The following is a 144,179-nucleotide window of genomic DNA, read 5'->3' on the forward strand; positions in this document are numbered from 1 at the left end:
CAAATTCCCTAACTCCCCACACAACAGTCCATAACGTCTCACATTAGAAAAAAGGTGAATAACAATATGGCGTGGTCTTACCGGAACACATAATTCTCACATCCTCTTTATGAGAACAATCGTATTGGTGACCCAATTGTGCTGAAGGACATTCCCAGACAAATGATTCATTTCCAGAACACTTCACATCTTTCAACCAAACTGGGCCTGAGCCCGGTTCATACGAGGAAGGAAGTGACGTATCCATTACGTGTCCACAGCCCAGTTGCTTGCAAACCACTTCAGCGTCTATCATGTCCCAGGAGTCGTCACACACTGATCCCCATGTCCCATTGTAATAAATCTCCACTCGACCTGCACAAGGGCTTCCACCATCTGACAGCCTTAACTGGATATGTTCTGTTAGATTAAAAACACTGAAGTTTATACTTTCAAAATCCACACCCTTCTTCATTCAATCCAGCATAGTATATTGATACATGTAATGCTTAAACAAGGCAGAATTGATGAGAGTGATGGAGGAGTTAGCACAGGTAGACTGGAAGCAATCACAATTTGTTGGGGCAGTTGATGAGCAGTGGAGGAATTTCAGAGCAATCTTTCAAAATGCTCATCATTGAAAATGAAGAACTGTGGGAAAGGGGTTAATCATCCATGTGTCTCTAAGGAAATCCGGGAGAACATCAAATTGGAAGAGAAGGCATACAAAGTGACCAAGGTCAACGGGAAACTAGAAAATTGTGAAAGCAAGAAAGATTAACGAAAGCCACAAAAGGGCTATAAATTGAGGAACATTTGTATGAGACAAAATCTAACCAGGAATATAAAATTAGTTCGCAAATGTTTCCATAAATACATAAAACAAAAATATGTCGCTAAATTGAGCATTGGTACTTTCAGGGATGAGAAGGCGTTTTTCGTTATCGGATATATCAGGAAATGGCTGAGATATTGAATTGGTCTTTTGCCTAGGTTTTCACAGTGGATGACACAAATAACATGCCAGTGAAAGAGAAAGAGTCGAAGTTAGGCAACAAGTTAGGAAACAATCAGTACTAAGTTAGAGATTGTTTTGGGCACGCGAAAGGAATTCAGGGTACAGAAGTCTCCTGGCCCTGAAGGAGTGCATTCCAGTGGACGAAAAGAGATAGTGTAATTTTACAAAACGTAATTGGCTCTGGGGCAGTTACAGCAGATTGGAAAACAGTAAATGTGACGCCACTATTTAAAAAGGGAGGAAGACAAAAGATGGGGAATCTTTGACAGGTTAGCTGAACCTCTGTCGAGGGGAAAATGCTTGAGTTTATTTTCAAAAGGAAATAGCAAGGCATCTAGATGAAAAATATCCCGTTGGCATTGGACCATGAAGGGTAGTCAGGCTAACCATTTGTTGGAGTTCTATGAAGACAATACAGACACGGTGAACAACAAGGACTCAGTAGGTGGGTTGTATTTAGGTTTCCAAGTGGCATTCAACAAGGTGCCGCACAAAAGGCTGCTGCATCAGACAAAGATGCAAGCCATGACGGAGAATGCTTTAACATGAATAGTCGATTGGTTAACCGACAAGAATCAAAGTGTGGGGATAAATCAGTGGCACTCTGGTTGGCAATCAGTAACTAGTGGTGTGCCTCAGGGATCAGAATTGGGACCGCAATTATTTGCAATTTACGTCAATGATTTGGAGCTGGGGACCACGTGTAGTGTGTCAAATTTGGATGTGACACTAAGTTGAGAGGCAGAGTGCAGAGGGCTGTGAAACGTCGCACAGTTGCATAGTGCAAGTTAGTGGGAAAAGATCTGTCAAATGGAGTACAATGTCAGTAAATGTGAAGCCATCCAATTCATTGGGATCAACAGTGACAAGGACTACTACTTGAATGGTAAGAAATTGCAGCACGCCGCTGTGCAATGGGACCTGAATCACTCAAGGTTAGTCTGTAATTGCAACAGGTAATTTGTCAGGCTATTTTACTGGGATGGAATTGAAAGCAGTTTGTACGTAACAGATGAGTAATCGGACATAGTCCGAAGTAGGTCATGATGAGAAGAGACTTGAATGAAATCAACTGGCCCCAGGCAGCGGGGGGAGTGGGGAGACATTAGGAGGAATGTAAGTAGCCCAGGTAACAGGAAAAGGATCCCAAGTGGACATCAGTTGAATTACGGATGAATGTTACATATTTCAAAATGGTGCAAATAGATTCAGCTTCCGACAGTTTGCAGGTCGAGGATTAGGCTACCAAGCTGGAAATGGTCGTGATGGAAAACAAAGAAGATGCCTTTAGTCCCACGCAGAGGAAATGCTGAACAGACAATGTTCTTTGTTGTCTATCCTATCAATGTTTGTCATAATTTTATTCCTCTCAGTCAAACTCGAATGCTCCGTCTCCTCTGCCCCAAGGTAAACAAACACAGACTGTCCAAAATCTCTATAATTTGGGAATGACAGCCCAAGGAAGATACTGGAAAGACCCCTCGCCAGTGCGGCGGTGCTGCTCCAATGTTTTAGATTCCAAAGTTACATTCACTAATCGGTCTATGACCTAAATGAAGTTTAATACACTTTCAGTGTGACTTCCCCGCTCTGATACAGAATGTATTGGACAATAAAGGCAAATATTTCATATTCCGTCTTGACCAGTTTAACTGCCTGTCCCTCTACTGTAAGTATCTATGGGATATACACATCAAGTTCCCTCTGATGTTCACTGCTTTGAAATGTTCTACAATTCATCAAAGAGTACCTTCCTTTGCTTGTCATGCCCAAGTGTGTGTCCTTATACTTATGTAAATTGAATTCCATCTACCACTGGCTAGCCTATCCGGCCATCCGTCAATTTCCTTCTGTAACCGAACTCTTCTCTCATCAGTATTTAGCAGACACCTAATTTTAGGTTAATTTAGGAATTTATCATCAACCCTCCAACATTCACTCTGAAACCGTTTGAACATTTTGGTAGTTTCCTTTCCAGCCATCCATTCAGCATTCTTCATAAATTTGATCTCAACACAAACATTTCTTCCTGAATTACATTCATTTTCATTTTCCATCACTGCTGATGTTCATTTAAATCAGTTATGTGGCCATCATTACCTCGATAGTTCAACATTTATTTCCAAGTATCTAGTCTTCAGTGTTTCCACACCAGCCCCTAAATTCACATTCATTATTGATGCACTACGTTTCATATGATATCAGTGTAATTATTTCACATCTCGAAGCACGTGCTTTACAAAAATATTCGTCTTCAATTAAATTATCTAATAAATTCATTGTGTTCTTTTCATCTTCCCAGGACTGCAAAGAATCAGACAATCCTTCCGACTAATTAAAACCTCTATTGATAGAATACAAGGTCTTCCAAACACACAGTTCTCATCTTAATTCGACCCTCTTCCCCTCCTGATAACTCTCTCATGTGTCAGTTTTACTTCTGGCTTATAAAACCTTTGCAACTTCAATCTTCCAAAAGCAAAGTTTCAGTTTTTCACACCCATTCATCTGGCCCATGCCTGCTTTCACCTGGACTAATACTGAAGAACGTGTGATACACATTCTGAGGAGACAGATATCTGTTTTGATAGTTCTGAGAAAGTTTTTCTGTGTTGCGTCTTCTTACCTGAACAGAGGATGACTACGTTACTGCTGTCGGTGACAGACGAATTAAATGGGTCTGAGATCCTACAATCCCGGAGCTGAGATTCCTGTCCATGACACTGGATATCATGCACCCACGGACGGCCATCACTTTCCTCGTACTGTGAAGACTTATAAGTTTCTAAGGCATGACCGCATCCCAGCTGTCTGCAAACCACGTGGGAATCATTCAGATCCCAGAGGGTGTCCTGCACTCTGCCCCAGCTTCCATTGTAGTAAACCTCAACTCGGCCATCACAGCGGCTTCCCCCATTCACCAGTCTTGGCCACCAATTTTCATCTGCAACATGAAATGTATTTAGAATAACAGTTAAACTGAATTGAAACGTTCAAGAATTAACAATCACAAGTTAAATGTACCATTTTAAAAAAACTATTTTTTTCACGGCTTATCCGATAGCTTTTCAGACAGTTTCATTTTTACCAACGCCTATCTTTTCCAAACATTTGAGAGAGATATGGAGGAATATTTACTGTTGATATGGAGCAAGTTTGAAATGAAGTGAATTGTCAACAGGTCATGATGGATTTTGGGAAGTGGGCTGATGGGAACCCCGAAGTAGTGAATTGAAGTACTTCTTGCCTAATCTCTATCCGTCATTCCTAATTGATTAGATATTGTCACAGGCAACTTTTGTGATGACTTTCCTCAATTCTGCCAAACTCACTGCTTTTGACATGGTTGTTCTGATGTTGCAAACTCCTGATATGCTGCCAATAGTTTCGAATATTTCTATCCAAAGAGAATTCCCTCAACGTACTGGAAACTGAGTGCACTCATTTTTGGCATTCACACTCAGTTGAAATTTTAAAAAATAAAACCATCCCCTTTTTCACACATTTCCAGACAAGATATTCGACTTGGAAAGGTGTATCTATAACGTTTTGCTGGTAGTTTAATGATGGTACTTTCCAACATCTATCCCCATCAAAAACAAAATGTGGGTATCGAAAGACATAATTTCCCAATGATATGCTGACCAAATTGGAAACGATTTCCCGATAACTTCCTTCGTCCTCGGTAAACTTCATGTGTACACGGTGACAAAACAACAAAGAACATAAAATCTTAAAGCACAGTACAGGACTTTCTCTCCCCGATGTTGTGCCAGCCTTTTTTCCTATTTTAAGATCAGACTACCCTTCATACACTTCAACGTGCTAACTTCCATGTGCCTATCCAAGAGTCGCTTAAATGTCCCGAATGTATTTGTCTGTACCAGCACTGCCGGCAGTGCATTCCTCGCATCCACCACTTCGGTGTAAAGAGCCGACTCTGACATCTCCCCTAAACCTTCATCCAATCACCTTAAAATTATGCTCCCTCGTAATAGACAGGTGTGGCATGGAGAAACATCTCTGGCTATCCACTCTATCGATGCCTCTCATCATATTGTCCACCTCTATCAATTCACCTCTCATCCTTCTTGGTTCTAGCCTGCTCAAACTTTCTTCATTAGACATACCCTCCGGTCCTGACAGCATCTTGTTAAATGTCCTCTGCACCTTCTCTCAAGCTATAAACTTTTTCCTATAAAGTGGCGTCCGGAAAGGAACACAATATTCCAAGTGTGGTCTTGCCTTCTCTCACACTATACAATCAACAATGCAATGATATTTCATTAAATTGTGATAATTAAGAACAGTTCTGAATAAGGATCACTGGACTCGTAATGTTGACTCTGATTTCTCTCCGCAATTGCTGTCAGACCTGCTGAGTTTCTCCAGCAATTTTGTTCATATTTCCTCGTCTTCAATTTGGAAGCGAATTCTCTCATTCCACAAGTAAGAACTGAAGCATAACGGTGTGAGTCATTGTAATGCATCACACGAGCTGCACATGCAAATGGGTTTCCGTATTTCCTGCATTGTTCCTGTTTAAGGAATTCTTTTTATGTTAGCAACGAGTTCGACAACATAATGTCATACTCCTGGTTCCAATTTAATTTCGAATATTTTTGGTTATTCTACCCGGCAATTACGTTATCTGCAGAAATTCTCTTCTCCTTTTACTTAGACGTTCAGATATGGGTATGCATTCACTTCTTCAACAAAAAAGAACATTAAATTAGGTCTTAGCTGACAAGGCGAGTTCTCTACTTCATTTCACTCTCTGCCCCTCCGGTCTTAATCCATAAAGACTAACTTGATCATCTATCGAAAATCTATAGTTTACTCTTGACAAAAATGAGAATTCCACTCTGCACAAATTCTTGTCAAGGGCATTACAAAAAGAAAAATTCTGAGAAAAATATAGATTGATGGTCGGTATTTAAAAGAGAGATTGAATGTCCCAAACTCTTGTGGCAGGACAAGGTGGCTCATAAATGTTTGAAATCTGAGAACTTTACTCAGCAGCAACACCTCTGACAGAAAGCATGTATTTTCACTTTCAATCAATTCCTTCTCCTATTTCCATGTCAATGTCTTTGAAAAGTATTAATAATGCATGAGGTTTCTGCCTGGACACGTGTGACAGTTCCTATGCTCCCTGATCTGGATTGATTTGATGACTGCTGTCCCTTTAGAGAAAGATGACTGGTAGTGATTTTACCTAATGGTCTCCATTCCTCAGGTGGGTCGTGAGCTGAGAAGGTTAGGAGCACCATGGCAAGTTCAGATTGTGGGGGTAATGAATTCCCACTGTTGTTATCACCATGCGTCACAGCCCAGCGATTCGGATAACTGAGCTAACCGATCCCTATCAGGGAAGCTTCAGTAGAGCCAAATCGATCTCCTGTCATCTTACCTCAGAGTCTACTAATCTCGTTTCCCTAACCTTGTGCTCCCCTCTGCTTCATGTGTGTGTTTTGCAATTCAACCATTTAACTGTATTCGAGAAAGGTAAATAACTCAATTTGCAAATTGAATGTCGGAAAGGAGAGATTATTAAGAGTCAAGTGACACAGTAAGGAAAGCAATTAGACGCTTTGGATTTGTGTTTTTTTGAGGAGGGGTGCAAGTTTGCATTAAGAAACAGGTTAACGTTTAAAAATTAGCTCATAATGCCCGATATTGATAAGTTGAAACTATTTATTATGACAGACACCAACTTTAGAAGGACTAACAGAGGATAGACAAGTGGCAGATGAAACTTATTGCAAAGACAACTGAGGGGATACGTTTTAGCAGCTTGGAAAATGACATGTAACGTGTGGGCGGCATGGTGGCACAGTGGTTAGTACTGCTGCCTCACAGACACCGGGGTTCAATTCCCGCCTCAGGCGACTGACTGTGTGGAGTTTGCACATTCTCCCCGTGTCTGCATGTGTTGCCTCCACGTGTTCTGGGTTCATTCCACAATCCAAAATGTGCAGGTCAGGTGAATTGGCCATGCTACATTGTCCGTAATGTTAGATTTAGGGGAAAGGGTCTGTGTGGGCGGTGGGTCGTTGTGGACTTTTTGGGCGGAAGGGCCTGTTTCCCCACTGTAAGTAATTTAATCAAAAAAATGTATTGTGAGGTTTTGACTTTTTCATTATTCACTTTTTGAAGAAGTGCACTAAAACATTAGGACTTAGGGCTTCAGCAGGTGTGACACATGAATATGATTACTGGACGAAAGCAGGTAAAGAAAAATAAACTGCTCCAGTTAGCTGGTTATTAGAAAAATATCGGGGACAAATGTTAAAGTTGGTGGCAAAAAACTGCCGTGCACATTTGAATGACGGTAAATCAGACAGTGATATTATAGAGACTAGTGTAAAACCCACAACAACATTAAGGCAAGATAAACTCAAACAAACGTCAAAGACCAGGGAATCAGCTGGATCACTGTTGCCTCCCATAAATAGTCCAGGATACCATGGTTAAATGTATGACCAAGGTGATAGATTTCAGACAGTAAATCATTGCAAGTTCGAAAGTCATGCTGGTGAAATTGTTTAGAAGATTAATGTACAATTATTCCAATCAGGTAAGAAATGTTGTCCTAAAATTTTTTCAGGGCAGATAGAGCTAAAGACAATCTATTGGATTGTCAAAAAGGTAATTGTCTGATTTTCACTTTGATATATCTACATTGACCAATGCTTGATATTATCGGCAATGATCCACTTTTAGACAATCAAACAATAAAATATGTTGGGTGCAGAAAGTTTACAAACTCCAAGACATCTTTTTTTTCAACACAGTTATAACACGTTAAAAATATTTTCATTTCCAATACTTGTGTGTCTATTTTACCACATTATAATTCGTGCATGACAGCACGGGAAGCCAGGAGGATTAGTTTAGATTTGTCACTTTTACAGCAATTACCCCAATTGCCAGCACCACCATTCTAACAAACATTAAATGAAAGTATGTCTTTCTTTTTACATTACACCGATACTCACCAGAACATATCAGGGTGACATTGTTGTGTCCACTGCAATCCTGGTGAGTGTCTGAAGACCGAGGGCACTTCTCCAGCTGAGTCTCATTGCCCGTACATTTAAAGACCTCTGTCCCCATGAGCACAGTACTGCCTCCAGAATGAGCAGTGCTTGAAACAGACACGGCCACTCCACAATGAAGCTGCGCACAGACGACATTGGCGTTCTTCAAATCCCAGTCAAGACCACACATTGTTTTCCAGGTGTCACCAAACAGGACCTCTAGTCTTCCGAAACATTGGGAACTTACATGGACCAACCTCGGAATGATGTGGTCTGAAAAGAAAAGCATTGAATCAGAAAAACGTTCAAACAATACGAACTCAGATTATTGAATGATGAACATTCATTTGATTAATACCAGATCTGGCACATTCGGATATAAATTGTTCCATCAATCTGTCTGGCTTTGTAGCCCTGTCGACCCCATTCATGTTCATTCCCCAGAATCCTGACCCTCAGCTGTTTGAATTAACGCGACTTTCATCCAGCAAATAAACGATACAAAGTGATTGTGCCATCCAACACAATGTTGAATCTCATTAAACATTGATTTGTAAATCTGATAGTTCCAGTGGTGCAGCTCTCTCAATGTGGCTTTAAGTGACATCACAATGGACACCTGTCCTGCACCTTCACAGGAGTGGAAAGGGTAACAGGTACCTCCCTCTCCTATTACAGTCAAGTATTCAACAGTTTAAATAATGATACTGAATAAATCAGTGATTCTGTTATTTTTATGTTAATAAGTATTGGACAGTTATCACATCCTTTTCTGTTTTGACAGCCCCGGAATTTGATAAAATTACACAGAAAGTACAGCAGTTTTTTTTTACCTGAACAGATGACACCAGCATCATTGTCGTGTGAGTCGCTGTAGTGATCCCATTCCTCTGATTGACAGTCCCGCAGTGCGCGCTCAGTCCCGCTGCACTGAACATACGCTGTCACAATGGGTCCAGAGCCTTGTCCAAAGTGAGCCCCGCCTGGGGCAGAGACCGCGGTCCCACAGTCCAGCTCCCGACACACAACAGCAGCATCTGCCAGGTCCCACAGCACATCATACACAGTTCCCCACTGTCCCTTGTAGTGAATCTCCACTCGGCCAGCGCAACGACTGCCTCCATTCTCAAGTCTCAGCCTCACCGTCTCTGTAAAATATCGAAATGGTTATTAAAGTGAACAATGTGCAATTGTGAAAGCTCTATATTGCCGCCAGCATTCCACGCTTACAATGCAATGGGAGTGAGGTCACGGTAAAAATACACACTATCGCAATATACCTTAGGATATGTATTGTGGATGGTGAATGGCAATAATCATTTTTTTAAATGCTCACTCACAAAGAGGATCAGGCAAATGTTTCCATGATAAGATGTGTATTACTCATTCATGGGAGGTGGGCGCGCTGAATGGCGAATAACCACAACTGATCAGCCCTGAGAATATCTGAAACTGAAACGTACTTCCGTCTGAATGGTCATGTGAGCATGATGTCACTGCGCAACAGTGAGTCAAATCGTTGATATACATTGCCGACAGCAGCACTGTGTGTGCAGATGAATCTTCATAGCATCTTCATGTATTGTCTTTCTGTCTGAGAATGGCAGTGTGCATTGGAACAGCTTCTTTTCCACCCTCCTCCCCCCACGAATCCTGAAATGAGAGACCTTAAGAAGTTGTGCAACCACCACCCTTTTTGTTATGAACAGACAGCTGATCAACGAGTGAACACTAACACATGCTGGTTGTCATCACCACTTCGTATCTGAGCACAAACATCAGAATATAGGGATTCCAATCCCTGTTAAAATAACAAGTGATTACCTGCACTGCTGGCCTGGGTATCGACAAGTCTGTCTGAAATAGAGAGAAGGGAATTAAAGTGTTAAAAATCAACGCAATGCTGAAGAATAAAGAAAATAAATGCAACAGCTGCGGGCAATAATTATCATTACTTTGCGAAATAAAGTTGTTTAAAAAATGGTGATTCGCATATGGAATGAGCTGCCACTGGAAATGGTTGTGGCAGATCTGGAAAGAACATTTTAAAGGCATTTGGACAAATATTTGGATAGAAAATGTTTAGAAGGACATGGGCAGCGTGTCGGGAAATGGAGTTAATGTGGGCGTACATTTTGGTCGGCATGGAACATATTATTCAGAAAGGCCTGTCTCCTTGATATGACCCTTTGAGTGTATGATATTTGGAAATTTGACATCCTCCTTACATGCAATACCGACAACACAGGAAATATATTTACAGCAGGGATCAAATATTTTCATCTTTCTTCCACATTTATCTGAATAGTTTCTACACAGAGAGGCAGACTGCCAACCCAATGACCTTTCTGTTTGTTACTGCACTGCCGACTTACTCAACATTGTGATGATCCCCGTAGAGAGCAGGAATGCTCTCCAGTGACCATGGCAAGGTGCCCCCATCCAAAGATTTCAGGAGTTTAGAAATTTATTCAATCAGCAATGCTGAAATAAACATTGACTGACAGTGCTTCGTCAGCAACTAAATGCCGAAAATATGTTTATTTTAAGTATTGCATTTACGACTGTTAAAATTCGGCTTTATCCTGTTCCTCTATCTCCAAGGCGGCAACATCACGAGATTCAGTCATCGACAATATACAGTAGGAATTTTCCATTTCCCCAATTCCAGAACAACTGAATTTGTTTCATTACCTTTCCTTATTACCCAAAAATTGTCGTTGTCAATATCTTTTACCCACAGTCTTCTGCACTGGGGACAGGATGGTGATGAACACCTATTGTCATTTTTTGGAGAAAATGATTAGGAGATTACTGAACTTGTCCCGTTATTGATGTTCATTAATTATATATTTTGTTCCTCTCCCAAGCTGAAAAAGGAATTCAACGTCTGTCCAATTTGAATAATGTTAAAATTTCTTCCAAAGTTAGATAACTTTGGTTGATTTTTAGTTTCCTGCGAATTCTTTACCATGCAACATTTGAAACTTCTAAACAGCTCGAATTGTTTGCTTTGCTTCTCGGGATAATTTCATTTCTCCTTTCAGGCAATCAGACAACACATACCACCTGTCAATGTGTTCACAGATGATCACTCACTCTGATTCATTGAATCCCTGATACACAACGTCTCTTATCCCTTGCATTCACCGATGTAACTGATCGTTTTACCTCCTAACGATGTGTCTGCAATATCGCCACAATTCAATGCTAAATCTTAAATTGCTTGTATATGTTTATTGTACTTAGTGGTAGAAAACGAACATTAAAAAGCGAAAACAGTACATTGCAGTCTGACCCGTTTACTGGAATATTGCCCTCATTCATCCAAAATAAACCTTCGGGCTTTGCCCTTTCTGAGCCTGTACTTTATCAGACTGAATTGAACCACTCATCATATCACCTGTTCTGTCCCATTTACGTTTCTGTAATTGATATATTCGTGAGAATTTGAATCTATTACTTTGTACACTGTTACGTACATGTCAAGATACTCGAACATGCAAGAGCTCTGTTGGTTTAGGAGAACGAAGGGGATATATACAACTCTGAAAATCTTTTGAAGCACTGCATAAGGTTGTACAAGACAGGCCGTTACATTTAATGTGATTTATCAGACATTTGATGTTCCTCACTAACTGGACAGTTTTGGAAAACAACAAATCCACGTCAGACCAGTGACATATAATGAACACCCTAACTAATGGGAGAACTGATGCAATCTCAGGCTGCAGAAGCACCAGTAGTTGCGATTTGAGACAGTGTGTAATTATGGAATAATCCTGGTTGATTTGTAACTCCTATGGCCCTTTGACCTACTTTTGCAAAATTTAATGTCTACGCTATATTTCTCTTGCAACATTGTGGAAGACATAATTTTCGACGTGGAATAAGGCGAGAGTCAATGCAATGACCGTGTCCTGCACATTTCACTTCGATATACGAACACAAAAACACAGGAAATCGAAGCAGGAGTAAGTAACTTGCCACCTCAATCCTGCTCCACATTCAATGAGATCTTGGCAGATCTTTACCTGGATTCGGTTACAATTTCGCACATGTTCAACACAACCCTAAATTCCCGTACTGTGCAAAACTTCATATATCTTTGACTTAACCACATCCTGCAATTCAGCCTCAACTGTTCCACGGGACAGGGAATTCCACAGAATCGCAATATAATGGATGTGGTAGTTCCCACCGCCCAAACCCCCTACTCACTACCCCCTAAACCCAGTGAGAACAACTTCCATGTTTCAGTCATATCAATTCCCTTCACAATTTAATGTTTTTCTGTAAGACTCCCTCCAAATTCTTCTAAATTCCATTAAGTGCAATTATGGTCTTCTCATCAGCGAACCCGCTCATCCCCGAAATCAATGCTATGAAAACTCTCCGCTCCTTCCCCAGTGCTAGAAGACTATTTCACCAACACATATGGCTAAATACTTCAAGCTGAAACGCGATACCTACCAAGATGGCAAGTTGATTTCCAGTCTTTTTTAACAACACATGAGGGACATGAGGCACATCAGCATTTATTTAGAATTCAAGAAAAATTATCTCAAGTTGACTGAAATATCATAATCAATTAAATGTAAAACGAGGTGGGATATCAAAAGAAATAAAAGTATTGACACCAACAAAAATGCGGAATTGTTGTGATCTTTTAATGAGAATTGACACCGAACATATATTAATTACTAAACTTAGAAACTAAACAGTCTGTTCAACTCCCATTTGATATGATTTCGCTCGTTGATGGCATAAAGGAATCGATTAAATTTTGCGTTATACCCGAGTGGCCGAATTATGTTGAGAATAAAGAATTCAAGTCTCAGTAAAAGAGAAAACTTTCATTTCAAAACTGTTGCCTGAAAGTAATTCTCCCAAATATTTGTTCTTGACAAATAAAGAATTGTAAAAATAAGAATAGTGGATTAAGAAGTCAGATATTCATTACTTTGGTACGAGGTGAATTTTAAACTGGTTTATGTATCTTGAACCCGTCATATTCCATGTCCTTCCCTCATTGGTGAATGTACAAGTTAGGACTGTGAAAGAATGTTCGCTACTTACATTGCTGCATTAAACTGCACCAAACTTTGAAAGGCTCGCGGCACCCGTCGCAAATCAACTACATGTATAACCTTTAGATTAGCTTACCAACTTAAAGCATTCATCACCAATGTTCCGTTTTGAACTGGAACCATCAAAGTTAACTGCAACAACTCAACTAAGCTCCTTCACGCAATCTAACAAAACTGCTGGCTAACCATCTAAAAGGCCGCACAGAAAATTAATGTACTGGACTGATAAGTCCCCATCCTGATTGAATGACACATTAGTTTCCTGACTAATGCTTGATGATGATTCTGTAATACTCGTCTTCACGTATTTTGAAGTCCCTATCCTCAATGGATCAAGTGGATCATGAACTTGGATCGACACAGCAAAGTTGGGATTTTCAGTAACGCTGGCCGAGCCATTTTTTTTGTAAAATATAGAAAAAGCGTCACAGGTTTAATTTCCTAAGTTTATTCGTCCCCGAACACATTCATCACTCAAGAACAAATTAGGCAATGGGTTCATTCTGGATATTTCAGTTCTTGGCAAGATGAAAATTATGGCGTGAACAGCATTTACTGAGACATGTCATTTCTGTATCAATCACGAATACAGGGCACATGACTGCAAGTAACATAGGTCTGTGAATACTGTCACACCATGGTTATACAGAATATAGGCATAATCTGAGAGAATTGTCCATGTGTGCATGAGGTTAATCAACCGTAGATACAGAATAGATGGTTGTTTTCCTGACACTACGTTTTCTGTTTACCACAGAATCCAGTGCACACAAATGTTACTGACAACCATTCCAGTTGTTCAGATTTTCTTGAGAAGACTGAAAGTTGCTTCTCTCTTTTCTTGCCTGATGTGATAACACTGGGAACAATAAAAGTCAAAAATATACAAGACGTGTAAAGTGCCTCGATATTTCTGTTCAGATCTTCTCTAAAACTAAGTTTGGCATAACTCTCACCAGAGATTTGGCAACATGTTTAAAATAAATTAAAATCTTCGCAGATCTCACTGCCATCAAAATGATGCAATGTTTAACCTTGCCTTAATATGCAGCAGTCTTGCCCCTGACAGAGAAATCGAATTGGTCAAACACATTTCCACCGGTTAGAGCATAAAACCAGCATTGAATGAACAGTACGATCCTGAGAAGAGCTGGAACACCTATGAGTGCCTCCTCAAGGCTCTGCGGGAATAGAAGACAGGTGTACCAATCGGGTTGGTCTCTGAGCAAACTCTTCAAGTCATTTGGCAGAACGCTTCAAATATACATAAATACAATCAAGTCCAAGTGAGAGATTCCTTTCGTGTGTCTGTTGAACAGAGTCAAACTCCAATGTTTGCTTTTTCCGTCATACAGTACTGTATACAAGTAGGAGCAAGTCAGGACTGCAGATGTTGGAGATCAGAGTTAAAAAGGGTGGTACTGGAAAAGCACAGTGAAACAAGCAGCATCGGAGGAGCAGGACAGTCGACGTTTGGAAAATAAGATCTCTTTACCTGATGAAGAGTTTATGGTCGAACCGTCGACTGTCTTGCTCCTCGTATGCTGCCCGACCTGCTGTGCTTTTCCAGCAATACACTTTTTGACTACTGTACAGAAGTGACCCGTTCCAGGGACTATGCATGCATGTAGATCTATTTTATGAATAAAGTTTTCTTTTTTAGAAAAAAAATCATTCGGCAAAGACTGAACTTTTAACCACTATCTGGTACAGAAATTGAGCTATTGATGTTCAACTGGGCAGGGACAATCATTCGATCAAATTCAGTGAATAAGAAAACTGGCTGAAAAAAGAACGTCAAAGAACAGTGGGTGATGGAAATCAGAAACAAAAGAGAAATTTCTGGAATAACTTAGCAGGTCTCGAAACATTTTTGGACAGAAAGCAGTGTTGTAGTTTTGCGTGAAGTGACCATTTCAATTATTCGCAGATGAACAGCTAACTGGGTCCTTTATCACAGCAATCAGTCCAGCAGTTCTCTCGGAACAAATTATCTGTCATGATTCCAAAATTACAGGACTGTCTCAACCACAAAATGTATCATAGTGGCACACAGCTCCTTTGTTTCACTAAGGATGTGAACTGCGCTGTATAAATGCATCACTATCGAGAAAGTATTGCAATGTAAAGAGAAGAAATACTGACCATACTCAGTGGCACATCAAGTTTCGAGAAATTCAAAATAATCAGCTTCTATTTTACATTCTCCCAAATATTGACTAGGAAATTAGTTAGATAGTGTTAAGCAGTTTTCCCTGATACACAGACCGTTTAAACCAGCGACAGACGCAGTCTCCAAACACACCCGAATTGTGTGAGTAGGTCTTCAACACTGTGAGCTGTACAGAAGCTACGAATAGATGCAAGGATTGGAAGTTTAGGGGAGGAAGGGATGGTGGAGGTTGGGAAGCTCTGACACCACAGAAACAGTCATAGAGAAATGAAGACAAAATATTTTTTATTCCATTTCATGTCAATATTCTATCTTGCGCAGACTGTCCATGATATTGTTGCCACATCTATGTCACTAATTATAGGCCCATGAATGTTTAAGAGAATGGATTCAGTAAACCATAACTCACAGTTCAATAGCTGCAGAAGAAGTAAGTTCAGGAGGGTTACAAACATCGTCCCAGCTGGTGGTACAGATCAAATCTGAACATTCGCTGAGTGATGTTTCACAGATACTGAGCAGCAGTTAATGTATCAAGTAACTCCTCGATTTCTGTCACTGTTCGTTCCTTCACACGGCTTGAACAGAGGCCCGTGTTTCTTTCCAACAACCAATAGATTATGATGTGTGCGGACTGTGAACTGAGCACTGTCTTCTGCACCAATGAGAAGTGATGTGACCATTAATGGGCACAAAGACACCGGATTCCAAAAATTAGCTCATCTTGAGAGATCAATGACGTTAAAGATTTTAACTTGGAAGCGAGTCCTCACTCCGGAATCCATATCATATCATCACTCTACCACAGGAGGTTATTGGTTCCGGATTCATTGAAGACGCTGTGCGACTCAACATCTCCTCGAGCAGCTGCAGAAACAGCTCAATTTCCACTTCTGCACTGTTCACTCTTCAGGATTCAAAAGGGAGTCCAACAACTTCAGAGCAGAAAATCTATCCTTTCTCTGGATTACTAATCACCCCTTTCCTACTTTGTCTATCCGTCTCCTTTTAGCATTGGTCTCAACAGAGCAAACCAACATTCACCTCGTCGCCCCCAATCAACACAACCTATTCTGAGACGTAATTCTGTCCTTTACTATAACTGGCGGCCTGTTGTCTTATTCTCTGAGCACGCTGAGCATCTGTTCCAGTCTCTCCTCCTCACCCTCTGTCCTCAGTGTGGAAAACTGTCATTTTCCGGAACAGTCACATTGTATTCAAACTTTTACCTCGCTTTTTGGGCCCACAGATGCTGCCCGACTTAGTGCCTTCTTTTAATGTTTGCCTTTGTTTTTAGTTTCACTTTTCCATGATAGAAAAAGTGTTAATCATTGAACCAACTTTTAAAAAAATGTTAAGTAGCTCCCCAAGGATTTTACTGTCTTCTAATCACAGATCTTGATTTCTATTTGTCTTCTCACAAACTGCTTCACTCATCTTTCTCAGTATACCTACCAATATTTAACTTCTCATTATCATTTGGTCGAATTTGTTCAGCAACGTCTTTGGGAGAGGAAATTATTGCATTCTTTTTTCTTCTTCCTCTGAAAATTCTGCTCAAATTTCAAATTACGTTGATTTTCCTCGTATCATTGTCAACTCCTATGGGACAGATACAGTGTAATACAGCAACAGTGCACAATCTTTCAAATTTGCCAAATATCAGATTTCCTCTTGATACGCCTCAGTTTTCAAACGTGGGGGGCTCACATCATGGCAACTGTGACTTTAAATCTACAAAGTGCAGAAAATAGAATAATCCACCGTAATGCAGGCCCTTCTGCCCTCGATGTTCCGCTGATCTGTGGAAAAATATATATGCGACAGTATTTCATTTTCATACATATGTTCATCCAATGGCCATTTAAATGCCCAAAGTGTTGGCGAGTGTACTACTGGAGCAAGCACTGCGCTCCACGCCCTTTCTACTCTGTGAGTACACATAGTGTACATCAATGTACACAGATTGGTCAATTCATTGGAGAAGGTGTGGACTGCAGATTTTGGAGAACAGAGTCGAAACGTGTGGTGCTGGAAAGGCACAGGTGGTCAGGCAGCATTCGAGGTGCAGAAGAATTGACATTTTGGACATAAGGCCTTCTTTGGGAATGTGGCGGGGGGGCGGGGGGGGTGCTGGAAAACTGAATTTATTGGGACTAAATGAAATGGCAACAGATTCAATCCATGTTTCGATCTATCTCATTGCAAATGTTTGCACATTCTGAAAAAAAACACAATTCTGGCCGATTAGGGATGCAAAATGTGAACTAACCGTTCTAAATTTGAGGAAGGGAGGAAGCACGATGTGCAGGCTGTCATGAGCAAGGAAGTACTTGGAACATGACAGTGTCTACTATCAGCAGTGTAATAATAGTTATCAATTGGGATCAGGCAAAATTGTCATGATGCATGGGATGGAAATTGTGTTTGAGAACGCTACAATTTTTGAATGGGTAACTATTATATGAAAATTGGATACCTTAGTCAATGTTGTGTTCACGGATTTTGGAAGACCTATGTAAAGGAAATACACTCGCCAGGACGGAGAATTGGTTCAGAGGCAGGAAAGATAGCGCATACTCAGTGAAAGGAGGGGTCCAATGGAGCGTATGGAAAATCGACGCTGGGACCTGAGCCATTCACAACACACTTCAGCTATTTTGGCTGAGAGTGATCAAAGGTGACATCGCAATGTTTGATGATGAGAAGACACTTCAATACTTACAGGATCAGTTGGGCCAGTGAGCAAATACATGAAAGATGCAGTCAAATTTGAATCAGTGTAAGGTTAATGACATTGAACAGAAAATTGGAGAGAACAGAACACCAGACATGCCGTTAGTGATGACGAACAAAGAGAGATGGATGAACCAATACACCCGTAACTGGAAGGAAGGAAACAAGTACAAGGCAGAAAGGTAAGTGCTAATTTGACCTTCATTGAACAAGGGATTCAGTCCAAGAGTAAAGACATCTTTTCACAGTGCTTGCACAAGACGTTGCAGAGACCCTTGAGTTATTGTGTGCCGTTGAGAAGGCCTTGCCTCAGGTACAGTGCATTGCGTTGGAATGGCTGCAGTGGAACCTGCCAGACTGATTTCTCGCAGTGCAGATGTGTCCTGCAAGGAAAGATTGGATTTATTGGGTCCATATTCCTTGGTGAGGATCTCATTGAAACGTAAATAATTCTATTGGCCTTGAAAAACACGACGTAAGTTTGATGTTTAATCTGGTTTAGAGTATCCAGGAAAAGGGGTCATGATCTTGGGATATGGGTGCGCCATTTCGGTAAGGGTAACAGAGATTTCGTCACTCAGAGGGTGATGTGAGAGTGAAATTCTCAAAAAGATTGGGATGTCATTGTACTCATTCATCGTTCTCCTGCCAGCGTGAAGTCTATGGAATTTAATGGGAAATGTGGCCCCAGTCACTCGGGCTGCTTTCATCGGGATGGGGTCAAGCTTCTTGAATTTTAACGGAGATGCAGCCAGTCCAGTATTTGGGGAGTATTCCATAACTGTCTTTCTCTCTCCACAGATGCGGAGAGATATGCTGATTTTTGCAGTATTCTGGAGTTTGCTTAAGAGCTGAGTGGCTCTGGCGGAACTCAGACTCTCTATGCCTTTCCTGTTTAACAGCACTGTTGATGACCCCTTGAATCACATTTCTGCTGACAGAGAGAATGCGGTTTAGACAATATTTGGCCTGGTTGGATTTGTCATGTGGTTTACATAGGAACACATGTGGTCCATTTTCCGCACTGTTGTGGACTTTAAAAGTACAGAGACATTGAAATAACGGTCAACGTGTCCAATTATCCTCTCACAGTTGACCACTTCTTATGGAAACATAGATCTCACAGTGCGTGATACAAAATTGGATTGATCACAGAAGACAAAGATAGTTGTGAAAGTGCAGTTATGTTTCTATCGCTGAAAGTCTGTGATCAGTGACGATATCAAGGGTGAGTGTGGGGACCATGGTTGTATGTAAAATACATAAGTGTTCAGGGAAAAATCTGTAGGTGCTCCTATCAGTGACTTCCTGAATGTCACACTTATCATTAATACCGATTGAGAATCCACGTTGCTCCTTCACAAATATAAGACCTGTCTCTTTCTTTTTCTCTGCTTCCTCCCCACATCTCTTTCCTCGAGCATCTTAGGTGAACTACACATAAGCCAGAATTATCCGGCCCTCTCCAGTTCTGAATAACAGTGAATGGAATCTAAACATTCAAATCATAATTGCCCCAAGTTTCTGCAGTGGTTTCTGTTCTAAATTCAAGTCGCCAATCTCGTCAGAAATTTGATTGTGTTACCATGGTTACGGAACTGCATGCATTTAGCGTATTTGGCTAGGTTTCGTCACATTATCAATAATTACAAGTTGAACTTGTGTTATTTTGCCCTATTTGTCTAAGTGACAGCGCCTGAAACATGTCTCAGAGGGCTGCTGCAGAATGTCACGTTAAAAGTGGTTGTGTTACGATAGAATGAAATCTGAAGAAATCTGATCATTCAGGGAGAAGCAAAATACACAGACACACATACGGTTTGCAGGACACTCCCGAGCAATGAACTGCAACGTGCAACCATGAAATGCTGTTAGAAGACACGCAAAACCAGGTTTTAGAGCAGATCATAATTTGAAATTTGGCAAGATTCATGTATGAAAAAGTAGCTTTTGAGTCTGCACAACCACAGAACCGTCAGTGTGCGTCTTGCCCTTCTGTCGAATCAACAGGAAACACCTGGAACCGTGGTAAATACTGTGCTCAAGCGTTGTAGCCAGGTTCTTCTTTGAAATTAAAACACTCAGATGGAGAACGCCGTAATTTTGGAATGAGAATTGGGGCTCCAAAACATCCCATTTAGTATATCATCAGGGCAATCTCATCTCAGCACCACGCTCACAGCAACAGGGAATCTGTAAATATGTCAAGACCTTAAATTTTAAATCGTGATGCACATTTCCATTAATCCTGGCACAATAACAGAAATGCATAAAAGAACATTTTCAGCATGTCAGAATAAACGAATTTATAAGTCCATTTGGTTAGAAGAAACGTGCACTAAGATCGAAGAATTACACTGTGCATTTGGCGAAAATCTCTTTATCTGTCAATTGCTGAAACACAGTAGCTTTGCAATGTGGAATGACGCTGTTCAGCCAATCGTGTCTGTACTGGCTCTTCAAATTGCATGATCAACCCTTGCCAGTGTCCTCCTTGAAACAACCCGTCCCTCTTTCGATCTCTGTATACTCTTCCAGCCCTCACAAACCCCCCATCTCTCTACCCTCCTTCAGCCCCTAGACCCACCTCTCTATCTGTGTACCCGCCACCAGGCTCTAGCCCCCTCCAGCCCTTGCACCCCCTCTTTATGTCTGTAACCTCCTCTAGCCCCGACACCTCCTTTTCTCTGTCAAACCTCCAGTCCCCTACATCCGCTCCCTATCTCTATAAACCCATCCAGCCCCTGCACCCCCTCCTATCCAGGAACGTGCTGCAGCCTCTACACTCCGGTGTAGAGGAAGCCTTCCTCTGCCTCTCTTCCCGTGGTGGGAGTGTTTGATGGGAGGATCAGTGCAGAGGGAGATTTACTCTGTATTTGACCCTGTGATGTCCCAGGGAGTGTTTGATGGGGGACAGTGTAGAGTGAATTTGACTCCGTGTCAAACGTGGGTATGTTGAGCAGAGTTATGTTTTCTCGATGAACAGAGGCTGGAGTTTCTGTTCCAAGAGGAGCTATGCCTATCTGGAGGTTCCCGTCCATGAACTCAATAATGAGGAAGAAAGATACTCTGTGGTTGGAATATGTTGCCCATTAATTCCAGGCAGTGCCCAAGTCCAACAAGAGATAATCGAACCCTCACCTCGCTCCACTCCCCCTCCGAGTTTCTATGGTGTTACCCCGATTATCAACATCCTGGGGGTTACTATTGAGAGAGATTATAACCATCACCCCGGTGACCTTCATTGGTGTGACCATGACTGAATCCCCCCCCCCTCTAACCCCACTATCAACGTCCTGGGCGTTTCCATTGACCGGAAACTGACCCAGACCCAGCCCTATACAAACACAGCAGCGACAAGAGCAGGTCAGAGGCTGGGAATTCCACAGTGATTAACTCCACTCCTGACTCCTCTCCCTGAAGCCTATCGACTAGGCACAAGTCAGGAGGGTGACGGAATACTCCTCATATGCCCTGGACGTGGACAGTTCTGACAACACTCGAGGAGCTCGACACCATCCAGGAACAAAGCAGCCCCGCACTCGATTGGCCCCACACCCACAAACAACCTCTCCCTCTCTCCCTCCCTGCACCCACCGACGCTTAGTAGCAGCAGTCTGTACCATCGAATTGATGCACTGCAGAAACTCCCTGAGGCTGCTCAGATCGCACCTTCTCAAAACCCACAGCCACTTCCATCGAAGAGGACAAGATGCAGCAGATACACGGGAATAACAGACCCTGCAAGTCTCCATCCGACCCCAACTCCAAAATGCATTGGCTCAACCCTGTACCACGCCGCCCTTGCCCCCAACAACGCCCCCCTCCAATATTATCCCCATAACACTCTCCGAGGCAGCTGGACTGTTCACCAACAAGACTGCTGCAGTTGCCTTTGTGGACTAAATCTCTGAAGGCACCTGTGTGTACACACACACACACACACCCGCACACACACCCACACACACACACACACACACACACACACACAAAGACAGCCACACGCGCGATAGTTACTGCACCGTTTTGTCAGGTTCAACCTCTGCCTTGTACAGGACAATGTTGGAGGGATTATCTGGGAAAGCCTCGAGCTTAGGGGACATCCCTCTGTAGATCCCCAGGGAAGGTGTGAGGAGAGAGGGCGGGAGGTCAATCATTTGCAGAAGTTGCCTGTTTAATCACTGTAAACAAAATATGTGATCACTGATGGGAAAATGTCTTTGATGTAATGTGTCTATCGTGAGTTCGAGACCTCCTTCGGAGAAATCAATTTTTGGATAATTGGTATCCAGATATATGAGGTTCTTCTATATCGACATACATGCACATATATTTATTACAGGCCCTTCCCCACCTTTACAACAGGGCCAACAAGCCTCACCTGCCCCCATTCCAGCGGTCGACCCAGCAACAGCCTCTGGCCACAGTTCTGAATTCTACACTCCTCCGGTCAGAAGGGGGGGACTTCTCGCCGCTCTCGCGCTCCCGTCCTTCTCCAGCCACCGCCAACTTCCAGGGCTTAACTCCGATGTCAGAGTGCACCACAGTGCGATTCTCCTTCACCCTCACCTGACGTCAACGGGCATCCTGAGCTATGCTCCATTCATTTCCATCAGATTTAATCGTGGTGCCCCGTTTCAGGAACAACACACCCCACGTGCCACTGATTTTTTGTCCACAGGCAACAAAATATTTTCATTTCCATTTTAGTTTGAGTTGGGTTCGGTTGAGGTGTGTGGTGCAAAGCCACCTGAACTATCTCAATCCATTTGAGTGTTTTGGGCATTGGAAGACTGAAATCATTCATTTTCATCGTCAAGTGGTGTATGTATTATGGGTGGAGGGGCATCAGGAGTCCCTCCACTCACAACATTGGCTAACATTTGGAAAAACGAAAACATAATCAGGTGTCAGAAAAGTAACAAAACCAAATTAAAATCAATCCCGAGCTTTCCACCACCCGACCCCCGCATCCCACTCCTATTACCTGTCCGCGCCCCTCCCCCCCCAACCCTCTCCCAAAAGCGAGGAGATTGAGCTGGGGAATGTTCATTAGGGACTGTTTTATTTGTGGGTAGATCCAAATCTGACACATATGAATCTTTTAAAGGCTGGTTATAGAGCTTTCAGGACCAGAATGTCCCTGTGAAAATGAAGGAGAGAAACGGTGAGATCCGGGAACTTTGGATGACAAGAGAAATTTCAAGCTTGGTCAAAAATAAAAAAAAAGAAGTATATATAAAGTTTGGGAAACTTGAAGCCAGGCAGAGACCTGGAAAGTACAAAGAAAATCGAAAAGAACTCAAACTCGGAAATAGGAGTGCAAAAAATGGTCATGAAGGCGCTTTGGCAGACGGGATTAAGGAAAATCTCAAGGCGGTTTTGGAAAGGACTAAGGTTGTCAAGTCTCAAGGATCTGATGGGATCTATCCCTGAATACTTAGGGAGGCGGATGAGGAAATTGCTAGGGCTTTGTACGAAATCTTTAGCCACAGGACAGGACTGGCAAATAGCCAATGTTATTCCTTTGAGAAGGACAAACCAGGAAATTACAGGCGAGTGAGCCTTATCAGACAATGTGAAATCAATCTGAAGCCCATCTAAAGTACACTATTCCATTATCATTCATATCTTTATTCAATGACCATTTAAATGCCCTTAAAGTTGGTGAGTATACTCCAATTGCAAGCAGGGCATTCCACGCCCTTTATCTTCCTGAGTAAAGAACCTACCTCTGACATCAGTCATATATGTGTCACCCCTCAATTTAAAGCTATGTCCCCGCGTGCCAGCCATCCCCCTCCGAGGAAAAAGGGTCTCATTGTCCATCTTGTCTAATCTTAATGAAGACTTATTGGAGAAGATTCCTAAGGAGTTAAGGATTGTTTTGAGGAAGTGGTAAGGATGGCTGATGATGGCATGGCGGTAGGTATTATCTGTCTGAACTTTAGCAAGGCCTTTGTCAATGTCCCTCATAGCAGGCTGATGCAGTTCAGAAGATGCAGTCACATAGCTCCTTGAAAGTGGAGTCGTAGGTAAATAGGATAGTGATGAAGGCGTTTGGTATGCTTTCCTTTATTGGTCAGAGTATTGAGTACAGGAGTTGAGAGATCATGCTGTGACTGTACAGGAGATTGGTTCGGTCACTGTTGGAATATTGCGTGCAATTCAGGTCTCCTTCCTATTGGAAAGATGTTGTGAAACTTGAAAGGGTTCAGAAAAGATTAACAAGGATGTTGCCAGGGTTGGGGGAATCTGAGCTACAGGGAGAGGCTGAACAGGCCGGGTCTGTTTTCCCTGGAGCATCGGAGGCTGAGCGGTGACCTTATACAAGTTTACAAAATGTTTAGGGGCATGGATAGGATAAACAGGCAAAGTCTTTTCCCTGGGGTCGGGGAGTCCAGAACTAGAGGGCATAGGTTTAGGGTGAGAGGGGAAAGATATAAAAGAGACCTAAGGGGAAACTTTTTCACACGGAAGGTGGTACATGTATGGAATGAAATGCCTGAGAATGTGGTGGAGGCTGGTACAATTGCAACATTTAAGAGGCATTTGGATGGGTATATGTATAGGAAGGGCTTGGAGGGATATGAGCCGGGTGCTGGCAGGTGGAACTAGATTGGCTTGGGATATCTGGTTGGCATGGACGGGTTGGACCGAAGGGTCAGTTTTCATGCTGTACGTCTTTATGACTCTATGAATCTATGACATGGGACCTGTGGTGAGCTGTTAAGATGCGTACAGAACTGGTTCAGTCACATCTCAGGGTCAACATCTCCTCGACCAAGCTGCGCTGGATCTACGAAGACTCTGTTTCAAGAAGGAAATAATTGTGCAATCTGAGAGACTCACATGCTTTAATGATTTCGCTGACAAAAAATTCAGCGGCTTGAGTAATGGCATGACTGGCCACCAGAGGGTGGTATTGTATCACTTTAAATGAAAGAGCCCACTCTCGCCACATTTGGACACAGAGGCATGAACATATATTAACATCGACACACGTATGGAAACACACATCAACCTGACCATCATCATCGCATCACTTAAACACAAGGCATACAGATGGAGAATGGGTAGTAGGGTTTCATCCCATTTCAACAGTTTCAACCCAAAAACAACAGAGGCCCCACTGCACAGATTCAGAAGCACAGACCTGTGTATCTTTTTCTTTGTTTCCTTCTGTGCGCGTATATTTCCTCCACAATGCTCGCCCTACAAAATATTACCCCACAAATTTCAACCCGTAAAGATTAGCCCACAGTTCATGCCATTCAAACTTTTTCCTCTTCTCGAATTTTTGCTTCTCCAAAACTCCTTTCTAAAGTTTAACATCCACCACAAATGTGTGCCCTTCCAAACATTTAACTCCTACCCGTCCCCAGTTTGTGAGACCACGCCTTGTGTAGTGACCCACAGCTGCATCCTGCTCCATTGGCGACGTTCGATTTTCAGAACGGTCAGTATCTGGTTGGTCTTGTGTTTTGTTTTTGGATACTCAGTGTACGCACAAACAATGAAGGGCCAAACTAAGTGAAGCTACAAACAAGATTATTTGCATGAGAAATAGTACAGGTAAGAAGTGATAGATGTAAGGATCACATAACCAACGGATCAGAGAACAAGGAACAGTCGAGCAGAGCAACAGGTACTTGGGCCCACCAAGATTGTGCTGACACATGACGCATTTCTAAATTAAAAACATTTCCTTTCTACGTTCTGCATATCTTTCTAGTCCCTGCCTGTTCATGTATCTGTCAAGAATGCTTTTAAAAGTTCCTATTGTATCCGTCTCCAAATCTTTGTGGCAACATGTTTCAGGTATTTACCACCTTCAGTGTAAAATAAAAGCTGCCTCTCACATCTCCTTTCACCTTACCCTCTTTTACCTTAAATCTATCATCACACCCTCACCCCAATTGACATTTCCACCCGGGTAGAAAAAGACTATGGACACTTTATCCCTGTTTCTCACCATTTTCTAAAGTTCTATTAGAACTCCCGCCAGCCTCTGATGTTCAAGTGACAACAATATAAGTCTGCCAACCCTCTCCTAGTAACTACTACCCTCTAAACCAGGCCGCATTCTGGTAAACACTTTCTGTAGCCTCTCCAAAGCTTCCACATCCCTTTGGCTGTGTGGCCTTCACACATGAACACAATATTCCAAATGTCGTCTTCCTTAAGTTCGACAGCAAGCAACCTGACTTTAAACGATCATTATCTGTGACCTGACTGGTGAGGGTAAGCATGCCAACCGCCTTCTTGATCACCGTACCATTGTGTTGCCACTTTCAGACGCTGTGTGCCTGTATGCCCAGATCCCTCTGTACATTAATGTTACTCAGATTTCACAGTGGAGTGTATAGTTCTGTCCTGCATTCCGCCTTCCTAAATACTCACACAAAATTATACTCGCACCCATGACGCGGTTACACACTCACAGATTACACCCACAACCAATCACTCACTGAAACTCACACACATTGACTGTGTCACTGACATCAACAAAGTGACACAGAATCCCAACCCATGTGTTTAATAACCGCATTTTTATTGACGAAATGCAAATTACGTTGTACATCAAGTGTCTGAAGAAGAAACGCACATACACATGGAATTCCGAAGAGAAAAGCCTCATTCATAAATGATATGGACGTCGCCCTTAAGAGAGAGTCAATTGATCCATGAAGTGAAATGAATCATCTGATTAATTAACCAAAAAATATCTCGATACCCTCTGTCAACTTCCTGTTTAACAACATACATGATCAAAATGAAAGAATACTCATGAAGGCAGTTCAAGACAAAGCACATGGTGGCAAATTATAATCAATTACAGCAGATACTGAGAAAAACATTCGGCATTTGGTTCATGATGGTAGATGCCCTCTCGCAATATTGTGTGCCTCAGGACGCCCCATGTTGAAATAGACTGTATTATTTATCTGAAACGGTAAAGACAGTAGTTTGAGTCCACTTGAAGACATGTCACCTGTGACTCGCCTTACAGCCTGAGAACTGTGAATCCCCAGTGAAACGTTTCACTCCAAGGTTTGGCGAAAATGATAATGTCTGTCTCTAAAACATCAGGCCGATTAAAGGCCATATTGCAAAGGGGGCATTGATGGGTCTCTGCATCTGCGCAATAGGCCCGTTGTAAAGGACAGCCTGAAATTTATGATTAGATTACATTACACTGAAGAAACAGGCCCTACGGCCCAACAAATCCACACAGACCCAGCGAAGCGCAACTCACCCATACCCCTGCATTTACCACTGACCTAACACTCCGGGCAATTTAGCATGGCGAGTTCATCTCACCTGCACATCTTTGGACTGCAGGAGGACACCGGAGCACCCCGGGAGGAAACCCACGCAGAGAACCTGCAAACTCCAAACAGTCAATCACCTGAGGCGAGAATTGAACCCGGGTCCCTGGCGCGGTGAGGCAGCAGTGCAAACCACTGTGCCAGCGTGCCGCATACCTCGAACAGTAGCAGAGAAGTGGGCAGCAATTATCCCTCGGACAATACTTATTCTACAATTGACAATCTCACTGAACGTATTTTACAGTAATTATCACCTTCTGATCGGTGAGGGGTTATCTGCTGAGTGTACCTTATCCTAAATTACAGCAGAGAGGACATTTCTAAACGTACATCACAGGCCATGCGTGATTTTGCACACCAGGTGGTGATGAAAAGTGCAACATTAAGAAAAATCTTTTGTTCCTTTCGCTCTGGTAAAACAATTTCAATGAACGCTGTGACTAGATAACATTTTCTCACTAGTTAGAAACGCCAATGACAAATAACCAGGGGAAAGATATGAAAGGGACCGAAAGGTCAATTTTTTTTCGCAGTGGCTTGTACGTGTATGGATAAAGATGCCAGAGGAAGTGGTGGAATCTGTTACAATTACAGCATTTAAAAGGCATCTGGTTGATTATATGAACAGAAAGAGTTTGGAGGGATATGGAGAAAGTGAGGACGGTATGTGCTGGAGATCAGAATCGAAAATGTGGTGTTAGAAAATCACAGGAGGTCAGGCAGCATGCGGGGAGCAGTAGAACTGACGTTTTGGACAAGAGTCCTTCATCAGGAATGAGGCCTTATTCCTGATGAAGCACTTTTGCCCAAAACGTCTATTTTCCTGCTCCTCACATGCTGCCTGAACTGCTCAGCTTTTCGAACACCACATTCTCGATTCACAGAAATATGGGCCAAATGTTGGCAAACGGGATCAGATTAGGTTGGTTTCGGGTCCTCACTGACGAGTTGGACCGGAGGGTCTGGTTCTGTGCAGGACCGGAGGGTCTGGTTTAATGACTATAACTCTACAGTCAATGATGCCGTGCTCTCTGTGATGACTTTCAACATTACAAAACGCCCATTAAATTTCACAATTTCGCGCAGAGGCAGATCATTATCTCCTCTGCATCAGAAACATTGGAGCTAAAAGGTACAGGTGGGTCTTATCAGTTGGATGCGTCTGCTGCAAAATTTGGCATCACACTCTCAGTGGAGGCATGGTTGATACGTGAGCTGTCCGCAAACAAAGGATCAATTTCCTGAAAGGGCATCAGAGTAAACGCTGCAATACCTACCAGAGCATATGCTGCCTGGGGCTGAGATGATTCAAGTAAGAATTGGCACCCCTCAGAGCTGTCCAGGAAACTGGACAATGCTGATCGTGATTAGGAAGATGGAGAGGCCTTGTCAAAGGATGTGTCCTAGACGCATTCAATCATATAGTAGAGAAGAGGCCCTTCGCTCCATGGAGTATGCACTGTCAAAAATATGCTACTTCTGATATTAATCTCAAGTTCCTGCAGTAGACCCTTGTCCTTCGATGTCATAATATTGCCAGCGTTCAGCCAAGTTTTAAATGTTTTTTGGTATCCTGCCTCACCTAACACAGAGACAGTGCATTCCAGTAACCCAGCACCCTCTAGGTGGTGATTAGGTTCCTCAAATTACTTCTAAACCTCCTGACATTCTCTTTTAAATTATGTCAAACTAGTTATTGACCCTTAGTCAGTTTGATAATGAGGATCAAGGTTTGTTAATAAATTTCACAATCACTTCGGATTTTATTTGTGTCATTGCTAAGATATATTTAAGTATTGTAGCAATTGGAACAATAATTAGAAAAAAATCGAATATGAAATGCTATGTTTCACATTTGGGAAAGATTAGCATTAAGTGACGTTAAAGTGGGAAAGGAATCTGATGAGATGCAGTCGCTTAGTTGGCAGTGTGACCAATCCGACATGTTGAAGGACAGATCGCTTGACAAGGAAATCAACGAAAATGAACCTCAGAAGGGCTGGGGGATGAGAAAGAGAATGATTCATTTTGGTGACTGGGGAGGTTAGGAACATTGGAGTAAGTTTGATTCAATGGCCTATTGGAAATGTCGTAAATGGCTGAGCAGCTGATGGGGTCGTCTGGTTTTTACGACAATGACACCCATGAACTAGTGACAGGTATAATATTGAAACTGGAAAAGTTCATTCATCGACGCCAATTGATTTGAGACCGGTTACACAGAATGATCAGATCAAACCCAGCTCTCTTTCAATTTACAAATAAAATCCATTGGATCTGTCTTCCCAGTTTGCAACAAGAACGACAACATTAAAAACACAGACCACCAAAAGCCCCATATTATATATTTTCCAATCAGCCAGTACCTGATTCATTGTGCACCGGAGTTTTATGAACTGTCAATCTCACAGTGGCTGAAAGTAGACCTATGAAAGGAGCTGACAAAAGGCAGTGTCTGATCAAAATCAAAGTATTTCATTTGTTAAAAAAAAGGTAATTTCTCAATGTGCTGGCATTAAGATCCTGTCCAGGAATACCACACTTTCTAACTAACTGTTTCTGGGGACAAGACGTTGATAGTTTTGAATCATGTTCTTCAATTTTCAGTAAATGCAATATCAATCAGAGAATGGAAAGGGATGAAGACAGTGTGGACACACAGATTGGTGGTTGTGATGTGAGAGACTGTAATTCAACTTGCTGAGCGAACAAAGACCATTGTCAGCATTTGTCAGTGCGAGGGGCACATCAGGATCACTGTCCATTTGTGACTGGCCATCCTGAGATTCAGTCTCAATGTCATCGGAACTGCCATGAACTCGATCTTGATGGAAAACAAATGATTATCTCCGATAGAAATTGTAACACACGACACCAAGGGCTAGAAGAGAAGATTCGTGCTAGACTACAGCATTAATGCTGCACCGTGGAATTCTAAGTTAGGTTTTTCTCATGGGAGTTCAACATCGGAGGCATTTGCAGAGATCAACAGCAAATTAGGTCTGCTTTATCTCTAAATTAGAACGCTAAGTGGATCCAATAAGGTAGGAAAATTTCATTATGTAATTGTTAAAGATGAACTACCTCCAATTGTTGGACATTCCAGCTCCCAGGGACATAATCAATGACTTATCAAGAGGCAACTCAAAAGGCATCATGGAAGAAGAAAGGCTGAGCGGGATTTCGAATTGACTTCCTCTCAAAACAGTTGATTTCAGATAAAGTGCCAGTTTTAAATATGAGACAGATTAGATTTTTTGTTCAATAAAGTCCAGAAGGTGTTTGGGCCAAAGGCAGGTATCTGTATTTAGACCACACAACAGCCAGGCATGATCTTACTGACTCTGAGAACAGGTTTCAGGGGCTGAATAGCTTATTCCTGTCCCTCCATCCTTATTTGTTTCCTTCCGGCCGAGGGCACTGAGGGATAGATATGATTGAGCTGCAAGGAATTACGAAGGTACGCAATTAGTTTGGACAGGAAGGAACTTTTCTCTTGGGAGGGCGAGGTCAAAGATCAAGGGTGTGGATTTCAGGGGAATGGAGGAAGAATGAAAGTTTTTTGAGGAAACTTGTGTTCGCCTGGAAGCTGTTTGGAATCTGGGACTCTCTGACAGTCAGAGTGTCAGAATTAAAAGATCCTCACGACATGTAAGCAGTACTCAGTGGTACATTTGTGCTTTCAGGCCACACAAAAACAGTGAAAAAAGTGCGGGCAAATGGAGTTCGAATAGTTAGGTAGTTGATTTTTACTGGCCAGGGCTCAATGGACCATGTCTCTCTGACTCCAATCCAGCAACATTCTTTGAAATTAACATTGCTCATGTTTGAAAGGCATGGATAGGAGAAACAGTCAAAGTCTTTTCCCTGGGCTTGGGGAGTCCAGAATGAGAGGGCAATGATTTAGGCTGAGAGGGGATAGATATAAAAGAGACCTATGGGGCAAAATTTTCACACCGTGGGTGGTATGTGTATGGAATGAGCTGCTGGAGGAGGTGGTGGAGGTTGGTACAATTGCAACATATAAGAGGCATTTGGATGGATAGATGAATAGGAAGGGTTTGGATGGATATGGGACGGGTGCTGGCAGTTGAGACGAGATTGGGTTGGGATATCTTGATGGCATGGGCGGGTTGGACAAAAGCGTCTGTTGCCATGCTGTACATCTCTATGGCTCTATGACTATGTTTGGATGGCAGAGAGAGAGTAAAGGACAAAAGCGAACTGACAGAAAATGAATTCATACGCACCCGAAGTACTGTTTGCATTCACCTCAAGAATTTCTGATCCTGGATGATTGCCACTCAAGCCATGGCTGGTGTAGTATTCGATGTGATTAAGTGAATCAACGGAAGCAGAAATTGCTAAAAACAGAAATGGAGAGTTATTATCGGGTTTAATGGCAGCGTGAATGCACGACCCTTTAAAGTTTTGATCAAGCTAAATTACTTCATACAACTGGTGGTGAATCTGTAGAAAGTTTTGCCACAGAGAGCTACGATTGTCAACTAAAACAGCGATACAGAGTTTCTTCATGAGTGAGGGATTAAAAGGTTCCTGGGAAGGCAAGAGAAAGAGGTTGAGAACATGCCTGCCATGGTCAAAAAGCGGAGCCGATCCGGGGGGCCGAATGGCCTAATTCTGCTCCTGTACCTCTTTGTCTAATAGTCTATGGTGCTATCGTTTGTGATCTTAACTGGAGCATCGAAGTAGAAAACATAATCCTTTCATCTTCTCTGCAGCAATAACTGGAATGTTTTCAATTGGCGAGCTATACGAGAAAATCATTCAATACACAAATTTACTCAATTTCATTCCAACTGCAATCAGAAATGAGAAACAAGCTTTCGTCCTTAAATCGTGGAAACAATTTCACAAACAGTACGTTTAATGACTTAATTCTCAAGTCTACCAAGCAACTTCTTTTTTACTGGTTCGCCTTTCGCTGTTCTTAAAACAGTAAAACAATGCACATTTCTTGAATAAATTAAATGTAATTTCCACGGATTTGTTGAATTGTATATGCCGTTTGTGCAAATGCTTTCATTCAATTTTTTTTCTCAGTATTATTCTCAGTTCGTAAACTTATTCAATCATTTCAGATATGATCAAGTGATATTCCTTCTCAGATTTATCGTTATGACAATTAAATCAAGACCAAAACATTCAGTTGCAACCATAATGTCACCATCTGTGTGATTTAACTTGTTTGTCATCAACAGGTTTAGTAGGCAGTACCGACCATGCACCCTTATCTGGTGTATTTTGATTAGTGTTCGTCTATCTGCTATTCTCAGATTATCAGTTAAGTCACATAAATGTAAAACATCTCGTTTAATTATTATGCTGTGCTTTATTTCATTGGATTCCAGCACCACAGAGGAATGGCACGTGTTTGGCACCAGGTATAAGCGCCGCTAAACACAACATGGTACAATGGACATCTGTCTCCATGCATTACAACCATGCATTTTTTAATCTTTATTTGTTTGTGATTTGCTCAATGGTTCTGATATGAATTGTTGTGAAACCAACACTAATGACGATAATTTTATTATTGTAAATTCAATCGGTGAATGGATAAATTAGTCTCAGTTTCAGATACCTAATGGAGTCTGTGGGGAACGAGGGTGGATTTGGCACGTGCCATTCGGCACATACTTACCTATAAACATCAGAAATATACTTTCAGAAATTAATGTCAACAACAATTGTCATGCAGGAAGTCTTCCTTTTACTTTTCTCGGCATAACATCGTGGGCCAAAAGGCCAGTTCTGTGCTGAACTTTTCTAAGTTCTATGCTCTCTAAACACAGAAAGACTCCACACTCACTGTGACAACTGCCTGAACACAAAAACAGTGATTTGATAACTAATCATGTTCATCCATTTCACTGATCATTGACAACTGGAAATTGAAGGGAGGTTCTTCTTCTCCTTGAATGGTTTACTATGAGTTCGGAAATACATACCTGCTCCATGTTTCTGATCCACCCTCTTGCCGGTGGGAATGTTCTCAATTTCTTCATAAATTCCTTGGTACAAACCAAGACTTGAGCCCCTGCCAACAGTGTAAAATTCTGTTGAAGGAAGGATTGACTGGTCAACATTTGTCACTAAACTGCTGCAGCAATGTTTCGTTATTTGTGAAGCAACATTAGCGTGAATCACTAGTTGTTCATGAAACCCAGGAATAGAGAATCTAAGTGCAATATTGATTGGCTAGTGAGGGCAGAATCGATTTGGAAAAGCAAATGAACAAACCGTGATGAATTCTCATGTCTCATCAGTGTGCAAAACATCGTTTATTAAAGATAGAAACTGGAAATTTGTTTGTCGTGATGTGTATGGTCAATTTTGTTTCCGTGAGGAATCGTCATTTCCACATGCACTGTTTAAACAAGAAAATACTCGCCCACAAGGACGCATGTGAGAAATAAATGGTGTCTGCCCAAGTTAAAACTAGTTGAGGCAATTAACTTTTGTGTTAATAACTTTTGGACAAACAAAACATTGATGAAAACGGGGGGCGGGGGTCACATGTCAATGTTTCAAACAACATTTCTTCAAAGACAATGCTTTGAAAAACAATATTTTACAAAATAGTTATAGTAACCAAACAACTGTATAGTTGTAAATATTAATTGAACAAAAAAGTTGAAAAAAGAAGTAAGGAGTACCTTAGTGAAGTGATAACCATTAAATAAGTATACTTCTTTGGAGGAATAGGTGGAAGCTGCACTTAATGCAATTTCAACATACAGGAGCTGATGCATTATGTAATTCGCATTGACCATCGTTGCCATCTAGTGGTATAGATTTCTTAAGCAAATGCATTGAAATTAGTGTAAAAAGTGCCCAGGTGTCATCTGGTCAGACAAGACAACCCAGTTGTAGAATGACTGAGAAGAGCACTTAACCCTCTCGCGGATCTTGGGTTCTAGTATCAGCAACCAGCAACTGATGAGCTGTAAAGGAAAATTAACTGATGAGAGAGCAAACGTCTCAATGAAATTTCAAGGCACATTGATGCCATAAATAACTTGCTTTGGAAATGAAATGCACAGATTAACTGAAAGATAAGACAGATTCAGTTTTTACGTTTATTTCCCGTTCTTAACTATACGGGACAAATCCATGTAAAAGGTTAATTCTGTTTCTCTTTGCAAGTTTTGGGGCCTTGATAAATGTTCAATGCTTTTTTGATTTGGTTTTAAGTTTTACTTACTGTGTTGAAATATTTTGCCTTTGCATCAGTGTAAAAGTGTAAACGTGGTGTTTTAGTAGATAAAGGCTCTACTAAAAAAGGCCTCGTATTCAACACCATTAAGGCCAAGTGATGGAAACGCGAAATGACAATGTAAAGATCCAAAACCATGTGGAATAACAAAACTGGATCAGTGTTAGCTCACTTGTGAGGCTTACCTTTCATTTGAAATTTCCTCTGCATTACCACCAGTAATACGAACACCTCACAGGTTAGCAGTACTCCCAAGGTTATGCAGACGACAATAGGGACTTGCAGCCCTTAAGGAGGAGATGGCAAAGGGATTTATCTTAGATAAGAGCTGCCTTGTGCAATTGCGAAGAACCCATCAATAAGAAAACACTGACATTAGCTTAAAAGTCGTGAAAGTGCCAAATGCATCAACGTCACTCAACAGGAATGTAACGGTAACAGAAACATTAATAATAGTTTCAATCATAAATACCTCCAGGTGGTGTTGAAGGGGAAGTTTGTAACAAATCGGATTCTGAGCAAGAGATGGTACAAATATTAAGGAAAGTGAAACTGACTTCAGGAAGACAAATGACGGCACTGAGTTGTCACAATAATGATAACTGGTCGGTAATACTCAGCATCTTGCTTACCAGAACAGATCACGCTGGCAATTTCCTTGTAATTGCAGTGCCTTTGAGCTAGTGCTGGGGAGAGACAGTCAGACAGAGAGGATTCACCTCCCTTACACTTCACGTCATTCTGCCAGATCACATCGTTACCCTGGGGGACAGAGTGCCCTCCTCGGGCCGACAGAGCGAAGCCGCATCCCAACTGCCTGCAGACGACATTGGCAGCAGTTATATCCCAGGAATTACCACACACCGAGCCCCAGCGTGTATCACACATGATCTCCACTCTCCCAGAACAGTTGCTCCTTCCTCCATCCAGGCGCACGCTGTTTTGCCAATCTGTGGCACAGAATTTATTATTATTGAATGTGGAATAAAGCAGAAAGATCGGTCCAAGAGTTAGCACATTCATGATGATGACGCACCTGATTGTTGACGGCAGAAATGTGAACTGAGAGGCTGGTCTTTTATTTCATTGCTCCCTGAAAAGAGGAGAAAGATGCTGGCTCTATTAGTAATCAGTGTTTGGAATGACACGTGAATATTGAGAAGGTTTGTCGTGTTACCTGAACAAAGGACACGTGCATCTTTCCTGCCATTGGAGTTGTGTTGACCCCATGGATTTCTCTGACATTGCCAAAGGGTTGACTCCTGTGATGGACAATCAATCTCACCGAGCCAAATAGGTCCCGTTCCTGCTCCGAATAATTTATTGTCATAACTAACATCCACCAGGACACCACAGTGCAACTGTTTACAAATAACTGCAGCATCGTGGAAATCCAGACTTTCCAAGCACACCGTTCCCCACGTCATATTGTAGAACACTTCCACTCTTCCCTCACAGCGATTCTTTCCATTCACCAGCCGCATCTCCTTGTGCTCTGTTCGTACAATAACAGATAGCCAGGTTGATACATTGTTCATGCCTTCCATATATTCCCATGTCTCTCCTCTGACTTTCAACTTAGGTCTTGTTAATAAATAAGGGACATGAGATTCCTCACTAAACATTTGGCAGAAAGCACGGACATCTAAAGGAGAAGCAGGGCAGAAGATGCAACGTCCACGGAATTTCAAAAGACATCCGAACAATGTGTTGGTAAAATCTTGAAAAGGATTCAGTTTCAAAGGTTGGAGCCAGACGAAACCGACAGCAAATAGAAAGTGTGAGGTCAAAGTAGATTTTCAGATTCCAACGTGTGGAAGTGGTGAACCACTGGGAATAGGGCTGATATCATGCCTGTTAAATATTGAGGTGAGCAATTTGGATTTGGTAACTCCAAGGCAATTTCAAACAATCTGATTCGCAATCAAATAGAAAGTGTGGTTACAGTTGAAAGGATCACGGACAAAGCAAGTATATCAGAATAAATAGCCAGTATGTGTGCCCAGTGCGTGTTTTTTAAAAAAAAATTGGTTAAGTCTAAATTGGGGAAATCTGGAAGAAAGGAGAAAGAGGACATACACTCAAGGAAAATTAAGAATCATTCCGATTAAGAGCCGAAGAACGATCGAGGGATACAGAGACAGGATCACAATGCTCATCGCTGGGTACAAAACTAAAGAACATGACTAACAGTTTCTCTTGAATACACTTGTTTGGAATATTTGGGCGAATATTCACTTTTCCCAGAATATTGACAATGGACCATTAATGATGCCTTTCATGCACGGATTGGCATGCACTTGAACTAGGAATATACTCCAGATTAGATTCCCTAGTGTATGGAAAAAGGCACTTCGGCCCAACAAGTCCACACCTACCCTCTGAACAGTAACAGACCTTTTCCCCGAACCGCCATTTACCCCGACTACACAACAGTCCATAAAGTCTCACATCAAAAAAAAGGTGAATAACAATATGGCGTGGCCTTACTGGAGCACATAATTCTCACATCTTCTTTATGAGAACAATCGTCTTCGTGACCCAATTGTGCTGAAGGACATTCCCAGAGAAATGATTCATTTCCAGAACACTTCACATCTTTCAACCAAACTGGGCCTGAGCCCGGTTCATACGAGGAAGGAAGTGACATTTCCATTACGTGTCCACAGCCCAATTGTTTGCAAACCACTCCAGCATCTATCGTATCCCAGGAGTCGTCACAAACTGATCCCCATGTCCCATTGTAGTAAATCTCCACTCGACCTGCACAAGGGCTTCCACCATCTGACAGTCTCAACTGGATATGCTCTATTAGATTAAAAACAGAATTTTATACTTTCAATACGCACTCCCTTCTTCATTTAGTCCAGCAGAGTATATTGATTCGTGTAAAGCTTAACCAAGGGAATATGCAATAGAATGATGGAGGAGTTTGCTAAAGTAGACTGGAAGCAAACACATTATGATGGGGCACTTGATGAACAGTGGAGGAATTTCAGAGCAATCTTTCAAAATGCTCATCGGTGAAAAGGAAGAATTGTAGGAAAGGGATTAATCAGTCATGTGTGTCTAAGGAAATCAGGGAGACTATCAAATTGGAAGAGGAGGAATACAAAGTGACAAAGGTCAGTGGGAAACTAGAAAACTGTGAAAACATTAAAGACCAACAGAAAGCCACAAAAAGGCTTTAAATTAAGCAACATATTTCGTGAGACAAAAAATAACCAGGATATAAAGACAGATCGCAAATGCTTCTTCAAATACATATAACAAAAAGGAGTCGTTAAATTGAAAATGGGTACTTTTGGCTTGAGAAGGGTTTTTAGTCCTGGGATATATAAGGAAATGCCTGAGGCATTGAATTGGTATTTTGTCTCAGTTTTCACAGTGGATGATACAAATGACATGCCATTGAATGACAAAGAGACGAAGTGAGGCAATAAGTTAGGAAACAATCAGTACTACGTTAGAGATTGTTTTGGGCACGCTAAACGAGTTCAGGGTACAGAAATCTCCTGGCCCTGATGGAGTGCATTCCAGTGTACTAAAAGAGATATTTTAATTTTACAAAACTGAATGGGCTCTGGGGCAGTTATATCAGATTGAAAAACAGTAACTATGACGCCACTGTTTAAAAAGGGAGGTCGACAAAAGATGGGGAATCTTAGACAGGTTCGCTGAACTTCTGTGGAGGGCAAAATGCTAGAGTTTTTATTTCAAGGAAGAAATAGCACGTCATCTAGATGAAAATTATCCCGTTGGCATTGGACCATGAAGGGTAGTCAGGCTAACCATTTGTGGGAGTTCTATGAAGACATTACAGACACAGTGAACAACAAGGACTCAGTAGGTGGGTTGTATTTAGATTTCCAAGCGGCATTCAAAAAGGTGCCGCACAAAAGGCTGCTGCATTAGACAAAGATGCAAGCCATTGTGGACAATGCATTAACATGCATAGTAGATTGGTTAACCTACAAGAATCAAAGTGTGGGGATAAATGAGTGGCACTCTGGTTGGCAATCAGTAACTAGTGGTGCGCCTCAGGGATCAGAATTGGGAACGCAATTATTTGCAGTTTACGTCAAAGATTTGGAGCTGGGGACCACGTGTAGTGTGTCAAAGTTTGGATGTGACACGAAGTTGAGAGGCAGAGTAATGCGTGCAGAGGGCTGTGAAACGTTGCACAGGGACCTAGATAGTGCAGGTATTTGGGAAAGGTTCTGGCAGATAGAGGACAATGTCAGTAAAGGTGAAGTCATCCAATTCGGTGGGAATAACAGAGACAAGGACTACTACTTCAATGGTAAGAAATTGCAGCACGCCGCTCTGCAGTAGGACCTGAATCACACAAGGTTAGTCTGTAATTGCAATAGATAATTATGAAGACACATGGGATTTTCTCCTTCATTGCGAAAGGGGTTAAACTTAAAAGCAGGGTGGTAAAATTGCAGCTACGAAACTTAAATCCCGTTGAGTTGTCCAAAAGCATGGTGAAGTGTTAACTAAAAAGGATAAAACAAAACTGGGTCGAGAGGAAGGAAGGGAGGTTTCGAAGGGAAATTTCGAAATTTTGCTTTTTGAAAATGATACTACCAGCCTTGTATTGGGACAATTACGTTTGGAATGGACAAAAGCCAGACTTCTGCAGCACAGTGGGATCTGCGAGTTCTCGACCTACAGGATATTAAGACACTGAAAACCGTGGAGGCGGTTGATTAGGCAGATGGGTGTGGAACAATGGACACATTAACTGGGAAATATCTGAAAACACTGAAAACGTTTGTCAGGCATGTTTACTGGGATGGAATTGAAAGCAGCTTGTAGGTAACAGATGAGGAATCGGCCATAGTCCGAACTAGGTAATGGTGGGAAGACACTTGAATGAAAGCAACTGGCCACAGGTAGCGGGTGGGGTGGGGGGTGGGGGTGGGGGGAAGACATGAGGAGGGTTTTAAGTTGCCCTGGTAACAGGATGAGGATCCCAACTGCACATGAGTTGAATTACGGGTGAATGTTACATATTTCAAAATGGTGCAAATAGATTCAGCGTCCGACAGTTTGCAGGCCGAGGATTAGGCTACCAAGCTGGAAATGGTGGTGATGGAAACCAAAGAAGATGCCTTTCGGACCACACATAGGAAATGCTGAATAGACAATGTTCTTTGTTGTCTATCCTATCTATGTTTGTCATAATTTTATTCCTCTCAGTCAAACTCGAATGCTCCGTCTCCTCTGCCCCAAGGTAAACAAACACAGACTGTCCAAAATCTCTATAATTTGGAAATGTCAGCCCAAGGAAGATACTGGAAAGACTCCTCGCCAGTGCGGCGGTGCTGCTCCAATGTTGTGGATTCCAAAGTCACTTTCATTAATCTGTCTTTGACAAAAATGCAATTAAATAAAGTTTCAGTGTGACTTCCCCGCTATTATACTGAAAGTATTGGACAAAAAAGGCAAATATTTCATATTCCTTCTTGACCACATTAACTACCTGTCCCTCGAATGTAAGGATCTATTGGACATACCCATCAAGTTCACGCTGATGTTCGCTGCTTTGAAATGTTCTATAATTCATCAAAGAGTACCTTCCTTTGCTTGTTATTCCCAAGTGTGTGTCCTTATACTTATCTAAATTGAATTCCATCTACCACTGGCTAGCCTATCCGGCCATCCGTCGATTTCCTTCTGTAACCCGAACTCTTCTCGCATCAGTATTTAGCAGACCCCTCATTTAAGGTTAATTTAGGAATTTATGATCAACCCTCTAACATTCACTCTGAAAACGTTTGAACATTTCGTTAGTTTCCTGTCCTGCCGTCCATTCAGCATTCTTCAGAAATGTGATCTCAACCCAAACATTTCTTCCTGAATTACATTCATTTTCATTTTCCATCACTGCTAATATTCATCTCAATCAGTCATGTGGCCATCATTGCCTCCATATTTCAACATTTATTTCCAAGTATCTAGTCTTCAGTGTTTCCGCACCAGCCCCTAAATTCACATCCATTATTGATGCACTACGTCTCATATTATATCAGTGTCACTATTTTACATGTCAAAGCACGTGTTTTACAAAAAACTCCGTCTTCGAGTGGATTATCTAATAAATTCATTCTTTCCTTTTCATCTTCCCAGTGCTGCAAAGAATCAGACAATCCTTCCGACTAATTACAACCTCTATTGATAGAAATCGAGGTCTTCCAAACATACAGTTCTCATCTTAATTCGATGCTCTTCCCACACTGATAACTCTCTCATGTGTCAGTTTTACTTTTGGCTTATAAAATATTTGCAACTTGAAACTTCCAAAAACAAAGTTTCAGTTTTTCACACCCATTCATCTGGCCCATGCCTGCTTTCACCTGGACTAATAGTGAAGAACGTGTGATACACATTCTCAGGAGACAGATATCTGTTTTGATCGTTCTGAGCAAGGTCTTCTGTGTCGCGTCTTCTTACCTGAACAGAGGATGACGACGTTACTGCTGTCGGTGACAGATGAATTCAATGGGCCTGAGATCCTACAATCCCGGAGCTGAGATTCCTGTCCATGACACTGGATATCATGCACCCACGGACGGCCATCACTTTCCCCGTACTGTGAAGACTTATAAGTTTCTAAGGCATGACCGCATCCCAGCTGTCTGCAAACCACGTGGGAATCATTCAGATCCCAGAGGGTGTCCTGCACTCTGCCCCAGCTTCCATTGTAGTAAACCTCAACTCGGCCATCACAGCGGCTTCCCCCATTCACCAGTCTTGGCCACCAATTTTCATCTGCAACATGAAATGTATTTAGAACAACTTTTACACAGAATTGAAACGTTCAAGAATTAATAATCACAATGAAATGTATCATTTTACAAAATAACTATTTTATCATGGCTTATCCGATACCTTTTCAGACAGTTTCATTTTTACCATTGCCTTTCTTTTCCAAACACTTGAGAGAGATATGGAGGAATATGTACTGTTGAAATGGAGCAAAAGCGTGAAAGGAAGTGAATTGTCAACAGGTCATGGTGGATTTTGGGAAGTGGGCTGATGGGAGCCCCGAAGTCGTGAATTGAAGTGCTTCCTGCCTAATCTCTATCAGTCATTCCTAATTGATTAGATATTGTCAAAGACAATATTAGTGATGATTTTATCAATTCTGCCAACCTCACTCGTTTTGACATGGTTGGTCTGATGTTGCAAACTCCTGATATGCTGCAAATAGTTTCGAATATTTCTATCCAAAGAGAATTCCCTCAACGTACTGGAAAGTGAGTACATTCATTTTTGGCATTCCTACTCTGGCCAAATTTAAAAAAATAAAACTATCCCCTTGTTCACACATTTCCAGACAAGATATTAGATTTGGAAAGGTGCATCTATAACGTTTTACTGGTGGTTTGATGATGTTACTTTCCTACATCTATCCCCATCAAAAACAAAATACGGGTATCGAAAGACATAATTTCTCAATGATATGCTGACCAAATTGGAAAAGATTTCCCAATAACTTCAGACGTCCTGGGTCAACTTCATGTGTACACGATTGCACAACAACATAGAACATAGAATCTTAAAGCACAGTACAGGACTTTCACTCCCCGATGTTGTGCCAGCCTTTTTTTCCTATTTTAAGATCAGACTACGCTTTATACCCTTCAATGTGCTAACTTCCATGTGCCTATCCAAGAGTCGCTTATATGTCCCTCATGTATTTGACTGTACTAGCACTGCCGGCAGTGCATTCCTCGCATCCACCACTTCTGTGCAAAGAGCCGACTCTGAAATCTCTTCTAAACCTTCATCCGATCACTTTAAACTTATGCTCCCTCGTAATAGACATGTGCGCCATGGAGAAACGTCTTTGGCTATCAACCATATCTATGCCTCTCATCATCTTGCACACCTCTATCAATTCACCTCTCATCCTTCTTGGTTCTAACCTGCTCAACCTTTCTTCATAAGACATACCCTCCTGTACTGGCAGCATCTTGTTAAATGTCCTCTGCATCTTCTCTCAAGGTTAAACATTTTTCCTATAATGAGGCATACAGAAAGGAACACAATATTCCAAGTGTGGTCTTGCCTTCTCTCCACACTATACAATCAACAATGCAATGATATTTCACTAAAATGTGATAATGAAGAACAGTTCTGAATAAGGATCACTGGACTCGTAATGTTGACTCTGATTTCTCTCCGCAGTTGCTGTCAGACCTGCTGAGATTCTCCAGCAATTTTGTTCATAATTCCTCGTCTTCAATTTGGAAGCGAATCCTCTCATTCCACAAGAAAGAACTGAAGCATCACGGTGTGAGTCATTGTAATGCATCACACGAGCTGCATATACAAATGGATTTCCGTATTTCCTGCATTGTTCCTGTTTAAGGAATTCTTTTTATGTTAGCAACGAGTTCTACAACATAATGTCATACTCCTGGTTCCCATTTAATTTTGAATATTTTTGGTTATTCTACCTGGCAATTAAATTATCTGCAGAAATTCTCTTCTCCTTTTAGTAAGACGTTCAGGAGCATGGGTATGTAATCACTTCTTCAACAAAAAAATCCATTAAATTAGTTCTTAGCCGAGAGGGCGAGTTTCCTACATCATTTCACTCTCTGCCCCTCCGGTCTTCATCCATAAAGCCAAACTTGATCATCTGTCGAAAATCGATAGTTTCCTCTTGACAAAAATGAGAATTCCATTCTGCACAAATTCTTGTCGAGGGAATTACAAAAAAAAATCTGGGAAAAATAAAGATTGATGGTCGGTATTGAAAAGAGAGATTGAATGTCCCAAACTCTTGTGGCAGAACAAGGTGCCTCATAAGTGTTTGAAATCTGAGAACTTTACTCAGTCGCAACACCTCTGACAGAAAGCGTGTATTTTTACTTTCAATCAATTCCTCCTCCTATTTACATATCAATTTCTTTGAAAAGTATGAATAATGCATGACGTTTCAGCCTGGACACGTGTGACAGTTCCGATGCTCCCTGATCTGGATTGATTTGATGACTGCTCTCCCTTTAGAGAAAGATGACTGGTGGTGATTTAACCTGATGGTCTCCATTCCGAAGGTGGGTAGTGAGCTGAGAAGGTTCAGAGCTCCATGGCAACTTCAGATTGTGGGTGTAATGAATTCCCACTGTTGTTATCACAATACGTCACAGCCCAGCTATTGGGACAACTGAGCTAACCGATCCCTATCAGGGAAGCTTCAGTAGAGGCCAATCGATCTCCTGTCATCTTACCTCAGATTCTACTAATCTTGTTTCTATAAAGTTGTGCTCCCCTCTGCTTCATGTGTGTGTTTTGCAATTCATCCATTTAACTATATTCGAGAAAGGTAAATAACTCAATTTGTAAATTGAATATCGGAAAGGAGAGCCTATTAAGAGTCACATGGCATAGTAAGGAAAGCAATTAGATGCTGTGGGTCGTTGCTTTTTTTGAAGAGGGGTGCACGTTGGCATTAAGAAACAGGGGAACGTTTAAAAATTAGCTCATCGTGCCAGATATTGATAAGTTGAAACTATCAATTATGACAGACACCAACTTTAGAAGGACATACAGCGGATAGACATGTGGCAGATGAAACGTATTGCAAAGACAACTGAGGGGATACGTTTTGCCAGCTTGGAAAATGACATGTAACGTGTGAGCGGCATGGTGGCACAGTGGTTAGCACTGCTGCCTCCCAGACACAGGGGTTCAATTCCCGCATCAGGCGACTGACTGTGTGGAGTTTGCACATTCTCCCCATGTCTGCGTGTGTTTCCTCCGGGTGCTCTGGTTTCCTTCGACAATCCAAAAATGTGCAGTTCAGGTGAAATGGCCATGCTACATTGCCCATAATGTTAGATGTAGGGGAATGGGTCTGTGTGGGCGGCGGGTCGGTGTGGACTTGTTGGGCAGAAGGGCCTGTTTCCACACTGTAAGTAATCGAATCAAAAAAATGTATTCTGAAGTTTTGACTTTTTCATTCTTTTTGAAGAAGTGCACTTGAACAGTAGGGCTGAGGGCTTCAGCAGGTGTGACACTTGAATTTGACAGTATACGTGGCTGAGTAACTAGGAATGCAATTTAAACTTTAGTTTGTAAATGGAGTGAATTGGTGCAGAAGCAGAGACATTGTGGTGATTATTATCCAGCTGTCTTTTGACTGCGAGAAAAGCATTGTGTTCCAGCATGTGCAACACATAATTCACAAAGGGTGTCATGGTCCTTGAGGAGGTGGAGACGAGCAATATGAAGAAGCTTCTAGTTTTGACACGGATATATTGGACAGATCGTCGATAGCCCTGAATTAAGGGAGCTGAAACAAATGAGATACATGAGATACATGTAATACATGAGAATATGACTACTGGACGAAAGCTGGTAAAGAAAAGAAAACTACTCCAAATTAGCTGTTTCTTAGAAAAACATCGGGGACAAATGATAAGGTTTGTGGCAAAAAAGTGCCGTGCACATTTGAACGACAGTAAATCAGGCAGTGATAGTCTCGAGACTATTGTAAAACCAACAATAGCATTAAGGCAAGATAAATTCAAACAAACGTCAAAGACCAGGGAATCAGCTGGATCACTTTTGCCTCCCATAAATAGTCCAGGATACCATGGTTAAATATGTGACAAAGATGATACATTTCAGACAGTAAATCAAAGCAAGTGAGAAAGTCTTGCTGGTGAAATTGTTTCGAAGATTGGTGTACAATTATTCCAAACAGGTTAGAAATGCTGTCCTGAAATCTTATTTAGCGCAGATACAGCTAAAGACAATCTATTGGCTTGTCAAAAAGGTAATTGTCTGATTTTCACTTTAATTTCTCGACATTGACCCATGCTTAATATTATCGGCAATCATCGACTTTGAGACAATCAAAACAATAAAATATGTTGGGTGCAGACAGTTTACAAACTCCAAGACATCTCTTTTTGTCAATACAGTTATAAAGCTTTAGAAACATTTTCATTCCCAATACTTGTGTGTCTATTTTACCACATTATAATTCGTGCATGACATCATGGGAAGCCAGGAGGAATAGTTTAGATTTGTCATTTTTACAGCAATTCCCCCAATGCCAGCACCATCATTCTAACAAACATTAAATCAAAGTATGTCTTTCTTTTTACATTACATCGATACTCACCAGAACATATCAGGGTGACATTGTTGTGTCCACTGCAATCCTGGTGAGTGTCTGAAGACCGAGGGCACTTCCCCAGCTCAGTCTCATTGCCCGTACATTTAAAGACCTCAGAACCCTTGAGCACAGTACTGCCTCCAGAATGAGCAGTGCTTGAAACAGACACGGCCACTCCACAATGAAGCTGCGCACAGACCACATTGGCGTTTTTCAAATCCCAGTCAAGGCCACACATTGTTTTCCAGGTGTCACAAAAAAGGACCTCGAGTCTTCCTTGGACCAACCTCGGAATGATGTGGTCTGAAAAGAAAAGCATTGAATCAGGAAAACGCTGAAATAAAACGAACTCAGATTATTGAATGATGATCATTCATTTGATTAATAGCAGATCTGGCACATTCGGATATAAATTGTTCCATCAATCTGTGTGGCTTTGTAGCCCTGTCGACCACATTCATGTTCGTTCCCCAGAATCCTGACCCTCAGCTGTTTGAGTTAACAGCAAATACACGATACAAAGTGATTGTGCCATCCAACACAATGTTGAATCTCATTAAACATTGATTTGTAAGTCTGATAGTTCCAGCGGTGCAGCTCTCTCAATGTGGCTTTAAGTGACATCACAATGGACACCTGTCCTGCCCCTTCACTGGAGTGGAAAGGGTAACAGGTACTTACCTCTCCCATTACCGTCAAGTATTCAACAGTTTAAATAATGATACTGAATAAATCAGTGATTCTGTTATTTTTATGTTAATAAGTATTGGACAGTTATCACATCCTTTTCTGTTTTGACAGCCCCGGAATTTGATAAAATTATGCAGAAAGTACAGCAGTTTTGTTTTACCTGAACAGACGACACCAGCATCTTTGATGTCTGGCCAGGAGCGGTGATACCAACTCGCTGATCGACACTCCTTCAGAGCGCGCTCGGTCCCGCTGCACTGAACATTCCAGGTCACAATGGGTCCGGAACCTTGTCCAAAGTGAGCCCCGCGCGGGGCAGAGACCGCGGTCCCACAGTCCAGCTCCCGACACACAACAGCAGCATCTGGCAGGTCCCAAAGATCATGATCGACTGTCCCCCACTGTCCCCAGTAATGAATCTCCACTCGGCCAGCGCAAGGACTGCCCCCATTCGCAAGTCTCAGCCTCACCGTCTCTGTAAAATATAGAAATGGTAATCAAAGTGAGCAATGTGCAATTGTGAAAGCTCTATATTGCAGCCAGCATTCCACGCTGACAATGCAATGCGAGTGAGGTCACGGTAAAAATACACACTATCGCAATCTCCCTTAGGATATGTATTGTAGATGGTGAAAGGCAAAGATCATTTTTTCAAATAAAATGCTCACTCACAGACAGGATCAGGCAAATGTTTCCATGAGAAGATATGTATTACTGATTCATGGGATGTGGGTACGCTGAATGGCGAATACCACAACTGGTCCGCCCTGAGAATATCTGAAACTGAAACGTACGTCCGCCTGTATGGTCATGTGAGCATGACGTCACTGCGCAACAGTGAGTGAAATCGTTGATACACATTGCCGACAGCAGCACTGTGTGTGCAGATGAATCTTCATCGCATCTCCATGTATTGTCTTTCTGTCTGAGAATGGTAGTGTGCATTGGAACCGCTTCTTTTCCACCCTCCCCCCCCCGCCACGAATCCTGAAATGAGAGACCTTAAGAAGTCGTGCAACTACCACCCTATTTGTTATTAACAGACAGCTGATTAACGAGTGAGCATTAACACATGCTGTTATTCACCACCACTTCGTATTTGAGCAGAAACATCAGAATATAAGGATTCCAATCCCTGGAAAAATAACATGTGATTAACTGAACTGTTGGCCTGGGTATCGACAAGTCTGTCTGAAATAGAGAGAAGGGAATTAAAGTGTTAAAAATCAACGCAATGCTGAAGAATAAAGAAAACAAATGCAACAGCTGCGGGCAATAATTAGTATTACTTTGCGAAATAAGGTTGTTTAAAAAATGGTGATTCGCATGTGGAATGAGCTGCCAGTGGAAATGGTTGTGACAGATATGTAAAGAACATTTTAAAGGCATTTGGACAAATATTTGGATAGAAAATGTTCAGAAGGACATGGGCAGCGTGTAGGGAAATGGAGTTAGTGTGGGCGGACATTTTGGTCGGCATGGAACATATTATTCGGAAGGGCCTGTCCCCGTGATATGACCCTTTGAGTGGATGATATTTGGAAATTTGACATCCTCCTTACATGCAATACCGACAACACAGGAAACATATTGACAGCAGGGATCAAATATTGTCATCTTTCTTCTACATTTATTTGAATTGTTTCCACACAGAGAGACATACTGCCAATCCAATGACCTTTCTGTTTGTTACTGCACTGCCGACTTACTCAACATTGTGATGATCCCCGTAGACAGCAGGAATGCTCTCCAGTGACCATAGCAAGGTGCCCCCATCCAAAGATTTCAGGAGCTTCGAAATGTATTCAATCAGCAATGCTGAAATAAACATTGACTGACAGTGCTTCGTCAGCAACTAAACGCCGAAAGTATGTTTTGTTTAGTATTGCATTTACTTTCGTTAAAATTCGGCTTTGTACTGTTCTCCTATCGACATGGCGGCAACATCACGAGATTCAGTCATTGACAATATCCAGCAGGAATTCTTCTTTTCCCCAATTCCAGAACATGAGGATTTATGATGGATCAAAAGAAACGTTGAATATGTAACTGGCTATAAACCACTTGTCAGAACAAAAGAATGAGATCATGCGGTCCAAGTGCCGTTGGGAACCTCTTTGTGCAAACAGCCGAATTTGTTTCATTACCTTTCGTTATTCCCCAAAAAATTGTCTTTGTCAATATCTTTTACCCACGGTCTTCTGCACTGGGGACAGGATGGTGATGAACACCTATTGTCATTTTTTGGAGAAAATGATTAGGAGTTTACTGAACTTGCCCCGTTAATGATGTTCATTGATTATATATTTTGTTCCTCTCCCAAGCTGAAAATGGAATTCAAACGTATGTCCAATTTTAATAAAGTTAAAATTTCTTCCAAAGTTAGCTAACTTTTGTTGATTTTTAGTTTCCTGCGAATTCTTTACCATGCTACTTTTGAAAATTCTGAACAGCTCGAATTGTTTGCTTTGGTTCTTGAGATAATTTCATTTCTACTTTCAGGCAATCAGACAACACCGGCCACCTGTCAATGTGTTAACAGATGGTCACTCACTCTGATTCATTGAATCCCTGATACACAACGTCTCTTATCCCTTGCATTCAACGATGTTTTACCTCCTTACGATGTGTGTGCAATATCGCAACAATTCAATGGTAAATCTTTACTGCTTGTATTTTTTTATTGAACTTCGTGGTAGAAAACGAACATTAAAAATCGAAAACAGGACATTGCAGTCTGATCCGTTTACTGGGATATTGCCCTCATTCATCCAAAAAGAACCCTTCGGGCTTTGCCCTTTCTGAGCCTGTACTTTATCAGACTGACTTGAACCTCTCATCATATCACCTGTTCTGTCCCATTTACGTTTCTATAATTGTTATATCCGTGAGAATTTGAATCTATTACTTTGTACACTGTTACATACATGTCAAGATACTCGAACATGCAAGAGCTCTGTTGGTTTACGAGAACGAAGGAGATATATACAACTCTGAAAATCTTTTGAAGTACTGCATTAGGTTGTACAAGATAGGCCGTTACATTTAATGTGATTTATCAGACATTTGATATTCCTCACTAACTGGACACTTTTGGAAAACAACAAATCCACGTCAGACCAGTGGCATCATAATGAACACCCAAACTAATGGGAGATCTGATGCAAACTCAGGCTGCAGAAGCACCAGTGGTTGCGATTTGAGACAGTGTGTAATTATTGAATAATCTTGGTTGATTTGTAACTGCTATGGCCCTTTGAACTACTTTTGCAAAATTTAATGTCTACGCTATATTTCTCTTGCAATATTGTGGAAGACACAATATTCGACATGGACTAAGGCGAGAGTCAATGCAATGACAGTGTTCTGCACACTTCACTTCGATTTAAGGGCACAAAAACATAAGAAATCGAAGCAGGAATAAGGACCTTGTCACCTCAATCCTGTTCCACTTTCAATGAGATCATGGCTGATCTTTTCCTGGATTCGGTTACCCTTTCCCGCCAATTCAACATAAACCCTAAACTCCTGCAGAGTACAAAACTTCATATATCTTTGACTAAACCATATCCTACAATTCTGCCTCAACTGTTTCACGGGGCAGGGAATTCCACAGAATCGCAATATAATGGTTGTGGTACTTTCCACCCGCACCACACCCCCCACTGGGTACAACCTCCGTGTTTCAGTCATATCTATTTCCTTCACAATTTTATGTTTTTCTATAAGACTCCCTTCTAATTCTTCTAAATTCCATTAAGTGCAATTCTGGTCTTCTCCTCATAAGCGAACCCGCTCATCTCCAGAATCAATGCTATGAACACTCTCCGCTCCTTCCCCAGTGCTAGTACACTATTTCACCAACACAGATTGCGAAATACTTCAAGTTAAAACGCGATATCTAGCAAGATGGCAAGTTGATTTCCAGTTTGTTTCAACTACCCATGAGGGACATGAACAACGTTTTTGAACTTGTTTTCAGCAATTATTTAGATTTCAAAAAATAATCTCAAGTTGACTGAAATATCATCATTCAATTAAATGCAAAACGAGGTGGGATATCTAAAGAAATAAAAGTATTGACACCAACAAAAATGCGGAATTTTATGTGATCTTTGAATGAGAATTGACACCGAACATATATTAATTACTTAACTTAGAATCTAAACAATCTGTTCAACTCCCATTTGATATGATTTCGCTCGTTCATGCAGAAAGGAATCGATTAACTTTTGCGTTGTACCCGAGTGGCAGAGTTAAGTTGAGAATAAAGAATTCAAGTCTCAGTAAAAGAGAAAACTTTTAATTGAAAAATGTTGCCTAAAAGTGCTTCCCTAATTGTTGAATGGACAAGTTAGGACTGTGAAAGAATGTTCGCTACTTACATTGCTGCATTAAACTCCACCATACTTTGAAAGGCTCGCGGCACCCGTCGCAAATCAACGACATGTATAACCTTTAGATTAGCTTAACAACTTAAAACATTCATCACCAATGTTCCGTTTTGAACTGGAACCATCCAAGTTAACTGCAACAACTCAACTAAGCTCATTCACGCAATCTAACAAAACTGCTGGCTCACCAACTAAAAAGCCACACAGAAAATTAATGTACTGGACTTATAAGTCCCCATCCTGATTGAATGACACAGTTGTTTCTTGACTAATACTTGATGACCATTCTGTAATACTCATTTTCACGTATTTTGAAGTCCCTATCCTTAATGGATCAAGTGGATCATGAACTTGGGTCGACACAGCAAAGTTGGGATTTTAAGTAATGCTGGCCGAGCCATATAGAACATAGAACATAGAACATAGAACAAAACAGCACAGAACAGGCCCTTCGGCCCACGATGTTGTGCCGAACTCCTATCCTAGATTAAGCACCCATCCATGTACCTATCCAAATGCCGCTTAAAGGTCGCCAATGATTCTGACTCTACCACTCCCTCGGGCAGCGCATTCCATGCCCCCACCACTCTCTGGGTAAAGAACCCACCCCTGACATCTCCCCTATACCTTCCACCCTTCACCTTAAATTTATGTCCCCTTGTAACACTCTGTTGTACCCGGGGAAAAAGTTTCTGACTGTCTACTCTATCTGTTCCTCTGATCATCTTATAAACCTCTATCAAGTCACCCCTCATCCTTCGCCGTTCCAACGAGAAAAGGCCGAGAACTCTCAACCTATCCTCGTACGACCTACTCTCCATTCCAGGCAACATCCTGGTAAATATTCTCTGCACCCTCTCCAAAGCTTCCACATTTTTCCTAAAGTGAGGCGACCAGAACTGCACACAGTACTCCAAACCTTATATTTTTTAAAAATATATAGAAAAAGAGTCACAGGTTTAATTTCCTAAGTTTAATCGTTACCGAACACATTCATCACTCAAGAACAAATTAGGCAAAGGGTTCATTCTGGATATTTCAGTTCTTGGCAAGATGAAAATTATGGCGTGAACAGCATTTACTTAGACATGTCATTTCTGTATCAATCTGGAATACAGGGCACATGACTGCAAGTAACATATGTCTGCGAATACTATCACACCATGGTTATACAGAATATAGGCATAATCTGACAGAATTGTTCATGTGTGCATGAGGTCAATCAACAGTCGACACAGCATTAATGGTTGTTTTCCTGACACTAAATTTACTCTTTCCCACAGAATTCAGTGCACACAAATGTCACTGACAACCATTCCAGTTGTTCAGATTAACTTGAGAAGCCTGAAAGTTGCTTCTCTCTTTTCTTGCCTGAAGTGATAACACTGGGAACAATAAAAGTCAAAAATAGACAAGACGCGTAAAGTGCCTCGATATTTCTGTTCAGATCTTCTCTAAAACTAAGTTTGGCATAACTCTCACCAGAGATTTGGCAACATGTTTAAACTAAATTAAAATCTTTGCAGATCTCACTGCCAGCAAAATGTGGTCATGTTCAACCTTGCCTTAATATGCAGCAGTCTTGCCCCTGACAGAGAAAGCGAATTGGTCAAACACATTTCCACCGGTTAGAGCATAAAACCAGCATTGAATGAACAGTACGATCCAGGGAATAGCTGGAACACCGATGTGTGCCTCCTCAAGGATCTGCGGGAATACAAGACAGGTGTACCAATCGGGTTGTTCTCTGAGCAAACTCTTCAAGTCATTTGGCAGAATGCTTCAAATATACATAAATACAGTCAAGTCGAAGTAAGAGATGCCTTTCGTGTGTTTGTTGAATAGAGTCAAACTCCAATGTTTACTTTTCCCGTCATACAGTACTGTATACAAGTCGGAGCAAGTCAGGACTGCAGATGTTGGAGATCAGAGTTAAAAAGGTTGGGCATGGAAAAGCACAGTGAAACAAGCAGCAACGGAGGAGCAGGACAGTCGACGTTTGGAAAATAAGATCTCTATTCCTGATGAAGAGTTTATGGTAGAACCGTCGACTGTCTCGTATGCTGCCTGACCTGCTGTGCTTTTCCAGCACCACACTTTTTGACTACTGTACAGAAGTGACCCGTTCCAGGGACTATGCATGCATGTAGAGCTATTGTATGAATAAAGTTTTCTTTTTTAGAAAAAAAGAAATCATTCGGCAAAGACTGAACTTTTAATCACTATCTGGTACACAAATTGAGATATTGATGTTGAACTGGGCAGTGACAATCATTCGATCAAATTCAGTGAATAAGAAAACTGGCTGAAAAAAGAACGTCAAAGAACAGTGGGTGGTCGAAATTAGAACCGAAAGAGAAATTTCTGGAATAACTTAGCAGATCTCGAAACATTTTTGGACAGAAAGCAGTGTTGTAGTTTTCCGTTAAGTGACCCTTCAATTATTCGCAGATGAACAGCTAACTGGGTCCTTTATCACAGCAATCAGTCCAACAGTTCTCTCGGAACAAATTATCTGTCATGATTCCAAAATTACAGGACTGTCTCAATCGCAAAATGTATCATAGTGGCACACAGCTCCTTTGTTTCACTGAGGATGTGAACGGCGCTTTATAAATGCATCACTGTCGAGAAAGTATTGGAATATAAAGAGAAGAAATACTGACCATAATCAGTGGCACATCAAGTTTCTAGAAATTCAAAATAATCAGCTTCTATTTTACATTCTCACAAATATTGACGAGTAAATTAGTTAGATAGTGTTAAGCAGTTTTCCCGGATACACACACCGTTTAAACCAGCGACAGACACAGTTTCCAAACACACCCGAATTGTGTGAGTAGGTCTTCAACACTGTGAGCTGTACAGAAGCTACGAATAGATGCAAGGATTGGAAGTTTAAGGGAGGAAGGGAGGGTGGAGGTTGGGGAGCTCTGACACCACAGAAACAGTCATAGAGAAATGAAGACAAAAAACATTTTTATTCCATATCATGTCAATATTCTATCTTGCGCAGACTGACAATGTTATTGTTGCCACATCTATGTCACTAATTATTGGCCCATGAAAGGTTAAGAGAATGTATTCAGTAAACCATAACTCACAGTTCAATAGCTGCAGAAGAAGTAAGTTCAGGAGGGTTACAATCATCGTCCCAGCTGGTGGTACCGGATCAAATCTGAACATTAGCTGAGTGCTGTTTCACAGACATTGAGCAGCAGTTCATGTATCAAGTAACTCCTCGATTTCTGTCAGTGTTAGTTCCTTCACACGGCTTGAACAGAGGCCCGTGTTTCTTTCCAACAACCAATAGATTGCGATGTGTGCGGACTGTGAACTGAACACTGTCTTCTACACCAATGAGAAGTGATGTGACCATTAATGGGCACAAAGACACCGGGTTCCAAAAATCAGCTCATCTTGAGAGATCAATGACGTTAAAGATTTTAACTTGGAAGCGAGTCCTCACTCCGGAATTCATATCATATAATCACTCTACCACAGGAGGTTATTGGTTACGGATTCATTGAAGACGGTGTGCAACTCAACAACTCCTCGAGCAGCTGCAGAAACAGCTCAATTTCCACTTCTGCACTGTTCACTCTTCAGGATTCAAAATGGAGTCTAATAACTTCAGAGCAGAATGTCTGTCCTTTCTCTGGATTACAAGTCACTACTTTCCTTCTTTGTCTATCCGTCTCCTGTCAGCATTGGTCTCAACAGAGCAGACCAACATTCACCTCGTCGCCCCCAATTAACACAACCTATTCTGAGATTTTTATTCTGTCCTTTACTATAACTCGGGGCCTGTTGTCTTATTCTCTGAGCACGCTGAGCATCTGTTCCAGTCTCTCCTCCTCAACCTCCGTCCACAGTGTGGAAAACTGTCATTCTCCGGAACAGTCACAGTGTATTCAAACTATTACCTCGCTTTTTGGGCCCCCAGATGCTGCCCGCCTTGGTCTCTTCTTCAAATGTTTGCCTTTGTTTTTAGTTTCACTTTTCTATGATACAAAAAGTGTTAATCATTGAAACAACTTTAAAAAATGTTAAGTCGCTCCCCAAGGATCATATTGTCTTCTAATCACAGATCTTGATTTCTATTTGTCTTCTGACAAACTGCTTCACTCATCTTTCTCAGTATATGTACCAATATTTAACTAATCATTATCATTTGGTCGAATTTGTTCAGCAACGTATTTGTGAGAGGAAACTATTGTATTCCTTTTTTTTTCCTCTGAACATTCTGCTCAAATGTCAAATTACGTTGATTTTCCCCCTATCATTGCCAGCTCCTGTGGGACGGATACAGTGTAATACAGTAACATTGCACAATCTTTTAAATTTGCCAAATATCAGATTTCCTCTTGATACGCCTCAGTTTTCAAACGTGCGGGGCCTCACATCATGGCAACTGTGACTTTAAATCTACAGAGTGCAGAACATAGAATAATACAGCGTAAGGCAGGCCCTTCTGGGATCGATGTTGCGCTGAACTGTGGAAAAATATCTATGCGACAATATTTCATTTTCATACAGATGTTCATCCAATGGTCATTTAAATGCCCAAAATGTTGGCAAGTGTACTACTGTTGCAAGCAGTGCGCTCCACGCCCTTTCTACTCTCTGAGTACACATAGTGCACATCAATGTAACACAGATTTGTCAATTCATTGGAGAAGGTGTGGACTGCAGATTTTGGAGAACAGAGTCGAAACGTGTGGTGCTGAAAAGGCACAGGTGGTCAGGCAGCATTCGAGGTGCAGAAGATTTCATATTTTGGACTTAAGGCCTTCTTTGGGAATGGGGCCGGGGTGGCTGGTCAACTGAATTTATTGGGACTAAATGAAATGTAAATAGATTAAATCCATGTTTCGATCTATCTCAATGCAAATGTTTAAACATTCTGAAAAAAAAACACACAAATCTGGCAGATTAGGGATGCAAAATGTGAACTAACCGTTCTAAATTTGAGGATGGGAGAAACCACGATGTACAGGTTGTCATGATCAAGACAGTACTTGGGACATGACAGTGTCGACCATAAGCAATGTAAAAATAGGCATCAATTGGGATCAGGCAAAATTGTCATGATGCATGGGATGGAAATTGGGTTTGAGAACGCTACAATTTTTGAGTTGGCAACTATTATCTGAAAATTGGATACCTTAGTCCATGTTGTATTCACGAATTTTGGAAGACCTATGTAAAGATCCAACAAAATAGACTTGCGTTCAACAATGAAGCACAAGCTATTGGAGAAGATATACTTGCCAGGACGGAGCATTGGTTCATAGGCAGGAAAAATAGCGCATACTCAGTGAAAGGAGGAGACCAATGGAGCGAATGGAAAATCGACGCTGGGACCTGAGCTATTCCCAATTTACTTCAGCTATTTTGGCTGAGAATGATCAATGGTGACTTTGCAAGGTTTGATGATGCGAAGACGCTTCAGTGCTAAAAGGATGAGTTGGGCTATTGGGCAAATACATGAAAGATGCAGTCAAATTTGAATCAGTGTAAGGTTAATGACATTGAACAGAAAATTGGAGAGAACAGAATACCAGACTTAAGCATTCATTTAACATTCCGTTCGTGATGACGTACAAAGAGAGGTGGATGACCCGATACACCGGGAACTGGAAGCAAGGAAACAAGTACAAGACAGAAAGGTAAGTGCTATTTTGACCTTCTTTGAACAAGGGGTTCAGTCCAAGAGTAAAGACATCTTGTCACAGTGCTTGCACAAGACGTTTCAGAGACCCTTGAGTTATCGTGTGCCGTTGAGAACGCCTTGCCTCAGGTACAGTGCATTGCGTTGGAATGGCTGAAGTGAAATCTGCCAGACTGATTTCAAGCAGTGCAGATGTGTCCTGTAAGGAAACATTGGACTTATTGGGTCCATATTCCTTGGTGAGTATCTCATTGAAACGTCAATACTTCTATTGGCCTTGAAAAACACGATGTAGGTTTGATGTATAATCTTGTTTAGAGTATGCAGGAAAAGGGGTCATGATCTTGGGATATAGGTGCGCCTTTTCGATAAGCGTGGCAGAGATTTCGTCACTCACAGGATGATGTGAGAGTGGAATCCTCAAAAAGATTGGGATGTCGTTGTACTCATTCATAGTTCTCCTGCCAGTGTGAAGTCTGTGGAATTTAATGGGAAATTTGACCCCAGTCACTCGGGCTGCTTTCATCTGGATGGGGTCAAGCTTCTTGAATTTTATCGGAGCTGCAGCCAGTCCAGTCTTTGGGGAGTATTCCATCACTGTGTTTCTATCTGCACAGATGCGGAGAGATATATTGATTGTTGCAGTATTCTGGTGTTTGCTTCAGAGCTGAATGGCTCTGGTGGAACTCAGACTGTCTATGCCGTTCCTGTTTGACAGCACTGTTGATGACCCCTTCAATCACATTCCTGCTGACAGAGAGAATGCGGTTTAGACAATATTTGGCCTGGTTGGATTTGTCATGTGGTTTACATAGGAACACATGTGGTCCATTTTCCGCACTGGTTGTGGACTTTACAAGAACAGGGACATTGAAATAACGGTCAACGTGTCCAATTACCCTCTCACAGTTGACCACTTCTTACAGAACCGTAGATCACACTGTGCGTGATACAAAATGTGATTGATCACAGAAGACAAAGGAAGTTGTGGAAGTGTAGTTTTGTTTCTCTCCCTGAAAGTCTGTGAACAGTGACGTTATGAAGGGTGAGTGTTGGGACCATGGTTGGTTGTAAAATACATTAGTGTTCAGGGAAAAAATGTAGGTGCTCCGATCAGTGACTTCCTGAATGTCACACTTATCATTAATTCCGATTTAGAATCCACGTCGCTCCTTCACAAATATAAGACCTGTCCCTGTCTTTTTCTCTGCTTCCTCCCCACATCTCTGTCCCTCGAGCATCTCAGATGAACAACACATAAGCCAGCATTATCCGGCCCTCTCCAGTTCTGAATAACAGTGAATGGAATCTCAACATTCAAATCATAATTGCACCAAGTGTCTGCAGTGGTTTCAGTTCTAAATTCAAATCGCCAACCTCGTCAGGAATTTGATTGTGTTACCATGGTTACGGAACTGCATGCATTTAGTGCATTTCGCGAGGTTTAGTCACATTATCAATAATTACCAGTTGAACTTGTGCTGTTTTGCCCTATTTGTCGATGTGACAGCGCCTGAAACATGTCTCAGTAGGCTGCTACAGAATGTCACATTAAAAGTGGTTTTGTTACGATAGAAGGCAATCTGAAGAAATCTGATCATTCAGGGAGAAGCAAAATTCCCAGACACACATACGGTTTTCAGGACAGTCCCAAGCAATGAACTGCAACTAATAGCCATGAAATGCTGTCAGAAGACACTCAAAAGCAGGTTTTACAGCAGATCATATTTTGAAATTTGTCAAGATTCATGTATGAAAAAGTAGCTTTTGAGTCTGCAGAACCACAGAACAGTCAGTGAGCGTCTTGCCCTTCTGTCGAATCAACAGGAAACACCTGGAACCCTGGTAAATTCTGTGCTCAAGCGTTGTAGCCAGGATCTTCTTTAAAATTAAAACACTCAGTTGGAGAACGCCGTAGTTTCGGAATGAGAATTCTGGCTCCAAATCATCCCATTTAGTATATCATCAGGGCAAGCTCATCTCAGCACCACGCTCACAGCAACAGGGAATCTGTAAATATGTCAAGACCTTAAATTTTAAATCGTGATGCACATTTTCATTAATCCTGGCACAATAACAGAAATGCATAAGATAACATTTTCAGCATGTCAGAATACACGATTTTATAAGTCCATTTATTTAGAAGAAACGTGCACAAAGATCGAAGAATTGCACTGTGCATTTGGCGAAAATCTCTTTATCTGACAATTGCTGAAACACAGTGGCGTTGCAATGTGGAATGACGCTGTTCAGCCAATCGTGTCTGAACTGGCTCTTCAAATTACCATGATTAACCCTTGCCATTATCCGGCTTGTAACAGCCCCTCCCTCTTCCGATCTCTATATAATCTTCTAGCCCCCACAAACCTCCCTATTTCTCTACCCCCCTCCAGCCCCGAGACCCACCTCCACGATCTGAGTACCGCCACCAGCCCCAAGCCCCCTCCAGCCCTTATACCCCCTGTTTATGTCTGTAACCTCCTCGAGCCCCACACCTCCTTATCTCTGTCACCCCGTCCAGTCCCCTGCATCCACTCAATTCTCGATAAACCCATCCAGCCCCTGCACCCCCTCCTAACCAGGAACGTGCTGCAGCCTCTACACTCTGGTGTAGATGGAGCCTTACTCTGCCTCTCATCCCGTGCTGGGGGTGTGTGATGGGAGGGTCAGTGTAGAGGGAGATTTACTCTGTATTTGACCCTGTGATGTCCCTGGGAGTGTTTGATGGGGGACAGTGTAGAGGGAATTTGACTCCGTGTCAAACGTGGGTATGTTGATGTTGAGCAGGGTTATGATGACTCGATGAGTGGAGGCTGGAGTTTCTGTTCCAAATGAAGTTATGCCTATCTCGAGGTCCCCGTTCATAAACACAATAATGAGGAAGAAAGACACACTGTGGGTCGAGTATGTTGCCCATTAATTCCAGGCAGTGCCCAAGTCCAACAAGAGAGAATCGAACCATTACCACGCTCCACTCGCCCTCCGAGGTTCTATGGTGTTACCATCACTGAAGTGCACCCCCCTCCCTCCATGATCAACATCCTGGAGGTTATCATTGACCAGAAACTGACCCGGACCCAGCCCTATACATACACAGCAGCTGCAAGAGCACGTCAGAGGCTGGGAATTCCACAGTGAGTAACTCCACTCCTAACACCCCTCCCTGAAGCCTGTCCCACCATCGACTAGGCACAAGTCAGGATGGTGAGGGACTACTCCCCGTATGCCCTGGAAGTGGACTATTCCAACAACACTCGAGGAGCTCGACACCGTCCAGAGACAAAGCAGCCCCCAACTCGATTTGCCCGACACCCACAAACAACCGCTCCCTCTCTCCCTCCCTGCACCCAACGACGGCCTGTCGCAGCAGTGTGTACCATCGAATTGATGCACTGCAGAAACTCCCCGAGGCTCCTCAGAAAGCACCTTCTCAAAACCCACAGCCACTTCCATCTAAGAGGACGAGATGCAGCAAATACACGGGAATAATAGACCCTGCAAGTCACTGTCCGACCCCAACTCCAAAATATATTGGCTAATCCTTCAGCGTCACTGGGTCATTATCCTGGAATGTCTTACTTGCGGGACATTGTGGATCTTCCTACAGTGGTTCAAGAACCAGCTCACTACCCGCTTCTCCAGGTAGGCAACTAGGTTTGGGACCGATCCATGCTGAACCCAGCCAGTGATACCCACGTCAATCAACTCTGCCTGTCCAACTCCCAGCCCACCCATCCCTGTTCCCCCAGCTCCCATCTCAAATCTCCTTAGAAACCTCGTGACACACTGATCCCTCTACATTTATTCATTAATATTCACATTCCAGGCCTCCGTCTCTCAAAGATCATTCAATATATTTGTACACCTATCTACATTACAACCTCAGCCCCCATCCACAACCTCACATTGGCCTCTCTCCCAGGGCCAACCTGCCAATACCCTTTTTCCACTACCCCAGAATTAACATTTAACATGTACAACCCCTCTCGCCTGACCGTCCCCATACACCGACGAATATAGATGTATTTATAGTCTCCGAAACCCCTTCACTCCCCAACCATCTCAACCATTCTCATCCACGCCCTACATCGTGAGGGCCAGTCCAGAACAGCCTCGGGTTCAGTAACACTCTGCCGAATACCTTTAATTACCTTTCCCCATATAATGACATGTGTATACAACCCACCCACCCCAGGTCTCATTCAACAATGCCCAACTGAGAGCCAAGCCTCACAACAGCCTTACACCCCAGGAATATACCAGATACTCAACTGCCCCTTCCCTATGCACTGACATAAATGTATTTATATTGTACCTCTCCCGAACCCCTGCCCCATTTGTCTGTCGCACTCTTCCCCAAATCCAAGGATGCTGCCTAGCAACAGCCTCCAGCCCTAAGGTCTCAAACTGCCCCGAGGACAAATACCCTTCTTCCGTGCCCCTTCAATATATCAACATATATGCATTACCCCACCACGTTCCCCAGCCAAGACGCAATGACCAACACTCTCGTCCACCAAATATTCAGTGATTTTCCCCATCCTGGGGGCCAGCCGAGCAACAGCCTCTGGCCCCAAGATCTCCCATTCACACCAGTGATGAATACCCTCTGAGCAGATCGTCGAAATATATTGACTCATGTTTTAATGCGTTACACCACATCACCCCGCTAAGACTGAATGAGCTGAGCAGTCCTGAAACATCGATTTCCTTCCTCCTCGGTTACTGTCTGACCTGCTGTGCTTTTCCAGCACCACTCTCATCTTGGCTCGAAACTCCAGCATCTGCAGTACCCTCATTTCCCTTGTCCTGCGACCCAGCTGGCAACAGCCTCTAGCCCTAGCGTCTCCCACTCACCTGCCCCTCCACATATAGTGGCAACCATGTGGACACGTATTAATACCCCTTCCCACAATATTCCTCTCAGCTGACCTGTCCCAGAGTAAAGTCTACAGAGACACTGGCCCCTCCCATATACTGACAAACATGCCACATCACCCCAAGACTGAGCGAGCTGCTCTGTAAACATATTACATCCCCTGCGACACTATTCCCCCGCTCCCTATAAGACTGAGAGAGTGCCATGTTGTGGGGCTCAATCGAGCAACGGCCTCTAGCCCCTGGGTGTCCAACTCACCTCTGGGATGATTAACCCTTCCATGTACTGACAAACATGCATACATACATTACACCCCCTGCCACACCAACCCCTCCACAGGACTGAGCGAGCTGATGCATTCTGGGCCCAGCTTAGCAACAGCCTTTGGTCCCAGGGTCTCCCACACTGCCATCCCACGGACGAGCTCCCCTCTCCCCTGCCCCTCCCGATATGCAGGGGAACCACGAATATCCAAACGAGATGGGCAGGCACTATTTTGTGTGGATAATCGATGATTCGCTGAATCGATTAAATGCCTTTCCACCGAGGCTTGGAGCTTTTAAAGTCTGCTCCCCATTTCAGACACGAGCTGCAGCACACAGCGCGCGAGCCCCACCCCGCCTGCCAAACCCGCCCCACTGACGCTTCCAGCCCCACAAACCCGTCCAACATCTCCCCACGCCCACTGCCAACGATCCCCTCTCTCCCCCAACCGTCCAAACACTACTTCTGCCCCCGCCCCCAACTATTCAACACCTCCCCACCCCTCAATTGTCCAACACCACCCCCCGCAACCCAACCCCGTCCAACAGCGCCCCGATCCTCAACCTCATCCAACACCTCTCTCCATCCGCCCCCAACAATTGCCCGCGCTGATCCCCTTTCCACCACCAGCTTCCCCCTCCCCCAACTGTGCGACTCCACCCCAGGCCCTCAACCCCGTACAACGCCTCCCTTGCCCCCAACAACGCCCCCCCCCAATATTATCCCCACAAGCCTCTCCGGCAAAGCTGGACTGTTCACCAATAAGACTGCTGCAGTTGTCTTTGTGGGGTAAATCTCTAAAGACACGTGTGTGCGCACCCACACCACACACACACGCACACACACACACACACACACAACCACACGAACGATGTTTACTGCATCGTTTTGACGGGTTCCACCTCTGCCTTGTACAGGACAATGTTGGAGGGATTATCTGGGAAAGGAGTGTGGTTCGGGGACATCCGTCTGGAGATCTCCAGGGAAAGTGTGAGAAGAGAGAGAGGGCGGGAGGTCAATCATTTGCAGAAGATGCCTGTTTAATCACTGTAAACAAAAGATGTGATCACAGATGGAAACACGTCTTTGATGTCATGTGTCTAAAGGGAGCTCGAGACCTCCTCCGGAGATTCCAATTTTTAGATAATTGGCATTCAGACATATGAGGTTCTTCTATATCGACAGACAGGCCATTCCCATCTTCACAACAGGGCCACCAAGCCTCACCTGCCCCCGTTCCAGCGGCCGGTCTAGCAACAGCCTCTGGCCACAGCTCTGAATTCGACACTACACCCAGGTCAGAAGGGGGGACTTATGCCGTTCTCGCGCTCCCATCCTTCCCCAGCCACCGCCATCTTCCAGGGCTTAACTCTGATGTCAGAGTGCACCACACTGCGATGCCCCTTCACCATCACCTGACATCAATGTGCATCCCGAGCTATGCTCCATTCATTTCCATCAGACTGAATCGCGGTGCCCCATTGAAGTAACAACACCCCCCGCGTGCCACTGAATTTGTGTCCACAGGCAAAAAAAAATCATTTCCATTTTGGTTTGAGTTGGGTTCGGTTGGGGTGTGGGGTGCAGAGTCGACAGAACTGTCTCAATCCATTTGAGTGTTTTGGGCTGGGGAAGACTGAAATCATTCATTTCCATGGCGAGGTGGTGTCTGTATTGTGGGTGGTGGGGCATCAGTAGTTCCTCCACCCACAACATTGGCTAACATTTGGCAAAACGAAAACATTTTCAGTGGTCAGCAAAGTAACAAAACCAAATTAAAATCAATCCCGAGCTACCCACCACCCCACCCCCGCATCCCACTCCTATTAACTGTTCGCGCCCCCCCCCCCACGCAACCCTCTCCAAAAAGCGAGGAGCGAGAGCTGGGGAATGTTCATTAGGGACAGTTTTGTTTGTGGGTAGATCCAACTTTGGCACGTATGAATGTTTGAAAGGCTGGTTGTAGAGATTTCAGGAACAGAATGTTCCTGTGATCTTGAAGGATAGGGACGGTGAGATCCGGGAACTTTGGATGACAAGAGAAATTGCAAGCTTTGTCAAAAATAAAAAAATGTAGTATATATCAAGTTTGGGAAACTTGAAGCCAGGCAGAGACCTGGAAAGTACAAAGAAAATCGAAAAGAACTCAAACTCGGAAATGGGAGTGCTAAAAATGGTTATGAAGTCGCTTTGGCAGACGGGATTAAGGACAATCTCAAGGCGGTTTTGGAAAGGACTAAGGTTGGCAAGTCTCCAGGATCTGTTAGGATGTATCCCTGAATACTTAGGGAGGCGGATGAGGAAATTGCGAGGGCTTTGTACGAAATCTTTATATCTCCTTTAGTCACAGGAGATTACTGACAAATAGACAATGGTATTCCTTTTAGAAGGACAAACCAGGAAATTACAGGCGAGTGAGCCTTATCAGACAATGTGAAATCAATCTGAAGCCCATCTAAAGTACACTATTCCATTATCATTCATATGTTTATCCAATGACCATTTAAATGCCCTTAAAGTTGGTGAGTATATTCGCATTGCAGGCAGGGCATTCCACGCCCTTCATGTTCCCTTAGTAAAGAACCTACCTCTGACATCAGTCATATATGTGTCACCCCTCAATTTAAAGCTACGTCCCCGCGTGCCAGCCATCCCCCTCCGAGGATAAAGGGTCTCACTCTCCATCTTGTCTAATCTTAATGAAGACTGATTGGAGAACATTCTTAATGAGGTAAGGATTGTTTTGAGGAAGTGGTAAAGATGGCTGATGAAGGCAGGGCGGTCGGTTTTATCTGTATGAACTTTAGCAAGGCCTTTGTCAATGTCCCTCATAGCAGGCTGATGCAGTTCAGAAGATGCAGTCACACAGCTCCTTGAAAGTGGAGTCGCAGGTAAATAGGATAGTGAAGAAGGCGTTTGGTATGCTTTCCTTTATTGGTCAGAGTATTGAGTACAGGAGTTGGGAGGTCATGTTGCAGCTGTACAGGACATTGGTTCGGTCACTGTTGGAATATTGCATGCAATTCTGGTCTCCTTCCTATCGGAAAGATGTTGTGAAATTTGAAAGGGTTCAGAAAAGATTTACAAGGATGTTGACAGGGTTGGGGGATCTGAGCTACAGGGAAAGGTTGAACAGGCTGCGTTTGTTTTCCCTGTAGCATCGGAGGCTGAGGGGTGACCTTATACAAGTTTACAAAATTTTGGGGGGCATGGATAGGATAAACAGGCAAAGTCTTTTCCCTGGGGTCGGGGAGTTTGGCAACATTTTCACACGGAAGGTGGTACATGTATGGAATCAAATAGCTGAGAATGTGGTGGAGGCTGGAACAATTGCAACATTTAAGAGGCATTTGGATGGGTATATGTACAGGAAGGGCTTGGCGGGATATTAGCCGGGTGCTGGCAGGTGGAACAAGATTGTCTTGGGATATCTGGTTGGAATGGACGGGTTGGACCAAAGGGTCTGTTTCCATGCTGTACGTCTTTATGACTCTATGAATCTATGACATGGGATCTGTGGTGAGCTGTTAACATGCGTACAGAACTGGCTCAGTCACATCTCAGGGGCAACATCTCCTCTACACAGCTGCGCTGGATCTACGAAGCTATGTTTCAAGAGGGAAATAATTGTGCAACCTGAGAAATTCACAGGCTTCAATGATTTCGCTGACAAAAAATTCTGCGGTTTGAGTAATGGAATGAGGTGGCCACCAGAGGGTGGTATTGTATCACTTTAAATAAAAGAGCCCGCTGTCGCCACATATGGACACACAGGCATGAACACATATTAACGTAGACACACATATGGAAACACACATCAACCTGACATTCATCATCGCCTCACTTAAACACAAGGCATACAGATGGAGAAAGGGTAGTAGGGTTTAATCCCATTTCAACAGTTTCACCCCAAAAACAACAGAGACGCCACTGCACAGACAGTGAAGCACAGACCTGTGTATCTTTTTCTTTGTTTCCTTCTGATCCCGTATACATCCACCACAATGCTCGCCCTTCAAAATATTACCCCACAAATTTCTGTCCCGTAAAGATGAGCCCACAGTTCATACCATTCCAAATTTTTCCTCTTCCCGAATTTTTGCTTCTCTAAAACTCCCTTCTTAAGTTTAACTTCCACCACAAATGTGTGCCCCTCCAAACATTTAACCCCTATCTGTCCCCAGTTGGTGGAACCACGCCTTGTGCAGTGTCCCACAGCTGCATCCTGCTCCATTGGCGACGTTGAATTTTCAGAACGGTCAGTATCTGGTTGGTCTTGTGTTTTGTTATTGGATACTGAGTGTATGCACAAACAATGAAAGGCCAAACTAAGTGAAGCTACAAACAAGATTATTTGCATGAGAAATAGTACAGGTAAGAAGTGATAGACAGAGTTAAGGATCACATAACCAACGGATCAGAGAACAAAGAACAGTCGAGCATAGCAACAGGTCCTTGGGCCCACCAAGATTGTGCTGACACATGACACATTTCTAAATTAAATACATTTCCTTTCTACGTTCTGCATATCTTTCTAGTCCCTGCCTGTTCATGTATCTGTACAGAATGCTTTTAAAAGTTGCTATTGTATCCGTCTCCAAATCTTTGTGGCAATACGTTTCAGGTATTTACCACCTTTGGTGTGAAACAAAAGCTGCCTCTCACATCTCCTTTCACCTTCCCCTCTTTTACCTTAAATCTATTACCACACCGTCACACAAATTGACATTTGCACCCGGGTAGAAAAGACTCTGGACACTTTATCCCTGCATCTCACCATATTCTAAAGTTCTATTAGAAACCCCGCCAGCCTCTGATGTTCAAGTGACAACAATTTAAGTCTGTCAAATATCTCCGAGTAGCTTATACCCTCTAAACCAGGCCACATACTGGTAAACACTTTCTGTAGGCTCTCCAAAGCTTCCACATCCCTTTGGCAGTGTGGCCTTCAGATATGAACACAATATTCCAAATGTGGTCTACCTAATGTTCGACAGCAAGCAACCTGACTTTAAACAATCATTATCTGTGCCCTGACTGGTGAAGGTAAGCATGCCAACCGCCTTCTTGATCACCTTACCACGGTGTTGCCACTTTCAGAAGCTGTGTGCCTGTATGCCCAGATCCCTCTGTACATTAATGTTACTCAGATTTCACAGAGGACTGTATAGTTCTGCCCTGCATTCCGCCTTCCTAAATACTCACACAAAATTATACTCGCACCCATGACACGGTTACACACTCACAGATTACACCCACAACCAATCACTCACTGAAACTCACACACATTGACTGTGTCACTGACATCAACAAACTGACACAGAATCGCAACCCATATATTTATTCACCGCATTTTTATTGATGAAAAGCAAATTACATTGTACATCAAGTGCACGAAAAAGCAAAGCACTTTCTCATGGAATTCCGAAGAGAAAAGCCTGAATCATAAATGACAGGGACGTCGCCCTTAAGAGAGAGTCAATTGATCCATGAAGTGAAATGTATCATCTGATTAATTAACCAAAAAATACCTCGAGACACTATGTCTGCTTCCCGTTTAACAACACACATGAACAAAAGGAAAGAATACGAATGAAGGCAGTTCAAGACAAATCACATGTTGGCGAATTATAATCAATTACAGCAGATACTGAGAAAAACATTCGGCATTTGGTTCATGATGGTGGATGCCTTCTCGCAATAGCATGTGCCTCAGGACGCCCCATGTTGAAATAGACTGTATTATTTATCTGAAACAGTAAAGACAGTAGTTTGAGTCTACTTGAAGACATGTCACCTGTGAGTCGCCTTACAGCCTGAGAACTGTGAATCCCCTGTGAAACGTTTCACTCCAAGGTTTGGCGAAAATGATAATGTCTGTCTCTAAAACATCAGGCCGATTAAAGGCCATATTGCAAAGGGGGCACTGATGGGTCTCTGCATCTGCGCACTCGGCTCGTTGTAAAGGACAGCCTGAAATTTACATCAAACAGAGGCAGAGAAGTGGGCAGCAATTATCCCTCGGACAATACTTATTCTACAATTGACAATCTCACAGAACCCATTTTACAGTAATAATCACCTTATGATCGGTGTGGGGTTATCTTTTGGTTGTACCTTATCCTAAATTGCAGCAGAGAGGACATTTCTAAACGTACATCACTGGCCATGCGTGATTTTGCACACCAGGTTGTGATGAAAGGTGCCACATTAATAAAAATCTTTTGTTGCTTTCGCTCTGGTAAAACAATTTCAATGATCGCTGTGACTAGAGAACATTTGGACTGGAGGGTCTGGTTCTGTGCAGGACCGGAGGGTCTGGTTTTATGACTACAACTCCACAGTCAATGATGCCATGCACTCTGTGATGATTTTCAACATTACATAATGCCCAATAAATTTCACAATTTTGCGCACATCCAGATCACTGTCTCCTCTGCATCAGAAACATTGGAGCTAAAAGGTACAGATGGGTCTTATCAGTTAGAAGTGTCTGCTGCAAAATGTGGCATCACAATGTCAGTGGAGGCATGGTTAATACGTGAGCTGTCCGCAGACAAAGGACCAATTTCCTGAAAGGGCATCAGAGTGAACGCTGCAAGACCTACCATAGCATATGCTGCTTGGGGCTGAGATGATTCAAGTAAGAATTGGCACCCCTCAGAGCTGTCCAGGGAACTGGACAGTGCTGATCGTGTTCATGAAGATGTCAAAAATCTGCTACTTCTGATAATCGTCTGAAGTTCCTGCAGTAGATCCATGGCCTTCAATGTTAGAATACTGCCAGCACTCAGGCAAGATTTAAATGTTTTGAGGTATCCTGCCTCACTGAACACAGAGACAGTGCTTTCCAGTAACCCACCACCCTCGAGGTGGTGATTAGTTTCCTCAAATTACTTCTAAACCTCCTGACATTCTCTTTTTAAATTATGTCAAACTAGTCATTGACCCTTTCGTCAGGTTGATAATGATGATCAAGCTTTGTTAATAATTTTCACAATCACTTCGGATTTTATTTGAGGCATTGCTAAGATATATTTAAATATTTTGAAACGGGAACAATTATTGGAAAAAATCGAATATGTAATGCTATGTTTCAGATTTGGGAAAGATGACCATGAAGTGACGTTAAAGTGGGAAAGGAATCAGATGAGATGCAGTCGCTTGGTTGGCAGTGTGATCAATCCGACATGTGAAAGGACTGATCTCTCAACAGGTAAATGAACGAAAAACAACCTCAGTGAGGGATGGGGGATGAGCAAGAGAATGATTCAAGTTGGTCACTGGGGAGGTTAGGAACATTGGTGTAATTTGATTCCATGGTCTATTGGAAATGTCGAAAATGGCTGTGCACCTGTTGGGGTCACCTGGTTTTTAGGGGAATGACACCCATGAACTAGAGACAGGTATAATATTGAAATTGGAAAAGCTAATCATCGCCAATTGATTTCAGACCGGTTACACAGAATGATCACATCAAACCCAGCTGTCTTTGAATTTACAAATAAAATCCATTGGCTCTGTCTTCCCAGTGAGCAACAAGAACTACAACAGTAAAAACACGGACCACCTAAAGCCCCAAGTTCTATATTTTCCAATCAGCCAGTACCTGATTCATTGTACACCGGAGTTTTATGGACTGTCAATCTCACAGTGGCTGAAAGTAGGGCTATGAAAGGAACTGACAAAAGGCAGTGTCTGATCAAAATCAAAATATTTCATTTGTTAAAAAAAGGTAATTTCTGAATCTGTTGGCATTAAGATCCTGTCCAGGAATACCACACTTTCTCAGTCACAGTTTCTGGGGTCAAGACGTTAATAGTTTTGAATCTTGTTCTTCAATTTTCAGTAAATGCAATATCAATCATAGAATGGAAAGGGATGAAGACAGTGTGGACACACAAATTTGTGGTTATGATGTGAGAGACTGTAATTCAACTTACTGAGCGAACAAAGACCATTGTCAGAATTTGTCAGTGCGAGGGGTTCATCAGGATCACTGTCCAATTGTGACTGGCCATCCTGAGATTCAGTCTCAATGTCATCGTAAGTGCCATGAATTCGATCTTGAAGGAAAACACATGATTATCTCCGATAGAAATTTTAACGTACGACACCAAGAGCGAGAAGAGAAGCTTCGTGCGAGGGTACAGCATTAAAGCTGCAACTTGGAATTCGAAGTTAGGTTTTTCTGAGAGGAGTTCAACGTAGGAGGCATTTGCAGAGATCAACAGCAAATTAGGTCTGCTTTATCTCTAAATTAGAACGCTAAGTGGATCCACTCAGGTAGGAATAATTTCATTAAGTAATTGTCAACGATGAACTACCTCCAATTGTTGGACATTCCAGATCCCAGGGACATAATCTATGACTTATCAAGAAGCAACTCAAAAGGCATCATGGAAGAATGAAGGCTGAGACGGATTTCGAATTGACTTTCTCTCAAAACAGTTGATTTCAGATCAAGTGTCAGTTTTAAATATGAGACAGATTAGATATTTTGTTCAATAAAGTCCATAAGGTGTTTGGGCCAAAGGCAGGTATCTGTATTTAGACCACACAACAGCCAGCCATGATCTTACTGACTGTGAGGAAAGGTTTCAGGGGCTGAATAGCGTATTCCTGTCCCTCCAACCCTATTTGTTGCCTTCCAGCCGAGGGCTCTGAGGGCTAGATGTGATTGAGCTGCAAGGAATTACGAAGGACGGACGCAATTCGTGTAGACAGGATGGAACTTTTCTCTTGGGAGGGCGAGGTGAAGATCACAGGAATGTATTTCAATGGCGAGGAGGAAGAATAAAAGTGTTTTGAGGAAACTTGTGTTCGCCTGGAAGCTGTTTGGAATCTGGGACTCTCTGAAAGTCACAGTGTTAGAATCAAAAGATCCTCACTACATGTAAGTTGTACTCAGTGGTACATTTGTGCTTGAAGTCCACACAAAAACAATGAAAAACGTGCGGGCAAATGGAGTTGGAATAGTTAGGTCGTTGATTTTTACAGGCCTGCGCTCAATGGACCATGCCTCTTTGACTCCAAACCAGCAACATTCTTTGAAATTAACATTGCTCATGTATGAGAGGCATGGGTAGGAGAAATAGGCAAAGTCTTTTCCCTGGGTTTGTGGAGCCCAGAATGAGAGGGCATAGATTTAGGGTGAGAGGGGATAGAAATAAAAGAGACTTAAGGGGCAATATTTTCACGCAGGGGGTGGTTTGTGTCTGCAATGAGCTGTTGGAGGAGGTGGTGGAGGCTGGTACAATTGCAACATATAAGAGGCATTTGGATGGATAGATGAATAGGAAGGGTTTGGACGGATACGGGATGGGTGCTGGCAGTTGAGACGAGATTGGGTCAGGATATCGTGACGGCATGGACGGGTTGGACCAAAGGTTCCGTTGCCATGCTGTACATCTCTATGACTCTATGACTATGGTTGGATGGCAGAGAGAGAGAGTGAAGGACAAAAATGAACTGACATAAAATGAACTCAAACACACCCGAAGTACTGTTTGCGTTCACCTCAAGATTTTCTGATCCTGAATGATTGCCACTCAAGCAATGGCTGGTGTAGTATTCGATGTGATTACGTGAATCAACGGAAGCAGAAATTACTAAAAACAGAAATGGAGTTATTATCGGGTTTAATGTCAGCGTGAATGCACGACCATTAGAGGTTTGATCAAGCAAAATTACTTCATACAACTGGTGGTGAATCTGTGGAAAGTTTTGCCTCAGAGAGCTACGATTGTCAACTAAAACAGCGAAACAGAAGGTCTTTGTAAGTGAGGGATTAAAATGTTCCTGGGAAGGCAAGAGAAAGAGTTTGAGAACATGCCTGCCATGATCAAAAAGCGGAGCCGATCCGAGGGGCCGAATGGCCTGATTCTGCTCGTGTACCTCTTTGTCTAATAGTTTATGGTGCTATGGTTTCTGATCTTATATGGAGCATCGAAGTAAAACATAATCCTTTCATCTTCTCTGCAGCAACAACTGGAATATTTTCAATTGGCAAGCTACACTAGAAAATCATTTAATACACAAATTTACTCAATTTCATTGCAACTGCAATCAGAAATGAGAAACAAGCTTTCGTCCTTAAATCGTGGAAACAATTTCACAAACAGTACGTTTAATTACTTAATTCTCAAGTCTCCCAAGCAACTTCTTTTTGTCTGGTTCGCCTTTAACGGTTCTTAAAACTGTAAAATAATGCACATTTATTGAATAAATTAAATGTAATTTCCACGGTTTTGTTGATTGGGATATGCCATTTGTGTAAATGCTTTCATTCGTTTTTTTTCTCAGTATTATTCCCAGTTCGTAAACTTATTCAATCATTTCAGATATGATCAAGTGACATTCCTTATGAGATTTATCGTGATGATAATTAAATCAAGACCAAAACTTTTAGTTGATTCCTTAATGTCACCATTTGTGTGATTTAACTTGTTGGTCATCAGCAGGTTTCGTAGGCAGTACCGACCATGCACCCTAATCTGGTGTATTTTGATTATTGTTCGTCTATCTGCTATTCTCACATTATCAGTTAAGTCACACAATTGTAAAACATCTCGGTTAATTGTGATTCTGTGCTTTATTTCAATGGATTCCAGCACCACAGAGGAATGGCACGTGATTGGCACCAGGTATAAGGGCAGCTCCACACAACATTGGACAATGGACATCTGTCTCCATGGAATACATCTCTGTATTTTTTCATATTTATTTGTTTGTGAATTGCTCAATGGTTCTGATATGAACTGTTGTGAAACCAACACTAATGACGACAATTTTATTATTGTAAATTCAATCGGCGAATGGATAAATTATTCACAGTTTCAGATACCTAATGGAGTCTGTGGGGAAGGAGGGTGGATTTGGGACGTGCCATGCGGCACATACTTACCAATAAATATTAGAAATATACTTTCAGGAATTAAGGTCAACAACAAATATCATGCAGGAAGTATTCATTTTCCTTTCCTCGGCATAACACCGTGGGCTAAAAGGCCTGTTCTGTGCTGTATTTTTCTATGTTCTATGGTCTATAAACACAGAGAGACCCCACACTCACTGTGATAGCTGCCTTAACACAAAAACAGTGATTTGATAACTATTCATGTTCATTCATTTCACTGATCATTGACAACTGGAAATTGAAGGGAGGCTCTTCTTCTCCTTGAATGGTTTCCTATGAGTTTGGAAATACATACCTGCTCCATGTTTCTGATCCACCCTCTTGACGGTGGGAATGTTCTCAATTTCTTCATAAATTCCTTGGTACAAACCAAGACTTGAGCCCCTGCCAACAGTGTAAAATTCTGTTGAAGGAAGGATTGACTGGTCAACATTTGTCGCTAAACTGCTGCAGCAATGTTTCGTTATTTTGAAGCAACATTAGCGTGGATCACTGGTTGTTCATGAAACCCAGGAATAGAGAATCTAAGTGCAATATTGATTGGCCAGTGAGGGCAGAGTCGATTTGGAAAAGCAAATGAACAAGGCGTGATGAATTCTCATGTCTCATCAGTGTGCAAAACATCGTACATTAAAGACAGAAACTGGAATTTTGTTTGTCATGATGTGTATGGTCAATTTTGTTTCCGTGAGGAATCGTTACTTCCACATGCACTGTTTAAACAAGAACATACTCGCCCACAATGACGTATGTGAGAAATAAATGCAAACTGCCCAAGTTAAAACTCGTTGAGGCAATTAAGTTTTGTGCTGATTAATTTTGGACGAACAAAACATTGATGAAAACGGGGGGCGGGGGGTCACATGTCTATGTTTCAAACAACAGTTCTGCAAAGACAATGCTTTGAAAATCAATATTTTACAAAATGGTTATAGTAACTGAACAACTGTCTGGTTGTTAATATTAGTTAATCAAAAAAGTTAGACATATGAATTAAGGAGCACCTTAATGAAGTGATAACCATTAAATAAGTGTACTTCTTTGTACGAATACGGGTAAGCTGCACTTAATGCAATTTAAACATACAGGAGCTGATGCCTTATGCAATTCGCATTGACCGTCATTGCCATCTAGTGGTATAGATTTCTCAAACAAATGCATTGAAATTAGTGTAAAAAGTGCACAGGAGTCATCTGGTCAGACAAGAAAACCCAGTAGTGGGCGCCACAGTCCAAAGATGTGCACGTCAGGTGAATTGGCCATGCTAAATTGCCCGTAGTGTTCGGTAAACGGGTAAATGTAAGGGAATGGTTGGGTTACGCTTCGGCGGGTCGGTGTGGACTTGATGGGCCGAAGGGCCTGTTTTCACAATGTAAGTCATCCAATCTAGTGAACTTAATCCTCTCGCGGATCTTGGGTTCTAGTATCAGTAACCAGCAACTGATGAGCTGTAAAGGAAAATTAACTGATGAGAGAGCAAACGTCTCAATGAAACTTCAAGGCATATTGATGCCATAAATAACTTGTTTTGGAAATGAAATGCACAGATTAACTGAGAGATAAGACTGATTCAGTTTTTACGTTTATTTCCCATTCTTAACTATCTGGGACAAGTCCATATAAAAGGTTAATTCTGTTTCTCTTTGCAAGTTTTTGGGGCCTTGATAAATTTTCAATGCTATTTTGATTTGGTTTTAAGTTTTACTTATTGTGTTTAAATATTTTGCCTGTAAAGGTGGCGTTTTAGTAGATAAATGCTCTACTAAAAAAAAGGCCTCGTATTCATCACCATTAAGGCCAAGTGATGGAAACTTGGAATGACAATGTAAAGATCCAAAATCATGTGGAATAACAAAAATAGCTCAGTATTAGCTCACTTGTGAGCTTACCTTTCATTTGTAATTTCCTCTGCATTACCACCAGTAATACGAACACCTCACAGGTTAGCAGGACTCCCAAGATTATGCAGACGACAATAGGGACATCCAGCCCTTAAGGAGGAGATGACAAAGAGATTTATCTTAGATAAGAGCTGCCTTGTGCAATTGCGAAGAACCCATCAATAAGAAAACACTGACATTAGCTTCAAATTCGTGAAAGTGCCAAATGCATCAACGTCACTCAACAGGAATGTAACGGTAACAGAAACATTAATAATAGTTTCAATCATAAATACCTCCAGGTGGTGTTGAAGGGGAAGTTTGTAACAAATCGGATTCTGGGGAAGAGATGGTACAAATATTAAGGAAAGTGAAACTGACTTCAGGAAGACAAATGACGGCACTGAGTTGTCACAATAATGATAACTGTTCGGCACTAGTCAGCATCTTGCTTACCAGAACAGATCACGCTGGCAATTTCCTTGTAATTGCAGTGCCTTGGAGCTAGTGCTACGGACAGACAGTCAGACACAAAGGATTCACCTCCCTTACACTTCACGTCATTCTGCCAGATCACATCGTTACCCTCGGGGACAGAGTGCCCTCCTCGGGCCGACACAGCGAAGCCGCATCCCAACTGTCTGCAGACGACATTGGCATCAGTTATATCCCAGGAATCACCACACACCGAGCCCCAGCGTGTATCACACATGGTCTCCACTCTCCCAGAACACTTGCTCCTCCCTCCATCCAGGCGCACGCTGTTTTGCCAATCTGTGGCACAGAATTCATTATTATTGAATGCGGAATAAAGCAGAAAGATCGGTCCAAGAGTTAGCACATTCATGATGATGACGCACCTGATTGTTGACGGCAGAAATGTGAACTGAGAGGCTGGTCTGTTATTTCACCGCTCCCTGAAAAGAGGACAAAGATGCTGGTTCTATTATTAATCAGTGTTTGAAATGGCACGTGAATATTGAGAAGGTTTGTCGTGTTACCTGAACAAAGGACACCTGCATCTTTCCTGCCGTTACAGTTGTGTTGACCCCATGGATTTCTCTGACATTGCCAAAGGGTTGACTCCTTTGATGGACAATCAATCTCACCGAGCCAAATAGGTCCCGTTCCTGCTCCGAATAATTTATTATCATAACTTATATCCACCAGGACACCACAGTGCAACTGTTTACAAATAACTGTAGCATCGTGGAAATCCAGACTTTCCGAGCACACCGTTCCCCACGTCTTATTGTAGAACACTTCCACTCTTCCCTCACAGCGATTCTTTCCATTCACCAGCCGCATCTCCTTGTGCTCTGTTTGTACAATAACAGATGGCCAGGGTGATAGATTATTTATGTCTTCCATATATTCCCATGTCTCTCCTCTGACATTCAACTCAGATCTTGTTAATGAATAAGGTACATGAGATTCCTCACTAAACATTTGGCAGAAAGCACGGACATCTAAAGGAGAAGCAGGGCAGAAGATGCAACGTCCACGGAATTTCAAAAGACATTCGAACAATGTGCTGGTAAAATGTTGAAGGATTCAGTTTCTAAGGTTGGAGCAAGACCGAAACCGACAGCAAATAGAAAGTCTGAGGTCAAAGCAGATTTTCAGATTCCAACGAGTGGAAGTGGTGATCCACTGGGAAAGGGGCTGATATCATGCCTGTTAAATATTGAGGAGAGCAATTTGGATTTGGTAACCCCAAGGCAATTTCAAACATTCTGATTCGCAATCAAATTGCAAGTCTGGTTACAGTTCAAAAGATCACGGACAAAGCAGGTATTTCAGAATAAGTGGCCAGTATGTGTGCTCAGTGCGTGATTTTTAAAAAAAATTGGTTAAGTCTAAATTGGGAAAATCTGGAGGAAAATATAAAGAAGACATACACTTAAGGAAAATTAAGAATCAATCCGATTTAGAGCCGCAGAACGATCGAGGGATACACAGACAGGATCACAATGCTCATCGCTCGCTACAAAACTAATGAACATGACTAACAGTTTCTCTTGAATCCTTTTGTTTGGAATAGTTTGGAGAATATTCACTTTTCCCAGATACTGACAACGGACCTTTAATGATGTCTTTAATGAAGAGATTGGCATGCAATTGAACTAGGAATATTCTCCCGATTAGATTCCCTCGTGTATGTAAACGGGCGATTCGGCCCAACAAGTCCACACCGTCCCTCCGCAGAGAAACATACCCAGACATTTTCCCCGAACCGATATTTACCTCGACTAACGCATCTAACACAATGAGCAATTTAGTACGGCCAATTCGCCTGACCTGCACATCTTTGGATTGTTGGAGGGAACCGGAACACCCGGAGGAAAGCCACGCAGACACAGGGAGAATATACGACCCCACACACACAGTTGCCTGAATCCCGAGCGCTTTAAAGCAGGAGTGTGAAACACTGCGCCACATGTCGCACTAAGTTCAGTTGCTATCTTTGCTGCACATGTTCCCTAACTCCCCACACAACAGTCCATAAAGTCTCACATTAAAAAAAAGGTGAATACTAAAATGGCGTGGCCTTACCGGAGCACATAATTCTCACATCCTCTTTGTGAGAACAATCGTCTTGGTGACCCAATGATACTGAAGGACATTCCCAGAGAAATGATTCATTTCCAGAACACTTCACATCTTTCAACCAAATTGGGCCTGAGCCCGGTTCATAAGAGGAAGGAAGTGACATATCCATTACGTGTCCACAGCCCAGTTGTTTGCAAACCACTTCAGCGTCTATCATATCCCAGGAGTCGTCACAAACTGATCCCCATGTCCCATTGTAGTAAATCTCCACTCGACCTGCACAAGGGCTTCCACCATCTGACAGCCTTAACTGGATATGTTCTGTTAGATTAAAAACACGGAATTTTATACATTCAATCCACTCTCCCTTCTTCATTTAGTCCAGCAGAGTATATTGATTCGTGCCATGCTTAATCAAGGGAATATGCAATAGAATGATGGAGGTGTTTTCTAAAGTAGACAGGAAGCAAACATATTATGGTGAGGCAGTTGATGAACAGTGGAGGAATTTCAGTGCAGTTTTTCAAAATGCTCATCAGTGAAAAGGAAGAATTGTAGGAAAGGGATTAATCAGTCATGTGTGCCGAAGGAAATCGGGGAGACTATCAAATTGAAGAGGAGGAATACAAAGTGACAAAGGTCAGTGGGAAACTAGAAAACTGTGAAAGCATTAAAGACCAACAGAAAGCCACAAAAAGGCTTTAAATTAAGCAACATATTTCGTGAGACAAAAAATAACCAGGATATAAAGACAGATCGCAAATGTTTCTTCAAATACATATAACATAAAGGAGTCTTTCAAATGAAAATGGGTACTTTTGGCTTGAGAAGGGGTGTTTAGTCATGGGACATATAAGGAAAAGGCTGAGGCATTGAATTGGTATTTTGTCTCAGTTTTCACAGTGGATGACATAATTGACATGCCATTGAATGACAAAGAGACGAAGTTAGGCAACAAGTTAGGAAACAATCAGTACTACGTTAGAGATTTTTTTGGGCACGCTAAAGGAGTTCAGGTTACAGAAATCTCCTCGCCCTGATGGAGTGCATTCCAGTGTACTAAAAGAGATATTGTAATTTTACAAAACTGAATGGGCTCTGGGGCAGTTACAGCAGATTGGAAAACAGTAAATATGACGCCACTTTTTAAAAACGGAGGTAGACAAAAGATGGGGAATCTTAGACATGTTAGCTGAACTTCTGTAGAGGGGAAAATGCTTGAGTTTATTTTCAAGGAAGAAATAGCAAGGCATCTGGATGACAATTATCCCGTTTGCATTGGACCATGAAGGGGAGTCAGGCTAACCATTTTTTGGAGTTCTATGAAGACATTACAGACACAGTGAACAACAAGGACTCAGGCGGTGGGTTGTATTTAGATTTCCAAGCGGCATTCACCAAGGTGACGCACAAAAGGCTGTTGCATCAGACAAAGATGCAAGCCATTTCGGAGAATGCATTAACATGCATAGTAGATTAGTTCACCAATAAGAATCAAAGTGTTGGAATAAATGAGTGGCACTCTGGTTGGCAATCAGGAATTAGTGGTGTGTCTCAGGGATCAGAATTGGGAACGCAATTATTTGCAGTTTACGTCAATGATTTGGAGCTGGGGACCACGTGTAGTGTTTCAAAGTTTGGATGTGACACGAAGTTGAGAGGCAGAGTAATGCGTGCAGAGGGCTGTGAAACGTTGCACAGGGACTGAGATAGTGCAAGTTAGTGGGAAAGGTTCTGGCAGATAGAGTACAATGTCAGTGAAGGTGAAGTCATCCAATTCGGTGGGAATAACAGTGACAAGGACTACTACTTGAATGGTAAGAAATTGCAGCACGCCGCTGTGCAGTGGGACCTGAATCACACAAGGTTAGTCTGTAATTGCAATAGATAATTAAGAAGACACATGTGATTTTCCCCTTCATTGCTAAAGGGGTTAAACTTAAAAGCAGGATGGTTAAATTTCAGCTCCGAAACTTAAATCCCGTTGAGTTGTCCAAAATCATGGTGAAGTGTTAACTAAAAAGGATAAAACAAAACTGGGTTGAGAGGAAGGAAGGGAAGCTTCGAAGGGAAATTTCGAAATTTTGCTTTTGGAAAATGATACTACCAGCCTGAGATTGGGACAATTACGTTTGGAATGGACAAAAGCGAGACTAACTGCACCACAATGGGATCTGTGAGTTCTCCATCTACAGGATATTAAGACACTGAAAACCGTGGAGGCGATTGATTAGGCAGATGGGTGTGTAACAATGGACACATTAACTGGGAAATATCTGAAAACACTGAAAACGTTTGTCAGGCATGTTTACTGGGATGGAATTGAAAGCAGTTTATACGTAACAGATGAGTAATCGGACATAGTCCGAAGTAGGTCATCGTGGGAAGATACTTGAATGAAATCAACTTGCCACAGGTAGCGGGGGTTGGGGGGGTGGGGGCAAGATATGAGGAGGGCTGTAAGTAGCCCAGGTCACAGGATGAGGGTCCCAACTGCTCAAGAGTTGAATTACGGATGAATGTTACATATTTCTAAATGGTGCAAATACATTCAGCGTCCGACAGTTTGCAGGGCGAGGATTAGGTACCAAGCTGGAAATGGTCCTGATGGAAACCAACGAAGATGCCTTTCGGACCACACATAGGAAATGCTGAATAGACAATGTTCTTTGTTGTCTACCCATTCGATGTTTGTCATAATTTTATTCCTCTCAGTCAAACTCGAATGCTCCGTCTCCTCTGCCCCAAGGTAAACAAACACAGACTGTCCAAAATCTCCATAATTTAGAAATGTCAGCCCAAGGAAGATACTGGAAAAAGACTCCTCGCCAGTGCGGCGGTGCTGCTCCAAGGTTATGGATTCCAAAGTCACATTCACTAATCTGTCTTTGACCAAAATGAAATTAAATAAAGTTTCAGTGTGTCTTCCCCGCTCTTATACTGAAAGTATTGGACAATAAAGGGAAATATTCCATATTCCTTCTTGACCACATTAACTACCTGTCCCTCTAATGTAAGGATCTATTGGACATACCCATCAAGTTCACGCTGATGTTTGCTGCTTTGAAATGTTCTATAATTCATCAAAGAGTACCTTCCTTTGCTTGTAATTCCCAAGTGTGTGTCCTTATACTTATGTGAATTGATTTCCATCTACCACTGGCTAGCCTATCCGGCCATCCGTCGATTTTGGTCTTTCACCGAACTCTTCTCTCATCAGTATTTTGCAGACACCTAATTTAAGGTTAATTTAGGAATTTATGATCAACCCTCCAACATTCACTCTGAAACCGTTTGAACATTTTGGTAGTTTCCTGTCCAGCCATCCATTCAGCATTCTTCAGAAATTTGATCTCAACCCAAACATTTCTTCCTGAATTACTTTCATTTTCATTTTCCATCACTGCTGATGTTCATCTCAATCAGTCATGTGGCCATCATTGCCTCGATATTTCAACATTTATTTCCATGTATCTAGTCTTCAGTGTTTCCGCACCAGCCCCTAAATTCACATCCATTATTGATGCAATACGTCTCATATGATATCAGTGTCACTATTTCACATCTCAGAACACGTGTTTTACAAAAATATTCGTCTTCAATTAAATTATCTCATTAATTCATTCCGTTGTTTTCGTCTTCCCAGTACTGCAAAGAATCAGAAACTCCTTCCAACTAATTAAAACCTCTATTGATTGAAATCGAGGTCTTCCAAACACACAGTTCTCATCTTAATTCGACCCTCTTCCCATACGGATAACTCTCTCATGTGTCAGTTTTACTTTTGGCTTATAAAATATTTGCAACTTGAATCTTCCAAAAGCAAAGTTTCAGTTTTTCACACTCATTCATCTGGCCCATGCCTGCTTTCACCTGGACTAATACTGATGAACGTGTGATACACATTCTCAGGAGACAGATATCTGTTTTGATAGTTCTGAGCAAGGTCTTCTGTGTCGCGTCTTAGAACATAGAACATAGAACAATACAGCACAGAACAGGCCCTTCGGCCCACGATGTTGTGCCGAACTTCTATCCTAGATTAAGCACCCATCCATGTACCTATCCAAATGCCGCTTAAAGGTCGCCAATGAATCTGACTCTACCACTCCCACGGGCAGCGCATTCCATGCCCCCACCACTCTCTGGGTGAAGAACCCACCCCTGACATCTCCCCTATACCTTCCACCGTTCACCTTAAATTTATGTCCCCTTGTAACACTCTGTTGTACCCGGGGAAAAAGTTTCTGACTGTCTACTCTATCTATTCCTCTGATCATCTTATAAACCTCTATCAAGTCACCCCTCATCCTTCGCCGTTCCAACGAGAAAAGGCCGAGAACTCTCAACCTATCCTCGTACGACCTACTCTCCATTCCAGGCAACATCCTGGTAAATCTTCTCTGCACCCTCTCCAAAGCTTCCACATCTTTCCTAAAGTGAGGCGACCAGAACTGCACACAGTACTCCAAATGTGGCCTAACCAAAGTCCTGTACAGCTGCAACATCACCTCACGACTCTTGAATTCAATCCCTCTGCTAATGAACGATAATACTCCATAGGCCTTCTTACAAACTCTATCCACCTGAGTGGCAACCTTCAAAGATCTATGTACATAGACCCCAAGATCCCTCTGTTCCTCCACCTGACCAAGAACCCTACCATTAACCCTGTATTCCGCATTCTTATTTGTTCTTCCAAAATGGACAACTTCACACTTGGCAGGGTTGAACTCCATCTGCCACTCCTCAGCCCAGCTCTGCATCATATCTAAGTCCCTCTGCAGCCGACAACAGCCCTCCTCACTGTCCACAACTCCACCTATCTTTGTATCATCTGCAAATTTACTGACCCACCCTTCGACTCCCTCATCTAAGTCATTAATAAAAATTACAAACAGCAGAGGACCCAGAACTGATCCCTGCGGAACTCCACTTGTAACTGGACTCCATGCTGAATATTTACCATCTACTACCACTCTCTGACTTCGACCGGTTAGCCAGTTTTCTATCCAATTGGCCAAATTTCCCTCTATCCCATGCCTCCTGACTTTCCGCATAAGCCTACCATGGGGAACCTTATCAAATGCCTTACTAAAATCCATGTACACTACATCCACTGCTCTACCCTCATCCACATGCTTGGTCACCTCCTCGAAGAATTCAATAAGACTTGTAAGGCAAGACCTACCCTTCACAAATCCGTGCTGGCTGTCCCTAATCAAGCAGTGCCGTTCCAGATACTCGTAAATCCTATCCCTCAGTACCCTTTCCATTACTTTGCCTACCACAGAAGTAAGACTAACTGGCCTGTAATTCCCGGGGTTATCCCTATTCCCTTTTTTGAACAGGGGCACAACATTCGCTACTCTCCAGTCCCCTGGTACCACCCCCGTTGCCAGTGAAGACGAGAAGATCATTACCTGAACAGTGTTCTTACCTGAACAGAGGATGTCTACGTTACTGCTGTCGGTGACAGACGAATTCAATGGGCCTGAGATGCAACAATCCCGGAGCTGAGATTCCTTTCCATGACACTGGATATCATGCACCCACGGACGGCCATCACTTTCCTCGTACTGTGAAGACGTGTAAGTTTCTAAGGCATGACCGCATCCCAGCTGTCTGCAAACCACGTGGGAATCATTCAGATCCCAGAGGGTGTCCTGCACTCTGCCCCAGCTTCCATTGTAATAAACCTCAACTCGGCCATCGCAGCGGCTTCCCCCATTCACTAGTCTTGGCCACCAATTTTCATCTGCAACATGAAATGCATGTGGAACAACGGTTAAACTGAATTGAAGCGTTCTAGAATTAACAATCACAATTAAATGTACCATTTTTTAAAAAACTATTTTTTTCACGGCTTTTCCGACAGCTTTTCAGACAGTTTCATTTTTACCATCGCCATTCTTTTCCAAACATTTGAGAGGGATATAGAGGAATGCGTACTGTTGATATGGAGCAAGTGTGAAATGAAGTGAATTGTCAGCAGGTCATGATGGATTTTGGGAAGTGGGCTGATGGGAGCCCCGAAGTAGTGAATTGAAGTGCTTCCTGCCTAATCTCTGTCCGTCATTCCTAATTGACTAGATATTGTCACAGGCAACTTTTGTGATGATTTTCCTCAATTCTGCCAACCTCATATTTGTTGACATGGTTGTTCTGATGTTGCAAACTCCTGATATGCTGCCAATATTTTCGAATATTTATATCCAAAGAGAATTCCCTCAACGTACTGGAAACTGAGTGCATTCATTTTTGGCCTTCCCACTCTGGCCAAATTAAAACAAAAATAAAACTATCCCCTTGTTCACACATTTCAAGACAAGATATTAGCCTTGGAAAGGTGTATCGATAACGATTTGCTGGTAGATTAATGGTAGTACTTTCTGACATCTATCCCCATCAAAAACAAAATGTGGGTATCGAAAGACATAATTTCTCAATGATATGCTGACCAAATTGGAAAAGATTTCCCAATTACTTCCTTCGTACTCGGTCAACTTCATGTATACACGGTTGCACAACAGCACAGAACAAAGAATCTTACAGCCCAGTACTGGACTTTCACTCCCAGATGTTGTGCCAGCCGTATTTCCTATTTTAAGGTCAGGCTACCCTTTATACCCTTCAATGTGCTAACTTCCATATGCCTATCCAAGAGTCGCTTAAATGTCCTGAATGTATTTGACTGTACTAACACTGCCGGCAATGCATTCCTCGCATCCACCACTTCTGTGTAAAGAGCCGACTCTGACATCTCCCCCAAACCTTCATCCAATCACCTTAAACCTATGCTCCCTCGTAATAGACAGGTGTGGCATGGAGACACGTCTCTGGCTATCCACTCTATCTATGCCTCTCATCATATTGTACACCTCTATCAATTCACCTCTCATCCTTCTTGGTTCTATCCTGCTCAAACTTTCTTCATTAGACATACCCTCCGGTCCTGACACCATCTTGTTAACTGTCCTCTGCACCTTCTCTCAAGGTTTAACATTTTTCCTATAATGAGGCGTACGGAAAGGAACACAATATTCCAAGTGTGGTCTTGCCTTCTCTCCACACTATGCAATTAACAATGCAATGATATTTCATTAAAATGTGATAATTCAGAACAGTTCTGAATAAGGATCACTGGACTCGTAATGTTGACTCTGATTTCTCTCCGAACTTGCTATCAGACCTGCTGAGATTCTCCAGCAATTTTGTTCATATTTCCTCGTGTTAAATTTGGAAGCGAATCCTCTCATCCGACGAGAAAGAACTGAAGCATAACGGTGTGAGTCATTGTAATGCATCGCACGAGCTGCACATGCAAATGGATTTCCGTATTTCCTGCTTTGTTCCTGTTTAAGGAATTTTTTTCATGTTAGCAACGATTTCTACAACATAATGTCATACTCCTGGTTCCCCTTTAAGTTCGAATAATTTTGGTTATTATACACGGAAATTACATTATCTGCAGAAATTCTCTTCTCCTTTTACTCAGACATTCAGGAGCATTGGTATGCATTCACTTCTTCAACAAAAAAAAACATTAAATTAGGTCTTAGCTGAGAGGGCGTGAGCCCTGCTTTATTTCACTCTCTGCCCCTCCGGTCTTCATCCATAAAGCCTAACTTGATCACTTATCGAAAATCTATAGTTTTCACTTGACAAAAATGAGAATTCCATTCTGCACAAATTTTTGTCAAGGGAATTTGGAAAAGAAAACTTCTGAGAAAAATAAAGATTGCTGGTCGGTATTTAAAAGGGAGATTGAACGTTCCAAACTCTTGTGGCATAACAAGGTGGCTCATAAGTGTTTGAAATCTGAGAACTTTACTCCGTAGCAACACCTCTGACAGAAAGCATGTATTTTCACTTTCAAACAATTCCTCCTCCTATTATTTACATGTCATTGTCTTTGAAAAGTATTAATAATGCATGAGGAATCTGCCTGGACACGTGTGACAGTTCCGATGCTCCATGATCTGGATTGATTTGATGACTGCTCTCCCTCTAGAGAAAGATGACTGGTGGTGATTTAACCTGATGGTCTCCATTCCTAAGATGGGTAGTGAGCTGAGAATGCTAGGAACTCCATGGCAACTTCAGATTGTGGGGGTAATGAATTCCCACTGTTGTTATCACCATGCGTCACAGCCCAGCTATTCGGATAACTGAGCTAACCGTTCCCTATCAGGGAAGATTCAGAAGAGGCCATTCGACTGTCATCTTACCTCAGAATCTACTAATCTTGTTTCCCCAACCTGGTGCTACCCTCTGCCTCATGTGTGCGTTTTGCAATTCAACCATTTAACTATATTCGAGAAAGGTAAATAACTCAATTTGCAAATTGAATATCGGAAAGGAGAGATTACTAAGAGTCACATGGCATAGTAAGGAAAGCAATTAGATGCTTTGGATTTGTGATTTTTTTTGTAGAGGGGAGCAAGTTTGCATTTGGAAACAGGGTAACGTTTAAAAATTAGCTCATAGTGGCAGATATTGATAAGTTGAAACTATTAATTTTGGCAGATACCAACTTTAGAAGGACATACAGCGGATAGACATGTGGCAGATGAAACTTATTGCAAAGACAACTGAGGGAATACGTTTTGGCAGCTTGGAAAATGACATGCAATGCGTGGGCGGCATGGTGGCACAGTGGTTAGTACTGCTTCCTCACAGACACCGGGGTTCAATTCTTGCCTCAGGCGACTGTCTGTGTGGAGTTTGCACATTCTATCCATGTCTGCATGTGTTTCCTCCGGGTGCTCCGGGTTCCTTCCACTGTCCAAAATGTGCAGGTCAGGTGAATTGGCCATGCTACATTACCCGTAATGTTAGATGTAGGGCAATGGGTCTGTGTGGGCGGTGAGTCGGTGCGGACTTGTTGGGCCGAAGGGCCTGTTTCCACACTGCAAGTAATTTAATGAAAAAAATGTATTGTGAGGTTTTGACTTTTTCATTCTTCACTTTTTGAAGAAGTGCACTTAAACATTAGGGCTTAGGGCTTCAGCAGCTGTGACAGTTGAGTATGACTACTGGACGAAAGCAGGTAAAGAAAAAAAAAACTGCTCCAGGGAGCTGTTTCTTAGAAAAACATCGGGGACAAACGTTAAGGTTTGTGGCAAAAAAGTGCCGTGCACATTTGAATGACAGTAAATCAGGCAGTGATAGTATAGAGACTATTGTAAAACCCACAATATCATTATGGCAAGATAAACTCAAACAAACTTCAAACACCAGGGAATCAGCTGGATCACTTTTGCCTCCCATAAATAGTTCAGGATACCATGTTTAAATGATTGACCATGATGATAGATTTCAGACAGTAAATCATTGCTAGTTAGAAAGTCATGCTGGTGAAATTGTTTCGATGATCGATGTACAATTATTCCAAACAGGTTAGAAATGCTGTCCTAAAATCTTTTACAGGGCAGATAGAGCTAAAGACAATCTATTGGCTTGTCAAAAAGGTAATTGTCTGATTTTCACCTTAATATATCTACATTGACCCATGCATAATATTATCGGCAATGCTCGACTTTTAGACAATCAAAACAATAAAATAGGTTGGGTGCAGACAGTTTACAAACTCCAAGAATTTTTTTTTTCTCAATACAGTTATAAAGCATTCGAAACATTTTCATTCCCAATACTAGTGTGTCTATTTTACCACTTTATAATTCGTGCATGACAGCATGGGAAGGCAGGAGGATTAGTTTAGATTTCTCACTTTTACAGCAATTCCCCCAATGCCAGCACCACCATTCTAACAAACATTAATTCGAAGTGTCTCATTCTTTTTACATTACACCGATACTCACCAGAACATATCAGGGTGACATTGTTGTGTCCACTGCAATCCTGGTGAGTGTCTGAAGACCGAGGGCACTTCCCCAGCTGAGTCTCATTGCCCGTACATTTAAAGACCTCAGTCCCCATGAGTACAGTTCTGCCTCCAGAATGAGCAGTGCTTGAAACAGACACGGCCACTCCACAATGAAGCTGCGCACAAATCACATTGGCGTTCTTCAAATCCCAGTCAAGACCACACATTGTTTTCCAGGTGTCACCAAACAGGACCTCTGGTCTGCCGAAACATTGGGAACTTCCTTGGACCAACCTCAGACTGATGTGGTCTGAAAAGAAAAGCATTGAATCAGAAAAACGCTAAAACAAAAAGAACTCAGATGATTGAATGATGATCATTCATTTGATTAATAGCAGATCTGGCACTTTCGGATATAAATTGTTCCATCAATCTGTGTGGCTTTGGAGCCCTGTCGACCCCATTCATGTTCATTCCCCAGAATCCTGACCCTCAGCTGTTTGAGTTAACGCGACTTTCATCCAGCAAATAAACGATACAAAGTGATTGTGCCATCCAACACAATGTTGAATCTCATTAAACATTGATTTGTAAGTCTGATAGTTCCAGCGGTGCAGCTCTCTCAATGTGGCTTTAAGTGACATCACAATGGACACCTGTCCTGCCCCTTCACCGGAGTGGAAAGGGTAACAGGTACTTCCCTCTCCCATTACCGTCAAGTATTCAACAGTTTAAATAATGATACTGAATAAACCAGTGATTCTGTTGTTTTTATGTTAATAAGTATTGGACAGTTATCACATCCTTTTCTGTTTTGACAGCCAGCCCCGGAATTTGATAATATTACATAGAAAATACAGCAGTTTTGTTTTACCTGAACACACGACACCAGCATCATTGTCGTGTGACATGCTGTAGTGATTCCATTCCTCTGATTGACAGTCCCGTAGAGCGCGCTCGGTCCCGCAGCACTGAACATCCCAGGTCACAATGGGTCCGGATCCTCGTCCAAAGTGAGCCCCACGTGGGGCAGAGACCGCGGTCCCACAGTCCAGCTCCCGACACACAACAGCAGCATCTGGCAGGTCCCAAAGATCATGATCGACTGTCCCCCACTGTCCCCTGTAGTGAATCTCCACTCGGCCAGCGCAAGGACTGCCCCCATTCGCAAGTCTCAGACTCACCGTCTCTGTAAAATATAGAAATGGTAATCAAAGTGAACAATGTACAATTGTGAAAGCTCTGTATTGCAGCCAGCATTCCACGCTCACGATGCAATGCCAGTGAACACGGTAAAAATACACACCATCGCAATATCCCTTAGGATATGTTTTGTAGATGGTGAAAGGCAAAGATCGTTTTTTTAAAAAAAATTCTCACTCACAGAGAGGATCAGGCAAATGTTTCCATGAGAAGGTTTGTATTCCTCATTCGTGGGATGTGGGCGCGCTGAATGGCGAATACCCACAATAGCCACACGAAGAATATCTGAAACTGAAATGTACTTCCGCCTGTATGGTCATGTGAGCATGACGTCACTGCGCAACAGTGAGTAAAATCGTTGATACACATTGCCGACAGCAGCACTGTGTGTGCAGATGAATCTTCATAGCGTCTCCATGTATTGTCTTTCTGTCTGAGACTGGCAGGGTCTATTGGAACCGCTTCTTTTACACCCTCCTACCCCCCCAACGAATCCTGAAATGAGAGACCTTAAGAAGTCGTGCAACCACCGCCCTTTTTGTTATGAACAGACAGCTGATTAACGAGTGAGCATTAACACATGCTGTTTATCACCAGCACTTCGTATTTGATCAGGAACATCAGAATATACGGATTCCAATCCCTGGAAAAATAACATGTGATTACCTGCACTGTTGGCCTGGGTATCGACCAGTCTGTCTGAAATAGAGAGAAGGGAATTAAAGTGTTAAAAATCAACGCAATGCTGAAGAATAAAGAAAATAAATGCAACAGCTGCGGGCAATAATTATCAGTACTTTGCGAAATAAAGTTGTTTAAAAAAGGGTGATTCGCACATGGAATGAGCTGCCAGTGGAAATGGTTGGGGCAGATATGTAAAGAACATTTTAAAGGCATTTGGACAAATATTTGGATAGAAAATGTTCAGAAGAACATGGGCAGTGTGTAGGGAAATGGAGTTAATGTGGGCGGACATTTTGGTCGGCATGGAACATATTATTTGGAAGGGCCTGTCTCCGTGATATGACCCTTTGAGTGTGTGATATTTGGAAATTTGACATCCTCCTTACATGCAATACCGACACCACAGGAAATATATTTACAGCAGGGATCAAACATTGTCATCTTTCTTCTACATTTATCTGAATTGTTTCCACACAGAGAGGCACACTGCCAACCCGATGACCTTTCTGTTTGTTACTGCACTGCCGACTTACTCAACATTGTGATGATCCCCGTCGACAGCAGGAATGCTCTCCAGTGACCATGGCAAGGTGCCCCCATCCAAAGATTTCAGGAGTTTAGAAATTTATTCAATCAGCAATGCTGAAATACACATTGACTGACAGTGCTTCGTCAGCAACTAAGTGCCGAAAGTATGTTTATTTTTAAAGTGTTGCATTTACTACCGTTAAAATTCGGCTTTATCCTGTTCCCCTATCGACATGGCGGCAACATCACGAGATTCAGTCATCGACAATATCCAGCAGGAATTCTCCTTTTCCCTAATTCCAGAACATAAGGATTTTTGGTGGATCAAAAGAAACGGTTGAATATGTAACTGGCTACAAACCACTTGTCACAATAAAAGAAGGAGATCATGCGGTCCAAGTGCCGTTGGGAACCTCTTTGTGCAAACTGCTGAATTTGTTCCATTACCTTTCCTTATTCCCCCAAAATTGTCGTTGTCAATATCTTTTACCCACGGTCTTCTGCACTGGGGACAGGATGGTGATGAACACCTATTGTCATTTTTTTGCAGAAAATGATTAGGAATTTACTGAACTTGTCCCGTTAATGATGTTCATTAATTATATATTTTGTTCCTCTCCCAAGCTGAAAATGGAATTCAACTGGATGTCCAATTTTAATAAAGTTAAAATTTCTTCCAAAGTTAGCTAACTTTTGTTGATTTTTATTTTCCTGCGAATTCTTTACCATGCTACTTTTGAAACTTCTAAACATCTCGAATTGTTTGCTTCGGTTCTCGGGATAATTTCATTTCTCCTTTCAGGCAATCAGACAACACCGGCCACCTGTCAATGTGTTAACACATGGTCACTCACACTGATTCATTGAATCCCTGATACACAACGTCTCATATCCTTTGCATTCACCGATGTAACTGATCGTTTTACCTCCTTACGTTGTGTGTGCAATATCGCTACAATTCAATGGTAAATCTTTATTGCTTGTTTTTTTTTGTTGTACTTAGTGGTAGAAAACGAACATTTAAAATCGAAAACAGTACATTGCAGTCTGATCCGTTTACTGGGATGTTGCCCTCATTCATCCAAAAAAAACATTCAGGCTTTGCCCTTTCTGAGCCTGCACTTAATCAGACTGATTTGAACCACTCATCGTATCACATGTTCTGTCCCATTTACGTTTCTGTAATTGATATATTGGTGAGAATTTGAATCTATTACTTTGTACACTGTTACGTACATGTCAAGATACTCGAACATTCAAGAGCTCTGTTAGTTTAGTAGAACGAAGGAGATATACACAACTCTGAAAATCTTTTGAAGCACTGCATAAGGTTGTACAAGACAGGCTGTTACATTTAATGAGATATATCAGACATTTGATGTTCCTCACTAACTGGACAGTTTTGGAAAACAAAAAATCCACGTCAGATCAGTGGCATCATAATGAACACCCTAACTAATAGGAGAACTGAAGCATACTCAGGTTGCAGAAGCACCAGTGGTTGCGATTTGAGACAGTGTGTAATTATGGAATAATCTTCGTTGATTTGTAACTCCAATGGCCCTTTGAACTACTTTTGCAAAATTTAATGTCTACGCTATATTTCTCTTGCAATATTGTGGGAGACACAATATTCGACGTGGACGAAGGCGAGAGTCAATGCAATGCCGGTGTCCTGCACACTTCACTTCGATACAAGAGCACAAAAAACATAAGAAAACGAAGCAGGAGTAAGGAACTTGCCACCTCAATCCTGTTCCACTTTCAATGAGATCATGGCTGATCTTTTCCTGGATTCAGTTACACTTTCCCGCCAATTCAACATAAAACCTAAACTCCTGTACAGTGCAAAACTTCATATATCTTTGACTAAACCACATCCTACAATTCTGCCTCAACTGTTTCACGGAGCAGAGAATTCCACAGAATCTCAATATAATGGTTGTGGTACTTTCTACCCGCCCCACACCCCCCAGTGGGTACAACCTCCATGTTTCAGTCATATCTATTTCCTTCACAATTTTATGTTTTTCTATAAGACTCCCTCCTAATTCTTCTAAATTCCATTAAGTGCAATTCTGGTCTTCTCCTCATAAGCGAACCCGCCCATCTCCAGAATCAATGCTCTCAACACTCTCCGCTCCTTCCCCAGTTCGACGACACTATTTCACCAACACAGATTGCTAAATACTTCAAGCTGAAACGCGATATCTAGCAAGATGGCAAGTTGATTTCCAGTCTGTTTCAACTACACATGAGGGACATGATCACCGTTTTTGAAATTGTTTTCAGCATTTATTTAGATTTCAAAAAATAATCTCAAGTTGACTGAAATATAATAATTCAATGAAATGTAAAACGAGGTGGGAAATCGAAAGAAATAAAAGTATTGACACCAACAAAAATGCGGAATTGTTGTGATCTTTGAATGAGAATTGACACCGAACATATATTAATTACTAAACTTAGAAAGGAAACAATCTATTCAACTCCCAGTTGATATGATTTCGCTCGTTGATGCATAAAGGAATCGATTAAATTTTGCGTTATACCCGTGTGGCAGAGTTAAGTTGAGAATAAAGAATTCAAATCTCAGTAAAAGAGAAAACTGTTAATTGAAAAATGTTGCCAAAAAGTACTTCTCCCAATTATTTGTTCTTGACAAATAAAGAATTGTAAAAATAACAACAGTGGATTCAGAAGTCAGATTTTCATTACTTTGGTAGGAGGTGAATTTTGAACTGGTTTATATAAGTTGAACCGGTCATATTCCATGTGCTTCCCTAATTGTTGATTGTACAAGTTAGGACTGTGAAAGAATATTCGCTACTTACATTGCTGCATTAAACTGGACCATACTTTGAAAGGCTCGCGGCACCCGTCGCAAATCAACAACATGTATAACCTTTAGATTAGCTTAACAACTTAAAGCATTCATCACCAATGTTCCGTTTTGAACTGGAGCCATCAAAGTTAACTGCAACAACTCAACTAAGCTCCTTCACGCAATCTAACAAAACTGCTGGCTCACCATCTATAAGGGCACACGGAAAATTAACGTACTGGACTTATAAGTCCCCATCCTGATTGAATGACACAGTTGTTTACTGACTAATGTTTGATGAAGATTCTGTAATACTCATCTTCACGTATTTTGAAGTCCCTATCCTCAATGGATCAAGTGGATCATGAACTTAGATCGACACAGCAAAGTTGGGATTTTCAGTAATGCTGGCCGAGCCATATATTTTTAAAAAATATATATAGAAAAAGAGTCACAGGTTTAATTTCGTAAGTTTAATCGTCCCCGAACATATTCATCACTCAAGAACAAATTAGGCAAAGGGTTCATTCTGGATATTTCAGTTCTTGGCAAGATGAAAATTATGGCGTGAACAGCGTTTACTTAGACATGTCATTTCTGTATCAATCTCGAATACAGGGCACATGACTGCAAGTAACATAGGTCTGCGAATACTATCACACCATGGTTATACAGAATATAGGCATAATCTGAGAGAATTGTCCATGTGTGCATGAGGTCAATCAACAGTAGACTCAGCATTGATGCTTGATTTCCTGACACTAAGTTTACTGTTTACCACAGAATCCAGTGCAAACAAATGTCACTGACAACCATTCCAGTTGTTCAGATTTTCTTGAGGAGACTGAAAGTTGCTTCTTTCTTTTCTTGCCTGAAGTGATAACACTGGGAACAATAAAAGTCAAAAATAGACAAGACGCGTAAAGTGCCTCGATATTTCTGTTCAGATCTTCTCTAAAACTAAGTTTGGCTTAACTCTCACCAGAGATTTGGCAACACGTTTAAAATAAATTAAAATCTTCGCAGATCTCACTGCCAGCAAAATGTGGTCATGTTCAACCTTGCCTTAATATGCAGCAGTCTTGCCCCTGAGAGAGAAAGCGAATTGGTCAAACACATTTCCACCGGTTAGAGCATAAAACCAGCATTGAATGAACAGTACGATCCTGAGAATAGCTGGAACACCTATGTGTGCCTCGTCAAGTCTCTGCGGGAATAGACGACAGGTGTACCAATCGGGTTGGTCTCTGAGCAAACTCTTCAAGTCATTTGGCAGAATGCTTCAAATATACATAAATACAGTCAAGTCAATTAAGAGATGCCTTTCGTGTGTTTGTTGAAAAGAGTCAAACTCCAATGTTTGCTATTTCCGTCATACAGTACTGTACACAAGTAGGAGCAAGTCAGGACTGCAGATGTTGGAGATCAGAGTTAAAAAGGGTGGTGCTTGAAAAGTACAGCGATACAAGCAGCATCGGAGAAGCAGGACAGTCGACGCTTTGAAAATAAGATCTCTTTTCCTGATGAAGAGTTTATGGTCGAACCGTCGACTGTCTTGCTCCTCGTATGCTGCCCGAACTGCTGTGCTTTTCCAGTACTACACTTTTTGACTACTGTACAGAAATGACCCGTTCCAGGGACTATGCAAGCATGTAGAGCTATTTTATGAATAAAGTTTTCTTTTTTCGCAACAAAACATCATTCGGCAAAGACTGAACTTTTAACCACTATCTGGTACAGAAATGGAGCTATTGATGTTGAACTGGGCAGTGACGATCATTCGATCAAATTCAGTGAATAAGAAAACTGGCTGAAAAAAGAACATCAAAGAAATGGGTGCTGGAAATCAGAAACTAAAGAGAAATTTCTGGAATAACTTAGCAGATCTCGCAACATTTTTGGACAAAAAGCAGTGTTGTAGTTTTGCGTGAAGTGACCCTTCAATTATTCGCAGATGAACAGCTAACTGGGTCCTTTATCACAGCAATCAGTCCAACAGTTCTCTCGGAACAAATTATCTGTCATGATTCCAAAATTACAGGACTGTCTCAAACACAAAATGTATCATTGTGGCACACAGCTCCTTTGTTTCACTGAGGATGGAAACGGCGCTGTATAAATGCATCACGATCGAGAAAGTATTGGAATGTAAAGAGAAGAAATACTGACCATAATCAGTGGCACATCAAGTTTCTAGAAATTCAAAATAATCAGCTTCTATTTTACATTCTCCCAAATATTGACTAGTAAATTAGTTAGATACTGTTAAGCAGTTTTCCTGGATACACACACCGTTTACAACAGCGACAGACACAGTTTCCAAACACACCCGAATTGTGTGAGTAGATCTTCAACACTGTGAGCTGTACAGAAGCTACGAATAGATGCAAGGATTGGAAGTTTAAGGGAGGAAGGGAGGGTGGAGGTTGGGGAGCTCTGACACCACAGAAACAGTCATAGAGAAATGAAGACAAAATACTTTTTATTCCATTTCATGTCAATATTCTATCTTGCACAGACTGACCATGACATTGTTGCCACATCTATGTCACTAATTATTGGCCCATGAATGCTTAAGAGAATGGATTCAGTAAACCATAACTCACAGTTCAATAGCTGCAGAAGAAGTAAGTTCACCAGGGTTACAATCATCGTCCCAGCTGGTGGTACCAGATCAAATCTGAACATTAGCTGAGTGCTGTTTCACAGACATTGAGCAGCAGTTCATGTATCAAGTAACTCCTCGATTTCTGTCACTGTTAGTTCCTTCACACGGCTTGAACAGAGGCCCGTGTTTCTTTCCAACAACCAATAGATTGTGATGTGTGCGGACTGTGAACTGAACACTGTCTTCTACACCAATGAGAAGTGATGTGACCATTAATGGGCACAAAGACACCTGGGTCCAAAAATCAGCTCATCTTGAGAGATCAATGACGTTAAAGATTTTAACTTGGAAGCGAGTCCTCACTCCGGAATCCATATCATATAATCACACTATCACAGGAGGTTATTGGTTACTGATTCATTGAAGACACTGTGCACGTCAACATCTCCTCGAGCAGCTGCAGAAACAGCTCAATTTCCACTTCTGCACTGTTCAGTCTTCAGGATTCAAAATGGAGTCCAACAACTTCCGAGCAGAAAATCTATCCTTTCTCTGGATTACAAGTCATCCCTTTCCATCTTTGTCTATCCGTCTCCTGTCAGCATTGGTCTCAGCAGAGCAGACCAACATTCACCTCCTCTCCCCCAATTGACACAACCTATTCTGAGACTTTATTCTGTACTTTACTATAATTAGCGGCCTGTTGTCTTATTCTCTGAGCACGCTGACCATCTGTTCCAGTCTCTCCTCCTCAGCCTCCGTCCACAGTGTTGAAAACTGTCATTCTCCGGAACAGTCACATTGTATTCAAACTATTACCTCGCCTTTTGGGCACACAGATGCTGCCTGACTTGGTCTCTTCTTCAAAAGTTTGCCTTTGCTTTTAGTTTCACTTTTCAATGATACAAAAAGTGATAACCATTGAAACAACTTTATAAGAAATGTTAAGTAGCTCCCCAAGGATCATATTGTCTCTTATCACAGATCTTGATTTCTATTTGTCTTCTGACAAACTGCTTCACTCATCTTTCTCAGTATACCTACCAATATTTAACTAATCATTATCATTTGATCGAATTTGTTCAGCAACGTATTTGCGAGAGGAAATTATTGTATTCCTTTTTTTTCCTCTGAAAATTCTTTTCAAATGTCAAATTACGTTGATTTTCCTCCTATCATTGCCAGCTCCTGTGGGACGGATACAGTGTAATACAGCAACATTGCACAATCTTTCAAATTTGCGAAATATCAGATTTCCTCTTGATACGCCTCAGTTTTCAAACGTGCGGGGCCTCACATCATGGCAACTGTGACTTTAAATCTACAGAGTGCAGAACATAGAATAATACAGCGTAATGCAGGCCCTTCTGCCCTCGATGTTGCGCTGATATGTGGAAAAATATCTATGCTACAGTATTTCTTTTTCATACATATGTTCATACAATGGCCATTTAAATGCCCAAAATGTTGCCGAGTGTCCTACTGTTGCAAGCAGTGCGCTCCACGCCCTTACTACTCTGTGAGTACACATAGTGTACATCAATGTACACAGACTGGTCAATACATTGGAGAAGGTGTGGACTGCAGATTTTGGAGAACAGAGTCGAAACGTGTGGTGCTGGAAAGGCACAGGTGGTCAGGCAGCATTCGAGGTGCAGAAGATTTCACATTTTGGACTTAAGGACTTCTTTGGGAATGTGGCGGGGGGCCTGGTCAATGCATTTATTGGGGCTAAATGAAATGGCAGTAGAATCAATCCATGTTTCGATCTATCTCAATGCAAAAGTTTGCAGATTCTGAAAAAAAAACACAAATCTGGCAGATTAGGGATGCAAAATGTGAACTAACATTTCTAAATTTGAGGAAGGGAGAAACCACGATGTACAGGCTGTCGTGATTAAGGCAGTACTAAGGACATGACAGTGTTTACCATAAGCAGTGTAAAAATGTGCTTCAATTGGGATCAGGCAAAATTGTCATGATGCATGGGATGGAAATTGTGTTTGAGAACGCTACAATTTTTGAGTGGGTAACTATTATATGAAAATTGGATACCTTAGTCAATGTTGTGTTCACGGATTTTGGAAGACCGATGTAAAGATCCAACATAATAAACTTGTGTTCAAAATTGAAGCACAAGCTATTGTAGGAAATATACTTACCAGGACGGAGAATTGGTTCATAGGCAGGAAAAATAGCGCATACTCAGTGAAAGGAGGGGACCAATGGAGTGTATGGAAAATCGACGCTGGGACCTGAGCCATTCACAACACATTTCAGCTATTTTGGCTGAGAGTGATCAAAGGTGACAATGCAATGTTTGATGATGAGAAGACGCTTCAATATTTACAGGATGAGTTGGGCCAGTGAGCAAATACATGAAAGATGCAGTCAAATTTGAATCAGTGTAAGGTAAGTGACATTGAACAGAAATTTGGAGAGAACAGAACACCAAACATGCCGTTAGTGATGACGAACAAAGAGAGGTGGATGACCTGATACACCCGTAACTGGAAGCAAGGAAACAAGTACAAGGAAAGGTAAGTGCGAATTTGACCTTCTTTGAACAAGGGGTTCAGTCCAAGAGTAAAGACATCTTTTCACAGTGCTTGCACAAGACGTTGCAGAGACCCTTGAGTTATTGTGTGCCGTTGAGAACGCCTTGCCTCAGGTACAGTGCATTGCGTTGGAATGGCTGCAGTGAAATCTGCCAGACTGATTTCTAACAGTGCAGATTTGTCCTGAAAGGAAACATTGGATTTATTGGGTCCATATTCCTTGGTGAGGATCTCATTGAAACGTCAATAATTCTATTGGCCTTGAAAAACACGATGTAGGTTTGATGTTTAATCTGGTTTAGAGTATCCAGGAAAAGGGGTCATGATCTTAGGATATCGGTGCGCCGTTTCGATACGGGTGGCAGAGTTTTCGTCACTCACAGGGTGATGGGAGAGTGGAATTCACAAAAAGATTGGGATGTCATTGTACTCATTCATAGTTCTCCTGCCAGTGTGAAGTCTATGGAATTTAATGGGAAATGTGGCCCCAGTCACTCGGGCTGCTTTCATCTGGATGGGGTCAAGCTTCTTGAATTTTATCGGAGTTGCACCCAGTCCAGTATTTGGGGAGTATTCCAACACTGTGTTTCTATCTGCACAGATGCAGAGAGATATGCTGATTTTTGCAGTATTCTGGTGTTTGCTTAAGAGCTGAGTGGCTCTGGTGGAACTCAGACTGTCTATGCCGTTCCTGTTTGACAGCACTGTTGATGAACCCTTCAATCACAATCCTGCTGACAGAGAGAATGCGGTTTAGACAATAGTTGGCCTGGTTGGATTTGTCATGTGGTTTACATAGGAACACATGTGGTCCATTTTCCGCACTGGTTGTGGACTTTACAAGTACAGAGACATGGAAAGAACGGTCAACGTGTCCAATTACCCTCTCACAGTTGACCACTTATTTTGGAACCCACATAGATCACACAGTGCGTGATACAAAATTGGATTGATCACAGAAGACAAAGAAAGTTGTGGAAGTGTAGTTTTGTTTGTCTCCCTGAAAGTCTGTGATCAGTGACGTTATGAAGGGTGAGTGTTGGGACCATGGTTGTATGTAAAATACATAAGTGTTCAGGGAATAAACTGTAGGTACTCCGATCAGTGACTTCCTGAATGTCACACTTATCATGAATACCGATTTAGAATTCATATCGCTCCTTCACAATTATAAGACCTGTCTCTGTCTTTTTCTCTGCTTCCTCCCTACATCTCTTTCCCTCGAGCATCTTAGATGAACTACACATAAGCCAGCATTATCCGGCCCTCTCCAGTTCTGAATAACAGTGAATGGAATCTAAACATTCAAATCATAATTGCCTCAAGTGTCTGCAGTGGTTTCTGTTCTCAGTTCAAATCGCCAAACTCGTCAGAAATTTGATTGTGTTGCCATGGTTACGGAACTGCATGCATTTAGCGTATTTGTCTAGGTTTAGTTACATTATCAATAATTATCAGTTGAACTTGTGCTGTTTTGGCCTATTTGTCTATGTGACAGCGTCCTGAAACATGTCTCAGAGGGCTGCTGCAGAATGTCACAATAAAAGTGGTTGTGTTACGACAGAAGGCAATCTGAAGAAATCTGATCATTCAGGGAGAAGCAAAATACACAGACACACATACGGTTTTCAGGACACTCCCAAGCAATGAACTGCTACAAGCAGCCATGAAATGCTGTTAAAAGACACGCAAAAACAGGTTTCACAGCAGATCATAATTTGAAATTTGCCAAGATTAATGTATGAAAAAGTAGCTTTTGAGTCTGCAGAACCACAGAACAGTCAGTGTGCGTCTTGCCGTTCTGTCGAATCAACAGGAAACACCTGGAACCGTGGTAAATTCTGTGCTCAAGCGTTGTAGCCAGGTTCGTCTTTAAAATAAAAGCACTCAGATGGAGAACGCAGTAAATTCGGAATGAGAATTGAGGCTCCAAATCATCCCATTTAGTATATCATCAGGACAAGTTCATCTCAGCACCACGCTCACAGCAACAGGGAATCTGTAAATATGTCAAACCTTAAATTTTAAATCGTGATGCACATTTCCATTAATCCTGGCACAATGACAGAAATGCATAAGAGAACATTTTCAGCATGTCAGAATAAACGAATTTGAAGTCCATTTAGTTAGAAGAAACGTGCACTGAGATCGAAGAATCACACTGTGCGCTTTGAGAAAATCTCTTTATCTGACAATTGCTGAAACACAATGGCGTTGCAATGTGGAATGACGCTGTTCAGCCAATCGTGTCTGTACTGGCTCTTCAAATAACCATGATCAACCCTTGCCAGTATCCGGCTTGTAACAGCCACTCCCTCTTCCGATCTCTTTAGAATCTTCCACACGCCACAAACCTCCCTGTCTCTCGACCCCCTCCTTTGATGGGGCAGCAGACACGTTGGTATTCGTTGGTTACAGCCTCTTGAGTTTGGCCTGTTTGAAATCGCCTGGCACAATAAGTTCGTGTGGAGTTTTGCTTCTGGAGTGCTGGTAGTGGGGTAAATTTCATCCAGGGCATTTTCTACCTCTCCCTGGGATGCTACAAAGACTGTTGTCAGAATGGTGGAGGAGAACCTGCGCAGCTAGTTGTAAGGATGGCAGTTCACGGTGAGATATTCTGGCTCTGGTGAGCAGTAACTCGGCAGGATAATCGCATCTGAGCACCTGGATGTGTTGGTTAGGAGGCAGATCCCTTCACCTTACGCAAGATTTTGTACTCTTCCATGTAGTGCATGGAGAAGCTATCAGCCTGCAGTCTTACAGCTCCCACTGGAAAGTAAGTCACTGCTGAGTTCTTCTGCTTTGTTTCCTACTGATTGGACATCAACTAGGAGCATGCCAGGGGAGGGGGAAGCACTTGAAATGATGTTCTTTCAGTCACACCAGCCCGTCCTACTCTTTTCTGGGAGTGTTCACACATGTGGGCAGTCCCCAGTGTGTCGGTGGTGCGAATCTGCTGTTTCAGAAGATAAGGGAATCGGGTCAGATAGGGCAGGGCATTCCCGGAGATGATGAGGCGAAAGGTCGGAGTTCAGTCCAGGGCTGGTTTCGCCACCTCACAATCAATTCAATGCTGAGGCTGGGTCGGGTCACCGTGGGATCGGATGGCTGTCGGGTCAGATTTGCAGTCTCAGATCCGGGCTTCCTGGTGGGATCTGTTGAAAGCTGATACTTTCACGAAGGGAGTGGGATTCCAGCATCAGTCATACCTGGATCTGAACGTCCGTAGAATCTTGTTATGGGCCAGGCCAAAACCCTCAAAATATTTCAAAAATTTACCACAGGCCCTAACTTCACCAGTTGTTTCAAACAGGTGTAGAGTCGATATTCCAGGAGTGATGTAGCTAACACTCAGTTTTAAATAAAACAAAATATATTTACACACTAACAAAAGAAAACCAATTTAGAATAATATAAATATTTCAAAAGACAACCGACACCAAAACACAACTTAACAAAGAACTGTACAGATTTCAAGCAACATCCGAGATAGACACCCCATGACTAAAAGTTAAATTAAAACATAAGTTCTTACAGGAGAATGATGTGGGGTGGGGGTGTGGGGGAATCATTATGGAGCTATTTCTTTCGATCCCCAGCTAAAACTAAAAGAAAAATGGAAGAAAAATCTTAACTGGGAGAACTGACAACTCTCTTTTCATTGTTGGAGTGTTCCAAGATAAAGATAAAAGCCTCTTCAAGTAGATCTTTCCAGACGTATCAGAACGTCTGGAAAATAAAACAAGGACAACAAAACCTTGAAAAAGAGCAGCATCTTCACAATCTTTAGATATGAAAGGAGATGTAGAAGAATATTATTGGTGGGTTCTAACTCCTAGTAATTTATTATAGCGAATTGTAATTTAATTTATCTTCTGAAAGGTCATTATGATAAAAGAACTGAATATGTTCTTATTGAACTACACAAATTTATCCTGGTCACGTGTGTAATTTCATCTTTGTTTCTTTGTTTTCCATTCCTCACAGTTAGCGCCCTGACGATTATGATACTATCCTGCATGAAATGTCGTCTCTCCAAAAGTGTCACTCTTTACCTGGCGGCGATGGTAATGGCCGACCAACTGGTGGCGATCCTTGATCTGAGATTGAGACACATTTCGATGTTTTAACGTGAGCAGTTCACTTCCGTTCGCAAAACTCCCGGGTGCAATAGCCAAGCTGTCCTGCTTTGTGCAGCCACTGATTCTGTCTGGCTCACGGTCAGCTTCACTTTTGATCAAATTGTGGCTCGTTGTTGCCAGAAGCTGAAAATTAAACATTGCCGTGAGAAACGGCGGCTGTGCTTCTGGGAACAATGTCTTTGCTGAACTTTTTAAAGAATTTTTTTTCTGGTACTTTATGTTAATTGGCGGGTATTGGATGCAGAACGACTCCTGGTTATTTTCATCAGGGTGCACGTTACCAATTCTCCAGCTTAGGAGGCATTCGAGTTAGTCCACAACATTCTGAACCCCTGCATCCCGTTCGTGCTAACTTTGCTGCTCAATGTTTTCATTGTAAGGCACATTGCAATGGCCAGCGGAGATCACCACCAATCAACTGGTGGTTATCCATGACGTGATATTGAGACACATTCCAACTGTGTATCTGGGAGACAGCCAAAGGCAGACCGAAACAGATCTGGACAGCCTGCAACAGAGAAAGCCACAGAGAGACAGGGAGAGAGAGAGAGAGAGAGAGAGAGAGAGAGAGAGAGAGAGACATGGGATAAGACACAGACAGAGAGACAGAAAGAGACAGAAATCGAGACAGAAATACAGAGGGGGGATGACGGGGAAGAGGGGTTGAGACAGAAAAACAAAGCGGAATGGGGGCAGTAATTGAGAGACATAAAAGTCAGAGAAGCAAGAATGTTGTCACAGAAAATTTGAAATATCAGTGAAATGGAAAAGTTAAGGAAACAAGATGTGAGAGGGGGAGGATGAGAGGGACAAGGAGAGGGAGAGAGAACGGCATAAAGAGAGAAAGAGCGCGGCAGAAATATGTGGAGAGAGAAATACCAAGGCAGGATGACAAAGAAAGAACCAAAGGGAGATAGAAAGAGAGACTGGAGGAGCTGTATTGAGAATGAAGCAGAGGGAGAGAAGGTCAGAGAAAAAAGCAGGGCTACGAGACAGAAAGAAAGAGACGGAGCAGAAACATTACCTTAAAGAGGATGTTTAAAAGCAGATTTGACGTGGCGTGATGGGAGCAGGGAAGCAGTTCAGAGAGATGGAAGGCGTCAGCGAGATGATCCGAATGATGGGAAAATAGGATGCATTAGATCCAAGTTCTGAGGAAGGGTCACTCCACCCAAAACGTTACCTCTGATTTCTCTACACAGATGCAATCAGACCTGCTAAGCTGTTCCAACAATCTATATTTTTATATCTGATTTTACAGCATCTGCACTTCTTTCAGTTTTTTTTTATTAAGTCAGATCCCATTGTGAGCGCTTGATTGACATTCTGCTTCGTGATCAGTTCGTGAATGCAAGAGGTTATAAATATGTTTTGAACGAAAAAACACCAGAAGAGGAGAGATAGACACGGACAGAGAAAAGTGGATAGAGAGAGAGAGGGAGTGAGAGGGGTGGAGGAGAGAGGGAGACATAAAGAAAGGCTCCATGTATCTCACGTTCACTTGCACTCTCTCATGCTCTCCTTCTTTCTGTCCTTCCTGTATTTAAAATGGTAGAGTGGCACCCTCTGCTGGCTTCCCCAAGCTACTGCATTGCTGATGGCAGAGAGGGAAATCCCTCAGAGCATCAGTCAGATGCGCACACACACATACACACACACACACATACATACACATACGCACACTATTCTGGCGTGGAGAGGATTCCAATTGTACTGAGAGTTCCCTCAGAGTGAAGAATGCTGGGATACAGAAATGTACTTGATCCCTCTGCAACATATGTGGAAACGATTTGTATTTGGACAGTATTCTTGAGATTATACAAAAGGCATAGCGTACTTCCATTGCAACTGTATTCAGGCACCTCCGATTGAAAATTGTTTGTCAGGAAACATGGAGAATTTTATTGGGATTTCTGCAAATTGTAAAGTTTTGTGAAGTACTCTTTCAGACTCTAAGTGAGAAAAGTATTCAAAAGTGGAGGCGGTGAGACCAGCGTTGTTCATCTCCTGCTTAGGGCAACATCGATCAGATAAAAGTGCTGTCTGTCTCCAAAGGCATAACTTAATGAAATAAACAAACGTTTAACCTGAGAGATTCACAGGCTTTGGTGCTTTCCCACAAACACACCTCTTGTTTGTGCAGTGACGTGGTCATGGCTTTGCAGGGCGATATTTCATTGCTTAAAACACGGGAGTGGCAGTGGAGGTGAAGAAAAGGTGGACAGAAAGGCAGTGAGAGACAGAGCCTTGGTTCCATTACCTTTTTTTATTAACTTGCCTCCAGGACAAAGTCTGTCTCTCTTTGTCTCCATCAATACTTGCCCCTCAAAATATTGCTTCCCAAACCCTTATCCCCAAGAATTACCACCCCGATTCATACCCTTCAAACTTTTCTGCCCCTCTCAATTTGTGCTCCTCCAAAATATTGTTACACCCTCATATTTTCACCTACAAACTTTTGCCTGCTTCTCAATTTTGGCGTCCAGCACTAGATTTGAGTCCTGCTAAAAGTTTCGCGCCGGCAAACAAGTCCCTCCCTTCCCCACCTTCCCAAGACCGTCGTGATTTGACACTAAACTGGATACTACAAATGCACCCTGTTCAATCGGCAGTGATGAATTCACCGAAAAATCAGATTCTGGGTTTCTTTTCCGCATATTTAGAGAGCGGTGTCAAACAGTGTGGCTCTGAGATATCACAGCAAGTCAGGCAACATCCGAGGACCAGGAGAGTCGACGTTTCAGGCATAATCCCTAGCACACCTAAAAATAAACGATCAACCTGGTGTAGTGATCAAACCTGACTGCTTTCATGACAACAGTGTGGACACCAAGTGACAGACAGTGCTACGCAATACTACAGACAACTCATCCATTAAAAAATTCCAAAACATAAAACGTCCCTTCAGCTCGCCAAGACAAACTTAACACATTACAACTTTCCAAACCTGAAGCAATTTGGCTCTACCTGGTCTGTATCCCTCCATTTTCTGCTTATTCCTATATTAAGATTTATCTTAAAGATTGCTATTATTTCCGCCACCAACAACTACTCTGGCAGCCATTCCAAGGACTTACCACCTTTTGTGTTAATTTGGTGCCTCTCACAACTCCTTTAAACTGAAACACTTTATCTGCAAACCATGTCCCGGGAAAATTGTCACTTCCACCATGCAGAAAAAAAAACACTCTGGCGTTCAACTCTATCCATTCCTCTCCTCATCTTGTAAAGTTATATCAGGTCGCCCCTCTGCCTCCGATGGTCAAGAGATAATGAATCAAGTTTGTTCAAACTCTCTGCGAAGTTAATATTCTCCAAACCAGGCAACATACTGGTGGTCCATTTCTATACATTCTCCAAAGCACCCACATCGTTCCAACAGTGTGGAAAACAGAACCAGACACAATATTTCAAACGTGACAGCAATAAATTTTGGTAGCTTGCAACTTGATTTAAAAACATATGCTCTATGCGTGGACAGATGAAGACGAGAATTCCATACGCCTTCTTGACCACCTCATCCACCCTTTTTCAGGGAATTGACATATTTCTGTATGTTAAGGGTTTTGAGATTTCTGCCACTTACTTTGTGTTCCCCTCTTGCATTAAGCCTTCCAAAATACTCAATAAACAAATACATTCACACTCATAGATGAAGTTGAACGATCACAGATAATTATACCCACTCTTCCTAATTCACTGACACTCGTACATTTTCACATAAACAGACACCTATGGTCACACTCTCATGCAATGACAACCGCCCACATGCACAAAAGCACAGACGGCTTCACTTAAACTCTCATTCATATTCACTGTGACAGTGACACCGACAAAGAGTCACAGACTTATGACGAAAATATGAAATTGGACCATTTTTATTTATGAGATTCAAATTACACTGTACATTGTCAATAACAGAAAGAATCGAAGTTCATCGAGAATATGGCTAGAAATCCAAGATATTCCTTCGTTATATAGCGAAATAGCAGTTCGGACAATTATTTGGCATGGCACATTTTAACCATTCCGTCATAGGCGATGAAAATGTAAAGCAATTACACATGGAATTCCTTAAAATCCTTCAATGATAAATGATAAGCACATCGGCACCAGTCGAGAGCCTATGAAGCCATGCAGAGAAATGGATCATATGATTAATCCTACCACGAAAATGATCTGGCTGCAATCCGTTTATTTTCCACTTTTAACTCATTACAACAAGCGCAATCAGATCAAAAAAGAGAGAACTGTAATGTAGTCAATTCAATACAAAATAAATGCAAATGAATTACAATCAAGTAAAGCTGATATTAAGAAAACCATTCAGCATTTGCGAAATGATAGTAGATGACTTCTCGTAACATTATCTGTCTCGGGAGATCCCATGTTGAAACAGACTCTAACAGTTACCTGAAATGATAAAGAAAGTATGTGAGTCAACTCAAGGTCATTTCAAGTGTGTTCTCTATTCCCAGCTCATGCATGTATCAATCAGCAGCTGACGCTTCTCACTCTCGAGAAAAAAGTCTAAGGCTGCCTCTGCATTATCGGAATGATGAAGGTCCATATTATAAAGGGGAACATTGAGGTGTGTGTCTATACGTGTGTTCAGCTGGATGCAAAAGACAGCATGTAATAGACAAGTACGCAGCAAATGTCCCCATGGGCAATATTTATTGTACAATCAGCATTATCACTGAAAATGTTACACAAAAGTTATCACTTCGGATTTGTGGCGATTTGCTGTGCGCATGCTGACCGTTCCTAAATCTCAATTAACGCCGACAGGACATTCCCTGAAGTACATCTTTGGCCATGTATGTCTTTCCACGTTGGGTGGTGTAACGTAGCGAAAAGTATTTTGCTTATTTCACTCTGGTAAAACAACCTCAATGATCTCTGTGGCGTCATTATATGTTGATTATTTACGATTAAGTCGAAAAATCCCATCACAAGCCAACCTTTGCTTTAACTTATTTTTTTTAAAAAGTGTGCTTTCTGTGACGATTATGTTATGCTTCAAATACATCACAATTCGACAGAACGCCAGGGCATCCTATTCTGTCTTCTGCATCAGAAAAATTGGAACACATGAAAAAAAAATGTATCTCTTATCAGTTTGATGTGTTTCCTGTGAAATTTTCTGTCACAATTTCACTGCATATCCACACTGAAGGCACAAAGGGTATGCAAGTTATCAGAATGAAAAGGTCGGATTTTCTCAGTTGGCATCAGACCCATGCGATGCACTGGACTGAACTGTTTCAAGTAATACCACGCTCCTTTTAGTACTGTCTAGGAAACTGGTGTGGTGATCAGGAGTATTAGATAGCCATGTCAAATGCTTTAACTTGGAACCAAAGAATGGTACAGTGAAGTCGAGGTCTGTAGAATCAAAACTACGCCACTGCCTATAATCGTCTCACGTTCCTACACAAAGCCTTGAATGTTACAACACTTCATGTATGCATGCAAGCATATTTGGAAACTTCTGAGATATCACACCTCAACTATTCCCTCAACTACTGCATTCCAGAAAAGCACCAGCCTCTGGGTAATGAATATTTTCCTCAAATCCACTCTGAACTCATGTGTTTCTCTGTTAAAATTTGTGCCGCATTCTATTGACTCCTTGGTCAGGATAATAATGATGAGCAATGATTATCAATCAAATTCAAAATCACCTACAATTTCATTTGTGACTTTGATCAGTGATATCTTAGTATTGCAATGTTTGGGAACTGCAAGTGTAGGAATTGAAATACACTATCATACTCCATATTTAGCAGAGATTTAGCTGACGAGTTTACATGTAGTGAAGATAAAGATGGAAAAGTGTTAAGGGAGAAGCAAAACGCTAAAGCAGCTGCGGATTCTGGAAATCAGGATCAAAAGCAGAAATTGCAGCACAACCCAGCTGGACTGTCAGCATCTATAGGAGAGCAAGCAGAGTCGTCGCAAAAGTTCCAGAGATACTTCATGGTTGGCAGTGTGATGAGTGGCACATTATGGATGATGGTTCAGACAACAGGTAATTAATGGCTCACAGAAATGACCTCAGTGTAGATGAGGAAAGAAACTAAACATGGAAGCTGATCACTGATGAATGGAAGGAACATTGAAGTAAGGTTCTACCCATGGCTAATTGAACGTTTTGAATTGAATAAATGGCAGGTTGGGAAGTCTGAATTTTAGTCGCAAGGGCACCCATAGCTTTTATGATGTTCAAATCAGAGAGAATCATTCTTCCTAGAATTCCCCATAAAAGTATCAAACGCACCATTCCTTGTGTTTTGCAAGAAATGGTCCTCATGGTTTAACATTCCAGTGCACACCTGGAATGACAACATTGAAAACATCAAATACATAAGACCCGCTTGCATATTTTCTATCCAGCTAGATGGTGATTCATTAAAACAGAAGTTTTTGAGACATGCAACCTTACGATTTGGGTGAAGTTAGGATCGTATATTCAAACAGCTGACAAAACGCAGTGTCGAGTCAATATCTTCGTCTTTCATTTTTAAAAATCATTTTTCATTGCCTTGAAATGAAGACCCCTCTCCAGTAATCGAAGCTTTCGCAATGACAATTTGTGTAGATAACGTTATGATAGCATTGAATGTTGTTCTTAAATTTACAGCAGGTGTAACATCAATCAAAAAATTGAATGGAACCAAGACAGTGTGAACATGCAAAGTGTTAGTTAATGAGCAATTATCTGTAATTCAACTCACCATGTACACAAAGACCATCGCCAGTAGTTGTCAGTGTGAGGGGTTCATCAGAATCACTGTCTAGTTGTAAATGGTCATCCTGAGATTCAACGTCTTCTGTCTCAACATGGTCATAATCAAGGAGTGGACCTTTGAGGGAAAGGTGATTATCACTGACACAAATTGTAGCACACAACACTGAGAGTTGGAAAAGGAGGTTCGTTCTGGAAAAAGGAACTTAACAGTGGAAAACTAGATTCGTGTTTGAATGTAAAATTTGTTCTGTAAAGAGACATTCGATGAGTTTGATTCTTCAGTGTACTTCAGGAGTCACAGTATGAGAAAAGACTATGAAATTTAAGACGTCTTCTTCTAGAAAGTAGAAGGTAAAGAGTGATCTGACTAAAATATTAAAGATATGTACAGAATGAGACATGATAGTTAACGATTAACCACTTCAATTATGAAACCATTCTAGGATCTAGGGGAATATTCAGAGAATTGACGCCAGACCCTTCAGGAGAGATGTATCAATGAATAAAAGCTGCAGTTGATATCAGATCAGTTGTTAATTTTAAATCTGTGGTACATTATTATTAATGAAAGTTATTAACAAATGTGGGCCAAACGCGGGTGTTTGGATGTAGGACACCCAGCAGCCAGGAGGAATCTCATTGAATGCAGGAACATGCCCTCAGGGATGAATGGCCGACTGCTGTTTCTGCGCTACTTTCTTTTTCAATGGACTTTAGGACTTTGCGGGGGTGAATGTGAATGAGAAGCATTATGAAATTACGATGAACAGATGTGGATAGCAAGAAATGAACTTTACTCTATGCTGGCAATATTAAGGAAGGGGGGTCATATATATCGCGGAAGGTGGACTAAGGTTAGAGCAAAAAAAATGAAAGAGCCAGTGAGGGAAATGAGTTGAACGGAGACTAGTGTGAATCTAGAACTACATGCCTCTCAAGTTGGTAAAGGCACAAACACTCGTAGCACTTAAGAACTATTTACTTGTACATAAAGTCATAGAATTAAAAGCATGGACACAGATCCATCAGTCCAACGTGTCCGAGCTGAGCAGACATCCAAAAAACGACTGGCCCCATTTGCCATAATTAACCCTACGAACCTCCAATCCCTTCCTATTCATGCACCCATTCAGATAAAGTGATGCCAAGCCATACAAGACTACGGGAAAAGTGCAGGTAAATGGGATGAGAATACTAGATGAGTGTTTTTTTTTCACACGGACGTATTCAATGCACCATTTCTCTATAACTCAAAACAAGCAATTTTCATTTTCACTGGCAATGCTCATGAAACAACCATTGGTGACGGTGTCATTCTACATCACTGTGAACATCGACATCTTCAGCTTTGGATAGCGGATAGATTGAAAGACAAGTGTGAACTGACAGATTATGAACACATACGCACCTGGACAACTGTTGGAGTTCATCGCAGGATATTCTGATTCCAAATTACGATCACTCAAGTTGTGGCTAATGTCGTATTCGATGTGATTGAGTGAGTCAATGGAAGTGGATATTGCTAAAAACAAAAATCAAGAATTAATGTACAATTCAATCTCCTCGTGAAGGCACACCGCTCTGGAACTGAACTGAGCTGATTTTTTGTGGCCAGAGGGTGAAACCTATTGATACAGAGGTCTGTCGTGGACAAGTGATTGAGTGTCTTTAAGACAGAGATAGGCAGGTTCTTAATGAGTAAGGGAATAAAAACCACCAGGAACAAGGCAAGACATTGCATTTGAGAAGCTTATTGGCCATGGTTGAAAGCAGAGCAGACTGAATGGTTCAAACGATTTACTTCTAATCATATATCTCTCAGTCTTATAAACTCTGATTTTATATGTAATAGACTTAGGAGGAGCGTTAAAATAGAACACATTATTATTTTATCATCTTTGTAGCAATAGACAGAAGACTGTCAATGGAACATATATTGTGAAATCAATCAAACACAAATTTCGTTACTTTAAGGTAAAGGGAAATGCAAAATCACTGTGATCAGAAATGAGAAATAAACATTAGTTTTCACATCGAACAAACTTTCACACACAGAGTACGTTTGATGATTTAATTTCTAATCTCTGTCATTTGTTCACTATATATGAAAAAGTAAATTGACCGCCTTCGGTTCCCCTCGCCACTTCTTTCAGTGTTGTCTGATTTGTCATGAAATGTTATTAATTCTATGACGTAATTCACATTTCTTGAGTATATTAAATGTCTTTTAAATACTTCTGATTATTGTTGTGCGATATACTTGAGAATGCTTTCATTTAATTTTATTTTCAGTGGTGTTCTGAGATAGAAATATTAGTTAATCATTTCAATTCTGATCATGTAAAATTCTTCCCATTTTTATCTTAACCATTCATATGTCAAGATCAAAATTCCCCATTGTTGCCTTTATTCTATTTTCCATCTGATGTTTCGCATTCCCAATCCCAGGTTTAGAAGGCAATCCTCCCCAGTGGCCTGCTTCCAATGTTGGTCAACATGAAACATGACAATCCTTATGCTACATATCTAAGTATCCGCTGTTCTGACATTATCAGTCAAGAGAAGTTATGAAAGTAAAACAGCTCGCTTTATTATTATTCTTTGGCACAAGTTATTAGAACGAATTGAGACACGATGGAACAAAGAACTGTTTGCACGTACATTCCTGTAACTGTTTGCATAGCAATTCCTCAGTTTCACTTGCACTATTAGGTGCTGCATAACCAACATTCGTGACAAAGATTTTAAAATTATAAACTCAGTCAGTGAATGGATTTATTGTTCAGATTTCTGAAGGAATCAGAGTGCAACCAGAATCGAATTGGAAAGGGTGGTTCAGTTCGTGTGTGCAAAAATGTCAGAAATAATCCATCAGGAATGAAGGACAGTGAGACTTGTCAAAACTACGTCTCATTCAACACCGACTAAAATTCATTCGCAATGATAACTTCCTTCAAACGAGTGCACTTCTTGGATAACTAGATGTGATCATTCAGTTCACTGATCATTGAAAAGTAGAGATTGAAACAAACCCATCCTTATGCAATCGTGACTGACTATGCAGTAAAAAATACATATCTGGTCCATGTTTCTGATCCTTTTCTTACCAGGTGGAGTATTATCAATTTCTTCATAAATTACTTGGTATAACCCAACATTTGAGCCTCCAGTACCAGTGTGAAGGTCTGCTGAAGGAAGGATAGACATGTCAGTATTTGTCCCTGAACACGCACAGCAACACGATGTGGACCAGAGAAGCTACATATGTGAGAAGCAGTTGGAGTTAATGCAGAGCTAGAGAAGAGAATCTTGGCACAACATGGACTGACGACTGATACTCATTGTTTTGAATATACAGAGGAAAATGCTGCATGTTGCAATGTGCATGGCCAGTTCTGTTCGCATTTTACAAAGTTTATTCAAGACAGTTCTCTGCTCGCAATCTTGCATGTGAAGCAAAAACACTGACTACAGAACTTAAAATTTCCCAATTTAATGAACATGGAGAAGACGTTGATAATTTATAGACGATTTTTTTAAAAAATGTGGTTGACCATGAAGAGGTCACGAATCAATGTTCCAGATAAACTTAACAAAAACAAAAGGACCATGATTAGATAATGGTACTTTTGTTAGAACTTAGATGCTGTAATCAGACACGTGTATGGTTATTGTAATTAATTGGACACAAAAATATGCGAGAGTGAAATAAGGTCCACTGTATTAACTTTGGTTAATACAAACTAAGTGCAAATTCTGTAAACTAGAATTAAGAAAGCATACAAAAATCTGCGAACTAATGTATTTTGTTAGTCGTGTGAATTGTTCTGGCCATCAACTGGAAAATTACTCTAAGGTAAATGCTTTGAATCTACTGAAAAAAAAATGAACAGGTTTCCTCTCATCAGTCACGGGCACCCAGTTGTTGGATATCTGAATAACCTGTAAAGATGCACTTAATATTTACACTGACCTTGGGTTCTGATACAGCGCTCAGGAAGTGTTGAACCCTAAAACTAACTGATGAATAAAAGCACTGGGCAAACGTCTCAACGAAACTTCAAGACACAATGCAACTATCGATAACTTGTTCTGGAGTATCATGTACATGTAAACTGAGAGACAAGCGTGATTCAGTCTTCACATTTATTCTTAATTGATAATGATTTGGCGTAACTCTGCGCTAACGTTCAATTCCGTTTCTTTGTATTGATGTTCAGATACTTAATAAATATTTGATGAGATTTGTATCGTATTTTAACTCTTAGATACATTGTTGAAGAATTTTATTTTTATCGCCGTTTCAAAGGGTAAAGACTCTTGAAGAAAGCAACTAGCCAGAGAAGGCCTCACAATAGTCTCCACCGAGGCCAAGAGTTGGACAAGTGCAATAACAACGTACAACCCCACATCATATGCGTTATCAGCGTTATCTCAGTCGGTAGGCGTGAGGCTCACCTTTCATTTGTATTTTTTTCTGCATTATCACCAGCAGTGCGATCAATTCACAAACTAACAGGATTCCCAAGGTTAGGCAGACAACGCCAGATACGGAAGTGGATTGTTTTTCCTGCCCTTAAAGGAGAGATTTCAGAGAAATTCAGCGTAGATACGAGCTGCGTGTATAATTATAAAGAATTCGAGAATAAGACAACACTGATATAAGCTTCATAATCGTGAAAAAAACAACAGCATCAATTTCACAAGTCATAAATATGACACTATCACAAATATTACTAATAGTATCAATCATAAATACCCGCTGCTGGAGGTGAAGGGAAAGTCGCCAACAACTCGGATTCTGTTAAAGAAAGTTTACAAATATTCATGAACGTGAAACTTAATTTAGTAAGTCGAAATGATGTAACTAATTTGCAGCATGAATGACCACTGGTCGGCACCAGTCAACATCGCACTTACCAGAGCAGAAAACACTGGCAATTTCCTTGTGATTACATGTGCTTTGCCCTGGTGCTGCGGAGAGACAGTCGGAAAGAAAGGATTCACTTCCCTTGCACTTCACATCATTCTGCCAAATAACACCTTTACCCTGGGAGATAGCGGGCCCTCCTCGGGCCAGTCGAGCGAAGCCACATCCCAGCTGTCGACATACGACATTGGCATCAGTTATATCCCAAGAATCACCACAAAACGTGCCCCAGCGTTTATTGCACATCATCTCCACTTTCCCGGAACAGTTGCTGCCTCCTCCGTCCAGGCGCACAGTGAGTTGCGAATCTGTAGTGTAAAACTGACAAATATTGAAAAAAGTGCAAAGCAGACACATCATTCCGAGATTTGACACACTCATTAAGAGGACGCACCTGACTGTTGAGGGCAAGGATTTGAATTGAGGGGCTGCTCCTTCTTCACATTACGCTCTGTTAAGAAGAGAAACGTGCTAACTATTGGAAATCAGTGTTTGAAATGACACCCAAATATTGAGATTTGCCGTGTTACCTGAACAAATGACCCCTATATTTGCCCAGTTTTGAGAGCTGCATTGACCCCAGGGATCCGTCTGACATTGCTGAACGGCCGTTTTGTGTGACAGACACTCCATCCCATCGAGCCACGTAGGTCCTTTTCCTGCTCCGAATGATTGACTGTCATAATCAATGAACAGAAGGTCACCACAGTCGAAGTGTTTACATATCACTTCAACACTTTGTCCATACAGATTTTCTGAACATACTGTTCCCCAAGTCCCATTGTAGAACACTTCCACTCTCCCTTCACAGCGATGTTTTCCATTCACCAGCCTCATCTCCTTGTGCTCTGTTCATAGAATAACAGATATCCAGATTGAGACATTGGTTATGTCTTCGATCCATAACTGTGACTGTCCTCTGATGTGCAACGCAAGTGTCAGGGATGAGTACGATTTACAATTTATCTTATAAAACGATGGGAAGCCGTTACTGAAATAGCAAGCAGAAGGAAGAGAAAATCTGCAGCGTGCATGGAGTTTAAGCAAACATTTAACAAGATCCGAATAGCATCGTGAAGTTATTGAGTAAGAAAAAGAGTAGAGAAAAACTGACGGCAAACAGAAAGTCTGAGTCCAAAAGAGAACAGCAGATATGCAGAAGAGTGGAAGTGTTCATCCACTCGAACTCGTAATGATGTAATAGCAGTTTGAAATTGCGAGCAACAATTTTAATTTGGTTACCCCGAGGCACTAGCAAGCATTCTGATTGACAAAACGTTAAGGACTTGCAGTACAGAAAGATAGCTCAGACGTCGAGTAAGTACATCGTTTTCACTGGACAACATTGGTGCCCAATGGGTGGTACAATTTTAACTAAGTTACATGTAATGTGGGGAAATCTGGCAGAAAGTGCCATGAGATTATATGGTCATTAGAAACAAAGCATCAAAACTGTTACAGATTCCCGACGGGATCGAGCTGATATGCTGAAAAGAATCACATTTCTCGTCATTGGCGTCCAAATGTAGAGATAATACATTAGAGTTTGCTGTAAGCAAAGCATTTTGCAGAATATTTATTTAAACCAAAGTTGTGACAATGGACCATCAATGACGTGTTTGACCATTAGCTCGGCATGTATCAGATATTGATGTGTTTTCATGGAAATACTATTTATTCCAGACAAAATAATATCTCGGATTGCTATATGCAACATAAACATGACATCGACCGCTGTGTTCAATTTCTGCCTCTGCTCTACATACTCCCCAGTTCACTACACAAACGTTCGTTTGAATCCTCAAACATAGCATTGTAGGAGAAGAGCAACACTGAGAGTGTCCTCACCTGAGCATAAAATTCTCACATCCTCCTTATGAGAACAATCGTCTTGGTGACCAAGTGGTGCTGAAGGACATTCCCAGAGAAATGATTCATTTCCAGAACACTTCACATCTTTCAACCAAACGGGACCAGAGCCCGGTCCGAAGGAGAAATGAGATGTCATATTCAGCGCATTTCCACAACCTAGTTGCTGACAAACTACTTCAGCGTCTCTCACATCCCAGGAGTCATCACACACTGAGCCCCATGCTCCTTTGTAGTAAATTTCCAGTCGACCAGCGCAACGGGATCCTCCATCTGTCAGCCTTAACTGCATGTGTTCTGTCACACAAAAACACAGACGATAATACCTTCAATTGTCCCTCCCCTCTTCATTCAGTCCCACATCAGTATAGATTCAGGTCAGAAAGAGTTATACATTGTCTTTTGAGATGTGAATAAAATAATGAAACAGAACACCTGACAACATTGATAAATTAAATGAAAAATTTTAGCAAGAATGCGAAGAAATGAAATGTTACAAAAGATAATTGCGATATGAATATCTGAATACACTTCTTGGCCCATTGACTGTCATTTTACTGCAACCATAACATCAGCTACGTCCGATTAAAAGCCTGTCTCATATTTCCTTTAATTCTACATTTATAACTGAGACGTACAGCAGAATAATACATTTCAAAACATAAACAAGGGCGACACCACTCCATTCTTCATGTGGTGCAGATCAACAGCAATCCCACTGACTTGTCCAAAACATCGCCGAATGTTGGCTGTTCTGGATGAAACAAGGTGAGACTATGCAACAATTTACCACGGCCAATCCACCCGAACCTGCACATCCCTGGGCACTATGGGCAATTTAGCATGGCCAATCCACCCTAACCTGCACATCCCTCGGTACTATGGGTAATTTAGCACGGCCAATCCACCCTAACCTGCACATACCTGGCCACTCTGGGTAACTTAGCAGAGCCAATCACTCGAACCTGTACATGGCAATTTAACAGGGCCAATGCACCGTAACCTGCATATCGTTGGGCACCACGGGACAATTCAGTGGATGAGAGATTTCAGAGAGAAACCTCGAAGCTGTGGTCTTGGGAAATCGTATCACTAGCTCCATCAGTAACCCTAAACGTATATCAGGAATTTAATAATAGACACGTGAAGTGTGACATATTTGACAACAGTGGTCGGATTTTTTTTTTAGAAATGTTAACTGGGAGGAAATGTAGAGCCGTGTGTACATAGCAGATGAGTCATCAGACATAGACACAGATAGGTCATGGAGAGAAGAGCTATGAATGACCTCAAGTTGTCAGATGGTAGCATGAGGGAAGGCAGTGGGAGGGCAATGGATTGGTGTCTCAGCTGTCTATCAGTTGAATTAAGGGTAGGTTTGCAAATGATAAGATAGCACAAATACTGGATCTTAGAGATGGCGTGACACGAAACTTACATTCAGGTCAAATTCTTAGGTTTTGGGCAGTATGATTCAACTTTCGATTGTTTGCAGGGTAGGACATAAGGATATCAAGATGGACATGGTTGTGATGGAAAATAGACACATGTCCATCGTTGCCTGGAATTTCCAACATTTGGATTCAGCTAGCTTGTATTCAGCGTAGTGAATTCCTTATTCCTTATGTATCTGTGTCAGTTTTACTTTTGGGATCATGAAATCCTTATAGCTTTCGTTTTGCAAACAATCTCACTTGCTTACACCCATCCAAGTGGCCCACATCTGCTTTCACCGAAGTGCTAAATAATAGTTCCGAGTGACCATCAAGAACAAGTATTCCACACAACAGATCGCTTTATATTTGCCAGCAGTTTTTTTTTTGCTGTGAAGTGTCTACTCACCTGAACAGAGGACACCAACATCACTGCTGTCACAGACCGATGTATTCAGTGAGCTGGAGATTCTGCAGTCCTGGAGCTGCGGTTCTTGTCCGTGACACTGGACACCATACACCCTCCCACGTTGAGAACTCGCCTCATACTTCGACGTGTTATACGTTTCTAAGGCATAACCGCATCCCAGCTGTCTGCAGACAACGTGAGCATTATTCAAGTCCCACAGGGTGTCTTGCACTCGGCCCCAGCTTCCATTGTAGTAAACCTCAACTCGGCATCGCATCTGCTTCCACCATTAACTAGTCTTGGTGACGAATTTTCGTCTGCAACACAATATTTATTGAGAACAACAAATACATTGAAGAGAGAAATTTGAGACTCTAAGCAAAACTTATGAGCTTAATTCGCATTTGAAATGGATTATCCAACAGTTTTTCAGCAAGTTTCATTTTTGACATCACCTTTCGTTTCCAACCATTTGGGAAAGATGTGGATCAATAAAGCCTGTTAATCTTGAACAATGAGGGAATGAAATGGCCTGTGTCGGGCTCACAATGGCTATTTGCAAGTGATAGTTCAAAACTCAGAAGCAGGAAGTGTATTTGCTTCCTGCAGATTCCCAATCCACCATGTTCAATTAGATGAATTTTACCACTGTTGAAAAGTTGTGTTGGAAAAGCAAAGCAGGCCAGACAGCATGCGAGGAGCACGAGAGTCGACGTTTCTGACATGAGCCATTCATCAGGAATGTGCAAGGGTCAAGGGGGCTGCCATATAAGTTTGGGGTTGGTTGCGATTGGGAGAGAAGATAGCTGGGAAGACGACAGTTGAGTGCAGGTGGAAATCAATTGTAATAGGTCGGTGTGGAGGGAGGGGCAAGTAGGGAGGAAGAAAAAGTGGAACGTAACACAAGTCAAGGCAGAAGTGCCAGGTTGGAGGATGGATCTGAGATGAGGTGGAGAGGGGAGGTTTGGAAATTCCTGTAGTTGATGTAGATGCCGTGTGATTTTTGGGTACCAAGGTGGAATATGAGGCGTTCTTCCTCCAACTGGCGTGTTACATTGATTTAGCAGTAGAGGAAACCTCGTACTTGCATGTCCCAGACGGAATGGGAGGTGAATTAAAAGTGGTTGGCCACAGGGGGGTGGGAGTCTTTGATGTGTGTATCACAGTGATGATCCCTGAACCACATTGTGAATTGACTTTCTGTCTCCCCAGTGTGGAGGAGACCACATCAAGAACAATGGTCACAGTCAATGAGCTGAACGGGTATGCAGGAAAGTCTCTGCTGTATTTGCAATTATCCTTTAGGTTCTTGGTTGGAGGTGAGTGGGGAGATGTGGGCTACTTGTCACATAAAAGGTGTAAGAACTGCATCTGTTGTGGTCTCCTATGCATGAGGAAGACAGAACCCAAAATCACAGAGCAGTTCAGGGTACATCTATGGGACTCACACACCAAGCAACTCCACCGTGCTGTGGCCAAACATTTTTATTCATCCTTTCAATCTCCCAAGGGCATGCTGTTCTGAGTCCCCTTCACCGCCAAATCAAAGCCACCTAGCAACTGGAAGGGGAATGTTTCCTCTTCTGCCTCAAGATCCTAGAACCACACTGCGACTTCAACTATTTCCACAACTTCCCTCCACTGACCTTTCAACTTGGCACTGCCCACTTCATCTTTGCATCTTCATTCCCAATGATCTGTTCCACCCTCCCCACGGAACTACCACAATAACCTCCCACCTGCATCCACCTACTGCCTTCCAACCTACCTTCCACCAGCCACAATCCCTTCACCCTCCACAATTCTGATGAAGGGCTTATGCCCGAAATCTAACTCTCTTGCTTCTGGAATATTGTTTGACCTGCTGTGCTTGTCCACCATGACACTTTTCGACTCTGACTCTCCAGCATCTGCAGTCCTCACTGTCTATTATTTTTAGTCACAGGAAACATGTGTCAGAATACCAAACAATGCTCTCAATTTCTTTGTTTTTCATCTCTGTTCTAATGTTGCAAACTATCCCCAACATGCAACCAATATATCCGAGGATTTAATGCCAATAAGGATTAAATCACCGCCTCAGAAGCACTAACAGAATGTTCTCGCAGAACCCAGTGAGTCTGGAAATATCGTTCAAGACAGAGAGATTTGACGTTTGAAGAATGAACCAGATACAAGCAGAGATGAAAATAATTAATTTTCATCTCTGATGTTGTTCATGAAATATTCACAAACTTGGAAAGAAACCGGATCTAACACAAATTAACTTTGGAAAAGTCAGCTTTCAGATCTCAGAACACCGTTGTGTTAAATCAAGCATTGCACCTTGATGAATAAAACGACAGAATGTGATGGTGCAGAAAGAATGTGACTGTCCTCCATTCCAGAATGACAGCTGGTGGAGTTCAAACTCATTGAATAACCTCAAACTGAAATTGCATCTGAATAACGGTGACACTGAAACCAACAGCAATTCTACTAATAACTCATCTGGTCAATTATTTTCCTTCCGGAATGACTTCTGCCAGACTTACCAGACAAGCCCGAACAGATGACATTGGCCACTTTTCCGTGGGAACAGTTAAAACGTCCACTGCGTGAAACTGCACAGTCCCACAATCGTCTCTCGTTTCCACGACATTTGTACTTTTCCTTCCACGTTTGTCCAGCTCCCCTCCCAAATCGATCATCTCTGGGTACCGACTTTACAGACCCACACTGAAGGTGCTCACAGACCACACTGGCGACTTGTGAATCAAAGTAAATACCACACAGAGATCCCCACTGCTCTCCATGCAGGACCTCCACTCGCCCAGAGCATCTGTTCACCCCACCAACCAATCGGGGTCCATGGTTTCCTGTGTTTGAGTAAATAAAGAAACAACTGTTTGCAAATCACCTTTGTTGCAGGTATTGGTGCAAGATGCAAAAGTCAAAATGAATAGTTTATTAAACATTGCTGGTCAATATCCAGTCATTACAGATATAATTTCTTCAAAACACTTGCTTTTACTTCATGAACCTGTTGGAACACTCACAACGAAAGAATCTTCCCAAAATAGTGATTGCAATGTATTATGCAGCGTCCTGGAGAATGTAAGTAATGAGGATGTATAGATGCATTTGTAACACTCTATGGTAAAGTCGCATCTGTGCTGCATTTGGCCATGAATGCTTGCGCAGTTAACTGGCTTTGGGGGTGATGCAGGGAAGGCTAGGTCACGACATTCTGGATGATCATATGGCTGCACTCTTATTACAGAAAGAAGACTGATAGTAATTTAACACGTTGGTCAACACTAGTCAGTCGAGAGGCGAGCTTAAAGGAGTACGGCATTCAAGGCAACTTGAGACTGCAGGTAATTAACCAACGATGTTGGCATCACCTTGTAGAACAACGCAGCCGTTCAGCCAATGAAGTTAACCAATGCCCGTCAGGGATTCTGCAGTACAATATGACTAGAATGACAGGCGTCATCCATATTCACTTTTCACCTTTTGAACAAGAGTGCTGAGACAGAAGGACTTCGGTATTCAAGAGTTGAGCTCGTTGAAGGTGATAGAATACTTGGCAGAGTACTCACCGATATAGGTTAAGCTTAAATTTATAAATAGAGCTCATTAGTGCAGAGGCAGAGACGTTATGAAAGTTGTTATCCAGTTGTCCTCAGGCCGATAGCAAAGCGCTGTGTCTGATTAGGTGCATCACATAATTCACAGAGGGTGTCATGGTACTTGAGGAGGTGCAGACGAGCGATACACGAATAGAAATACGAGTAGGCTTCTGTCTTCGACACGTTTCTACTGGGCTGACAACTGTTGGCTTTGAACAATAGAATTCGTGCAGATAGTGGTGTAAAAGAATATGACTTGCTTGAACACTAACTTATTGTTAGAAGAGTACTGTACTGGGCAAAAATGCTAAGGTTTCGGGCAAGAGGTGTGGCATGCCTTGGAATGATACTAAATCGGACAAGTGATAATATGAGCACGAATGTAAAATGCACAGTGATATGTGGGTAATGTAAATTCAATCCAACGTGAATGGCCAGGAAACGAAGAGAATCACCTTTAGACGCCATATTAGAATCAGAAAGCGATCGTGGAACAACAAACATGATGATACAGGTCAGAAAATAAGTTATTGTGAGCTACAAAGTCTTGCTTGAAAAACTTGTTGGAAAGAGTGATGTTCAATAATTCCAAAGAGTTTGGAAATGTAGTTTAAAAATATGATCGGTGTACAAAAAGATAAAAAAGAAAAAAACGGTTGGCTTGGTTTAAAGTTAATTGTCCGATATTCACTGCAATGTATCAATATTAACTCATGGTTGCTGTTTTCGTAATGGTCGCCTTTTAGAAATTCTAGACAATAAAAGGTGTTGAGAGCAGACAGTTTACAAATATGAATAAATCTATTTTCCAATACAAGCAGAAACACTTTGAAACATGTTAGCTTCCACTAATTGCGTGCATATGTTGCACTTAGTTGTAAATTGAAAAGATTGGTTTAAATTTGATAGTGTTAGAGCAATGCCACAAATACCAGAGCCATCACTTTCATAAACACTAAAGTGAAATTGATATGTCTTTCTCCATTAAGTCTATACTCACCGGAACATGTCAGAGTGACATTGTTATGTTCACTGCAATCATGGTGAGTGTCTGAAGACCGAAGGCACCTCCCTAGTTGAGTCTCATTGCCCGTACACTTAAAGACCTTAGTACTGGCAAGCACAGTACTGTCTCTAGAGTGAGCAGAGCTTGAAACAGATACGGCCACTCCACAATGAAGCTGTGCACAGACCACGTTCGAGTTTTTTAAATCCCAGTCAAGACCACACACTGTTTTCCAGGTGTCTCCGAACTGAACCTCCAGTCTGCCAAAGCACTTGGATTTTTCAGGTACTAACATGACTTGCTCTGAAAAGAAAATCACTGCATCGTTACAAATTAAAATAGCAATAATAGACATTATTGACTGATGAATATCATCTGAATACTGAAAGATTCGTGTGAGGAACATTCCCTTACTTTTGTGGGTCTGGTGCACCGTCGACGTGGAGTCATCAAGTCATAGTAACGTACAGCATGGAAACAGACCCTTTCGTTCAAAACATCCATGCCGACTACATATCCTAAACTCATCTAGCTCTATTTGCAAGCAATTGACCCATATCAAATTAAACCCTTAGTATTCACATGCCCATTCAGATGCCTTTTAAATATCATAATTGTTCCAGCTTCCATCACTTCCACTGGCAGATCATTCCATACACGTACCACCCTCTATGTGAAATCGTCCCCAGACTGATGACCCTCAGCTGGTCATACAGAAAGCGACATTCCGCCTGAAGATAAGTTATGCAGTGATTTTGTCGGTCAACACAATGTCGAATTTCATAATTCATTAGGTTGTATGTGTGATCATTTCAGTAGTGCAGCTCTCTCAATTTGACTTCAAAATGCCATCGCAATGGACACGTGTCCTGCCCATTCACTGGAGTGCAAACAGTAACAGGCATTCACGTCTCCCATGACATTCAAATATTCAACACGTTATACAATGACACGGAATAAATTGGGGATTCTATTATTTTGATATTAATAAGTACTGGACAGTTGTCGTTCTGTTATCATATCTCTTTCTAGTTTCACACAGTACTTAGTTGTGATGCAACTTGGAGAAAGGGCAGCAGATTTCTAACTGAACAGATGACACTGGCATCATTAGAGTGTGGTTTTTTGTAGTGACGCCATTTTTCAGATGGACAGTCACGCAGAGCGCGTTCAGTCCCACTGCAGTGAACATTTCCACTCATAATGGGTCCAGATCCTGGTCCAAAATGAGAAAAACGTGGGGCAGAGACTGCAGTCCCACAGTCCAGCTCCCGACATACAACAGTAGCATCCAACAGGTCCCAGTTAGTATCATACATAGTCCCCCACAGTCCTTTGTAAAGAATTCCCACTCTGCCGGCGCAAGGACTGTTGCCATTCTCAAGTCTCAGCTTCACCGACTCTGGAAAATACAGAAATAACAACTAAGGTTCACAATGTAGAAACAGGAAAACTCCCATCAAAGCCGACATTCCCTGCTCACCATGCAATGGGAGTGAGAGGATACTACAAATGCACTCGGCCACAATATGACTCAGAAACCCTATTGGATATGGTGAAAGAGGACGGGCTTTCTGTTTAACTGACACTCACTCACAAAGAGCAAGCGTTTATATAGAAACTATTAACTGAAAGGACTAGCATAAGAAGATTTTGGATTTAATCATCACCATCTGCACAACATTTGTCACCCGTCACTACTTGCCCTGTTGAAAGGATGAGAGTGAACTGCCTTCTTTAACTTCTGCCATGCATGTGCCAAAGGTAGACTCCCAATTACTCTTCAGGTGGAAATTCCAGCATTATCAGCCTCACTGAAGGGATGGCTGATATTTTTCCAAGTGACGATGGTGAGGGGCTCAGAGGGGAACTTGTAGGGTGTGTTGTTCCAATGTACCTACTTCCCCTTGCCCTTCTAGAAATAAGTGGCCATGAGTTTGGAAAGTTCACTCTGAGGAGCTTCGGTGAGTGTATGCAGTACATCTTGTGGATGGTACACAGTGCTGCTCCTGAACGTCGGTGGTGGAGGAGGGGATGTTTGTGGATTTCTGCTAATCAATCGGTGGCTGCTTTGTTCCTCGATACTGTCGAGCTTCTCGAGTGTTGTTCGAGCTTGACCCATGCTGACAAGCGGTCATAAAATACTTTTACTTCAGGGAGGCTGAGAGGAAAGAGACCAGAAATGATCTGTTATCCATCGTGCTCAGCGCTGACAGGTGAGAAATCACACCGGAGCCGCCATGGGACGATTTGAAAATGAAATGGTGCTTTTGTCTTTCACAGCCAGAAATGTTGCACGATGCATGGATATGTGAGAAGGAGGTCAGCAATCACCCATATGTGAAATCATTTAAATATGTTATCCAGAATAGTACATTGTGTGGAACTGATCCTTCAACACTCTCCCCAATCATTGTTTCTCGATCTACCAACAACACTGTGATTGGGATCTGATCCTTCACACCATCCTTTCCAGAAATCCTCAGTCATTGTCTCTCTATCTGACAACAATGGTGTGTCGTTGATGACTCTCACAGTCACTTTTCAGAGATTGCGAGGATGAGACCTTTAGAAAGAACACATCCTCCTTCAGTTGTGGCAGTTGGCTATTTAAAACATCAACATTAATGCATAGAGGTAATTGTTACAGCAGTATTTTTGAATGGGCGCACCACAATATGGAGATTCCACTCCTTACGAAACTAACATGAAATTACCTGTCTTATTAACTTGCGTGTAGACAAGACTGTCTGAAATAGAGAGACAAGAAATGATGATGTGTCAGGAATCAATGCAACACTTGGCAGTAAATTCAACTGTTTCAAAAAAACTGAGGTAAGAAACCGAGGCACAGTCCAAAGATGAGCAGGTTAGGTGAATTGGCCATGCTAAATTGTCCATAGTGCTAGGTGCATGAGGGAGATGGGTCTAGGTGGGCTAATCTTCGGAGGATTGGTGTGGACTGATTGGGCCAAAGAGCCTGTTTTCGCACTGCAGGTAATCTAATCTAATCGAATTGGAGTTACTTTGAGAAATAAAATGTTATATGGAAATGTGAAACCCTAATTTCATGCGATACTTACAGATCAGTAAATGTAATGTCTGGAGCGAAAACACATCCTAATATTCGTTTTCCAAATTTAACTGACATTTTTCACACAGACAGGGGCACTGTCAACCCAATGCACTGGGACATTTGGTGAGACTCTTTGATAATCATCTGTTGGCAGTTTGAAGATTTCACCAAATTACTGATTGCTCCGCTCGCTGCTTTACTGGTGACTTATTCAACGTTGTTTTGACTTCCATATAGAGCATTAATACTTCCCTGAGCTAAAGTGTGTCATCCCTATTAAAACATTTCAAGTGTTTACGATTTTTCCTCAATCATCAATACTGAAAACAACAAACAGCTAACGGTAATCAGTTAGCAACTAAACCCGGCAGATATCACACTTTGCAGATGCTGCATTTGTCAATTTAAGCATTAGGTTTTCTGCTGCCTCGGTGTTAATATGACGACAGCGTCTCAAGTGTCAGTCATCAACAATATCCAGCAACAATTCTCTATTTCCTTAACTCCCGGACTTACGCTATTACCGTTGATCAAAAGAAACTGTTTAATACATAACTGCCGACCAACAATTCTGGAGTTCAAAACAAAGGAACGAGCACATTCGGGCCAAGCTTCCTATGCTACCTCTTTGAACAAACTGCTTAATTAATTCAATTTCCTTTCCTTGTTGCTATCGAATTCTCTCTCTGAGCACTTAATACACACGTCAACTACATTGGGGAGAGGAAGATTATGAAGCCGTATTGTTTACGGATTCAGGTGTTTGCTAAGCTCGCCCTGTTAATGATGTTCATTCATAAGATGTGGTATTCTTCTCCCAAGTTGGTGCAGGAATCGAAACGTGTTTCCATTTAAACAAAGTTAATTTTCTCGCGTTGTATGATAAATATAGATGAGTTTTAATATCCTGTGAATTCTTTCTTATACAACTATTCTATAATCTGTAACCCTCGAATTGCTTGCTTTCAGTCTTTGAATCATTTTATTTCCACGGTCGTGCATTAAGCCAAGACAGACCGTCCAATAGATGTGCTCACACGTGGTCACTCAGCGTTGGCTGTGAATTATTCATCCCTGCTTTCCAGATTCCTTTGTAACCTGCATTCACCCACCTCATGCCCAATAATTTCTTTTTAATAGAAATTACTTGCCAGTGAAAAATGAACAACAAAAATCTGCAAAAATGTCTTGCCAGCTGGCGTGCGCACTGGGGTATTGTCTTTTGTTATCGAAATAGAATTTCAGCCTTTCCCCTTTCTCAGCCTGTACTCCTTCCGACTTACATAAACTATCCATTATATCGCCTGTTCTCTCACATATACTGCAGAATAATTACTATGTTCGTGAGAATTTAAAGCTATGACTTTGTACACAGTTACATTTACGCCAGGATCATTAAACTGATAGGAACTATGTTGATTTAGTGGAAGAAAAGCGATAACAACGACCTTAGGTATTGTCTAAATGAGATTTGCAATCCACGCTATTCATTTCATGTGATACAGTTGACTTTTGACGTTCTTTTCTAAATGGACCAGTTTGGAAAACAGCAAATCATGGCAGACCAGTGGCAACATTTGGAAAACTGTAACTGAAGGGAGCACTGTTACAATCTAAAACTATATTAGCAATATTACTTGCAACTCTAGCCTGGATACTGTAATGAATTAACTCTGGTCGTTTGGAATATATATGTCCATTTGAAATACTTTTCAAGCATTGACTGTGTCAGATGATATTTCTATTTCAACAATGTAGAGGACATAATTTTCAATGTTGATGAGGTGAGACGCGAGATTCTAGCTCAATCGTTGTAAAGAGTAAGATGGTCCATTCTATCTAAACACTTCATGACCTGAAATATTGCAAAGTACACAACGAACAAAAATAGTTTTCAAAGGGTGCTAAATCGGAGTTAATTCATATCGTTATCAAATCTGGTGGCTTGTTTTGTAGCTTCGTTGCGGTTCCATTTCCACCAATTAATAAGTCTATTTCTGTCAGATTTGTGCACTTGTCAGGTTAGAATCTCTGAGAGTTTTTAATGATTTGCGGAATTTGAAATAAACAATGTTTCTCGGAAAGGTATAAGCAATAAGGAGAGACTAGAAAAACAGAGGTTGTTTTCTGTGGAGCTGCGTAAGCTGAGGGGAAATTTGTTAGAAGTCAATAAATTAACACGATGCACTTATATTGTTGATGGTCACAATGTCTCTTTTTTTCCCCAGAGTTGAAATGTCTAATACGAGGGGGCTTGAATCTCAGGTGCAAGGGGGTAAGTTCAACGGAGGTGTGAGGGGTTAGTTTTTTTTAACACAGAAAGTGGTAGGATTCTGGAATTGCCAGGGGTAGTGGGGTCGCAAAGTACAATCGTGGCATTTTAGCTAAGCACTAAATCTACGAGGATTGGAGGGATGTGGGCTAAGAGCAGGCAGAAATGATTAGTTTAATTTTGCGTCATGTTTGGCACAACATTATGGGGCGAAGGGCCCGTTCCTGTGCTGTAGAATTCTATGGTCTGTGTTCTAAGGTTCAGAGGCTAAACACAAAAAACTTTTCTTTCAATTGTTCGGACCAACCTCCTTTTCTGTGCGAATTTATTCCTGCATTTGTCCCCAGTCAGGTCTCCTACCATCTGAACCAGAAATGTTTCCAATTAAATTGCATCCAACGACTTCATGATTCCTCTCTTGAGTCGTTAGTTCCTAAAGTATAAAAGCCCTTCAGATAACTAGAGTAAAATAAATGAAACAGCAGGCTAAAAGGAAAATAAGATTGGCATGCTGAAACAAATACAGAGAAATGTGGAGAAACACAGCAGGATGAGCAGCATATTGGAGAGAGAAACTGTTAACTTCGGGAGTCTGATACGACTCTATTCTCTCTTCTTCATTTCTGAAGAGTAGTCATACTGGAGTCGCAATGGTTTATCTCTTCACACTTGCTGCCAGATCTTTTGAGTTTCTCCCACACTCAATGTTTCTGTAAAAAAAAACCTGTATCCCCACAATACAAGGTTTATGTTAATATATATAAATCAAACTGCTTTGGTAATACAACATTTTATGAAATAGTTTACTGCGTAATCAAATTCCTAGGACGTGAAACGTAGTGCTCAATCAAGTGTAAGTCTGTTTTTTTTTTATTTTGCGTCTACTGCCACATACCTGACATATAATGGAGACCGACTGAAATTCCGAGGAGCTGCTATAAGCTTACTATTATAGATATAAAATCTAGGTATTGTCAATATCAATCCTTCTAGCAGGTTTGGATGTAAATTGATCGATCAAATCTGCACGTATTAATAACATTCTAATATTTCATCCTCATAAGGCTGAGGTAACCCCTGCAACATGTTTCATGAAAAGAAGACACAGGATTGTGATTCTGGCACATAATTATTTAACACGTACGGAACTATCGCAGATTAATGCAAGGAAGATTTCCTCATGGGAAATTCCCATCGATTGTAAGCATTTTAACTGTTGTTGCCAGTGATTAATTAAAGCGACCAGGCGCAAGTATTCAATGGGGAGAGTCTGAATAAATTTATGGAACAAAAAGCTGACCTTTCAGTGCGCCTCCAACAGATGGGTGAAGGAGCAAGAAACCTTCAAATCTCATTGAATAATACACGACATTGACTGAATAGGAGTAAAATTTGAAAAGAACTTTTGAAGAAAAAGCAAGATATCGAAACACACTGTGGACATACTACACTATGGAATTTGCTTGAATCTGCAATGGGATTTTTGTTTTTATATTTCGCTACAAGTGGAGAATAAACACAGGATATCCCTGTAAATTCACTTCTGATTCGCAAAACATTCTCACTCTCAACAATACCCAACCCACGTCTCTGCCAGAATATTCGCTCGTTCTCTCGCTGCATTTAACAGCAGCATACTTTCAGAAGCTTGATTGCACCTGGCCAAACGAGTCAGCTTGATTTCCTTGCCGTTTAATAGCATAAAGCATTCACAACCAATATTCAGCCGCAGAACTGGCAATACCCACGTTAACTCCAGCAACTCAGCAAACATCTTCCACACAAACGAACAAAACTGCACCCACGGCACCTACTAAGGTACAGAGACAATGGAAAAACGACCACCTGTAAGTCCCCATCCTGACTGGCAGGATATCGTTGTTCCTTAACTGATGCTTGATTAAAATTCTGCAATTGTCTGACTCCCGATTTGTTGATACACCTAGCCTCAAAGAAATGCAGTAGTTCATGACACACAGAACACCACCACTAGTTCGGATCCCCAGTTATGCTGACCAAGCCAGTCATCCCGCCACTGATGACCAAATAGAAAAGTAAAGCTCGGAGTATTGATGTCCTAATATCAAATATGACCCCGCACCCATTCATCACTACACATACATTTGGCAAACAAAATACTCTGGATCTTCCAGTGGGAGGGTTTTGTAATGGTTTGTTCAATGAAAATTATCGTATTAAACAATGTCTGCATAAACATATGAGCTCTGCATCAATTTATTCTGATCGATCCTGAATACAGGAGAAGAGACTTAGAGTAACATAATTCTTTGGATTATATCACACAGTAGTCAAGCGACCTGTGCTGGAGGAAGAAGCTGAGAGAAATATCCATGCGTGTGTGAGTTCAATCGAAGGTAGATATAGTATTAACCGCTGCCTTATGGACACCAAGTTCACTGTTAGTCCAAACTCCAATGGACCCAAATATAACAGAAAATCTTTCCAGTTGTTTAGATTTTCTTAAGAAATTAAAATCTGATTCTTTTTTTGTTTGGTTGCCTGAGCTCATACCACTATGCCAACAGAAGAGCAGACACCACACAAGGCAAACGAACAAACTGCTTCGATATTCCCATTTCATTGTCTTTTAAAACGAAGTTTAGCACATCTGTCACCCGGTAGTCGGAAACATGTTCAAATGGATGCAAAGTATTCGTAGTGCTGACATGGCCAACAAGATGATGTTGTTTTCAGCCCTGCCTCAACTTGTAACAGTCTCAGCCGGACTCAGAAAGACAATTGTTAAAATGCATTTCCAACAATATGAGCACATATTGTCGCTGATTGAACAATGCGACACTGTTGGTAGTTTGGAGTGACTGATCTTGTCTCTTCATGAGTAGACGCTAATCCAAGAATTCAAATGAGCTTCCAGCAACAAATTTTCGAATACAGGCAGAAGACTTTATCAATATTGATCTGGTTCTGAATAACCTTTTGATCAAATACAGAGCTTAATAAAAAACGGTTAAAAATACAATCAATGAACTGCGGATGCTGGAAATCAGAAAAACAATCCGATGTTACTGAGAAAACTCAGCAGCTCTGGCAGCATCTCTGTAGAGAAAATAGACTGAATGTTTCCTGTCCAGTAACCCTTATGTTTTTCCAAGAAAAATCAGCGAGCTGTGGCCTTATCACAGTGATGATTGTAACTCCTTTCCGTGACTAAATTGCCTGTCTCGCTTCCCAAAGTGAAAAACCATCTCAACACCAAAATGCATCAGTTTGGCATACGGCTCCCTCATTTCACTGAAGGCATGAATGACGCAGTACAAATAAGTTTCTTTTGAGCAAATGTTTTTGGGATTCAAGAGCTAAATGCCAAAACCAAATCAAGTTCACAACAGATTTCAAAAAAAATGAAAAAATCAGTTTCTTTTCGCATTATTTCAGATATCGACAAATAAATCAGTTAGATGTTGTTCAGCAGGTTTCCCTGATGCACACACTGTGAAACTATTGGCTGACATGGGTTCTCACAGACCCAAATTGGCAAAGTAGGGTTACAACGCTTAGAGATGATTCGATTACTACAGTATGGAAACAGGTGCTTCGGCCCAACAAGTCCACAGTGACGCCCCAAAGAGTAAGCCAGCCAGACCCATTCCACTATTAACTCCCTGATTAATGCACCGAACGCTATGTGCAATTTAGCACAGCCAATTCACCTGAGCTGCACATCCTTGGATTCTGGGAGGAAACCAGTGAAACTGGAGGAAATCCATGCAGACACGGGGAGAATGTGCAAGCTCCACATAGGCAGTCGCCCAAGTAAGGAACCAGAACCCCAGTCTCTGATGCTGTGAAGCAGCAACGGTAACCACTGAGCCACCGTACCACCCACAGAACTGTACAGAAGCCACGAATAGTGTGGAAGGATTGGATTTAGGTTGTGTGGGGCTGGGGCCTAAAGCTTCATAAACTGTTTCATAGACAGTCAGACAAAAATGAAGAGAATGCAATTCTGATTCCACGTCCTGTCACCGTCTTCCATCACACAGAATGTTAGTTACAATATTGCAACTCACATTGGAATAATCATTATCTCATCAATAATTAAGTGAATGTATTCATCAGATTATAACTCACAGTTCAATAGCTGTAGAAGAAGCAACTTTAGGAGGGTTGCAACCATCGTCAGAGCTGCTAATACCAGGTGAAATCTGAACAATAGCAAAATGCGGTTTCACAGATACCGAGAGGTCTCTACTGAGTCCTTAATTTCTGTAAGAGTAAGTTCCTTGGACATGGTGTGCATAGACAGCTGGTGTTTGTTTCCATCAACCAATAGATTTTGATGTGTGCACACTGTGAAGTTAACTTTTGTCTTCTACACCAATGAGAAGTAATGTGACCATTAATGGGTACAACGAAACAGGGTTCGAAACACCAGCTCATTTTGAGAGATCAATGACGTTTAAACTTGTGACTTGGAAGCGAGTCCCCACTTTGGAATCCATATCACAGAATCACACAACCACAGGAGGTTATTGGTCTCAGGTTCTTTGAAAACACCGTGCAATACAGCCTCACTCAGAACGTTGGGAAAAACATCTCCTCAATTTATGCTTCTGCACTTTAACCTCTTCACGACTCAAAATTTATTCCAACAGCTTCAGAGAAGAAACTCTGTCTTCCTTTCGTGTTACAGTCCAGCAGTTTCCTCCTTTAACTATTTACGTCCTGTCAGCCTTGGTCTCTGCAGGACAGTTCTATTTTCACTTCGTCGGTCCAATCATTGCAAGCCTTTCTTCATCCTATTTTTCTCCTATATTATTACGAACAGCCCCTTTGTCCTTTGTTCTGGACATACTCACGATCGGTTCCACTCTCTCCACCTCTCCATCCTGTCTTCATTATAAAACCTTCATTCGTCAACAGTCACATTTTACTCAAAACATTAACTATATTTCTCTCTACACTGTCAGGTTTACTGACTTCTTTCATTGCCTGACTTGTTTTGTTTCTTTTATTTCATTTTTGCTCTCTGTGGTTCTGAAAATGTCAAATCGCCAAACAACTTTTCAATTGACTTTGAATAGATGCCCAATAATCTGATTTTATCATTAGTTCAGCTCGCAATTTCCACATCTCGCTTATCCACTGGGTAAATTGATCCTCCCCATTACATTTCCGACATTTTACCAATTATGGTCATTTGATAGAATGTGTTTACCAACCCGCTTGTGAGTGGAAATGATTGCTTTCTCTCTTCGTCTGAAAAAACGGCTCAAATTTTAAAGACGTTTGCTTGCACTTAGACTTTCGGCTTATCTGTGACTGATACATCGCACTATAATACAATCCACGACAGTTCAAATTTGTAACATATCAAATTTTCCATGACATCCACTTTATACACCTCGTCTGTAAAATTAAGCACCATGATTTTACATCTATAAGACCATAAGACATAGGACCAGAAAGTAGGCCATTCAGCCTATCGAGTCTTTTCGTCATTCAGTCATGCATGATATCTTCTCATCACATTCCCCTGCTTTCCCTCTTACCCTTTGATCCCCTTTACAAACAAGTACCTATTGATCTCCGTCTTAAATATGCTCTGTGACCTGGCCTCCACAGTCTTCTGTGATAGTGAACTCCATAGATTCACCACTCTTTAGCTGAAGACTTTTCTCTTTATCTCTGTCCCCAGAACTCTTCCCTTTCATGTAAGGTTATGCCTTCGGTCGCTAGTCTCTCCCAGAAATGGCAACTTCTTCCCAACATGAACTCTGTCAAGGTCATTCAGTATTCTGTAACCTTCAATGAGATTCCCCCGCAGTCATCCATCTAAACTGCACAGAGTATAGACTCAGAGGCCTCAAATGTTCCTCACGTGTTAAGCTATTCATGTTTATGATACGTAAACGCAATCGAAATTTGGTCAATCCCTCGGTCTGATAATCTACACTTATTGGCAGCAAGTGAGGTGGCAACAGGTTCAGTAGATGGTCATGTCGACCATATTACCAAAGTTTAGGTTATGACAAATCTAGCAGAAAGTAGGTCATTCAGCCCATCGAGTCTTCTTAGTCATTCAGTCATGCTTGGTAACTTTCTCATCACATTCCCATGCTTTCTCTCGTAACCCTTGGGTTCCCTTCACAAACAAGTACCTATTGATCTCCGTATTAAATATGCCCTGTGAACTGGCCTCCACAGTATTTTGTGAAAGTGAACTCCATAGATGCATCACTCTTTGGATAAAGAAGTTTCTCTTTATCTTCGGACGAGCGACCGAAGGCTTAACCTTAGATTAAAGGGAAGGCCTTTTAGGACAGGTTTGCAGATTGGGACCATGCCATCCGGCTTCAAGGCCTTCTGGTCAAGTTGAATCAGTGAGCAGAAACATGCAAAATGCAATCTAAATTGGATTAGTCTGAAGTTAGCGACACTGGAGGGAAAACAAAATAAAACAGAATATCATAATGTTCTTCAAATGTTTAAATATTTGGATGAGGTGATGAACAAAGTTATGTGGCTGACCCTGTGCACCGGCAACTGAAATCAAGGAACTAATTACCAGATAGAAAGATAAGTGTTAAATTGGCCTTCATTAAACAAGAACCTCACACAAGAGCAATTCTTTTACACTGCTTCTGCAGGACTTCGCTAAGATCTGAGCTGAAGTATTGTGAGTAGTTTTGATCACCGTGTAGAAGATACAGTGCTTTGTGACAGAATGATTGCAGTGACAGATTAATCGCCTAATACTGGCAATAGCAGATTTGTGGAACAATGAGATTGACTGGGTTTAAATGCACGAGTGTTCGGAAGAACGAGAAATGATCTCACTGAAATGTAATTAATTATGAAAGGCCTGGGTATGAATGGTGCAGATTTGATGTTCCACTTGGCTTCGGGTATCCAGATAAAACAGAGTTTCACGGTCTGAGATTAGGAGGCAGGTTATTTCGATCAGGGTGAAGACAGCTTTCCTATTTCAGGTGATAGTGGGCTTGTGAAATTCTCGAACACAGATGACTGTCGTTCAATACATTCCATAAGAGATGTATAGATTTCCTGGCGTGAAAGTGTTTGCATGTAGTCTGTTGGAAGTTAAAGGCAAAATATACAGTCCCAGATGACCATTCGGCGGCTTTCTTGATGCGGGGGGGGGGGGGGGGGTGGTGGTGGGTAGAGAGAGGGAGTGGGGGGGGACAGAGAGGAGCGAGAGAAAGACAGACAGGCAGAGGGAGAGAGAGAGACAGAGACAGAGAGAGACAGAGACAGAGACGACTGGTGATGATTTTAAGCGGAGCCTCAGGATAGTTGTGAGTTTGAGAAGGAGAGCAGTAAAGGTATTCCCAGCTGAAGTCAAAAATTGTTACCTATACTGTCTGGGTTGAGCTTGCAATGCAGAGTAATGCCAGAAAGTAATTTAGAATTGTGTTGACATATGGGTCTCAGTGTCATACATAATCCACAGAAACAGACACTTCGGTCCACCATACCTATGTTGACCAGCAAACAACCGAGTGGAAAATGTACACAGCAAACAGTAAGGATTTAGGCACCAATGCTTGCGTCACACCGACGGTCACAAGATTCCAATCATTAAATAAAACCCACTATCTCTCTTTGCCTCCAATTTGCAAGCCTGTTTTGAATCTAGTTTTCCAACTTACCTTTGATCTCATGGGCATTTAACGTTTTGATCAGTTTTCCCTGTGGGATTTTGTCAAAGACCTTGCTGACATTCATGTAAACCACATCATATGCAATACCCTGGCAAATATGTTGAATGTATGAACCATCTTTCTGAAAGACTCAGTTAAAAAATCACACATGATCTCTCTCCAATGTATCAATGCTAACGATCCTTGATCAATTCCTACCTTTCCAAGTGTTTATTCATTCTGCCCCTCTGATTTTTTTTCCACTCCTTTCCCTGACTGTGACAGTGGATTTTTTTTCTACTTCTACTTCGCCTATTCCTGATGCCTTTATCAATGAAAAGCATCAGCTATCTCCGGCCCACTGCTATTTCGTCTCTCTCCAATGAAGTGTTCAATATTTCCACCAGGGCCCCAATAATCTCCTGCCATGCACATAGAAGCCTGGTAAACAGTAACAGGCCCTGCGATTTATGCAACGTTATGCCCGCTACAGGATCAAACGCCTCTTCTTTCTTAGCCATGACATGTCTAACAACTTCACTACCCCAACTACAATGGTTTTATTTCTCCCGTTTTCTGAATAGAGGTGAGAAGTATTCAGTCAGCAACTCGCTCATGTCCTCCGTCTCAACGCACAGGCTACGCCTTTGATCTCTAATACACCACACCGTTCCCCTTTTCCTGGTAATATACCTATAAAATGCCTGCCGGTGGTAGTTGAGAGTGTTTTTTTTTTATTCTATACATCAAAGATGCGTGGTGGCTCCTCTGTTTCCAGCTTTTTTTAAGAACACAGAAAACACATTGACACACACCTTTCCACACGAACTCACATCCACTCAGACACACACACACACACACACACATACACACTCATATTTTTGGAACCCCTCTCCCGGTGTGTTCTTCTTGCTCTGTTCCTGACGTATCATTCTATCAAAATCTCGATATTTCTATAATTCCAATGCTTCCAGGATCTATACGTCCTTGCCTTTCATTCTTTCACAAGCACGCCAGCCATGAATTCCCACTTTTTAAAGACTACCACTTTCCAAATGTCAACTTACGTCGAAGCAGCTGCTCCAAGTCTGCGTCTGCCTTTTCCGATGCAATGATATTGAATCTGTTCTCAATTGTGATATCTGAATTTCTGCATTCTTCTTCTCTCTTTCCATAATGACATTGAAGCTTACAAATTTGCGGTCACTATCCCAAAAATATGTTCGTTCACAGACGCTGCAATAATTTTAGAAGCTTCATTCCCCTGTTATTGGGTCTAGCACTGACCTATCTCCAGAAGGACAGTTCACATACTGACATAAAATGATCTCCTGGATGCGCCTTAAAAATTCTATCCTGTCTGCCCCTTTCACACTGACGTGAACCCGGGTAATGCAAGCAAAAATGAAACACCTTGCACGTATTAACTCATCCCTCTCACTTTTTCGAGATGGAGCAGTGTTGTCGGGCCGAACGGCCTAACGCTGACACTAAATTGTGTTTGTCTATGTGAATCCAATGTACGCTAATAGTTTTACATGCTCAGCCAACTACCCAAAAGATATTTTTTACTTTTAAATTATCCGATGCTAATGAATTGGGCAGCCAGTAACAATTGTTTATTCACACGTTTATATTCTTCTTAATGTAATTTAGAATTCTCTCGGTTGGCATGCCTTTTTAAGCACTCCTAACTGGCCTTGAACTGAGTGACTTGCTGAGCGTATTCATTGATCAGTTAAGATTCAACTGCTGAACATTATTCTGGTTCTAGATTTAGAAATAGGCAAGATGTATTTGGAATGGCAGGTTTCCTTCCATTTCGTGACATGAGTCGACCAGGTAAACTGTTTGATTCATGGTCAGATACAGTTCTTGTTTAATAATAAAATAATTGAAATTCCACCGTCTGCTATGGCGTGCTTTGTCATCAAGTTGCAGGGCCTCCGGATGACTGGCTCGGTATAATTTCATCACCTTCACTGTCTCTCCTCAGAACCCACATTCCAATCCATCTACATCTCATGTATGCAAAACATAGAATTTCAACTTCAGAAACCCGTTGGCCCATGTAAATCATGCCATATTTAAGATCTTTACATTCTGGCAATTGTTTCCTAGTAATGGATAGAGCAATACAAAAGAAGACGAGCGATAAATTCCAATTAGTTCAGAGTTTGAACAACAGTTTCTTGCATTTTATAACATGTGGAGCAGAAAGAGGGACAGATCAGATTTTCTGGTGTGTTCTGCCATAACAGGAAATACAGGTCATGTTCTGTATAACTTCACTGCGGACAACTTCTCATGAGTATCCCAAAAATTATTAATGGGATATGGGCATCTGTCGCTTGGCCAGCATTTATTACCCATCTCTATTTGCCCCTTGAGAACGCGGTGGTGAACAGCCTTTTTGAATCTTTGTGGTTCATATCGTATAGACAGACCCACAATGCAGTTAGGAAAGAAGATCCTGGAGTGTGAAACCGCAACAGTGAATGGGAACATATGTCCAAGTTAGTGCAAATGGGAACTTTCAGTGTTCCCCCAGATCTGGTGCACTTATTATTTTGGACAGCAGTGGTCGTGTGTTTGGAAGGTGCTGTGAGGGGCTTTGGTGAATTACTGCAGTACATTTTGACATTGGTGCACATTGCTATTCCTGGGAGTTGGTTGTTGATGTCTGTGCATATTATGCCAATAAAGTGGGCTGATTTGCCTTCCATGATGTCAAGCTGCTGGAGTGTTGTTGTACCTGAAACCACCCGGGCTTGTGGGAAGTAGTCTATTACTCGTTTTCCCCATCCTCGGATGCAACAAGATACGCTGAGGTTTTCAGCAATGTCTAAGTTTAATTGAGAGGTAATATCGAATGGTAACTTCGAATGAGCATTAGATTGCAGTTTATTGCGTTGCAAGTGCTGTTTGATAACACTGCTGATGAACTGTTCAATTCTTCATTGCTGAAGAAGAGTATACTGATTAGATAGTAAATGGCGAAGTTTAATTTTTCTTGCTATTTGTGTGAGAACGCACATGGTTAATCTTCCACAGTGACAGTCGACAGTAAAAGTACCGAGAAATTTAAACAACGGTCATTGTGTTCAGTTACTCTTCCCAGGGTGATGGCTTCTTGTGAACTGTGGGTCAAGCCACTCGTGATACAAAATTGGCTTTGTTGCAGAAGACAAAAGGAAGTTGTGGATGTGTGTATTTTGTTCAAATCTGTGACCAGTATTGATCCAACAGGGTCAGTGATGGGACGTCAGTTGTTTGAAATATGGATAATTGATTTGGATGAAAACGTAGATGGTCAGATCAGGAACTTACTGAGAGCCACAATTATCATTAATATCCATTTACTGTATTAATGGGTAATATTACACATATTTAGTGTATGGTACTTCACAAAGTACTACTTTACTACTATCAAACCTTTTGCTCTGTTTACTCTGGTTGTCTCTTTCCCTCGAGCATCACAGATGAACAATACATAAACCAGCATTATCCTGCTATCTTCAGTTCTGAATAACACTCAATAGACCTTATATTTCTACCTATTTTCTGCACCTTTTCCTGGTCTTAACTCAGACTTCCAACAAGCTCATAACTTTGATTGAGTTATCTTGGTTGTGAAACTGTATGAAGTTAATTGCATTCTGTTACAGTTATCCCCATAGCCAAAAATATCCCGTTTTACTTTTGCTGTTATGCTCTATTTGCCCAAACGATATTGCCTGAGTAATGTCTCACAGATATTCTGCAGAATTTCACAACGTATATGGGTTGTGTTAAATTTGCCAAACATCTGAAGGAATTCTTATTTTTTTCAGAGCGCAGCAAACTACATGAGCATACGTTATGTTTTCAGACATTCTGCACAATCTCCCTTGTTGAACCAGGAAGACATGGAGTACTGCCTGAGAGTATGTGAAAACATATTTTACAACCGATAGCCATTTGCAATTTCGCAAGATTAACGGAAGCGTCAATGCATGAAAAACAGCTTCTCAGTCTGCAGAACGGTCACTGTGTGTCGTGCGTTTCTGTTCAATCAACAGGAAACACCTGCCACCGTGGTAAATTCTGTATGCAAGTTTTTTTTTCGTCTGTTTATCCTTTAAAATTAAAAACTACAAATAGTAAAAGAAATGCAAATTCCGAATGAGAATTCAGAATTCATATAATCCCACTGTGTATTTCATCAAGGCACAGCGTTGTTCATGCCACCTTCTGTGGTAATGCAGTCTGGGCACCTGTTAACATCCCAAAATGCAGCACTATCTCTTGTCAGGTTAAACGTTATCTGCTGTTTCTCCACCCAAATGCCCAATTGATCTATAACTTGTTACTCCCTTTGACATCCTTCTTCGTTTTTTACAACTCCCCAATTTTCGTGTCGTCTGCAAGCTTACTAACCAGACTACCCACACTTTCACATTAAATATGTAAATTTCAAACCTAAGGTGTCTCTCCACTGATCCTTGTGAAAAACCACTCGTCACTGATCTGCAGTTTGGGAAAAACATGGTTCTACGATCATTGTCTGTCTTCAATGGTAAATTCAAATTTGGATCAAACTTTCCAAATCCCCATGGATACCATCTTACTTAATCTTCTGAATGAACCTCCCATCAGAGATTTTGTCAAATACTTTATGAAAATCCTTGTCCTTCAGGAAAGCACTTCCCTCTTGCTCTTGACCGACCACGTGCATCAAATTACCGTTGTTTGGATCAAGATCCATCTGCTGTTTCCGTGTTTAACGTTCCTAATGATCAGTAGCCTTCTGTATCCTTTGACAGATTTCCTCACTAATCACATTTCTGCCAATTCCATGTTGTCTGGAAATTTTCTAACCAGATCAACAATATATTTTACAAACAGTAGAGGTCGCAACAAAAATCCCTGTGGAACGCAATTGGTCACAGATCTCCAGTCAGAAAAAAAAAGAGTTCGCAAAGTATACCCTCTGAATTCTCTAACCAAGACAATTTTGGATGCAGCTTACGAACTCACAACCATACATCCCATGTGCTTTCGTCTGTTAGAATGTTGGAGCTTGTTTAATTATTTAGTAAAGTCGTTGTAGACAGCAACATATACTGCTCTACCCTCAATATCCATCTTCATAACTTCCCCCAAAAAATCTTCCCCACACAAACCCTTGGCAACTAATCCTAATAAGATCTTTCTTTTCCAAATATGAAGAAGTCCTGTCCTGCAGAATTGTCTCTCAGGAGTTTCCTGACACGGATGTAAGACACAGTGACCTGTAATTCCCTGAATCAACCGTGTTGCCATTTTTAAACAAACGAAACGCAAGGCAGCTCTCCAGTGTCCTTTGTCCTCATCTGTTTGGAGAGAGGATGCAATGATCACTGGCAAAGCCTGAGCAATATACCCAGCCCCCAACTCCTTCCGTACCCTGGGATAAGTTTCTGCAGCCCCGGAACCATATTTCACCTAATATATTTGAACAATTCTAAAACGTCTTCACTCCTAAGGTTGACATGCCCCAGAATATCAATATATTCCTCCCTAAGCATGCCAGCATCCATCTCATTCTCCTTTTTGAATACTTAGGTGAGGTATTTGTGAATGACCTGACCTCTTCCGCTGGCTCGAGGCAAAATTTGCCTCATTTGTCCTTTAATCAATTGGCATCTAACTCTTGTTAATAACAATAATTTTCCTTGGTCCAAATTGCCAAGAACATGGCCTTTCTAATTCCTCTGTTCATTTTTTTCCTGCTTTCTTTATACCCCTCAAGTGTCTGATTTCAATTCAACTTTCTGAATGCATGCTTTATTTTCTCCTTCTGACTAAACTTTCGATGTCAGTTGTCACTCGCAATTTGCGATTCTTGTCATCCTGAGCTTTAAAACTCACAGGAACCTGTTGATGGAGGTAGTTAAAAATTGAAAATATATTTGGACAGTTCCATGAATCGGAAATGTTCCGAGGGTTATGGGAAAAATGAGTGCAAATTGGATTGGTTTAGTTTGGGAAACTTGATTCTAATCAATGGGCCTGTAAATAGCTTCCACCTGTCAAAAATAGATTTCCCCAGAAAGAAGAGTCGACTAAATCTAATTTTTCCAGTTCCTTCCAAATACTATTCTCATTTGCATTCCCTGTTCCTATGATGACTGTTCCTAAAACAGCTCAGCCCTGAAACATTCGTCGCAAACAAAGGCAGAAATTGCTGGAAAATACGCAACAGGTCAGGTAGGTATTGAACAGACGAAGAATTAACGTTTCGGGTTCTTTGACCATTTTTTTTATCAATTCTGACTGCAGCTCGGAGACTGATGATAGATATGCTGGAGAAGCTATTGAGGTAGATGAAGGAGTAGACAATAGGTGGCGATGGAACACAGAGATGAAAACAGTTGCGCAGCCAAAGGAATGTTAAAATGTCAACTTTGGAAGGTTTCAAAACATCACAGTGTTCTCTGGCAAGCGTCCTTCTCACAGTCTTGCATTAGCAATCCAAAGAAACTCAGCGCAAATTGGAAGAACAATATCTCATTTTGCGCTTGGGACCTGTGCAACCATTCTGGAGTCAAAATCTAGTTCAATACTTTTGGTGCTGAGGCACCTTCCTGCATATCCTTAACCAAGCCTCTCACATTGGCATTTTTTTCATCACTGGGGCTGCTATTGTACATGCTCACACAAGCACAGACAATTGCACTTGCTCTCAATTGCACGAACTCACTGACATACTCAGACACAATTACACTCATATTCTCGCACTCATTGATACACTCACTCACAACCACTAACTAACATTCGCACAGAAAAGACAGACAATTACACACTCACTCACTCACTGTTGCACGCACAGAAACACAATTGAAATCGCACCTCTTACTAACTGACACTGACAGAGACAATTCCTCTTACACATGCACGAACTGACGCAGACGTACAAACACACAAACAACTGCACTCAGTCTTCGTGACACTCACTCACTAACTCTCCCTGACAGATATTTGCATTCGCACTACTACTTTTTTTGACAAATGTCCATCATGTGATTGCACGGACCCATTTCGCAAATTAACATGAGTTTATTGTGCAAATGAATGAGTTCATTGAACAGATGAACCCCTTTCCTGAGAACGTACCGAAAAACATTATGTATACATGTTTATGAGAGTGTCTGCATGCCTGTGTCTGCACATGCGCGTGTGTATATGTGTGCTTGGTTCTGTGTTTGAGAAGGTGGGTGTGAGCTGCCTTCTTGAACGCTGCAGCTCATGTGCAATTGGGTAGACCCAAAATGTCCCTTAGGTAGATAATTTCAGGATTCTGACACAGTTACTGTTGCTGCACTATCCGCATTGACTCCCTCAATGATGCACACAGGTGGCAATGAGAGAGGCCAGATGCTCTGCTTTTTATGTGTGTGGTGTAGACAGCTACTGGATTGCAACGTGTTAATGGACCCTGTTTGTTCAGCATCTCCCATTCATATCAACCTCCACATGGCTTCAATGTGTATCTGGAGGGCGCTCTTCTGCTGTAAAAATGAATGACTACTTATAACGTGTTACCCTGCCAGGCCAGCAGAAGTGCCAGGTCCTTCACTCATGGGAAACCAGCTTCTCGACAGAGCGGAAGAGACTTGATTCTGAGAGCAACCGACCAGGATAATTACAACAATGGATTGAAGTTTCTACAATGAACTTTACTGGCTTTCCAGAATTGGAAATCTCTAACATCTCGGGTACAGGACGTGATTTGGATTATTCAGGGCGTCTATGCCCCATTCTGACTATCACTGGCGTTCCTGTTATGCATCTGGTGGGGCCACAGCGTCCAGTTCGGCCACTTTGGAGTACCACGCTGAATTCTGCTCACCCTGCTTTCGGAAGCATGTTATTACAATGGAAAGAAAGCACAAATATTTACACTGCTCTTACCCTGACTGCAAGGTTTGCGTTGTAAGGAGAGGTTGGATAGGCTGAGACATTTTTCTCTCTGGGCTGTCGGGAACTGAAGAATAGCCTTACAAATGTTTATAAAATCACGGTGGACATAGATAACGTGAATGGACAAGGTGTTTTTCTGCCCAGTCTTGAGGATTCCAAATCTTGAATGCATGAGCTCAAGGTGAGCGGGGCAAGATTTACAAAGGAACTGAGTGGCAGCTTTGTCATGTGATCCGTTTATGGAGTGAGCTGTCGGAGGAAGTGCTGGAGGCTGGTACATTACTGTATGTAAAAGGCATCTGGATGAGTATATGGGTCATAAGGGTTTAGAGACAAATGGGACTAGTTTAGATTGGGAATCCTGGTGGACGTGGATGAGTAAAGCTGAAATATCTATTTCCGTGATGTGTGACTCTATGACTCAATTATAATCCATCCATCAGTTCTCGTGGAGTCTGTTAACTCCAGTGCTGCTATCCCCTAACCATATTTTCTGAACACGAGCATCCCTTTCCCAGAGATAACCCGAACCCCACTCCCTATGCACCATAAGAGCATCAGACATTGGAATATACAGATCTACACCACAGAGGAGAAGGAGCACTTGAACCATTCAATGACAAACCTGATTCTCTTCAACTCCCACTTACCTGCCTTCTCTTCTCGATTCCCTTCCGTGATTAAGAAAAAAAATATCTCTCTCATCCTCGCACGTATTTGGGTTCAGGCAATGACTCAGTGAGACTGTCATGGGATGCTTCATGTTGAAAGTGCCAGTTAATGTTCTGACGTAGCTGGGTTCACGTCCTGCTTTTTTAGATGCTGGAAGTTTGATTTCAATACAAACTTGAAGTTGAGCTTTTGACAGGGACCATGGAAACATCTGTCCTTAACTCACAGACTGCAGAGAGTCGTTAACTCGTGTAACATTGTGGAAGTATTTAAATGTGCAATGTCAATGAAACGAGTAAAAGTCGGATTGAAGCAGTGGGGTGAATTTACCTTGACAGAGAGCATGGGCTGAATATGCTTTTCCTAAGGTGGACATGGCTATGAAACGATGACGCATCTCTGAGCCGGTTGCTGACCCCAATAATCTGTTTCTCTGACTGCAGACGCGACCAAAGCATTCAGTTTCACGTTTAGGTACCAACAGCTTCCCTCTGAGCGCCCACCTCCCCCCTCCATCTCCACTCACTCGCTTTATACATCATGCCTACCCTCATCGACCTATGGACTTCTTTTCCTGGTCAGGTACTGCCAGACTATTAATTATCCAGGTCTTCACATCGAACGACCTCCCAGACTCCAAGTGGAAACCACTCCCAAGTCAATTCCCCTTATATTCTTATATTGTCTTCCTATATCTCGCTCCATTTCCCTTCTTAAATCCAAACTTTTGAATGCAATGTTCAGAGGAGTGTCGGAAATACACATTATAATAGGGGTGTGATAGCACTGTAGGGGAGGCAGAGAAAGATTCACCAGGATGTTGCCCCATCTACAGAGTTTTGTTCATGGAGGAAGAGTAGAAAGACTGGGGTCGTTTTCGTCAACGCAGAGGAGAACGAGAGGGGAGACCATTGTAATGTGTAAAATGGTGAGAGACATAGATATGGCTGCCAGAAAGTAACTTTATCACTTAACGGAGGGATCAATGTGTGGGGGCATAGGTTGAGAGTAAAGAGCAGGAGACTTAGTAGAGTGGAGGTAAAGAAAAATGAGGGTGTTTGGCAGACTGAAGCTCAGTACCTGCAAGAGGCAGAAACCATCATCAGCTCAGTAAAGTAATTGAGATCCAAAGGCAGGCTATGACATCTGCGAATGGCTAGGAAATTGGA

At 41.8% G+C, this 144,179-nt stretch overlaps 3 protein-coding genes across 3 annotated transcripts; all 3 read right to left on the minus strand.

Moving 5' to 3' along the window:
- Window positions 1-719: 719 nt before the first annotated feature.
- LOC140461062 (scavenger receptor cysteine-rich domain-containing protein DMBT1-like) lies at window positions 720-34,821 on the minus strand. Its single transcript, XM_072555846.1, has 8 exons — window positions 34,797-34,821; window positions 33,344-33,451; window positions 31,622-31,735; window positions 9,865-9,897; window positions 8,874-9,188; window positions 7,999-8,313; window positions 3,624-3,941; window positions 720-730 (listed from the first exon to the last, which is right to left on the minus strand). The coding sequence occupies exons 1-8, from the start codon at window positions 34,819-34,821 to the stop codon at window positions 720-722; spliced, it is 1,239 nt and encodes a 412-aa protein (XP_072411947.1).
- A 348-nt stretch (window positions 34,822-35,169) lies between these two features.
- On the minus strand, window positions 35,170-71,500 carry LOC140461063 (scavenger receptor cysteine-rich domain-containing protein DMBT1-like). Its single transcript, XM_072555847.1, has 9 exons — window positions 71,494-71,500; window positions 71,156-71,269; window positions 69,602-69,724; window positions 46,608-46,922; window positions 45,764-46,060; window positions 41,074-41,391; window positions 35,789-36,256; window positions 35,648-35,704; window positions 35,170-35,561 (listed from the first exon to the last, which is right to left on the minus strand). The coding sequence occupies exons 1-9, from the start codon at window positions 71,498-71,500 to the stop codon at window positions 35,170-35,172; spliced, it is 2,091 nt and encodes a 696-aa protein (XP_072411948.1).
- A 3,799-nt stretch (window positions 71,501-75,299) lies between these two features.
- Window positions 75,300-117,057, minus strand: LOC140461064 (scavenger receptor cysteine-rich domain-containing protein DMBT1-like). The gene is made up of 14 exons (XM_072555848.1): window positions 116,781-117,057; window positions 113,060-113,377; window positions 112,899-112,940; window positions 109,548-109,661; window positions 108,126-108,254; window positions 101,299-101,546; window positions 98,867-98,917; window positions 93,803-93,887; window positions 88,708-88,740; window positions 87,713-88,027; window positions 86,834-87,148; window positions 82,450-82,767; window positions 75,458-75,925; window positions 75,300-75,373 (listed from the first exon to the last, which is right to left on the minus strand). The coding sequence occupies exons 1-14, from the start codon at window positions 117,055-117,057 to the stop codon at window positions 75,300-75,302; spliced, it is 2,787 nt and encodes a 928-aa protein (XP_072411949.1).
- Between the last annotated feature and the right edge of the window lie 27,122 nt (window positions 117,058-144,179).

The sequence above is a fragment of the Chiloscyllium punctatum genome, chromosome 36 (assembly GCF_047496795.1).
Source record: "Chiloscyllium punctatum isolate Juve2018m chromosome 36, sChiPun1.3, whole genome shotgun sequence".
In the NCBI taxonomy this organism is placed as follows: Eukaryota; Metazoa; Chordata; class Chondrichthyes; order Orectolobiformes; family Hemiscylliidae; genus Chiloscyllium; species Chiloscyllium punctatum.

Excerpts from the sequence above, each read along its gene's own strand:
- LOC140461064 (XM_072555848.1), bottom strand. The coding sequence starts at position 117,057 with ATGCGATGCCGAGTTGAGGTTTACTACAATGGAAGCTGGGGCCGAGTG. Across the intron at positions 93,888-98,866 it reads TTGGGAGTGTCCTGAAAACC|CCAGTTTTCTTATTCACTGA; the intron begins GTATGTGTGTCT and ends TTCTTTTTTCAG. Across the intron at positions 75,374-75,457 it reads TGCAGGTGTCCTTTGTTCAG|GGAGCGGTGAAATAACAGAC; the intron begins GTAACACGACAA and ends TCCTCTTTTCAG.
- LOC140461062 (XM_072555846.1), bottom strand. The coding sequence starts at position 34,821 with ATGCAGAGGAAATTTCAAATGAAAG. Across the intron at positions 33,452-34,796 it reads GAGGAAATTTCAAATGAAAG|AATTTTACACTGTTGGCAGG; the intron begins GTAAGCCTCACA and ends TTCCTTCAACAG. Across the intron at positions 8,314-8,873 it reads TGCTGGTGTCATCTGTTCAG|ACCACATCATTCCGAGGTTG; the intron begins GTAAAAAAAAAC and ends TTTTCTTTTCAG.
- LOC140461063 (XM_072555847.1), bottom strand. Across the intron at positions 46,923-69,601 it reads CAATGGTCTTTGTTCGCTCA|AGACGGTGAGGCTGAGACTT; the intron begins GTAAGTTGAATT and ends TATATTTTACAG. Across the intron at positions 35,705-35,788 it reads TGCACGTGTCCTTTGTTCAG|GGAGCAATGAAATAAAAGAC; the intron begins GTAACACGACAA and ends TCCTCTTTTCAG.